The sequence below is a fragment of the Lagopus leucura genome, unplaced genomic scaffold (genome assembly GCF_019238085.1).
Source record: "Lagopus leucura isolate 7727_CA_CO unplaced genomic scaffold, USGS_WTPT01 Super-Scaffold_100004, whole genome shotgun sequence".
In the NCBI taxonomy this organism is placed as follows: Eukaryota; Metazoa; Chordata; class Aves; order Galliformes; family Phasianidae; genus Lagopus; species Lagopus leucura.
Window position 1 is genome coordinate 18,775,044 of NW_024962264.1, and position 144,179 is coordinate 18,919,222.

The following is a 144,179-nucleotide window of genomic DNA, read 5'->3' on the forward strand; positions in this document are numbered from 1 at the left end:
TTCAGTGCTTTGCCACACAATGTTGGCATTGTTATTTAGGGTGTTTCCTGTAAACCTGTGTGAGCTGGTTTATCCTGTTTAGAGTGTAAGCTAGTTCTCCCTCTCCCCACAGCTGAATTTTATACTTTCATTGCATTGAATGCTTTCGTTATTTGACCCTGAACTCTTAAATGTGATCATGAACAAAACAGCTATGACCTCTGTCTTTGACGTGAGGTTGTCAGACTTTTCTTAATATAAGATAGGAGCTTTGTTTGGATAGCCGTTCCCCATTACATTTGGAAATGAAGTCTTTAAAAACGATGGCAGTAACTGAAGAACCTTTATAGCATCACCATTTCTTAGGCTATGATCCTGGGTTGCTGCTCAGCCATAAAATATGGAATGCTATCCCAGGGAGGATGGAAAGTAAAACACTCAAAATTGTGTGCTCTCACATATGTGAGCAAATCAACAAAGTGGGAGGAAATGGGCAACTAAAAATAGGCTTGAACTCTGAATGCCTGCTAATTTTTGTTGAGAAATTTTAGTAAGTAACAGGAGTAACAGGACAGCAAGCATAGCATGGATATTGCTCATTTGGTTTCCAAAAGGAGGAAATACCTATTGGCAGGACAAGCATATTCTCAGAATATGCTTTTCAGGCTGAAGTGGCATGGCATATTCTATTCACCTGAATCATAGGCTGCTCTCCCTGCTGCCCTTGAGTTTTCTAAGCTGTCTTTTAGCACACTGGTACATTTGACCTATGTTAGAGTTTCAGGCCTCCTGTTTCCATGGAATTTCAGCCCTTGTGAAGCAGAACAAATGGATGTGGGTCCCAGCAAGTAGACAGGGAGCTATGTCTAATTCCCACATCCTGAATGAGTGCTCTAACCGCTGAGGAAGGGCAAGGAAACTGTTGCTTCCTCTGACCATGCTGTGTAGTAAAGATGCTGCCTTCATCAGAGCAAAGTGGAAGGCAGGGCAGCTCATCGTGCATGAAGCTGTTTTACATGGATTTCTCTCTGAAGCATCAAGCCCTTTCCTGTACTTTGCACGGGGAACCTTCTTGCTTAATACACAGCTGTTGCTTCTGCTGCAAAATGTAGAGGCTAAAACTGGTAAGTGTTTCTGTGCAGTCCTGCTGTGCAGAAAACCTGGGTGCACGGATTAATAGTTTGTTCCTTAGGGTGTATTAGCACCACAGTTCTCAGGAGTAGTGTATTCCTTTGCAGGGAAAAAGTACATTTGATGTTACTTACTTCCCAAACCTTCCCTGCAGCGGTGTGCATATCAAATATGCATTAGCTTCCCTCCTACCCCCAATGTGTATATAGTTTTGACAGCTAAAATGGACAGAATTAAAGGAGCTAACATAACCCCGTGTCCCACCTGCACTGCAGGCTGCAATCAGCACAACTGTCAGTCATCAATTCCATCTGTGCAAGGGTTTCTTTCCCCCCTCCCTAAAAAGCAAAACTGCATTTGCTGCAAATTATGGCTTTCCACACTTGCACTGCTGTGGCTATGCTGCTTCATGTTGTGGGTTCATTAATAGATTATTTTCTTGTTAGCTACAGGTAGAGCTTTGACCTAGAGCTGATTAGGGAAAAGAACTTCTGTATCTGTTATCTTTTCTCTCTCATAATTAGCCTAATTATGCTTCTATGCCCAAAACAGAAATCTCAGACAGCCTGCTGTGGAGTTACAGAAACAGCCTGGACTGTAGAAATGGGAGTTTGCTATTAATCAAGGGATGGTTGGGTTCTGCGGTATCAGAGAAAATTTAAATTACTGCATTACAAAGAAAGCAACCAAGCCAGTGGGAAGGGTTCCCTTCTTCCCCACCCAGTTATATCCAATTAACCAGTAGGAATGCGAAAGCAGGTTCTGTCATTTCCACTTTTTAAAGGTAAATTGGCATGCCTACAAGACAGAATTTTTTAAGGGCACAGTATTTCAGTTTGTAGGTAGAAATCATCCAAATGACACCACTCAGGCTTTGATGTGGTGGTGCAGTACTACACTACTGCGCTTGGTAGTGATGTGTTACGCTGGCTGAGAGGGTACACACAGCTGAGCAGGGTGGGTGGGACTGGCACTAATTCCTATTAGGGTGGGCGCAGCTTTCCACAGGTGTAGGGTTTTCTCTTCCCAGAGTGCCCTGGCTGGGCTGCAGAGGCCAGCTGTCTCTGATGATAGGTTATAAAACAAAGGCAAAGGAAAGGAGGGCTCTTTTGAAGGTAGACCTTAGCAGACTTCAGGGAAATAGGAGTTAATGAGGTGAGTTTGGTTTTGTGCTTTTGTTTTTTTATGAAGCTTCAGTAATTTGGAATATGTTGCTGAGTTTGTAATGATCTCAAATCAGCTGAGGTAAAGGTAGGGCTCCCTTTAAGAAGGGGATGGCTGAACTACCAACAAATCTGGAAGGCATTAAGAAGAAATCTCGGAAGTGCAGGAGTTTAAGTGTACGCTTGAGGAAACTAACAGCTCTCTTACTGTTGCCTTTTTCTCCCTCTCCCTCCACCCCTGTTGTGTTTGCTGCTTAGAGTATGTACTGGTTTATCTGCTAGCATGACTGATCAGGTAGAATTTAACAGGACTGTAGTTCGCTATGGCCATCTCAAAGGTGGCTGCTGTGGTACTATCAAATTGTAATTCCCTTCATAAAGTGACTACTGTACCTAAACAGTGCCCAGCAGAAACGAAAGGCAAAGCTTCGTGAGAGGAAGGTGGTTGTGATATTAGGTAATGGTGATGATACAGAAACTGAGTTCTTCCTTGGGCTCAGGGTTTGGATTCCCCATCTCTATGCCCTTCAAAGGAGTTTTCCAGCAAGATAGAATCAGTTTCTTGTTCAGTGGCAGTAGTCTTCGTTCATCTCTTTGTATTAATCTTGCAGCCTTGAGAGTTGCAGTTTTGGTATCCATATCTGAAATGGAGTGAGAGGCTTGAGTGTTTCATGCTCCCTTCCAGAATGAGGTTTGAGGCTCGATTTACCACCTGTATAATTTTTCAAATAAATGCCTAATTGTTTGATCTGAAGGTGATGATTCCTGCTCTGAGAGTAGGGATATGAGTGCTAGTTTTTAGCCAGAGGCTGTGCGCAAAGCAGTGCTGCTGCTTCATAAACCCCTGAATGTCCAGGGCAAGCTTAGGAGCTCTGCCACGAATCCCAGGCTGTGTTGCATATCCACCCTTGTGTCTTTTGAGCTCCCTGCTTGCCCCTGGACTTTGGGTTAGTGCAGTGGTTGTATTAGTGCAATGGTTGTATTAATGCAGTGCCGTGTCCTGCCTGGTGGTCATGTTAGGTGCTGCCTAACACGAGAGGGGTGCCAACCCCCTCTAAGCTGAGTTGCTTGCTGTTAGTTAGTGTCAGCCCTACCAGGAAAGAAACCATTGAAACTTGTATGAGTGAATGCTTGATATAATAGAGTATCTTGTTAAACTCAGGGGACAGTGGGATTTTCATTTTGTTTGTTTGTTTTCATGGTAATACTTAAAAATAAATGTTTAAATGAAAGTAATCCAGTTAAAAATGGAAGAAGCACCCTGGGTTGTGCTGCTGCATCCTGTGGTGTAAATGTGCGTGCTGTTTGAGTGCTCTGCCTGTGATAAAATAACCTGAGAGAGAGGAAGGTGTCTTTAATCTCACGTCCCTGGCTCCCAGCCTGAAGGTGTTCCATAAAAAGAGCCATAGATTAGATGTGATATGGGGCGTGTTATGTTTTTATGTGGCAGGAGAATGAAAGTAAGGCTGCAAATAGGGTTCTTGAGACTTGCCATGAGAAAGTAAAGGACCTGTGTGGTGTTAGTGGAAACAACTGTCTTGATGTGTGGTGCCTGTTCCTGTGTTGTGCAGTTCTCAGGCTGCAAGTACATGCTCTCACAGCTCGCAGATTGTCTGGATTTGTAATGTACCATTGATAGGACTGTTGTGTTAGTGTAATAATTAACACATTTTGGAAGCAGATATGCAGTTGAGCATGGGGGGCAGCTGGATGTCTAAACTAGGTTAGTGGCTTGGGGCCCTAGCAAGAAGGTAAAACTTCTTGTTGAGAAGAACAAGACTGTTTTTTCCTGGGTTACCATAGAAATCTGAGGCTTTAAGCAAAGGAGAAACTGCCTGTATCTGGAAACGTTTTAGATTTCAACTAAATTTTACTAATTTTAAGTGGCTGAGTTCCAGCTAGGAAGTGTGAATTGGTTTATTAATGAGCTATTACTGACATTCCTCTCTGTTTACTCACGTTGCTAAAGCTTTTTGTGCATCAAAGCAAGAAATTGTGGCTTTTTCTTTTTTCCTATAGAGCTTGCAAGTGTTTACTTTGCAGTGTGAAACTTCTCCTATAGCTGATAAGCAGCAAACCATGTTAGAATTGTAATAGTTCCAAGTACAGCTCCAAAGCTGTGCTGAGTGAAGCTCAGGAGTGGTAATTTTCTGTGGTTGCCTAGCTCTGCACCTCAGTGGGGACAAACCTGTTACGGAAAAGGCTGGCACAGGACAGATGGAGGAACTAGATGATCATAGACTAGTTAAACAGCTTACTCTTTACTAACCAAATAGATAAACTTGCGTGCTGACTGTATCCAGAGTAAGTCAGGCCATTTGACAACATGTTTTGGTTACGCAGCTGTACCTGTCTTACTGAGAAAGATAGTGAAAAGGAGTGAGAGTGACTTCTGTGTACTGGCATTTGCTCCTGGGCTTTCCTCATCTCCTGTTTGCTTGTTACCTTAAAGTGTTGCCCCTCTTTCTTTCCTTAGACTTCCCAGCTGTAATTTGTTTTTATTAGTGATCCAGTCATTGTGCCATCTTTCAGCCTGAGGGAATTAGTCATTTCCAACCCCTTTCTTATTTTGTAATTTCCAAGGTGCCTTAAAATCAAGTGGAAAACCCTGCAGTTTGGGTGTGGCTATCCTGTGAGAGCACTTGGTGCTGGTGTGGCTGATGTGTGTACTTGCTTTTGCAAGCAGCACAAGTGAAGGTTCTCAGTGTTTCTCTTTTTATGCTTCTCTTCACGAGATGGACAGAAGGGCCGTTTCTATTCCCAGCCATTTTATGATAAAAGCATTTCTGTTAACTTCTTTACGTGTTTCAGGCAGTTAGAGTGGTGAGCCTGTTAGAAGAGTGGAGGCCTCTGAGAAGGTATGATGGCTACTGGAAAGCTGCAGTCAGGTGCAGCTGGTGGTCAGATTTAAAGTGCTGAGATTGTGGAGGAAGGAGGAGGTCTTGTTATTGCTGCATGAGAGTGTGGGCATCCTAAACAGACATAACAGCCTGCAGGAAAGTGGGTACTGCAGGAAGCAGCTTGAGGATTATCGTCACTATTGACCTTCTTGTAGTCCCGCTGAATGTGGTGCCAGCTCTGAATACTGCACTTGGGCCTTCCCCAGTCAGTTTCTTCCCACTTGCTGTACGTTCATCTGACACCCGTGCTTATGCTCTGTTCCAAGGGCATGTTCTGTTAGTAGCTTTTTCTGTGTAGGATTTACGTTCAGGTCCCTGCTTGCAGAGTCTGTCAGGTGGAGGCCTCTGTTACCAGTGGGAAACCTGGCCCTTGGTAGATTACTGTGATCCCTTTGTCTTGACCTGACTTCCTTCGGTGTTGCAACTGTTGCCTGTAAAATCCTACCAGCGGCAAGGAAGTGTTGCAATCCCTCTTCTCTCTGGCCTTCCCCTTCTTCCCCCTTCTGCATTATGCCAGTATTATGCTGATTTTCACAACTTGTTTTTTTCTTTTAAGGAGGAGATTGAATTACACAAAGCTTGCTCCTTTTTCCAGCCAATCCTTTCTCTGTCCCATATGGTACATTCAGAGTTTACCAGGTCATGTATTACTCACTTGCTAGTAGTTACTCAACAAGAAGCACCATTTTGTATGGCTTGTGTGCATCTTGGAGTAAAAAGTGCATTTGGCCAGGCTGGAGTTCAGCCAAAATTGCATGATTACTGTATTACTTCTGACAAACAGGTGAAAGTACTTCTGTCATCATTTCTTACACCTTCATGGCTGTTCTGTAGTCTGCAGAACAGCAATGTTGGTTATGGGTAGGGTTGATGCAAGCTAGAGACCATTGTAATCATAGTGCTCCAAAAGTTTGACTTGCTTTTGAGGGAGGACCTCTGGAAATCTGAGAGGCTGTGGCATCATGAAAGGGTGAGAGGTTCAGTGCAACACTGTTAAATAGCTCTTGTATTCTGAGCTGGGCCTCGTCAGCAAGGCTCTGCTTATAGGAAAAATCGTGCATTTCATAAACTGTGTCTGTGTACCTATAACATTTCTATTTCAGGTTTTGTGGTGTGCCTTAGACTATTTTGGAAGCACTCAAAAGCTGTGTAAAAATGCTCTGTTTGTAAATTGCTGGGGAGAGGGGGTGGAAAAGGAAATGTTTTAGTAAGTACTGAAATAGGTGTTTGTGTAGTCTGATCTACAGTTGGTGTGCACTCCAGCTTTTCAAAGTGGCTAGCTGAATGGTGGATGGTTAATGGGTGACATTAAAAGAAGCTGGAGTGCCTGTGTTCTAATCATCAGGTGGCTTTAAAAGGTTTCAAGCTGTGCACTTAGAAAAACTTGCAAGGCTCCAAAACATTGTAGCATGTGTGGCCAAATACTCTATCAGCTTCAAGATATTGCTTCATTATTTCATTTTTTCTTTTAGACACTAGTGATGAGGGGATCAGAATAGAAAGAGTGGGGATTTGCTTTTCACACTCAAGGAGGTGAACTAAAGGAAGAGAATTTAAGTATCTTTGCTTCAAACTACCTCAACCCTGGCAGATAAGAGAGTGCCTAGGAGCTTTGGACCACTGTGGGGTTTTTTTTTTTTTTTGTTTTAGCCATCCAATACCTGAAATGATATGATTGGAATAGAGTAAGAAATCATTGTGTATGGATCTCTATTGGGGGAGGGAAAGAAGCAGTCAGCAGATCTACATCTCTGGAGGTTTTATTACAAAAATAAAACAAAATTGTAGACCTGACAGCATCTTTCTTATCTTCTGATGATGCAAATAGGATTGTGTGGTCGTAATGAAATATTTTATTGATTGTGTTATGAAAAATCGATGGGAATAGTTGCTCTGGTTGTCAGTTCTTTGCTGCCTACTGTGTATGCAGCGACAGGTTTGACTGCTCGCTATTGCGGCTGAGAAGAGAATACCTTGGGGTGCCCAATTACAGCAGCAGAGAGAGGAAATTCAGAAGAGTAGTTTTGGCTTCCTTCATTGCCTTTCTGTTGTCCTCTAAGCAGCCGTTCCACTCCTTTCAGACTTCACAGCAGCAAGAGCACTAATGGCAACTGTGCAATTTTGACTTCTCGTGTCCATGTGATTGAATCAATGCTTTTCCTTCTACATTTAGTAAAACAATTTTCCACGCATGCTGAGCAGCTATTCTTGTCTATACCTTCTTTGATATGGGCTAGATGAACTGCAGAGTTTTATAGAAAGCTGTCTCTTTCCTTTTTTCTTTCTCTTCTCCCTCCATTTCTTTTTTCTTTTATTTTTTATAAATTCAATTGGCAAATGAAAGGTTCACTAACAGAGTTGTTTTTAAGGGAAAGAAGCAGAAAAGTGAAGTGTTCTAATAGGGCTTATTTCATAAGGGCTGGAAGTGTAAAGCAGGGAAGAAGGACATTCGCATAAGCAAGAAAAGGCAATTGAGCTCTCTCAGTTCAAGGATACACACCTCAGGCCCTGTTACTCTAGCATCTGAATCCCTAAATTATTAATGTGTTTGTTGCTGTAACCTTCCTGTCTGGTTTGGAGCAGACTGGTACAAGGAAACTGTGACCTAGAAACCCAGTAACAAAACAAGGTACTTCAAGCAGGTTCTAAGCAGAGTAAGACGCTCAAGTCTGTAACTGTTATTTGTGTGTTCCCTGTTCACTTCCCCCTGCAGGTGATACATCTCTGTGACATCTACAGACAACTGAATTTTGCTTTCATTCTTGCCCCGACTGCTTAGAATGGGAGTCCCACTGCCTGGTTCATAAAGAAGTGTGACCTGACCCCAAAACAGAGTGTTCCTGTGCCCAAGTTGTGATCAGAACGTGCTCATTGTTCAGGAGAACTGAGCTTCCGATGAGCATCACATCTCTGCTTTGGCCGTTTTTAAAGCTTAGATGGAGGAGGGGAGAGCCTGGTGGGGAAGGTGCCTGTCTATGAAGAGAAGGGCTGGGGTCAAGCACTGTCACTGAGCTCTGTCTTTCATGTGCTCTTTAATATTAAGATCACATCCATAAGCAGAAATGAGAACAGGCAGTGAAGCTTACTACAAAGTCATGCTTTCCCTTAGGCGTAGTTCTCTCCCTCTGGTCCAGCCAATATATTATTGTAATTTAAACTGAGTGGCAGGAGCAATCTCATTCCTCCAGCATGGGGCTGTCTTAGACTCTCTGCCCCACCTCTTGTACTGAAGGCTTACATCTGTTGGCTGTAGTTTAAAAACAGTGACTGTACTTCCCCAGAAGGAACCTGGTTGTCTTTTTGGAAGGCATTTGCAAGTTTGCTGGGCAGAAGATTCTTCCAGTCTCTGTGGCAGGGGGTCATGTGTAACATATAATGTCTCTCTTTTTCTATAACTGATTGACCAGAGTTAACAGAACAAGCCAGAGTGCTGTCTGGCAAGTTTCTAACAGCAGGACCCTCCTTGGTTCAGACAGTGTCTACTCACTGCTTAGTCCCTGCTACAGTGGCAAGCGGGCAGGCATCAAATAGCACTTATCTTTGGTTTGTTTTTATCAGCACAGGGTATAACACAGAAGCACTTCTGAAAGAGTGCAATGGTTTTTCTGGTGTGAAAGTCCGTATATTATGCTCTGGAGATTTACCTACAGGAAAATCTAATAGTCATATGTAGCTGGTGAGTACTCACCAGTGTCAGCAGTGAACTTCTTCCAGGAAGAGAACAGCTTCTAATATTCTCAACTGCTCAAACATCAGCTACATAGGTACTTAGTTATGTGAGTAGTTTTGCAGCACCTTACTATATATAAATGTGCAACAGAAGAGCATTTTCCATGTGCTCTCTGTTGTCCTGAGGGAAAGGCACGCCTCCTCATAGTGTTCACAGTCCTGATGCAGGTGAGTTCCTGATGTGCTGCTGTTGGACTGGCTGGTATTTCTTCCTGGGGTTCTGAGCAGAAGAAAGGTTGGTGTTTTCAATGGGGCTGCTGTGTGTTGTGACAGCCTCAGTTCCTGTCTTACCTGGAACAGTGCAAGTGGAGAACTTGTGCAGCTTGCCTGAAGGTACCATGGAAGCATAGGTCAGTGTGGAAATGGGCTGCTTTTTTTTTTTTTGCATCCTATGCCAGAGATCTTTGTGTGCTTTGGCATGAAAGAGCAGTTATTTTCATCTGAAGAAAGAGCTGGGAAGGCAGATGCCTGCAAACTGCAGCCCTCTGATAAAAGGCAGGCTTCTGGTATGGGGAGTGCTAACAGCAGAGCAGTGTGCAGAGGGGAGATTTTCCAGGGTTACCAATTATAAGACACTTAAATTCTTGAAGGGCAGACAAGATTAAAGCTTTAAAATTATTCCTTATATGGGCCCTTTCAGTATCCTGCTGCAGAGGTTCTCTGGTAGAGATGTAACGTAGTCTGGGTGCTTTAAACTGGGGCTGAAGAGCTGTCATGCAAAACAAATGTGCTGGGGGTGGCAGTGGATGGAACAGCTAATAGATGTTTTCCCTTTGCTGGACATCTGTCACCTGCCCCCACGCCAAGTCTTCCTCTGTTTATAGCAAAGCATTTGTTCCCATTAATTAGGCCCAAATTCCTGACGTCTGACCGACTTTATCTGTGCAAATGTCAATGGAGCTCAAACTGAGCAGCTGGGGAGATGGGCTGCTCACAGGAAAACTGCTGCCTGCTTTTGGAGAGGGAGAGATGGGGAAGTGCCGCCTCCTTCTAAATGAGGCGTGTTAGCTATGTCGATAATTGAGATGCAGCCTGGGAGCCCCAGGATACCACTTTCCCCGTCCCTTTTCAGAGCAGACTGCACTTTAAACCATCCCCTCCAGTTAAATCGCTTTACCAAAGTGGTCTGTATGAAGGCTTACATACAGGAAGATAATGGTGCTGTCATTTCTATAAATAATCACAACAGGAGCAGAAAAATAAGAGGGTGATGATTACGCCTGAAAATCTGATGAGGTTCCTCTTGCTAATGTGGTGGAAGCTAAAAGAAAGCTGAAGCACAATCACAAGCTGTTACTGCCTGACAGTGGGCTCAGTTTTCAGCAGTGACTGATGAGTGCATGCAATGCTTCCACGACATAAGAAGGAAGTGTGCTTACCGTGTGATAGTTTTCCTCCTGCTACATGCTATGAAGTGTTTAATATGCTAGATGCAGCAAATGGAGTGGGAGAACTAGGCTCACCTTGATGAGTTTGGCTGGATCTGGAAGGCAAAAATGGAGCCCTCTCATGGCCTCCTCCGACAGCAGTATTTGTTTGCTGAGGATTAAACCCCATCTGTAAAATGCAGTGGAACAGTAAGTTTTCTCACCCTGCTCCGTCACACAGTGGCTTGAAGTATTTTAGAATGTGGAAAGAGGGGAATGATGTGGCTGCATGTTCCCCAAGGCATTGTAAGGCTTTTGCATCCTGGAAAGTGATGCTCTGATTTAGCTCAGGCAGAGAGGACCTAAATGTCAGTGTTGTAAGCACTCGAAGCACTGACCTAAGGGGTAAACGCTCTGGGGTGGAGGGGGGGTAAAGGAGTGGTACTGTAGACATCCTTCCTACATCTGAAAGGAGCAGAGCTGGAGTATGCAGGTTCACGCCCTAGGTTTCTCTGATCAGGAAGGAATAGTAGATATTTAACAGACCTCTCCCCACTTCTTTCTCACTTTCTTACCTCAGTGTAAGTTTGCGTTCCCCTCTAAACAGATTTTTTTTTTTTTTAATCAGCAGAGCTTTCTGAGCTGACTTCATAGGTAGCAATTATTCCTTTTGCAGCTGAGAGGTGAGGCAAGTGAAACATGGAGCCGATTGACTTCTCTGCAAGGATCGTTGCTAGTACAGTATTTGCCTTAATTAAGTAACTTAGAGAATCATTTACAGGTTAAAGGAACCCACTTAATGCATAAGCTGAGTGATGAAGGGAGAGTTGTCACTGGTTCATTGGAGGAGGGGGCTGAAGCCATCAGTCCTCTGAGACAAAGTAGTTGGCTGCTGCATACCTTAAAATTGTTAGTTATGTCTGCCTTAGCTAAATATCAATTGAGTATAGCAGGAATTTGACAGATGCGTGTTCTTCTGGAAGGAAATGTTACTATGCAAGTTAGATAGCAGACGATTAAGTCACTGCTGAGATGTGATACCTACCAATTTTAAACTTGGTGCTGCTAGACTATCAGCAAGCTTCACTAAGTCTGGTGTGTGATGGCTGACGCACAGCGTGGAAGTCACCAAGGTCCCTGCCTTGCAGGGGCTCAGCCTTGGCTGGGAGCACACTGATGGCTTACCAGGGAGGGCTGCTCTGTTAGCAGCACCTCAGAAGCACGATCTGTCATGCATTGCCCTGAGAGCAGCTTATGTTAAAAGGCAGCTGGTAGGAATGTTCATTAAGGGCAGGACTTCTTCCTGGGAAGGCTAGCAGGGTGATGGACCTTTGTCAGAGCCAACTGTCTGGTGCATTAAGAGTGCATCTGCACATGGAATAGAGAAACTGAGCTGCTGCAGTGGGTTAGTCTGCATCGTGATGTTCCCATCTGGGGATATAATGAGAGCCAGGGGTGAACATCGTGGCTTTTTGGAATATTACATCTCCAGTTCCCCAAGACATTTAGCCATATAAATGCACATAGCAGGGAGGCTTTCCTGAGATGTATGGCACTGATGGATGGGGTAAAGCAGGGTTGACAGCAGGTTGGGGATCATGGGAGAAAAAAAAGCTTGAAAAGCATTGAAGTGCTGATTGCCACAGCAACATTTTGCAGCCATGGAGAGAGCAATTTCTGCCTCTTTCTACAGAAGAGAATGTTTCAGGCTTCTGTCACAATATCCCTTGAAGGTAAAGTAAGGGACAAGAAAATATGCTTTTGTCTAGTGCCCACAAGTGCAGCAGGTTTTGTTGTTAATTGAAATACTCTTTCTAATTGCTTCTGCTATTTCTCTAGATTGTTTGACTTAGATTATGCGTGTTTTTATCATTCTGTAGTTTCTTAATTCTTTCCTCTAGAGCATCCTACTGTTTTTCGGAGTAATTTGAAATTGAAGAATGCACAAGGGGATAGGAAGAAGTCTGCCAACACACCCAGCAAAGCCCCTGGCACTCTCTTGCTCTGCCTCTCCCCTTGGCCAGGTGTGCGTTTGTGGCTGTGACTGGAGCAGCAGGGAAATTCCAGCAGTGAATGAGCCACGTTCTTCTGTGGTGAGGAGGGGGAGGCCGGCAGGCAGGAGTCAAAGCATGACTAGGAGTAAGCGTGGTGCCCAGGTCTCCTGTTTGAGGGTCTCTAATGATGCATTTCATTGAAGTTTTTCAGCACTGCAGGATAGAGGTGGCTAAACTAGCGTGGTCTCAGCTGCTTTGCTGAGCAGTTTGAGCTTGCTGCTCTTGGCACTCAGGAAAGGGTTTGTCCTGATATATTGGTCAATGTATTCAATTTCTGAACTGCTGATGTATGCAGTTTGTTACCCCCAGTGCTGTTTTAATCTCTCCAGGCTGGCAGCTTCCCCAGCCCTGTGAGTGCTGTCGCTCCCTGTGGGGCTCCTGGGCTGTGGTTGGCACCAGAGCTTTCATTTGAGCACACTCCTGTTGTTATCTGATGAAAGTGGCAGTGAAAAACAAGGTTCTGTAAGACAGACTTAGAGTGCATTAAATAAATATAAATTTTATTAAAAACACCCACATCTCAGCGTTATCAGGAATGATATAATAATAAACAGCTTTCAAATAACCTGCATTACATTACAATACTTACAGTATTTATAACCATCCTCGGATTCTTTTTATAGACATACCAAACATTTCATGAAAATGAATGAAACTAAAGTTTGTTGTTTTTTTTTTTTTTTTAAAAAAAGGAGAACATAAGCATAGAAAATGCACACAGAAGTTCATTACCTTAGTGTCAAACTGCTAAAGTTTCCTACACAAGTTAACCACTAGCTTTAGAAGTGAACTTTATACCACTGTGCGTCAATCAAGATGAAAAATTCATTCAAGTAAAGTTGACACCACTCAGAAGCATCTTCAAGTATGGCTATAGTCAACCTGATAATCCTATACAAGCAATTTTATGTCTGCTCTGTCATTCGTTCCAACTGAGGCAGGGTTCTGTACACCAAAGTTGCAGGTTGGGTATTTACAATACAGAAGTGATTCGCCACCTAAGCTTCCTGCTCTTGCTGCCAGCAGTTTGGCAAATGACGGTGCATGGCCTATTAACCAAACGTCTACTATGGATCGGATGGAGAATACAAAATCACCCGCAGGTGAAGATTTATGATTTAATTAATGATTTAATTAATCTGACACATAACCATCATTAAAAAAAAAACTTTTTTAAAAAGGTGAAACTTTTGTTTCAATGCAGTGAGTAAAGTCACAGACTGAGAATTAGAGAGAAAAAAAAAAAAAGAGCAAAATTGCCATAATAAATATCTGACCATTAAACCCAAAGGCCTCCTTTGATTTCCTTGCGTTATTAGCTTGTGATTCTCTTAGATAAAATTTCTTTCAACCGAACTTAATCTTACAGTATATTGCACAAGATATATCTGGGACGTGGAGGTTTGCATGTTTAGGGAAGCCCTTGTACAGACTGTACCTTTTTATATTCTCTCTTTCATTACAGTATCCGAGAAGCCTTCTTTAGAGAGTGACTTGAAAAACTCTAGCAAACAGTCACTTGCCAAACCCCTGCCTTACGTTTTTCCCTTTAATCAGCTCAGTGCATTCTACTTTCTTTTGTTATTCATTTGAAACAGGCAAAACATTCTAAATCTCTTAAACGCTTTCATTGCGATAAAAAGAGCTAACAAATTTACAAAATTAGTTTTAGTTACATCAATACATGTACAAGAGAAATTAGAGAAGGGATTCAAAAGAAAAGCATTAAATCCCTGAAGGAAAAAAGGAAACGGAACAAAAAAAGAAAACAAAAAACCCAAGAATAATATATTTAACCTACAACAGCTTTACATACACACAGGTGACACGTTGGCATAGGAGAACATGAGCTGAAATATCCCTGAATTTTTAGAACCAAAAAAAAAAAGCTGAAGTTCAAGTTACACTTGCGAAAATGTCAAGTATTGAGAGAGGTGGTTTTTTTTTTTTTTTTTTTTTTTTTTTTTTTTTTCTTTTTTTTCAAAGGCTATTGGGGGGAAAAAGATGGTATACAATATATAAACTTTCACACTCAGTTCAATATCCTATTGCCAAACTAGTGTTGAGGTATATGACAAGTAGGAACATCACTCAAACCTTTTAATGTATTTTAGCTCACATTATGATATATTTGTAGCAGGCTGAGTAGCACCATGATGTGAATTCAGCTCAAAACCCAAATATATATAGATTTAATATTTTTACAGTACTAAAATACTAAAGCATTGCGTTAAAAAAAGTCTTGTTTACAATTTAATTTACTATACAACTCTCCTGCTTTTTTTTTTTTAATAGAAATTAATGATTTAAAACCACCACAGCAAGCCAGCTGCCTATTTTTTTCTATTTAATCAACGGAATCACACAGAACTAACCCTGTTTCATTCATCTTGTGTAGGCATCGGTCTGCTCAATCTTCCTGGAAAAGAGGATGCTTGCACCGGGAAATGACTTGCACCACAATGTACATAATTATCAACACAAAAGCAATCTGCCATTCAATAGTTGAAGAGCATACAGATCTTTAAAAACAGCAGAAGCCCAAGCTAACTAGTTGTAGTCTGTTGCATGCTGCTAATTATTACCTGTGGTTAATATAAAACTCTTTCCTTAAAACTGTACATATTTGAGCAATGAACTTGTCATAATAATTGTAGAAAACAGTTTACAGTATAGCCGTGTGAGATGAGCACCAGAAAAACGTGTGTTTTGTGTACTGAAGTATTCCCTTATATCCAGTAAGCCCCATTTTTACCATAACTGACTGTATTAAAAATGGATATGTAGCCCACTAGCAGATGCATGGCTAAAACAAAAGTATTAAAAGCTTTTTTTTTTTTTATTTTAAAAAAACTATCTTTGTGTTTTAAAATCAAAGTAAACTCTTGTTTTGTTTTCTTTTTTTAATGTCTCAGTACCTTAGCATTGATCAAGTTGCCAAGCTTAGGTAGACAAAGTGCTTTTGAAACACTATTTTAAAAAAAAATATCTCTCTATTTTATCGTCCTTTTCTAGGACTTGACTGGATGAGCAACATCCAGAGGTCCTCGTAATTCCCATACGTTAAAAAGTCAGCTTATTTTAACACCAGGTAAATTCAATACATACACGAATGAAAAGGTCCTCCCTGTTGTTGAAGAACGTTTGAATACATCATTGACATTTTAATTGTTATAAAGGCATTAACTGTTTGACTGGTAAAATAAAGACACCATTCTCTTAGATAGCACCATGGTTTTTAGAATATCCAAACAAATTCAGCGTTTTGTTGTCTATTCATTACGTTTTATATGTTATCTACTTCATTAAATAAAATTAAGAGACTAATAATGTTACAGTAAAAACTGCGTGTTAAAAAGCCGTAATTCCAGTATTTCAGTACATCGTAGATTCAGCACCAGATGTTATTTTAAGATTCCTACAGTTGTAACACTGCAGTATTATTTTTTTAATAGGAATTTTTTTGCTCCTGTTCCATGACTACACAAACTTGATGGCATTAAAAGTGGTCACAGATGTGCAGAACTGTAAGAAAGAAAAAATCCATTTGTAGGTTATCTCTTTCAGCAACCGGGCCAGCGTTTTCAAATGTAAATTGTGAAACACTCTGTTTTGTTTTGTTTCTGTTTTTGCATAGGATACTTTGGTCTTGTTTCCTACATGCTATCTGTGACCACTTAAAAAATCAGTGGAAAATAAGTGCGCTAGCAAGATTACCTTTTTGCTGGTGTGCTGAGGCCTTTTCCACCGACGAGTTTAACAAAAACACTGTTCTCTTCTCCACCCTTGCCTTCCCCAAAACCTAAGCGACAGCTACCCTACTGACGAGTTGTTTTTTTCAGGTGAGGTAACCAACAAAGGTGTGAAGTTAGATGTATCTGTTGTAAGGCCCTGTAACCCGTGTAAAGGCATATGGAGATGTAGTTACTGTGGAGTCCGTGGTGACTGACAGTGTCCTTTGTGCAAGAGACTTGATGAAGCGCAGGTACGTTGGTTCTGAGGGTTCGTGTGGCTCAGCAGGCTCTCGCTTTGCTTTTTTGCCGTAAGATTTCTGAGGCACGTGGTCTGGACCGTATTTTTCACATTCCTCCTCCTTTTCTCTTGCCTTCTCAGCCATCTTTGCCTCCCACAGAGCCAGCCCGTGTTTTGGCTCGTTCATGCTCTTGTGCTGGTAAAAGACAAGGGATATTCTGGTGGGATGGTTCCTGTTGGGGTTTTTCAGGGGGGTCGTTGCGTGGAGCTCACGTTTTGCACACTCTATGAGAATTGACCCGTGAGATGGAGCAACTGCCACTCCTCCAATTTCCGGATCCAGGAAGCTCTGTTCACTATCTGACCAGACTTCATCGGGATCCTCAGCTTTTTCAGGATTCAGCACATCTGTTTTATCTAAACCACCTTGGGGTGTAGTCCTATCGTGGTTCTGACCTGGAATCGTGTTAGACAAGCCATTTACTGCATGTGAAATCATTTCACTATCCTTACTTTGGAGATGCAATGAATTAGGAGGACTGCTAAACATAGTCGAAGCAGAATGGTAGTCACGTGCTAAATGTGGAGGGGGTTGCACATGATGGTGTTCAGTGTTTTTACTCATGGAGGCATAGTCCATGCTTGGATTACTCAGACTAGATTTTAACCTTGAGGCAACCTCCATAAAATGACCGTCAGCCTCATGGGTGGAGTAAGAAGAAAAAGACCCTACGTGGTGTACATTTGGTCTAATGGTGCAGTTACTGAAAGAGTCTACCTGCATATTTTGGTTTCCGTAATTCAAGTATTTGGGACCAAAACTCTGGTTATTCCCAAACCTATGCTGGTATAATGTTTGAATGGGCGGTAGGCTTAGTTTGGACATAGGGTCTTGGCTCTGACAACTATACAAGTCCATGTGCTGATGCTGAGAAGGGTAAGAGCCCAAGTAAGAGGGACAGTTGTCCATCTGTATGTTTCCATTGCATTGATAGGGTGGACACTGGTTATTTTGATTTAATGATCCAGAATAAGGGTTCATGGGACTGGAAGAATTCAAATAAGACCCCGCAGGCTGCGATGAGGTGGTGTAGAGGTTCATGGGACCAGACCCTCCATAGGGATCTGAAGTGTATGAAGAGCCTGGATAAGCATTGGCAGGATTAGGCAACCTTACATACAGATTTGCAGAACCTGAACCCGAGTAAGTGTTAATAGCATTTGACTGAGGGTTGTTAGGGAGAGTACGCTGTGGATGCTGCTGCTGCTGTTGTGTCGCTGGTCCTGAAAGACGTAAAAGATCTGTAGATGTGAAAAGAAAAAAACAAGCTTTTTTCTTTTTTTAAAATGCAAACTTTATACACTCTTTTCGATAAATATATCCGATATTTTTAAGGAAAGCGTATCATATGATACATCAAATACCATGCCCTCAGAAGCTGAAAAATTACTAAGGCTACTCTTCTTTTCTGGAATGCATCCAGTGAGATCAGTTGCTAATTGAAATGGGGAAAAGAGGACTGTGCAATCTGTTCAGAGTCACAAGCACAAAGTCTAAAGAGTTGAGTCATCACTTAAGTAGTGCGTGAAATGCAGCATCAAAGCGCTCACAAATAGCCACGCACAAGGTGACCTTCTTTTCCCCAAGAATAAATAAATAAATTATTCTACATCTGCATTAACAGAGCTGTCTCAAAAATATGTCTCCAGCTTTATGTAAAAAACAACAATGGTGACATTCACTGACAGTGATAACAGTTCAGTAACCAGTGAGATTAACTGAAGACACGAGGAAAAATGCATCATTCATTCAAGTGCAATGGGATAATTTAATGGTTAAAACCCTGGCCTGGGTCACAGGGCAGCTGACTTCTATTCGTAGGTATCTCAGTGACTTTCTGGATAGCCTTGCATTTATCTCTTTATTCCTCTTGGTGGAATTTACTGTGATAATAGTCATGAACACCTCTGCCCAGGATTCTAAAATCTAGTGATGAGAACTGCCAGCGATTGTTAAGTGTGTTTTGTCCACTATGAAAACACCCACTCTGCTTTTTAGTCTCAAAGCAAAGTATATATTGGTAAAGAGGTTAGGTTAGTCTAGAATCCACTGCAATTATGAGGTTCTCTTTAACAGCAGCAACAGTGAGTGGCGTAAATTGCTCTTTGGCACTAACATCACACGCTTCTCTTCATGGCTTCTAGCACCAGTAGTTGTTTAAAGGTGCTTTGCAATATACTGGATGGCAAGGAACGTTTGCTGAAGCACGTGACCTCTACAGGGATTAGCTATTCAACAGTAAAGGATTTTTGGTGTGTCTTTGTTGTTTTTTTTTTTTTTTTCTTTCTTTCGTTCTTTCTTTCTCCGGAGTTTTGGCATTCTAGCATTTATATATATATATACACATATATATACACATTTATATATATATATATATATATATATATATATATATATATACACAACATTGATATTTACATTCAAGAATTTTATTCAAGAATCGCTTTTTATTTAAAGTGTTCACGTGCTGAGAACAAATACTTTTCTTGAGGTTCACTGTAAATGACTGTAATTTCTAGGAAGCTTACCACTTACCACATGAACAGATTCACGTGCTTACCTGCTAGCTGCTTTGCATGACCTGCTGCCTCAGAGTTGCCTTGTTTGTTGCGTGCTGCAGCAGACTTGTCTCTTTCAGCTTTGCTAGACCCATTCTCCAAGGAGGAAAGCTTTTCTGCAGCTGCTTTCTTTGCTTCTAGCTTCCTTTGCCGGCACGTCTTAACCGGCTCTGCTAACATCCTTACTTTCCGACGAAAGGAGGTAAGGACCTGGATGCTGCCATTCCTCTTCTTCTCCTCCTGGCCTTCAGTGCTTCCGAACTCATCCACATCAGAGACTTTGTATAAGGGGAGCACGTGGAGCTGCTCATCTTCAGGTGTTTGGCCAATTTCACGATTGTCTTCTCTAGTTAGTGTGCAAACCTGTCAGAAAGGAGTATTAGAGTAACTCTCTCAAACCAGTCTTGCAAGTTGCCTGAAATGCTAGCCTGTGTGTTTTACCTTGCCCTGGCACTGTCACCATCAGCATCTGGCAAATTACTTGTAAGCTTTCTTTTTGTGCAATTTACACATTATCACAAGAAGTCACCAATTTCATTTCTTCCATTGCTCTGTTGGTCAGCGTAAATAGAAACACAAAGTGTAAATCTCTATGTTTCTTGTACCTGTGCTGAAAGGAGCAGTTATAGATGTGTATCACCTAATCTGAAACAAACAGTGTGGTCCATAGCACCAGGGAGCTAAAGCAGTGAAAACTGTGCTCAGATGAAGATTTTTTTTTACTACAGTATGTTAACTAGGTACCTTATTAGAGGTAGTGGGGCATATAACGTACTGCCATTGTGCTTCATGCTCTCTTAGGATGATTTGCAAAGCAGCAAGTCATGTTAATACTGCATAAAGATTTTAGGAAGTTAGCACCATGTATGTTGTAGCATGCTTATTGTGTTAGCTCCAGCTAAAATGGGTATTGGAGAATATCTCAGTGGAGAAAAAGATGCTGATACAGACATACTCTGCAGTAAAATAATGGAATCAGCCAATCTTCTGAAGGAAACAGCTAAAAATACGTATTCTGTTGGTGGTGGTTGACTTTTCAATTAAGTCAGACCCTGGAAACAGGGCAAATTTAGTTGGTATTAAAAGAAAGTAGATAATCTCTTTGGTAATAGGAGCTGTGCTGTGAATTACTTCAAATCGCAACTGAAGATTATTCAGACCTGAAGTTTGTTTTTTCCTCATGTTTACTCTGGCTGTATGGACACAGAGAGAGTATGGAGGGAACAGAAATCACCCAGTACGTATTGAAAAACAGCCAGTTTTTCTGTTATCATTTGTGGAACCTTTGCTGGAGTGCAGAATGGAAAAGTGTAAAATGAGCATAAGACTTGCAGACTTTACCCTCATCCCAAGCAGGAATGAAATCCACAGCTTTGAAAAGTCTACTTAGAAGAAAGTTATGGGAAAAAAAATCATTTGTTTCACAGTTTCATAGAATGGCAGGGGTTGGAAGGGATCTCTTGAGATCACTGAGCGCAACTTGGTGCTAAAGCAGCTTCCTTACAGCCGGTCACCCAGGAAAGCGTCCAGGAAGATCTTGAATATCTCCAGAGGAGATTCTACAGCCTCTCTGGGCAGCCTGTTCCACTGCTCTTTCTCCCTCAAAGTAAAGAAGTTACTTTCTCATGTTCACATGGAACTTCCTTTGTTCCAGTTTGTGCCTGTTGCCCCTTGTCCTGCACCTGGGCACCACTGAAAAGAGCCTGGCCCCATGCACTTGACTCCTGCCCGTTAGATATTTGTAAGTATTTCTGAGTTCTAATCTGTCTGCTCCAGGCTGAATAGCCCCAGCCTTGCATGCGAGATGCTTCAGGCCCCCATTATCTTTGTGGTCCTCCACTGGGCTTTCTCCAGCAGTTCCCTGTCTTTCTTGAACTGGGGAGCCCAGAACTGGACACAGAATTGCAGATGTGGCCTCAGCAGAACAGAGCAGAGGGGAGGATCACCTCCCTCAACTTGCTGGCCACACTATTTTTTTTTCATTTTAATGGAGTAGAAGATATAATCCAAAGTAGTTGGATTATAAAAAAAAAAATTAAAAAATCAAGATGACAAATATACAACATTTTGTCCCAGGAACACTGAAATAGGCATTTCAGCCCTGCTCGAGTCTTCTTTCCATTGTCTTCATGGTTTCTCTTTTACTGGTTCTACATTAAACCTTTCTTTAATACCTCATAAGTCTCATTCAGTTAAACGAAAAATGATGTAGGGGTAATAAGATAGCTCAGTTAATGCTTGTAATGTTTCTTTTTTTAGCAATCTACTTTATGTAATTATAAATTTAAAGAGACTGAAGATAATGAATTAAATGTATGAAATTACTGCTGGGATAAGGAGGCTGTGTGCATTGCTGACTTACCAGTGTACTCCCATTCTGCATATTGTGCAAGTCTCTGTGAGCATGAGCGCAGAAGTCCAGGCAGGCGGTGACCCCTGAGAATGGGCGGCCTTCTTTTAAACCCAGGCGGCACTCAGGCGCTCTGTGTTCGTACTCGATCTGGGGAAAGATGACAGGTATCACCACAGCCTGCCCTGGCACCCCAATATGTGGACGTAGCAATGAACAACATGCCAGTCTGCTGACACCTCTGCAGTGGTGACATACAGATCTCAGGCAAATAAGCAGTTCTGTGGTAATTTCATGTGGTGTCCACTTTGCTCCTTGCTGCTCGATCCCCTGCTCCAGACTGACTCTGCTGTGTTGCAAAATTGGCCAATAATACTTTTCCTTGCATATTACTTCTAATTCTCTGCCAGTGGTTTGTGTTTTTGTATGACAAATGCAGTGCACGGTTTTGGTGTATGGAACCGTAAGAGTGATACGTAGGTTTAGACTGGAAGTATACCAAGCTATTACAAGAAAATTACTTGAGAAAACTGACTTTAGAATGACTTCAGGAAAAATAATAACTTGCTTTTCTATTTGTAATATTTTGGCTCACTGAAAGTAAATTTCATTAGTGTTAGTACAGTACTAAGCCCTGACCAAAAAGATAATGCAGTCAAGACAGTAATTTCTATATGTTTACTCACTGTTACGAAGCTTTACAAAGATCTTATTATGCAACATTAAGTCTTAAGCAAAAGGAAAGGACTTGGTAATCAAAGATCAAGTCTTACAGATGACCATTTCGTATCTTATTTAGTGAATAAAAAATGAAGCTCCGTTTGTAAAATGCTTTGCTGAAATTTCTGAGCCTTTCAAGTGAGTACAAAAGAACTACACTTGATGGATCCTATTTTAAGTTGATGTGAAATTAGAAATTTTGCCAAGCCTTGATCCAAGTTTGTTAAATAGATGTCCAGTTTGCTCACAGCAATTTTGTTTTTAATATTTGGAATGTTCCCTTCACTGGAATCTAAAAACAAAATCAAAACAGAACTTGAAACGTGTAAACTTCTTTGGAATCAAATGAGAATGGCTTGAAACGTTATCCACATTATAATTTGGTTACCGTTAAAGGGTATGTTTAAAGCATATTGTTGCAAAGGCTCTATGAGATGTTCTGCTGGGTCCAGTTGGAAAAAATTTACCAATTCTAGATTTTAATCCAAGCCATAATCCAGACTGGATGAGAACAAATTTGGCAATTCTAATTAGCATTAAGGCCATTTAGTTTTCACCACCTTTCACTACAACTGGAGTGCAATACAATTTAGGCCTTTATCATCTCTTACAGTATCTTCATTTTGGCTTTCCCAAAAACTTAACGCTTATACGGAACTCCTGAGATGGGCCAGGCCATGCATGTTACTTCTTATCTAAGGTAAAAGTTGAAACTTGTAAAAGCATGTATTGTCAACTAGTGTCAAGCATAACCATGGTTTATATGAAGAAAAATTTTCTAGAGAATTTTTATGGGAAAAGAAAGCAGCCCAAGCAAAGAGGCATTTTATTTTTCACCACCCCCTCATTTTTTCTTCTTCCTCCACCTTTCTTCTCTTGCAGAATGTCTCAGATGTTTGGAGAGATAACCACAGCTAGTGGGCACATGGCCACAATTTCCTCCATGATGAGTCTCCAAGCATTATCTGATCAGGTAAATGAAATCTCATCAGTCTGTACTAAACCTGCTTACCTTGTCTGATTGCTGTTAAAATATGCAGAAAATGAGTAATTGTAACTGCTAGTAAAAATGGACAGTTTTTTATAGCTTACTGCTTCCATTACAGCTGAAAATCTGTTCTGTGCTGATTGAGACAGCAAGTAAGTGTTTTGACTGGGCTTAATGTTGTCAATGGAAAAGAAAGAAGGTGTCACAGTTTGCAATTATGCTGATAGCCTGGAGGCTGTACGTTTTGTGAATGTTTGTGATGGTAGTGAGCCTGAACAATGGAAATGAAGGCCAACCGTTACCCATTTCAAAGGCTCTGTTGTCAAATTTTGGTGCAAATATCTGGAAGATGTTTGGTTAAGGAATGGAGGTGGGAGGCAACCACATCTGGGAACGTGGTACAGCTTTGTGCTACCACCTATGGATGTGGCACAACAGAACACAGCATGAAGTAGCCCCATGTGCGAGAATGCTGGTGCAGGCACTTGTGTGCATATGCAGGGCTGAGTGCATCCCATTAGGAAGCTTTGTTTTAAAAGCATATCTATAATAGCCACTTGAGAGAGCAGACTTGGAGCTGGTTTGAGGACTCTATTGCAATATAATGCACTACCATCTGATGCTACAGCCAGCCTTGCACCATCTTTATGGCTGTTTTGCAAGTTTGACTGGTGAATCATTCTACATCGAGAAACTGTGTTGCAGAGCTCAAGATTTCTGTTCAGTAGTAATCTTATTGCATTTACATAGGTGAAAAGATTAGCTGTAGTTAGTAGTTAACATTCATTTGGTTTTACTTTTGAAAGCATTTCAAGAGGAACCAGGGATTTTTTTTGCTTCCATTAGCCCAGCGTCAAAGGAATGCTGCTACAAAATGTACATACATGGTTTGGCTCAAAGATGGAGCGCTGTGGGAAGTGTAGTAAAAGTCAGGTTGTGTGACTGCTTTGGTTCCCCTTTTCCCCATCGTACCTGGTTGTTATATGCATCAGGGGCAAGCTTCTTGTAGGTGGGTGCCATCAGGGTTGACAGATTCTGCAAGTGGGATTCTAGTTTTTCTTCCTGTTGGTAGATGAAATACAGCTCAATGACATTTCCATACTCTATGTACGGGACCTAAAACGTTAAGGTTTGTTACAGTGCAGTGATAGATGTGTAAAGGCCTAGGTCATTGTCACTGTGGTTTAGACAATATCATGAATCTCCTTTTTAATTATATTGTTTCACAGCCTTGAAAGCAGCATGCTAGTAGTGTAGTGTCATCCTTGCAAGAGGACATCACATACTATAATCTTACTTTGGTTTACATTAAAAAGAATTGCATTCTTCAACATGAAGATGTTTTAGGTCCAAACATGATGATTCTCATTGTTTTCTCTACTGGAGTTTTGGGAAAATAATACTCTTTAGAAAACTTGAGATAAATAATGTCTGAATGCTCCATCAAGTTAATCTACCTAATTTAAGGGATTTGCACCCTGTGATAACAGTACTTGAACACATTTAAATTATCTTTTTATGCAACAATCTAAAATTATTGTGATGTTTCAGACTTCAAAAGTTTCCAATCCTTAAGCAATCCCAAGTTGTGGATGCGTCTAGCAGTCAGTGCTGTGGAGGAGGAATGATCATGTTCCTCTCTGTTAGGAAAGGTACACGCTTTCAAAATGAAGGGCCTTTTAAAAATGCTGTACTCCAGTAGCAAATTCCAGAGTTGCTCTCCATTCTATCGGGAGGAGGATCCTGACTTCAACTACCTCATTCGTGAGGCTGTGATTTTTCATTTCAGTCTCATAAAGAATAGTGGCATAATGGAGTGGTGTACTCACTTTCAGGAGTTTCTCATCAACGTGAGAAGAGCTGTGAAAAACCTATGGCTTTGTCAGAGAGACACATTCAGTGCTTTAAAATTTAGCATCTCCTCATAAAACTGGAATTTGGGACTCCAAAATGACACTGTAAAATCATCAACGATATCTTGTTGTGACCTTGTGGTTGCTGCCAAAACTTGGAGCTTCTGTATAGTAGGAAGGTTACCATTTTTAAGTGTAGTTTCAAGTTTTTGTTGGTGAGGATACTATTTGTGTCATCTATATTGTCTTTAAACAGTGTCTATGCTGCAGGACTCAGCACCCGGTCTGGATGCATGCCTTGACTGCCTCTGACCTTGGGGCCAAGATTAGAGGGCAAAACTGTCTTTTCTGCCCAGTCTTGGCTAGCATGGGAAGTAAATCCAGGAATACAAGTTGGAAGAGTGCCCTGGTGGGCTCTGGCCAGGTATCCAGCTTAGAAAATGTAGGGGGTTTAGGATTGCAGGCTATGATAAAGCTTTGTGCCACAGTGTGACTGAAGGAGAACTATTTTATCATTCTTGGGGAGATAGGGGACAGGAGGAAGGAAAAGGTAAATGTAATTATGATATTCTCAGCTCAGGCCATAGGATGCAAACATGCCTGACTGATCACGTACAAGAAAATGCTTGGGTTTACATAAGATGCCAGAATAGAGTGAAAGCTGTGGACCTATGCATCAGTTTATGAGCAGCAGTCCAAGAACTAGATTTGCACAGGCTAAGGTCAATATTGTTTTACTCTGACTCATTTTAAACAGTTGCCTGTTTGCTCTAACACAGAGCCCTGTCTGGAAACTATCAGAGGGGCAGGGTTGTATGTAGTCTTCCTACCCTCTTACTCCTATTGTAATTTCAGAGTTTCATCATATTAGCCTCCATGCGATCTGCTCTGGTTTCCAGTTGCAACTTTATATGCCTTCAGTTAGTAACCCTTCTGCTCTGCCACTAGGGAATGCCCAATTGCAGGCCTCAAACAGCCACAGTTATTCAGGCCATGCCCTTTCTTCTAATTGTGAAAGCTTGCAAACATAGTTTCAAGTCTCAGGGCTTTTACCAGCTGTCAGAATCTCGACAGTCAATTCAGCTGGCTCAGTGATGGGAATCAATCAGTTTTGCTGGCAGTTGTTTAATTACCCTACATGTATGCAGTTCAAGCAGGGCTCTGGCCCTTGGCCTCTCATAATGTATCTCTTATTTGCAGAGCAACAGAAAGCATTTCATTGCAAATGAGGCATTTTCATTTTAGAAATGGACACCAACCTCTTTAGGATCATCCCCCATCAGCTTAAACTTTCTTGGAATCTTGCTTCTGGCAAACTTACAACCATTGTAGTACATGCTCCAGGAGCAACCAAAGGAAAATGAAGCACCACAAGTTTCAGGGTCCAGCCCTTGACATGCACAAGTCCGTCTAAAGAAGAAGAGAATATGGCTGTTAGCAGGAGGCAGGTCAGTTCTGCCAGTGCCGTGGGGGATCACTGGCCTTGGATCTTCTTCCACCCGTAAATAATGAAGAAATGAAAGAGACGCACGCGCTACAACAGGGGAATTCATTGCAATGAGTAATTTCACGGTTGCAAAGCAAAGACTATGAGTTTTATATACTTATGTGAGAAACCTGGATTTGTGCAAAAGAGGGGATGTTTGTGTGGTGCCCTAACAGATACTGGTATCAACGGTACCTCAAAGGAGTATATGCTGATGGCACTGCAAGGCTGCAGAGCTCTCTGACGAGGGTTTGGCAAAAGGCTCCTGAAACATGGCTGTACCTATGCAGCCAAAGTAAGCAAAATACAGTGGTAACTAGGTTATTTTAATCTATGTGTTCTTCACTGTCAGAAAGACATAGAAAAAGTGCTATTACTTTGGGTTAAGGCTAGCTTCTGTAAGCATATCATATGATTTAATGCATCTAGTTTTCATTTCAAGGCAGAACTATCTGCTTTCTTGGGTGCAGCTGAGATCTTCCTTTAAATCATGTTTCTTCTTTTAAACACACTGAGAAGCTTCACAAGTCTGAGATTTTTTTTCCCCTGATTTTTCAAAACATTTACTTTGCTTTTCTCTGAAGGCTTGTGGGTTTTCAGACTGCCTGAAATAGCTTGGCAGGTATGTGCATTTACGGTAAAGGAGCGAGCAGGGGTGCCAGCTCTGAGGCTGGAGGTGGGTTTGCAGGTCAGTGCGCACAGCCTTTGTGTCACTTACTCTTCGTTCAGGGCGCAGCGCCGGTTGGTGAGCGTGCCGTACTTCCTCAGAGTGTCGGTGAGTTCGGAATAGAGCTTGTCAGCCAGGCTGGTTGGGATTCCCTCCCAAACCAGGATGAGGATCACAATCACCGCCGTCTCACACGTGTGGCCCGCCCGCTCACGCACCAGGCAGAGCAGCTTTTCCTCCTGACTGCTTCTGCGGACTACCTGCATACACAGCAACACACGCCCCAGAGCCCCGACACAAACAAAGTGCTTCTTAGTGTGAGGAGTGAGAGAATAGGGAACCACAGCATTCGTGTGCGTGCAAGGTTACTTCTACTTCTCTCTTCCTCTTTGTTTCTGGTAACACACCGTATTTCCCACCTGTAGTATAAGCCAGGGCCACCCTTTCTGTTTAATGAATCTGACTCTGAGAGGGCAGCATGCAAAGCCACGGTGGTGGAAAACAGCTTTTCTGATTTAGCAGAAACATCCCCCTGGATCGGCACAGTGGTACAAGTGACCCAGTTTGATTAGAGGGTAAAAGAAAGCCGGGAGTGAGATGCCTACGTGTGCAGAGCTGCACTTAGGGCAGGAGGAAGAGACCAAACAGCCTGACGTGGGAGCTGTCTCTCTTTTCCTTCCTTACTTGAACAGCTAAACTTGTAATCCGCACCCAGTTGTGTGGCCTCGCCTGCCCCTACTACGTGGAAACATTGCATCAATGAGAGGAAAGCAGCAGACACTGCTCAAAGGAAAGTGTTCCTGCTTCTCAGTGCTTGTGCCACTGCGGGTATTTCTATAAAGGTGCAGGCTGGCATGCATAAAGACTATAATCACAGATCAGTTTTTCCTCATCCTGTCTTTCCCTAGCCTACCCAAACCACTCAGTAATTTGTGCCAAAGCAAGACAGTGTTTGCTAAGAGGGTGTGCTAATGCCTCTTGAACTGGGAGCACATTTTAAAAATAATCACAGCGGTGTACTTCCCAGATTTATTTGTAAGCTAAAATTAAATAGCAGTGAGAACATCTGATGTTGTGAATCCTAAATCCAAATGTAACTGCCTTCCTTCTCAGGTCTTCATACCCTTGAGCCACATTTTATTCCTGCTGTTCTCCAGGCAACTTGAGCAAAGGCAGTGTGAGAGACAGCGGTGGCAGCAGGCTGTGGGCCTCCTGCAGTAGCTGTTTTAGGTTTCCCAGTGTCAGCTAACAGAAGGCCATCACTGCTGTTTGCTTACATGAACCACTGTGCCAAACTGGATGAGTGTTAACATCTGTGGACATCACTTACCCATTTAGCAATTGGACATCCTTGAGAACTTTTGCCTTCTTTCCCAGTGTAGACAACCCTCTCAATCCTTATAGCTTTACCCTTCTGTCCAAATCTTAAACAGACAAAAATATGCATAGTAAGCAGATTATTCTTGTTCTATGTGAGCACATTTGCCAGTTTTATCTTAAAAAACAAATACTGTGAGTTATGGGGAAGGGTGTGCAGTGTAGTTTATCTTGCTGGTTTTTTTGTGGTGGTGGATCGATATGTTGAAAGAGGCAAATGGCTTTCATACTTCACAGCTGAGTAAAAATCATCCGTATCACATTAATATTCCCAAACAAAAGTTTGAACTGTTTCCTTAAAGAAATTGTTACAGATAATGACATTGTGAAAAGTGGACTTGAAGTCTTTCCATTTTGGGAAGGAATTCTATGTTTTTCTTCAATTTCTGGGTTAAATTTCAAGTGATGACTCTGAAATTTATATAATTGTCATGGAACAGCTGGCATGCAGTAGTCACTCTATTAAATTTTCCGTGCTTGTTTCTGGCATAGATACAGTATGAATCAGTTAAGCTATGATTAATTTGCTTCATATCTATTTCTTTTACTTTATCATCTGGTCATAAATTGTTACTTATTTACTTCTGCCTGACTTCTGTACTGAATTAGGATCATGAGGGGCACCCAGATGGTGCCATTTGTGGGTGCCTTTTTGAAAACAAAGCAGGCAAGCTCAACTCTAGCATTCAGTCAAGGTACTGATGCTGTTAGGGCCCATCCCCAAAGGCAAGTCGTGCTTTGCTCAGACAAATGACACCTTTTATATCTTATGATGGGCCAAGTGGAAATATATAGCAAATGCTAAGCGAAGCAAGACTCATGTTAGCAAAGAGCATCAGACCTGTTGAGTGTATCCGAGTTTATTCTCCCCTCAGGGCTGCTGCAGCTGGGGTGCCCCACCTGCAGAGCCAAGGGAGGAGCATGCCAGGCTGAGGTGAGCCTTCTGAAAGGAGCCTGTCTATCAGAGACCTCGGGGGCTGCAATCCATGTTGTAGATCTAGCTGTGGTGCTGGCTTGGCTGCATTTTAGAGACTGGGCAAATTCCACCTCCAGCTCCCTTTCTTCAATCCTGCTGCTCCCATTGGTGATAATTTTTTTTTTTTTTTTAACCACATATGTGGACTAAGACTAAATCATAATCTTCTCATTCTTTGCCTGTTACCTGTGGAGCAATCAAGCTAGCTGCTTCTCACTGTGCAGCCATTTAATGCTGCCTTGAGAACTTTTGACTTTTCATCCCTCTGTTTTTTATCCTAAAATCTTGGTGACACATTTAAGATCAAATACTTGTATTTAAACTTCTGTCCTGTAAAGGAAATGAAAAATACTTAGTTTTGGATGTGATCTCATTGTGAAATTTTAGTGTCACAGGAAATTATACAAATAAAATCAAGTTGTACTATGTATATTCTGCAGGCAACTGTTAGATCATTTTTTCCTGCTTGGTCTTAGATGTTAGCATACACTCATTTCTTTAATTAGCCACAAAAAAATACATGTTTTAATCTTAGCATTTTCTAATGGTTTGCTAATCTGGACTGCAGGACAACTGTGTGGATGCCACTAGAGATCTGTCTTCTACATTGCACACTGCAAATGAAATAGGCCTTGTCTCAAATCTTTTCAGCTGTCACAGACAGATCTGTGCCTCACGGCAGCTTTCAGGCCAAAATCAGAACAGAATTCACTGACCACGAAGTAAGGAGTGGGAGAAGAAAGCATGTGTCCACCATGGATTCTGCAAGAAATTTGTTTTAATTAAAATATCAACTGTAAGAATAAACTCAAATCCTGGTTTGTTTGGCAGTGCTAATACCTTAAAAGTCGATTCTTATTTGCAGGAAGCCAGTTTAAAAGTTGTGCTTAATGCCACCAACTGCACACGTGTTTGAGAGAATCTTCAGAGTGTTCTTTTCTTAGGGATGCAAAATCAGGAGGAGCTCTGGAGTTCTTCTGTCACGGCATCACACAGTTGATGCCATACAAACAGCTGTAAACCAGCCATGGCTCATTGCTGTTACATTCTACTGAGCCTGGCAGAGTATATATGCATGGTATCTGTAATCTATCAGGATTTCCTTCTGCCAACATGAAATGAAATCAGTGGGGAGGGAGGTAAGACAAGGTCAGTATTAAGGATGAAACATCACATTCCAAAGTCAAGAAATGAAAAATGTTTCATCTCTAATAATTGATGTGATGACATGAACGACTTTCCAATTTTATTTACTGCTTGTGAATATTAAAGAATTAATCAGTCAGAGCTTTGGAGATAACAAATTGTAAGAAGCTTCCCAGGAGGGTCAGTGCTCACTCCTCCTTTGCAGGAAGAGGCTGATTTATGTAGCTTACATGTGTTTCAACTGCTCACAAAGCTGAAAACAAGCGCTGGGCCGAGGACAGGAGTTACAGGGAAGGAGGTGCTAGGAGAAAGGACTTTAGGGCTAATCACTTAAAGATAATCCTTGGGATTTAATGTGCCCTAGTGGTCCATGAGTGAGTACAAGCTAGCAGACCCTGCTGAGAGGCTGTTCTCCTTAGCTCAAGACACAGCGCCGCAAAGACATCTATTTGCTTTCGATGTTCAGAGTTTTAAGGTATTAACAGATCAAACTGCCATCTGTCTCAGACTTTATTGAGGTTTTTTGTTTGCTTGTTTGTTCACGAGGGAATTGAATTCCCAGATATCTCTAAAAATCTGGCCATTAGCATCTATGCTTCCCAAAACCTACAGGTAATGCAGAATTCATGGTGTCAAAGTCACTTTTGTGTGTGACAGTTTTAAATTTAAATACTTCAGAAATGCTGGTGGATTTTGTACTTGTGCTATATATCTATTAAGGGATGCAACATGATATGGGGATTATCCACAATCGAGATAAGGCTGTTTTTATGCTATACTCCAAGGGAGGGAATGTTTTGTCACAAAACTACTTATCGATTCTTGGGCTGAAATCCTATCAATAACTTTGTTTCAGCTCTCTGAAAGTGACAGAGTTAGGTTTAGCCCGTTAGGGTTGTGCCCTATACTTAACAGCCTGGGACAGAAATAGAGACAACTGTGCAGTTTGGTATCCTGCTCTCCATTTCGCTTCCACCTTAGCATTCTCGCAGGGGGAACACCAGGTCTGTGCCTGTTCCTGAAGCCATTGCCAACTGCCTGGCTTGGCAGGCTGGTGCATACTTGTTCCTGCTTGGGTTTGCTGGCGCCTGTCTCCAAGTGCGCAGCTCATGCCAGCCAGTAGACTATTAGCCCTGTCAAATATTGTGACTCTCTGGTGAATAGCACAGTGCGTCATGTTGGCAACACTGGAGTCGCTAAGCCTACAAGTAATTACTTGATTTGCAATTGTTTATTTCTTTATGTGCAAAAGCTGGAAAAATTCTGCTATCCACCAAAGGATAAACGTTAATCTGCCCCTGTGCCTTTGCACTAATTACCTTTCTTCCATGATTTCTCTAATAGCTGCCACATTAGGACCGGCTCCTAGGTGGGTATAGAAAGGACCTTCATCTTTTTCAATAATTTGCTCTGTTTAAAACAAAATAAAGGTTATTACTTCGAAGCCTCATTCTTCAATGTAAAAAAGTAACATTGCAAGGTTTGCATTTAACCAGTTAGAAAACTGCTGTACGGGTCTCGGGTCCATTTGCAAACACATCTTAAAGTATGCACGTGCAATTCATACAAAACACACAAAGCACACAGCTAACTCTGCAAATAGCTGTGATATAGACTGTGTGTTTTTGCTAGCATAAGCAGTTGTTTCACATCTCAGCATGTTTTGAATCTCATGCTGAGATTCAAAAGGCCATTTTCCTGTTATCACTGATCAACTGTTTCTCCTTCTCCCATTTCCTCCTCTCCCAATATCTGGAAAGGAGGATAAATTGGATAACAATGGTAAATATTGACACTAGTGAGCTGTACAGTACTTGTTTTTCAGCAGACGCGTTATGCAGCAACTTGCAGCTCCAGAAAGTGCCATTAAGGCCATACTGAATTTCTGCCACCTACAGAAATGAAGAAAGCATGTTTGCTGAAAGAAATCGTGTGCAAGACTTAGCCAGACTGCTTGCGTACTATGAATGGTGCCTCAGGTTTCTGTATATGGGTAGGGCCATGCCAGCACTGGCAGAATCAGCTGTTTTGACACTGGGAGGCAAGGTGCAGTAGCCAGAGGAAGTATCCAGGCATTGCCTGGGTTCAGGGGCAGCCAGCGGAGTGTGCAGACGTGGCTGAGGGGTGACTTTCTGTGCTGTTTTCTCCAAAGGCTGAGTGAGGTGATGCTGCTGACAGACTCTGGGAGCACAATGGAGGCATGCTGTAAGCCTGGACGTGTCAGTGGGGAAATGGTGTAGCTTGCATCTCCTTAACGAAGAAATACTGTTAGGAAAGAGCAAGAAGCTCTACCAGTTGCTCTGTGGCACTAGGTTCCTCAAAGAGGACAGAATCTGGCTTTTGTGCTCCTTTATTTCCTAAGGAAGGGTAAGCTAAGAATTAAAACATGAGTGGAAAATAAGCTCTTTTTGCTTAGTTAGCAGTTAGCAGGCTGAAAAAAAAGACAAAACCTGGAAGAACGAAATAATTGCCAGAAAAAAAGTTTTGCCAACTACATTGGAGAAATGGCCTTCAAAACAAAACAGCTTCAGAGTTTTAAAAGAAAACCTACATGCTGTATGTTGTTTCTTACAAAGCAAAAAGAAACAGCAACAACAGGGAACTCTGGAAAGGCATTACCTCCTTTTTTGCTTCTATGTATCATCTCAAGCATTTGAAAAGGCAGTTTTTAAATCTGGCAGTTTTGCAGGAGCCAAAACTCAGCCTCTTTTAGTTGATATGCAATTCCAAGCTGTTAGAACCAGTATGTGAAACTACAGCAAAGCTTTTACACTTTTTTCTTGGCTGCTGCTGAAACACTTGTATCTTTTGCTTTAGTCTGAGTAATTCCTCCAGCTGTAGGGCCTGGAAGTGCCTGTCACACCTGGCCATGTGCAGTGTAAGTGCATGGAAGCTCAGACTATGGGCTATGCCTCACACTCTGCTTCTCTTCTCTCAGCTCTATTCTTCCAGATTGCAGGGACTAGGTATGCTGGGAAGAAATACTGAGGGTCTCCTTGTTGCTCTTTCATTGCTGCCTGTATAGGTTCTTTGAGCTGCTGTTCTCTTTAGCTTTGCAGTAGGCAAGTAAGTGAGGGGGATGGTAAACTCATGCAACAAGCGAGGAAAAATCTGTCTTCCCTTCTTCGCTTAGGTTTTACTGAGGCAAACTTCAACAGTCTCGCTGTTAGAGCAAAAAATCATAAGGTTTGGACCCGAGACATGTTTTGTAAAAGCCATATCTAGCCTTGACAAATAATTTTGTAAGATTGTAATGTTATGACCCGCTTTTTATCAGCATGTTGTCATTACGTCTGCTGCTCAAGGAGAATGGAAGTTGAGGGAATACATGACTGTCCACACACATTCTGACTGTAAAAGCAGTGTAGAAAAATTGCTGTAAATCCTTGCTCATTGCTGTTCTAAAAAAAAAAAAAAAAGACACCAAAAAGCTCCCCTCTTAGAGAAACATCCAACTAACCCTGCAATCTGAACCCAAGGCTAGTTTTCTTGTGAACAACTATGTCTTTAGTACATCTCTCAGCACTTACCAACACAGCTGCAAGATGGGAAATCATACTGGGTTTTGGCAGGTGTGTCCAATAAATTTTTTACAGGAGTATCCAATAACTTGGAAGGTGAGTCTAAAAAATTATTGAGAACAGTTCCAGCTGTTCTTTTGGTCGGGGTTTTCTCAGCAGACACATTTGCTTGCTGTTCTAAGATCGGGGTGTGAGTATCAAATTCTGCAGCACTGGTGTTTCTAGATAGGATGGTAATAGGGCCTGCTGTCTCAACCTTCACGTGTTTAGGCGATTTGACAGTAAAAGTCTTGTGATCAAACAGTGATTTGACCTGTATCTGTTTTAGCTGCTGTTCCATTGTCTCAATGATGCTCTTTTGTTGTGTGTTCTCACAGCCAAAGTGCTGATTCTCTTGTTTAATTGTTTTTTTCCACATTTTGTTTTCCAGCTGCCCAGTTGATAGGCGCATGCAAATGTTAGACTTTGCGCCAGCCTCAATTTTTATAGGCTTGCGTGCTGCACCAGCGCCAGACTCGGTTTTGGGTTGCTGGTATGCTTGTTGCTCCTGTTTCTGTAAGAGGTGCCACCTTAGAGCGGCGTGCTTGTGAAAATCCTTTGGGGTTTGGCTTTGCAAATGACAGCCTCTCTGATCTTGTGAGTGTGCAGGAGTTTGCTGACTGTGCGATAAGTACTGCTGGGGCATCGGTGCAGCCTGCTGGCTCGGGGGATCTTGACTGAGGCTACCGGCGTAGCTTTGTGGCAGCTGTATAACTGAAGCTTGTTGCATCTGTTGCTCTTGCTCTTGAAAACAGTGATTCACATCTTGCTTGGGAGGCAAGTTATTTGAGAAATACTGCATGTGTTGCAAGTCACGCGCTTTGTTTGCTCCAAAGTGTTCGAGATTTGTGGCATTTTCCTTTTTCTCTGACATCAAGTGCACGTTGTTTGGGCAGGGATGCTGCAGACCAGCACTTGTTTTCTGGCTGTAGAGGGGAGTTTTGTTGTTCATGCTCTGTACCTGCTCTAGCCCTAGCTGAAGGCTATGCAGTGGGAATGCAGTTGGTTTCATGTACTTATTCCCAGTTTGAAAGCACTCATCTGCTTTAGGCTGACTGAAAGATGTCCTGTCTGGCTGCTGCTCTGCATTGTTCTGGGAGTGGGGAATAGTTTGGGATGGTTCTTTGCTTTTCATTTGCAGAGCCTGTTGCTGGTTTGGAGTTAGCTGCGGACTGCACGGCATCTGTGTCTGCTGTGTTTGCTTTTGGAGCATCTGTTGCAAAACGTGTGAATGCAAGAACTGTTCGCTTTCCCCTGGCTGGGGATTCAAGTGCTGCTGTTTCAGTGGGGCCCCTATAGGCTGTTCAATTTGTTGTTCAGGGTGTTGCTGGAAATGGAGCTGCTGTGGAGGGTGCTGCTGCACTCGGGGCTTAAGCAAGGAATCCATCTTTGTGAGCTGTGGCTGCGGTGAGTGCTTTTGGAACAGCAGCTGCGTGTCAGCTGTGGGATGCGGCTGCAGCTGGGAGCTCTCGCTTTTGTACTGCGGAGGAATTTGTTCTTGTTGCATTATTTTCTGGCTCTGGGGCTGTCCCGGCGGCCCCTTTAGTGCGTCAGGACTTCCAGCATACTGTTTCATATAAGCTGCTTTGGATGTATTTGCCCGGTACTGAAGAATTGATCTCAGTAATGCTTCGTTGGGTTTGTGGGGAAGCTCTCCGTGCCGGAACGGCGTGGAAACCAATTCTATCCAGGCAGGCTTTGAGTAACGCTGAGGCTGTTGCACAGACTCTTTCACTTGGTCCTTTTCTTTGTCAGGAGGAATCTCAGGTTCTCTCCGTCCTGGGAAACGCTGACACAATTGAGGCAACTCACCATCGCTTCCGCATGCATGCAGGTTTTGGAGGGGAGGCTCTGATGGCGGCGGCGGCATTTCTTCTGGGTGCTGCTGAATGGAGGCGGCTGCAGCAGCTCGGAGATCACTCTGGCTGACTTCGTGCTGTGATGTTTGCACCTGCTGCGGAAGCCTTTGCTGGGGGTGAAGTTGCTGTTGGCTGAGGCCGGGACTTTCTGGCATTGGTCCCTGCTGTTGCCCTTCGTTCTTGATCTCTTCAGGAAGAGTTTCATCGCATCTTTTGTCATAGGAATGGCGTCCTTCTCGCACCATGACAGACAGTGCACTGTTCATTTCTGGAGCAGGAGAAGTTGAGGAATCTTTGTGAAACATTGAGTTCTGTGTAAAGAAAGCACCATTTTTTTCTGCTTGCTCAGAAAACCTTTCCAGTGCAGCATTCTGAGCTTGCAGGTTACTGCTGGAACTTAGAGAGAGGTCTTGATTGGGAACCTGCCCTACGCTTCCATGAACAGCACTGTTTCCTACAGGTAATCGGTGTGTATCATAGCCTGGAGTCTGCTGCTGTAGCTGTAGTTCTGGTTTCTGAAGTGAACAGCTACCTGGCAATACAGGTGGCTTACTGGAGTCGTCAGCACCATAGACCTCAGTAACCACTACAGCTGGCACTTGAGGCAGCTCAGAGTTTGAGGTCTGTGGGGAAGTGATCTGCCCTGAGGTATGGGATGAATGCGTTGTCTTGTGGGACAACTCATTAGTAGCCTGACTGGTAATGGCATTGATATGAGATGTGTTCTTCTGCATTGCTATGGAAACATGTTCTGGATAATATTGAGACAGTGTTTTCTCCAGGAGTTCACCATGCATGCTGTCCATGGAAGAGGCAGAAACTGTAGCACCATTAGGCATTGGCACTGCCTTGTTCTTGAGTAGTAAGACAATGTCCCTGTTGTGGCAATTAATGTTTTCCTGCTCCTGTTCATCCTGAATCAGGAGTTCACGAGGGTCTTCTGAACCACCACTGTTGTATCTTGCAGACGGCATCAACTCCGAAGCTTCATTTTCTTGTCCCATCTCAGATTTCTTCTCACTGTAGCAATTGGAGATGCTTGGTTTTTCATAGTTATCCTCTGGCTCAGCTTTTTCTCCATTTACCTCTTTGTCTTGTTTCACTTTCTTGCTCTGTTGAAGTCCAAACAGAGAGGGCTCACTAAAAGTGCGTTTTATCCCACCATTTTGCATATATTTGGAGCACGCTTTCTTCTCTTGTAGAAGGTCAGGGCTAATGCGGTGGTTTGGGCTTCCCTTTGTGTGGGGCTCTCCGTAGTTGCTCTTATTGAACAGCCGCTTGTGGTCGCCGTTGACTTCGACCCCAAGCCTCTCTGTTGCTGGACTTCCGTTCTGTAGCTTCACTGCAGAATGCTCTGCCTGGCAAATGTGAGAAGATTGTGATATTAAAAATGGACTCAATCTATTGCCGTCAACATGGTTGGTTCTGTCCTGTTCCATCTGGCCTGCTCCGGGGCCATCCACAAGGCTGCCCTCTGAACGTATCTGCAAGAGAGAAGAAATGGGGAAAGCCCAGGTCAGCTGCAGGTTCACTCAGGATAGCAGATTGCCAGCAACTCCTACAGCATTCCCGCACCTTCATCCCAACTGGTTTCCACACACAGCAGCAGATCGCAGGCACACCTCGGGGAGGTTCGCTACCCTATCAGATTTTGCAGCCTTGTGCCTCCCCTTTCCCCTTGCAGGTTTAATCTTCAAGATGAAAAGAGAGAAAATACAACGCGGTTCCTTACCACCATTGAGCACACAAACAAATATTTCACCAAACATCTCTCATAATGGTGAAAAAAAGTATTATCTGCTTTTGAATTATTTGCATTGGCTCCTCTGTTGTTGCCCATTCTCCTCCACAAGGCAGAAAAGTCACGCGGAAACCCTGGTTCCCAGACTTGGTGCTAATCCTGTTATTTGATTATGTGTGCCAAACCCCTTTGATGCAACTTCAAGGATTATTGCCACCAAGCTTGCCAATTAGAGAGAAAACCTCCCTTTTTCAGTCTTCAGCTGTCTGACAAGGCCTTGTAAAACTGGCATCCCAAAAGCATACACAAGTGGCAAAATCCACAAGCGAGACAAAACCTCGCCACGTTGGTATCTGTGGGAGTTCTTACACTTCAACGTCTGGATAATGTTGACAGAAACAAATGAAGAGATTTCTGAAAAGTTTGAGGGAAATCATATTTTTTTTCAGGTATCCTTTTAAATTTAGGCTATAGACATCAGGAATGGCTTAAACTCTGCATTTGGGTTTTGAACTGAGCCCCACAGCTGTGGAACTAGGATTTTTCCTTTGTTTGGACAAAAAGTTCCATTTTCTTCTTTAAACTAAGTGTTTTATTTATAAAATTGGAGTTTTCTTTGAATAACAGTACTGACAGTGTACAGTGAATAAATTCCATAGAATGACAATCTAATCCTGTTCATATGGATCTTCCCAAGATGCACAATCCCACTGATAAAGCCATTGTTTGACTCCGCATGTAATTTATTCTTTGTTGGCTTTATGATTCTCAAACAGTCACAAATGACAGAAGACAGACTGGCAGAGGGTTTTCCAGATGTGAGACTGCAGAGAAAATCTGAATTGTGCATGCCTTTGCCCTGAAGGTTTTATACTTAGTTTGCATCGAGGGGAATGGAAGGCTTCCCCATTACCAAGTCATGTCTGGTTGGACTGCAGAGTTAGCACAAGCATGGCACGTGGCTGTTTTGCCACTACCCAAGATCAAAAACTTCTGTCATCACATTGCTCTGCTCATGTATTTATCCTACACTAATGTTAAAAAAACCCAAAAAACTAAAGAAGGTCTAATTTATATGGTTCTCAGTGCAGTATTCCTTCGCTCAATCAATATGACTCTAAAATGCTTTTTAAAGTAGTGCTATTTCACAAGATTGGTTATTTCCAGCAGAAACATCCTTGCTTGTGGCTCCAGTTTTGGTATCAGGACAATTCAAACATAAATTTTGACTGGCAAGCACCCATGCAATAACCTGGATCCACTTCATCCTTATCCCAAATTAGGTCTTACACTTCCTTTTCACCTTCCAGTTTCTTCTGTATTGAATTTATCTTCTGTGTGACAGAAGTAAAGAGGTCCTCTCGGCAAATAACAGTACTTAAAAAAAGAGTTTTTGAAGCAGAAGATGGAATATTTGACCGTCTTCTCTATTTTCTTGACAAGGTAAGGCATTTTTCTTCCCTTCTACATATATTCCAGTATATCTCCCCAGCTAGCTTTAAAGTACCCTGAGACATGAGCCCTTGCCTCTTTCCCGGGGAAAGCAGCGCAGAAAAGGATCCCTTTGATGTGTCATTCCAGGCGAGGCAGCAGAATTACGCTCCCACACTATCTCAAAAATAAAACGTCAGCCTAATCTGAAAACCATTCTTTGCCTTCACACCTTTCATACGTAGGAACTGCAGCTGACCTGCAGCTCAGACACGAGTGTGTAAGCTGCTCTACTGCACAAGTATGAAATGAAATAAAAGGAACCATGGTAATTAACACCATGCTGTCAAACTGTTTCTAAAATATTTGTTTCTTTTTTAGAAAAGAAACAAAATTTGTTTCTTTTTTTAGTCTAGCTTGTTGTGTTCTAGTGTATTGTATGGTTTACAGCTTAATTCTCCCTAAATGTTCCCAGACAATCTTTCTTCTCAGCTCCTTATGCACAGGTAAGCCCACCTTTTGCTTACAAGCAGGGGCTGCCTGACTGCTCTGATGCCCTCAAGGAGTGCATCTGTGCTTCAAAAGGTAGTCTGAGATGCGTGCCGTCCCTAAAACCCACAACATTATTTTCCCTAGGTGGCAAGGATAATCATTCCCAGTGTTGGCAAAAGCCTCACAGTGTGAGCCAACCCATTCCCCTGAGTTCTGCTCGTCTCCAGCATAGAAGGGATTGTCTTAGGCATTGCAAAAGACAACATAAGTACTTGGTTCTTCAAAATAGGAAGTTAATTCATGGATTGAAAAATGCTACATTTATGTTCCTTGAAGCGCAGTTAGGGTTGTTACGCTTTGTCCTCTGTCTGCATTATTCACAACCCTCTCAAACTGCATCTTAGTGCAATTCTTGCTCAAGCAGTTACAGATCACAGCAATTATTTGTAATCTAAAACTGGCACGTGGCAGCTGGGCCTTTCTTACTGGTTTTACCTAGGGCACTGTGAAGATGTCTTGGTGCTGCTGCTCAGCAGGCCTGGGGTCCTTACAAAGTCTCTGCACGCATACGAGCTCTTTGCACCTCACGATTGGTGTGGGTGACAGGTCTTGCCCCTCCAAGGAAACCTGCTTTTCCCTAAGCGCAGCAGTTAGGCATTTCTCTCTTCCCATAACTGTACTTTATTCAGACCATTTAGCAGCAATACGTATTCTTCCTCAGCTATAATTCATTAGAAATTCAAGTCACATCAGCAGCATCTGTGAAACAATTACTGCATCTAGGACTGACTCTGCAGTCTAATCCATCATAATTATGACTGGCCTCTTTGAAGATGCCACGATGCGTGACTTAAATATAGCACATTACTGTGCAAATGGATCAGCATCTCATTCCACCGATATGCATTCAGGTTATAATTCAGTCCACTGCTGCTTGACTTTCTCAAATACAAGCCACGTACATACATTTATTTCTCCCCACATATGGGGTGCAAATTGGAAACCAGGCACTGAAAGAGAGTTAGAGATTTCTTTGGTTTATGGGCAACTTTGGTATATTCCTGCTACCTCTATCAATACATCAAAACAGAAAAGCTGTGTAAGGTGCTGTTATCCACGTGGCAACAGAAGTACTCATAGCTACATTGATTTTCTTTCCTGGAAAATCTTTACTTTAAACCAGATTGAGAGATTCGTACCTCGTTTTGAATAGTGCCCATACCTCGGGAGTCTGTGAATGCAAAGCAGCTCAGTTGATCGAATGGACAAAGAGGTGCTGCAGGGCAGCACAGAATTCCACACAGCCGGGCAGGAATACACAAGGGAAGTGAATTTACCTTTGTGTCTTGCTAAAGTGCAGTTTAATACTTTCTCATTACACCCTCTTGCTCTTGTCATCTGGGTACAACAGTTGGCTTCACTTCTGGCTTAATTTGCTATGTATTGCTATACCCTGCTGTACAATTACTTCCCTCCTGAGAAGCTCACGCTGTTGGCAAAGAGGTCTAAAGCTTGAAATGCTGAGTGGAAAAGCTTCTGAAGCATAGAGTTTTGGTTTTTTTCCCCTAATTTGAGAATGAATGAATGAAAACTTGAGAAAAGGCATAAGCAGAGTGCTTCCTACATACAACCACTCATACAAACAGCAATATCAAAAAGCTCAGTTGGCAGACAAATAGGATATGCCTCAGGTTTTAACTCTGAGGAGCCTGTAACCCCAAATTCAGCCCTGATGCTTGCTGAGAAATAAATCATAGAATCGTAGAATCACAGAATCACAAGGTTGGAAAGAACCTACAAGATCATCTAGTCCAACTGTCCTCTCATTACCACTGCTACCACAAGCTACTAACCCATATCTCATAGCTCCTCATCCAGATGCCTCTTGAACACTGCCAGGGACAACAACTCCATCACCTCCCTCTGTACCAGCCCAAGTACAATCCATTAGACTGCAGGCAAAACCCTGTAAAAACTTCAGCACTAAAAACTGAAAATTTCTGTACTTGTATACATGCAATATTGCTTCTAGTTATCTTGACAGCCGAATTTTTTCTTTCTAATTCTGGATGTGTAAGGGGTTGTGATGCTCAGCCCCATGATTTATAGCTGTGTGGATGTTATGACGTGTCATTTTCCTCTGGCCTTGTTAATTAGCAGTTACTTCAGCTGTACTTTGGGTTAGTACTTGTAAGTGAGCAACAAAGGTCACTAGAGGAGGAACAATGTGCCATTAACTCAGATCCCTGGATGTGATGCAACACATCCAGATTTCTTATTAGGGAGACATTTTCATTATTACTGTTGCATGTATGGAAACTGTGTAGTTTATGTAGTTTAATGAGTTTTGTGTATGTTTTGCATTTATGGTGCACTGTGCTTATAGACTGAGAAGCAAAACAAGATTCCCCATGGAGACCAATGTGGAAGGCAAGACCAGGAACGCCCACTTGCCCACACTCCGGGGCTTTGTCCTTCACAGAACACCTTCTTCCCAAGCCACCACTGCTGGTAGTTTGTAATAAATCCTCTGCCATAAAACCCAGATGCCATGTTGGCCTGTGAAGAAGGTGTTCCCTAAGAATTTGCTGTCCTCCCTACCAGCACCAGTGCTTTCCCATTGCAATGTGGCAGCAGAGGAATGCAGTGCAACCTCAACACAGACGTTGAGGCCCCAGTGGGACAAAGGCAGCCTGTTGTGGGCTGCGCTCTGTGGCTGACACTGGGGTCCTTCTGCCCCGCGTTCAGCTGTCTCTTCATTTGGATGGTGTATTTATACAATGCATTAAAAATGCTTTGGAAAAATACTTGCCTAAGGATTCAGCGCGTTCATTGTCATTTCAAGCCTTTGAGTTGAGATTACATTTCTTTCTAAAATGAATATACATCTTGTTTTCTCACTGTAGATTTATGTAGCAGTTATGGGGTTAATCTAGAAACTACTGGATGAGGCTCTGTTACTGCATTCTGCAGGTCATATTACATGAATGTAATTGTTTTCTCTGGTATTTAGATATATGAATAATCTGTGTCAAACAGGAAAGAAAATGTGGGATGGTAAAAATTTGTTACCTCATTTATAGTTAATTTATCCTTAATTTACAGGGGAAATGGTGACTGGTGAATATAGATATAAACAGACATAAGGGAATGAAGGGCATGGGATTTGTGAAATATGAGGATTAATAATTCATTAAATCTTATCCAAGCCAGAAGCCTCATAATTCATGCATTTTTAAACCAACTAGTGCTAACCCTCTTCAATTTATTGACACCAGCACTTGCATTTCAGTGGTGCAATGATCTAATGCAGAAGCACTTGAATCAGTTTGATTTTTGACCTTAAAACAGGGCAAGAGAGTAAAGCTAAACTGGTCTGCACAGTGATTTCCCCCTGCCCTATTATATGCCCATCACCAAGACTGGATACTGCATAATACCCACACAGGCATGAAAAACTGCACTCCCTGACAATTGCATAAAATCAAGGAGAGTGACAATTAAATGCCTCTACAGTATGGGTAGAAAAAAAACAGTTATGTGAAGGGAATGAATTCAGGAATATGAGATGCGAGTAAACAGGAATTATGATGTCACCTCACATAGTGCTCCAGTTCCTATTTTTTCTCATTAATACTTCAGACAGGCTTTGCACCTGATCGTAACAGGCAGTGCTTCTAACAGAAACATGCAGTGCTCACTTGCTATGCCAACTCACTATCACTAGATGGGAACTGTTTCCCAAAAGCCTGATCTTCAGGAGCAGGCTGGGTGTAAGATACAAAAGGACCTTCCTGCTGCAAGAACCAGGTCAAGGCTGCTACCTCCTCTTGTTCTTGCTGGCTGGAACCATGTTTCTGTGGTTTAGATCTGGTGTATACGATTGGTGTGTGCTGGCAGACCATCACATCGCACCACAAAGCTGGGGATGCTCAAGTAAGCATGCTCAAAGTGAGGTGTTTCCATTCAATATCAAGAAAAATGTTGGGGTAAGAAAGTAAAGCAAAGTCTCTTTTTTTCCCCCTTTTTCAGTTGTGCTAGTTTTAGGCATGTCAGGCTATGGCTGGCAAGTTATCAAGTATATAGGCACTGAATTTGTTTCTTGAAACATGGTAGAATGCAAGAGATGATTTTCTCTTGGGTTCTTTAGCTACCCCATGTGTCAAGTGGTAATGCTGATACTTGTGGCTAAAGAATATCAACTATCCAAAAGCAATAGCTAAGTGCTGATGCTGCTCTGGCCGAGTTCTGCAGTGCAGCGTGCCTCTGCGAGCATGAGAGCTTGCCAAAATAAGCAAGTGTTGGTGGCTCTTCAAGACACACTTGATGTTATCAACCTGCCATTTAGGGAAGGTTACTGAGAGGTCAGCGTCATCGGTATCTTCCAGTTTCTGTGATCTTTGTCCATCTGGCTTCAGACCTGGATGTAGCATGGATTTCTTTAGTTGATCGCTTCCTGACAGCAGCTGAAGGTTGATTCTCTGTAATGATTTCATCACAGCCCTGCTAAATAGTGCATCCTCCTTGGAAACTAGAAGCAATGGGTGAGATGTTCTTGGCTTTCTTCACCCCTTTCTACAAAGAAGTAAGGATCCAAAAGAAAAAACACTGATAGACTTGAAGACCTTCTACAGATTTCAGTATTTCATTGTGGTGTGTCAGTGACAATGGAAAACGGGAACAGAAATGGTCCTGTTTGGCATCTGGGGAAAAGAAAAGCAATAGGAGAGAAAAAAGTGTTGTAGGCAGCAGCATCCTCAGAAAACCCGTTTACACAGCTCTGCTTTCCATCATCCTTTGAACTTCAATCAGGAAATCCAGTTGGGTCTCCTGGTTTTGCTGAAAACGGAACTTTGGATGAATCACACAATTAAAGAATCCTTGGATTTGGAAGGGACCCTTAAAGATCACTTGAAGTACAGTTATCTTAAAGTTTTCCTCCAAAAGTTGGAGGTGAAGGCCATGCTGAGAGGAGGCTGTGGCCAGGGAGAGTGTAGTGACCATACTGGGGCCAGTTCCTCCAAGCACTGCTCCAGCAGATGCCCTCAGGTGACGAAGCATAGCATTCATCCCTTTTGCTGGCCTCGCTTGTGGCAGCCTGTAACTCCAAGCACATTCCTCTTTTACTCCAGTGTGCCAAAGGCCAGTGCTGGGAATCCCTGGGCAGAGAGCCACGAGATGTTGGCGTGTCCATCTGTAAGATGCTGCATGTGGGTGCTCCTGGGCTCCTGCTTCACCTGAGGCTTTGCTTCCAGATGGAGATGACTGAGGAATCGAGCCAAAACAAGGGTACATGTTTTGGGAGGATCTTGTGCTGTTTTAATCACTGTGTGATTAGATTGGAAACTGAGTTTTCTTGCCCACATGTAATGTTTTCTTCCCACTTTGTCTGTGCCTTGTATGATACGCAAACCAATGACTCATAAGCATATGGGAGAAGTAGGTTTGTGAGGAGCTTCAGGAGATAAGTGCCCGGTTCCTCCATCCTAGACAACACCGGCCAGACCTGTTTTAGCCCAACCCAGCGTGTTCTCAGAGGTCTCAAACGATGCAGATTCCTTGATAACCCAGTTACACACAGTGTTTCGTTGACCTTATGTATTAGAGAGCTTCTCTCATTTAAAACAAACTCAAACTCTCTTTCTGTCTATCAGTGACTTGCAGGACAGTTTTTCTTCCTGTGCTATGGCTGTTTTCCCTGTGCCACTGAAGGCTTATCAATGCTCCCCCTTCAATCAGAACAAACAGCCCAGTTTGTGCCATTTCATCTCCTGCCCAACTGCATCTCTGTGCACAGCAGTTGTTCCCCGACCAGACGCGCCAAGGTCATGCAGCAAAATGCGAGGGTCTGTTCTTTGGAGTGCTCATGCACATACTACATTTTGCTACACTTTCCCTAGCTGAAGACATCTGATATATAAGCAGCTATAATACAAGCCTGTAGACCATTTAAAACCCAGTGTGAATTAGCTTGGCTCTCCCTCAACAATTAAAGTCTCAGTTTTATTCCCTCAGCATGAGAGGGATGGTGTAAATTTCATTGAAATCAACAAAGCCAATTCATTATTTCAAGCACTACCTTACAGCAGAGGCTGTTTCCTTGAAGACTTTTAAAGACCTTCCTTGAAGCCTCTGACTTCAGTACATTACAGTCCAGAAACTACTGGCACAAACATCTCTCCTGATTTACACTGCTGCTGAGGCACCACAGAAGATAAGAATCTTATGCATTTTTAGAGGTCTATTAGAAGATGCTGCCTGGAGCTACAGTTGCCATTCAGCTTCTCTCTGCATTTGTGTGTGGTCTTCAGGAGAAGTTTTCATGTGGGTTACTGCAATCTCCAGGCAACAATGGTGTGGATTATCATGCTGAAATCTACATCAGGGAAAACAGCTACAGTTGCGTCTCCAGATGTACAAGAGATGAAAGGCAAGGTGTTTTTCATGACTGTAGCCAGCTGATGACCTGGGTGCAGTGGAAAATCTCACCCTGATAAAAGCTCAGCTCTGGGAGAGAAACATGGGAGTTGGCGCTGCCTTTCCATGGCTCTGAACATGCAAATGCCTGGCATGGATACAGCCATCATCCTGTTTGGTTGTGGGCTGGAGATGGAGAGGTGGGATGGAGCTTTGCTTTTGAATACTCAACAGGCTAGTTTGGAAAGAACTTGATCATCAACCAATCTTAGATAAAATAGCCTGGGGCCCAAACAAATTGTAAGGCAAGAGACACCCGCTGCATGCCATGCCAGTAGTAGTCAAGGAATTAGAGCCTAGCATCTCCAGGCTGGCCCGGAAAACAGATTTTCTGTAGTTGCCTTCCTGGCTACAGTAATTCCACCCCTGCACCACATCATTCTAATTTTTTCTTTCTAATATTTAGAAAGAGTTTTTAGTTTTTTCTTTACAAGGCTGCTACTAATCTGTCGTGGGGATCAAATTATGGGCTCTAGTTTGTTCTTGCATAAAACCAGGGCAGCTTGAGAGTTCCTTCTTGTACTGCTATATCCTCATTTCCACAGAACTCGTATTTTATCTATAGCCATTAGAAGCTCCTTAACATTCAAAAGTCAATGGACAGTACGCAAGTAACTTCGTTTTGTGGCAAGAAGCATTTAGAGAGCTCCTGGAGAAGAAGGCTTACTGCAGGGAGGCCTACTGCATTTGCCTTTCTGTCGAATGTCGCTCCTGTGCTTCAGGGATATTGGAAGCCAGGAGCTAGTTGAGATTTCACAAGCAGGATTCCTGTCTAAAAACAGAGTTCTACCATGAAGGCTTCCCCCTTCTACCAGCTTATAGGATTGTATAAAAATTTGAGATTATACAGAGAAAGGGCTGGAGTGCCAGAATGAGCTGCTGTTCCTACTTTCCTTTAATTTCCAATAATTCAAAGCACATTCTTTCTCCTGCTTAAATTTTCCTCTTTATGGCAAGATGCAACATGAAGAGACAGAAAATTCTCTGCCGCCAAGCTGAAAGAGAGGGAAAAAACCCAGCAGATTGTGTTTTAACTGTTGTTAAGACTTTCAGATACACGCAGCCGACGCTTGGAAGAGCGGTATTTGAACAGTCCTATAGGGAACTTCAACACTCCTCTCCCTGTCGTTCCTTTTCAAATATTTTCAAAGCTTTGAAAACAGTTGGTCGTTCTTCATTCTGGCGACTTGCCATCAGCTACTGTCGGCTCCAATCAGTTCATGGGCTTCCAAGGTACCCAGTAGCCAAGCAAGCTTGAGAGAGTTTGAGACTAATGAAAGACCTTTGATATTTGGGGATACGGAGAGCTACAGAGGAACAGATAAGTTAAAGGAAGGGCTGTCAGTTCCCGCAAAGCCTGCCTCATATTCCCAGTCACGAGATAGCATTTCACTAATTGATTATTGTCCATCCATAACATAGCCATGCTTTTACTGCACAAAGCAGCAGGGTGGGCAAAGAGCTCACTACGGTACAGTGCATGCTTGGCCTCTTTTAGAAAGCTGGGAATACAGATCTGAGATACTGGACTACTTTGAATGGAACTCATTAATTGTAGCTTGGAACTTTTTTCAGCTAAAGTAAATATCTTCACTACAGACAGTGAAAATTAATAGAAGCATTTTAAATCTTTGCTGTTCCTCAGAAGAGTGGCAAGCATGCTGAGGTCTGGTGCCTGTATTTGCTGTTTAGATATACACCTCCACAGAAGGACCCATTCCCACAAGTCCCTAATGTCTTGGAATGTTAGTTGCACCTACAGTTAGAATTAAAAATGAGATTGCAGGAAAACCTGGACGAGTGACTTGTACGACCAGAACACTGGCTGCTCCAGTTAAAATACTTGTTTGTCCTTCTGCGTCCCATCCTTCACACACCACAGTCTAACTGGGCAGCTTAAAATATGAGACTGTGCCTTAGCTCTTCTGGCCTCATTGAAAATATTCAACGTCTCAAAACAGCTGCTACTACTTAATGATCTTCTGATAACTCAGGCTGATTTCTTTTGTTATACACTCTCAAGATTAAATTTTGCTTTGGCCTCCATTGCCTGAAGGAGGCTATTGTAAAACAGGATACTCAGAAATCAGCAAAAAGCTAAGACAGAAAACCAGACCACTTTAACTTGAGCAGTGCTACTGCCAGTGAGTTCAGGACACTGAGATCCTTCTAGAAGCAGCCTAGTACTGAGGGCTGATGGCTGAGGGATTGCTTTACAACAAGATGAGCGGCTTTGCAGAAGAGCAACATCTCCACGATAGACTAAGAGGTGTTCTTTGATGTTACTGTTTTAAACCTGGTTTGACCAAACTGGCTATTAGATAATTAGATGTTGATAAGCACTGTTGTTACTTCAGATGGTGGGAAGGGATTTGCATTCTGTTTTACAAGAGATCCATTGGATAGAGCTCACATCTGTCGAATGCTGAAAAGCCTGATCAGGATTACAAGGAAACAGCTAAAAAAGATTAAAATATCTGGTCAGCAGTAATAACTCTCAGTCTACTGTGTTTGTGTTGGAGGAAAGTTTGGTGGACTTAAGATAGCAGCAAGGAAGAAGGAGAGGTTTTGTGAGAGGTTTTCTGTGACAAGGTTAGCAGAAGGAAGTGGATGGGGATGGGAGAATGTGCTCCACGGGGCTGCAGGAAGCCGAAGCTGAAGTAAGGCAGCACAAAAATGAGAACCTGCAGCTTGAAGCAGAATATGAAAATAGTCCTGGGACTGAGAGGACTGAGGCTGGCTGTGTGACCCAGCCCAGGTATCCCTTTGGTGCATAGCTCCCATTCTGGCCGGCCTCCCTGGGACAAGCAGCCACAGGAAATGATGTAAACTGGGAAACAGCAAGTACCTGGGACTAGGGGTGAAACTAACAGCTGATGCTGTTTTTATGTGTTATAAAAAGCTTTCCTTTGAAAACCAGCAAAGGGACGCTTACAGAAGAACACTGTCAGTAACAAGGAGTCAGAGGAGGACTGTAATGAAGTTCTGGATGAAACGATCACAGGATTTTATTTCTATGCTCTCTGTTTGTCTACTGCTTAGAATGTTAATAGCAATTCAAAGGCCCAAGGAAGGCAGGAGAATCCAGCTAATTCCTGCAGAGACAGCTGATGAGAAAAGCCTCCCTTCTTAATTGAAAGTTTAAGCTCTTGCTTTGCAACTACAGCAGTCATTTTCAAGTAATTGAAATACTTTGATCCCAATCAATCTTCAGAGGAACTCTCCCACATGACCCTCCCAATCTTCCAGTGCAGACCAACTCCACGTTTACTCCATCTAGCAGCTGCAGCCCTGTCTATGGCAGGCGAGTTGAAACTTGATGATCCTTGAGGTCCTTTCCAATCCAAGCCACACAGTGATTTTGTGAGATGTGCTGTTTGACCCCAGGTACCAGCTGCAGGATTTCTGAAGGCACTGCTCTGGGGCTGGCTGTCCCTGGAGAGCCCGGGATCACTGGGATGCTGCGGTCGCACGTGACCACACTTAGCCTTTGTTTGCATTGCAGCTGGAACGGGGCAGGCACCAGCCCTAGCCAATCATTTTGCTTATACAGGTCACCACCAATGATGCTGAGAAAACCCAGCATTTGGAGAACAAAATCTGCTAAATGTTAGTGCCCCTCTGGGCATCTGGGGAGGCATGAAGAGAGTCTATACCTGCATGGTTCTCATTCTACATATCTAAAACAGATGGATGGCCCAGCATGTGAAGCAGAGACTGTGCAACTGCCTGCCCAAACTGCAGCTCGGGCATGCATAAGGCAGTGCCCACAGACTGTGTGCAGCTCTGCATGGGAAAGCATACAGCATGTAGCACAGCATGTAGGATTTTCTCCTGACCAAAAATTCAGGGATGAGCTAGTCATAGAGATTGCAGAAGAAATAGCTACACTTCTCAGTGTCAAATGAACTTTGCTGACTTCAGATTTTAGTGGATATTTGATAGTCTGACTGGGGGCAGCTGTAACAGCTCCTGTTAACCCTTTGTACTTCATTTGTGGCCTTGCCATTGTTTTAGATTTAGATTTAAGTAGCTTTCACATAACACACAGCTACTTAAATAAGTGCAAAGTGATTTGCTGCGCTATTTATGCTATCACTTATGCGTACACGGAAAAGCAGGCCATAAAATGTAGCATCTGTTGCTGTGGTCAGGAAAGCTCCTATTGGCTAAACCAGAGGCAAGATTTTACCCAGCAGCATTACAGACTCTAGTAACTTAGAGGTGCTGCTTTCCATAACAGGAAAAGTAGGCTGTGGTGGTATTTTTCATATTGGTCATGCCTCAGTAACTCCCACTGTGCTCTTCTTTTGTAATACTGAGCCCTTCTTTGCATGATGATGTTTATTTGCATTCTTTGTGTTCTTTGCTTGAAGGGAAACTCTTCTGTGAGCTTCTTTCTTTCTTTCTTTCTTTCTTTCTTTCTTTCTTTCTTTCTTTCTTGTAAACATTTAATTTCAAGGTCAATTTTCTATATTTCACATCTTCTCAAAGGGGAAAAAATAAACTTGTAATTTCTGACTGAAGAAAAAATGATGTATAGTATTACATACCTGACCTGTCCAAAGAGCAAAGATCAATCCTCTCTTTCAACCCTAACTGGAAAGTGCATTTGACAAAGCCGTGCTGTCACACAGATCTCCTGCTGGGAAGAGCTGCACAGTTCTCTCACTTGTTATGTTTTAGTCACGGCACGAAGCATAGTTGGAGTCATGACATATGGCAGATTAGATGTTGTACATTTCTTCGTTTAAAACTAACATGCACCACATGGCTACATTGCAGTCTCACGTCCTGTACAATGGTACTCCTGAACATGTATTCCCAAATCCACCCATGGATCTGTGGCTGCCTCGCTGCATGTAAGGATTCAGCACCCAAGGATTTGGCACTGCAAAGTCTTCTATAAAAGGGCTACTCCTACAGGACACCCCAAAGCCATAAGTCTGCATTTTCATATCTCACACAACTGCAGACCACAGTTGGTCTGTCTTATGAGCAGAACTGCAGAATGCTTTATAGCTGGAAACCAAATCAGCAGTGGAAGGGCAGAGATCTCTCTTCTCAGTTCGGCAGTTCTCGCAGTTGATTTTATTGTTTTCATTTCAACATTGAGAGCTGCTGAGGAAGGGAGAAAATGTAGGCAAATCTTGTGCTCATACTGTTTGTCCTGCAGCAAAACTTCTGTATGCATTTTCCGTTTGTTCTTATGAATGTTAAAAACGTAATCCTGACCGTCTTTTGGGGGTGAGGGAGAGGGATTATTTTGTAGCTATAGCGTCTTAGAAATGTAGCAACAGAAACATCTGTCATAATGAAAAGCAGTAACTTCAGTAGCAGGCTATGCAAGTGGAGCAGCACACTTGTTTTTACAAAGGTAAGCCCTGTATTGGTGCTCAGTTCAGACAGAAAGCAGGAATCCTTCTAGATCGGTACAGGAGTTGCAGAAAACACAGAATCTTTTTCACAGCTGACCTTGAGGGGCTGCCCAGGGAGGTGGTGCAGTCACTTGCCTGGAGAAACGTTAAGGAAATGTTTAGACTTCTAAACATGCTTAGCGTAGAAATATGGGTGAACAGTTGGACTGGATGATCCTGGAAGTCTTTCCCAACCTTGGTGATTCTATGATTCTGTGCTTTTCACTCCTTGAGTGTATGGGTGTCTTCTCAAGAAGTAGAAATTCTTGTTCTTGCTGTGCACTGAGGAAATTAGGATAGTATCACAAGGGGAGGGAGCTGTGTTTTCCTAAAAGGTGAGTTATTTAAGGAGGGAGGGAAGGAACAGCCAGAAACCATTTGGGGGAGATGTTTTCCAGGGGAAGGAGAAAATGCACAGTATCACTGCTGAGACCAATTGCACTGAAAAAACTCTGAAAAGAGATAACTGTGAGGGGATCCAAAGTCCAGACAAGGAAAATATGCTCACCAAGGGTGAAGTGGCAGAGATCAGCGTTCAGATTGAAACTTCTGTTCTAGGGAAAGAATGGGGTGTTTTTTTTCTAATAATCCAATGAAATGTTCATTTAACAGAGAAGAAAAATGCAAATGTAGGAAACTTTCCACGCCTGGGCTGAGAAATCCCTCAGAGGCACCAATGCCCTGAATAGATCCTGCTGCAGGCAGGTAATGACTTGCAGCTCCCCGCTGCAAACAAAGCGCTCCGCACCGCTGCGTGACAGCTGCAGGCACACCATGCCTGAGAGATGGCACAGTTATTCTGAGTGCGGCCAACAGGAGTTTATCTGAGGATAAAAGAGGGAGGGATTCCCTCTGCAAGGTCAGCGCAGGAGAGGGACGGGCTGAGCAGCCCTCGGTGCTCACCAGCCTTAATCCAGGCTGTGCTGGGCAGCTCCAGTGCAGGGCAGGTTGGGCTGGATGCCTCAGAGGCCATCTAGGAAGTCATTCGCTGGTTTGCTGATATCGTTTGTTGTTGTTGTTTTGCTTTCTCTTTTATTTGTATGGAAAACAAGTGCTCAGGGAGTTCCTGAAGGGAGGTCACCCTGTTCCTCCCATAGGGTGCACTGCCAGCAGCACTGTGCTGCTGACCTCGGGGCTCCTGGCACTGCACCGAATGCCCCGATAGTCCATAAATTCAGATGGTCACCAGAGATAATGTTATGTGCTTGCAGAAGAATGGGCCTTTGTCCGAGTGAGCCGATCGCTGACTTTGCTGGGAGGGAGTTGTCTTCATTTCTGTGTATTTCTATTCAGTTGCTGCAGAAACATCCCCATCTGCTTTGAATATACACTTTAATTTCAAATCCTAGCAAGAAATGAAGCAAGCCAGCTTGCTATGCCTGGCAGAGGACACACATGGCGAGTTGCTGAACCCAAAGCTGTTCCAAATGCCAGGAATGTTGCAGACCTAATGCCAAGTTACCTGGCTTTGTGCTCTGCTCAATCATACGATGGTCACCATCAGAACTGAGTTCTGTTGGTTTGTTCTTTAAGTGCTGCCAGTAGCTCAGCAATACGTGCTTTCTTTGTTGTCTTCTCTGCTAGGACAATGTGGTTTCAGGATGTGACACAGTGGAAAAAAAAAACAACAAACCCGTGTCATTTCTCTGGAGAAAGCAGGCAATGGGCATTTCCTGCTCTCATGCACAATTAATGGGATAGACAAGAGAGAAAGCACAAATTAAGTTGTTAATTAGCCTTATTTATACAGCAATAGCATGAATTCATGCAGTCTGACATGGTTTTTGCAACTAAGAGTAGAATTTTGCATGCGTAGATGCATATATATCCATATACAGAAATGCCCAAGCACTAGTTTGTGCTGTATGATCTGCACAGTCTGAGTTCTTGCTTGCCTCTCTCAGAGCAGGAAATTTTATCCCAAACTGTCAACAGGTGTCAGAAACAGAAGCAGCTGGACCCAGAACTGTACAAGATTCCTGTTTCTGATCTGATAAACTTGCAAATAAACCACGTGCAACCCAGCAAAGGCTGATGTTGGTGCAGACCCTTGGCTTGCTTCTGTCCTGTCCTGTGGGCTGTAGCCAGGGAATAGCGAGCGATACATAGGCAATCTCACAGGCTGATAAGAAGCAGAGCTGCCTCTTAAATAGCTTGTAGCTGAAAGGAATCATAGAAATGTGAGTTATTTGCATCACATCCCAGAGAGAGTATAATTTAAGGGAATTTTTTTGTGACGGAAAGAAAATGGACAAGTGAAACTGTTGAAGCAAACCTAAGCTGCTAGCTGTGAGAAAGGACAGAAAAGGAGAAGAGGGTTTACTGTGAGCTGAAAAGAATTGAAAGATGCCCATTCAAAAGCTTCATCTGCCTGCTAATTTTAATTAAGAGTCCTCCTTTGTAACTACAGCACAGAGCCTGAGTCTTTAAAAAAAAAGAGAGTTGTCACTAGGCAGATTTCTGTGAGCCTGCTGATTGAATCGTCATTTTAATCTCCTCGCTGCCTCCCCCTGCCCCCCAGCAGAAGCTACCGGGTGCCTTACGCGACAATTAGCGTGCTGGGAACTGCTGCCGTGCTCCTCAGGGAGTTCCCGCGATGCACAGCTCCTGATTGCTGCCTGACTAAAAGGCTGAAACCTGCCAGTGTTAAACCGTCCTGTGCTCTTTGAAGCCTGGGTGCAGATCTGTTTTTCAGCAGGAAAAGTATTCCCCCTCAGCTCTTCATTTTTTTTATTGTAGAGGAAAAACTATTTCTTTCTCCCAATTCCTCCCATTAGCCCCCTCCTTCAAAAATAACCCACTGGACTTCGGGGAACTTGACACATGCAATGGGCTTTGCAAAGAAAAAGCAGAGTGACAAAAAATGCTTTTGTGTGCATTTTTGTGGTGCCCTGGCACTTTCCTGGATCCTTCCTTGCCCTACTGGCTCTTGCCCATGAGCACAGCGCTACAAGCAGCTCTGTGCCCGGCAGAGTCCCAGCCAGGGTCCCAGGGTTACTGAACTGGTGGTCAGTGTTTCCAGTCAGACAGCGCCCACTGGCCCAGTCCCCTCTCCCGGCAGGAGCAGGCAGCAAACAACAGTAAACAAATCCTCCCTCTGCCTTCTCCCCCTGTCACGGCTGAAAGCTGCAGCTCCAGCCAAGGTCTGCCCATGGGGCTGTGCTAATTGAGATGCTGTTTGGCAGCAGTCTGCGTCCTTGCACAAATGTTCACAAAATGACTAATTAAAAACAAGTCTCTTGCCCCGCTTCCTTCCTTCAACAAGTTAACTTAGGCACGTTTTTCCTTTCATTATTTTATGGACAACAATAAAGAACACGCTAAGGAAAGAGTGCTTCAGGAGCAGTTCTGTCTGACAAAATACCAGCGAGGCTGTCCTGTTCTTCCCCCACACCCTGATGGCAGCCTGCTGTGCTAGGAAGATAGAAACCAGAGGAAGTTTGAAAGGGGAAAGGTGGGCTGGTCCCACCAGCTTGGAATTATAGCACAAAAGGAAGAAATATGCTCAAGGAAGAAGCCCTGCTTCTGTTGTCCTGAAGTCCTCTGGACACTCAGTGTGCGGATGAAGAGCGGCTGAGTGAGCTGAGGGCAGCACAGAGCTGGGTCTGTGCTGGGGAACCCCTCGGTCCAGCTGCCCAGCTGTGTGACTGTGCTCCGCAGCCTCCGCAAGCAGCAGCCTGGTGCCAGGCCGGCACAGTGCCTCATTACATCATGGGCGACTGCAGCGTAAGCGTGGAAACATGCAAGGAATGGAAGTAGCGTCAATTCAGGAAGACTAAGCAGGTTGTGTAATGGGGAAAACCAGCTAATGCAGGAGGAGAAAGCAACAACGAGGTGACGGCTCAACTGGCAGTAGAACGATTTCCACACTGATCTGAGCTCATCAGGCAACAGCTGGATTTTGTTCTTCCTGGCAGCTGCTTGGGAAACCTTAATACAACTCAATACAGGGCTCAAGAGATGAGCAGATGAAACAGTGTTTAACCACATAGCCATGCAGGTCATGGGGATTTGTGAGTGTTTCAGTAGTTAATATAATTAAAAACGTACAAGAATTACAGGAGTAGCTGCTGAGCCTCTCAGTGCCCCTGCAGGGACAGTCGTAGGGCCCGATCCACCAGGAGCCAGGCACACAGGTTGGGCGGGCACAGACCAGATGCTAACAGGTCCCTCCTGCTAGGCACTGAGCGCTGCCACACCACACCGCGGCACCCAGCTCTCCAACACATCTGGTATGTGGTCAGCCATCCCCTCTGCCACTTGTGGGACTGCTGCTGACCTCCACGAGATCCCAGTGATATGTGGACAGATGCCAGGAGCAGCCTTACAGACTCAGATCAGGCAATAGCAAACACACCTGGAGCTGTGCTGTTGTGAGGGAGTGACCTCCCTCACTACACAGGGGGACTCATTTCAGAGTTACAAGGAAAAGCAGGGCTTGCATTTCCTGATGTGAAAACATCTCCGTATGCTGGCAGCCAGATCTCAGTGCACAAGGACAGAATAACTTGATTACTCACCCAGAAGCCTGTCTTGCTCTGAAATGGTTAACTACTTTTTGTTTGGAGTAAGGAGAGGGCAGGGAGTGAAAGGAGCGCTCTTCACTTGTTGGGGTTTGATTCATGTAAACTGTTCAGGACACCTTGACAGGCTTCGGGATACACGGAGCTATATATAGCAATGTGAGTCACTGTATTAGTGAGCGTGACGCTGTGTTCAAGCCAGAATATTCCCAAATGTCTTCAGACATGTGCTTTCCTTCCCCCCTCCAGCTTTGCATAGGTTATTCTAAATCATTTGAGCATTATCTGAAGTCATTTTTCTTCCCTTTTATGGTAGTTATCTCTGTGTGAATACTATGTCCCCATGTACTGTGTGCTCAGAACCTCGCAGTTTGTCTCCACAGAATAAATGCTTTTGTTGTAAATCTCCCATTACATAGGTTATTCTGCAGTGAGAAGGTTATACAAAGACTTGTTACTGGAAGAGAGTTGAAGTGCACAAGGGTCAGCATATCAGTGCACCGGGAGGCTGATGGCTCCTCCAGAACCACTACCTGTCCCCATCCTTAATCTCTTGGAGGGCCTCAGTCCCCAACACTAATCTAAGAAATAAATAACTCTTGCTAGCCTGTGCATTCACAGAAATCACATTCCTGCCGCTTGTACTCTGAGTTTCACTACACAGTACTGTGAACTACATCCTTCTGAGTTTAAATGCAAATGCTGAGTGATTCGGGATGGAATGGTGACCACTCCCACTTTGGGCTCCACAACACTTTCTCCGAGCAGGTTCTTAGGGCAGCAAAGCTCATGGAGCCTGTGGATCTTTTGGGATTTGCTTTTCCTTGGTGACTGCAAGTTTCAGCAGAAGCTTTTCCCATGTCTGGAACACACACAAGGGCTCTCTCCCATGAGGATTCTCTGGCATTTCATTACATGTGAAGTTACGCATCAGCCATTCTCTTGCTGGGAATGTTTACAGGGCTTTCCTCCTCCACCCGGCTTCCGCTCATCACAAACAGTAGGAGCACTGACGGCCACACTGCTGAAACCTGGCTGCCTCCGACTCTTTGTGGGGAATGCGTGGCTACATATGCATGGTATCATCACTTACTATTCATTTCTTTCATTTTGCTAGTCAAGCAGCTTAATATGTTTTGCTAGTCCCAGATGGATGTATGGTGGTAGTAGTTAATGACAGCAGGCAGAATGGTCACTGATGACCATGATGTTCATGGGTGAAAGAAGTGTGCAAAAAAAAAAAAAGAAAGAAAAGTGTGCAAAAGGGCAGAAAGCTTAACTGCAACTCAGAGGGAGAAGCAAGGGAGCACTGTCTGTAAGAGCTGTGAGTGAAGAGGAGAGGGAAGCATAATTCCTAAGCAAGCCTGGAGAATAGTTTTTTCCATCAACTCCTGGACTCTGTAGGGTGGATAGGGACTGCATGGTGCACTCCTCAGGAGGCAGCGGGAGTGGGTTGGAGGGAGATTCTCTCTGTCTGAGGTTATTGAGACAGGCGAGAGGGTAAGAAGTTACAACCAGCTGTCATGTGGTGCTGGCAGGAAGGCTGTGCTTCAGATTGACAGCTTTCTGGCAGCTGATGGTTTAGGGAAGGTAAATCAGACATGCACCCAGAGCAATGCTGCAGAAATAGACAGCGCTGAGAGGTGCTGCAGCTGAGAAAAATGCTGGGTTGCCTTGATGCAGGTTGAGCTGTGCAGCTGCACAATGATGATTTTGTGCTGGGCAATAATTTTTCCCACAGAATAACTTCAAACATGTTAAAATGAAAGGCCGGAGAGCCTCTGTACCAAAAAGGCCCGGAAACTGGAAGTGTGCTGGGGGAAGTCCTTTCCTAATTTCTAATTTAAGAAGGGAACTGTTTTGGAAACAGTTGAAGGTGGCTGCAAAATTTGGTGACAGGATCTGAAAAGAGAGGCTTGGCGGATGTGAAGGGAAGATGAGCAGTCACAGGAACAGAACATGTGGGGCTGCAAAGAACTGAGTGAGGAAAGTGCTGCTCGTGTCCAGATACAGATGCAGTGCTTGATTAGATTAGAGATATCAAATGTCTGGTCTTCTTTGGCCATGGGGAAAAAGGAGTAAGATGAAAGGAAGGATCTCTAAGGAGGGCAGGAAAAGATGAGCAAGAATGTGCAGTGGGGAAGGTTAGATATGAAAAAAGAGGTTATGGACACAGTGGAAGAAAAAGCTTACAAAAGCAAGTTCCGAAATAAAGCAGTGACGCTTTACAGCTTATAGAAAGTGAACAGAGCAAGCAAGAGGTGAAACAAAGTTTATATAGCCAAGAAAGGAGACTGTGGAGAAGCAAGACTTTCTGCTTCCTTTCTTTTAACGCCATGTCACAAACAAAAGTATAAGATTTGGCTTTCTGTGGATTACCTATTCTAGACTACTGTGGTGTGAACTAACAGTAACAGTGACAGATGTGACAATGTAAAGGTCTTTGGTGACGACATGACCGAAAATACAGGTGACCCGGGAGAAGAGGTTAGGATGATGTCACTCACCGAGCTAATTTCTAATCACTAGCACAAATTCCCATTCAAAATGATCTAATGGCTTATCCGATACCTTCCCTGTGACCCGTGGAACCAAATCTGTGTCACAGAGTAAGGTCACTATGCTGTCAGCTGGGTGACGAGCCTCGTCTGAGTGTTGACTCGGAATTGCAGACCGTGGGCCGCAGGCCAAGGGATGTTGAGCGTGCCACGGGGTGACGCGCGGTCCCGGCGGGAGGCTTCTAGCCCATCAGCACGCGGCCGTGCGGCCCTGCGCCAATTCATGGAAAGGCAGCCGGGCAGCGCCGAGGGGAGCGGCCGGCCCGTGTACGGATGGGCCCGGTGCCGCACAGGCAGCCGCTGGCACTGGTGCAAGAGGGAGGCAGCCTGTTGGCCGTCCGCGCCCAGCTTTCTAAGGAAGCAAGCGGCGTGCCGGAGATAGCCTGTTTGCTCTGGCCAGAACGTCTGGTGGTTTTGCAAGAGACAGAGCAGCCGAGGGCAGATGTCGCACTGCTGTGGATGGAGTAGCTCCACTGATTTCAGCAGAGCAGTGCCGATTTACATCTGTAGAGTTTGGGCTTGAGGCCTGAGCGATGGCAGTAGTGCAATAAGGTTTTTCCATGCTGCACAAGGCTACGGTTCCAGATAGTTCTGGCCCAACATAGACATGAACCTGCTACGGCTAAGATACATTTGCGCTGGGTTTGCTTGGATTCCTGTGTTGCTTGGAGCAGGTAGCAACCTCATTGCCGCAGTTCCATTCTTCAAACAATGCTGTGACAACCGCACCACACGGGGCCTGCCAGGTTCAGGCAAGGACACAGCGAGTGCGCGTCAGCAGCAGAGCTGCAAATGAGGTAATGTGTTATCAGCAGGCAGGTCAGGGCTCTGTGTATCAGCTCCTGAAGCAGAGGGACTAAAAATAACTTTCTATTGCAAGTACCCATTTCCCGAAGAAGGAAATGCCCTCGTTTAACACCTCCCTCCCCAAACAAACCAGGAATGACTTACAGCAGTGCCTGCCTCCCTCGATACCCTGGGGGTCTGGCTGGATGGCTGCACCAAGTGCTCTGTGTTCCCCTCTGGAGGGTGGCCAGGAATCAAGAGCAGTATTAAGACCCAAGCAGCACCAGCCACATCCCCATCACCTGACAGCTACCACAGATAGTATTACAGCCACCATTCCCGCTCTCAGCAGTGTGTCTGCGCAAGTTCGGGGCCAAGCTGCCTCTTGTGCCTCCTGAGCCACATGCACATCACCAGACCAGCACCTGGGTGCTGAACAACTGTCGTGGCAGCTTCCCATGTGGATAGGTGCCATGCACAGATAAGCATTTGGCTCCTGGTATTAATCCACACCTGTACACAGAAGCCAGAGAGGTCTATGCAAATAATAATTCTGCTGTGTGTATTAAAAAAAAAAAAAGATTAAAAGAAAGAAAAAAAAACCCACTTTTTGCTTATAGCATACCCTAAGAGGTTTACTTTAGGTAAAATGCAGTGGATTTCTAAATAGTTACATTTGAGGGAGTCTACAGGATAGCAGGACAGCACAATGGTGTGAAGAACTGCCTGCTGTCCCTGGTGCTCTGGAGCTAGACTGACTTGATCAGAGGGGAGGACTGCATAGGGTCCAGTTTTTCAAGAGCAGTGGGCAAAAAAAGAAGTTAAGCTTGGGTTCTCACATTTATGCATCTCCACAAAAAAGTCTGTTCATCTGATTTCTTTTGGCACCGCATTTCACTACCTTGCACATGACGCTTTTATTACTGACCAATTTCTTATTCCCTGTCTCCTCCTAATTATTACCTTGCTAGATGTTGAAGTCACTGAGTATGCTAATTCTATCTAATTAGAGTGGCAGATTTACAGCTGTGCTACTACAGGCCAATATAATCTTCTCCTGAAGACACCGAGAACCCTCAGGAGAGTGCAGAAGTTTGCAGTAAGCAAATACACACAACCTCAAATGAAACAAAAGAATTTTTAAAAATACATTAACTAACAGATGTACAAGAAACAAGCCTTCCTGAAACAAATAATCCATGGCCCATGTCCTAGTGACCCAAACTACAGGTATTTTGTTAACACATATAAGAAAGGAGCTGAAGTGGCCATTGGGACAGGCAGGCTGAAACTCCTCTGTATTTGCACATTTGCATTAGTTGACTCAGGACTGGGTTGGGTTTTTTTTCTGCCTAGCTACAAAAAGTGCACTGAGGATAAAAAGGACAATTAAGCACCACTGCTGAGCATGTCTCTTTTTCCCATGCTGCACACCCTGGCAACAAATCAATTTTGTCTTTCGCTGTGAGACTTTCTCCCTCGCTGCCTGCTTGGAATTACTCTCCCACAATCCTCCCAAGCAACTTTTTTTTCCCTCTGCAGTTCTTCCTGCCAGTTGCCACTTTAGTAAATAGCACAGAAAAAGCAATAACTTTATTTTTTCCATTCCCTCTAAAGGTTAAATATAGGTGAACGTTTTATTCTTTATAACAAGTAATTGACATGCATGAGCCAACTTTCTGTTCAGAACATAATTTGTATTCTCAAGAGATCTGTGCGTATTCTTGTTCATATTGCTTCTCCCCTGAAGGGATCTGGGAGGGGGAGGAGAGGGAGAGGCTTTTAAAGTTTGGCTCATAGAAGTTATAGAGAAAGATCTAGGCTTTCAGCTCCATCAGATAAACAGTAATGTAACTGCACGTACAGTACTGCGGCATGTATTGATAGGAAAAGAACAGAGTAAACAAGGGGAAAGGAAGGGGGAAGGTAAGTCAGCAAGCAGAGAAAAAGAGATTATCGCTCAGCACCCAAGGCAGCTTGCTGATAGAACACAAATCATCAGAAACACTGATCCAGAAATTTGGTGGGCTTGCTTTCCTCACTGAAGGTATAATTCTGATGTGATTGTAAAGAAAGCTTTCCAACTAAGTCATATCTGTATGCTTAGGCAGCTCTTGCTTAATCAAACTTAGTGATTTGACTCCAAGATCACTGAAAGCAGATCTACTTCATTCACTCCTGTGGGCTTACAATTAAGTCATAAAAAGCACTGCTTTTAGGGAGTGTGGTGGGGGTGGTTAAGGAGTGTGCTCTTTTATTTCGTTTTCTTTTTTTTTTTTTTTTTTTTTGTATGATTCAAGAGACTTCTAATGTGGTTACATCTTCTTGTGAGAAGGTTTTTTTGGAGTTTATGTACAAAAGGAGTGTCAGCATGTACACATTGCCTGCAATGTAGGACAGCAGCAGTGGGCTGCAGTCCCTTGCTTCAGTCAGGGATGTGGTGGTGCAGTCACACAGCCCCCCCTGCTCCTCCAGCTGCCCGCTGCCACCTCAGGCCTTTCATTTCACCCCTGCAGGGTGGAGCTTTGTTTAAAAGCTCCAGCCCCATTGCATATGGGTTTTTCAAGATTAGACAAAGTGATGAACCACACTAGCAGTCAATGTGAAATTGTGTTAAGGAGTCAATATTCACACTTTCACTACAAGGGCAGGTCCTGCCTATCAGAAGTAGCATTCAAAGCTTGTAGCATTCAAATATGTGGTTTTCAAGAGAGTCAGTGGCGTATTTCTATGTGAGAAAATGTAATTTGCAGACAAAGCTGACACAGGATTATATACCAGTAGCACATTATCATGGCAACTTCAAGGAACTTAGTTAGTGGATGGTCTTCATGCTCCTGAGGTTACAGCGCTTTCACATAGCCCCTTACTTTGGCTGCCCACTACACCCGCGCAAAGGCATGCTTGACACACAGATGCCACTCATCTAGTAGAAAAATTGTCCTAAATACTAAATACCAGCAGCTTACCCAGACACAGGCACCTCTCCGGTAGAGTGAAGCTGAAAGAGTACCACGAGGTTATTCTTTCCACTCAAACTTTATTTCAGACAGGTGTGCAAAGGGAACAGCAGAGAGATTTAAATAGAAGCTTAAGCAGACTGTAAATTTCCATCTACGCTAGGTCTAATTAAAGCAATGAACGCACTCGAGACTGAGAATTTTGTTTAGAGTAATCCCCTTATCAAAATTGTCATGTGCCAGGAAATGTTAGAAGCAGAGTTTCTCATTCCCCGTGTTCTTGAACTGCCGTGTCTGCCATTTAAATGCCACCACTTCTTAACAGCTTTCAGCTTAGCCCACAGAGGTTTCCCACAGCAGCTACTGGCTGGGTGACGAGCCCCTTACTCATACAGGGGATGAGCTCATCCCACAAACAGCTCTGCTGACTGCGATGGGATCACGTTTAGTTATGACTGCACCAACGTCAAATGTTTCCAGCTCCGTGGCACTCATGCAGAACATTATGAGATAATCAACACACTGGTGCTCCCAGGGGTTACAATCATTGGACTTCTTGCAGCTTTTGTGAGAGTGAGTGATAAGCCCATACACAGCAGACAAGTGGCAGTGTGTTACAACTGCAAGCCATGCTAAGTCTGATTATTTTTGTTTTGTTACCTTTCTACACAGAGCTCTGTGCCTCTTCTGTCTCTTGTATTTACCACAAAAGCAGTATTTGAAGCTCAAAGGTGCAAGGATTTTCTCCACAGTACATTGTCTCACCCAGTCAGGTCCTGAGGTTTGCACCTCCACCAGTACTTGCGTTTACAACCAATTAACAAATTATGCAGGACAATGATTATTCATCTGCTGCTTGTGAACTGCAGGAATGTCTTCAGGCCTCAGCTGTGCAAGGGGCTTCCTTCTAGCAGACTCTGAAATGTGATGTGCTTTTGATTCCCCTTACTGTTATCTGTTCCTCCTCAAAAGGCTACACTGTGAGCTGCTTACACAGACACGGTTCAAACCGCATGTGATTGCCCTGAAGTCAAGGGAACTGTATGTGAGATCAACTCATCACTGTGGAAAAAATGCTCCTGATCAGGTTTACAGTTAAGGGAGAGAAAAAGACAAGATGCTTTTCAGAGCAGGGACTGCAATCCTACCCAGGGCAGCAGCCACGGGGTCTGGCAGCAGGTGCTCCAGGATGGGGGAAGCCCTCCTGAGGCCACTGATGCTATATCCACGTGAAGCCACCGGATCACCCGCTCCCCTCGTGGTCCTCCTCCCAGTGGCCTAGGGAATGGTTTCCCTGCCAACATTTGGCCGCCTGCTATGAAACTTTCTTTTTTGAGAACTGCTATGTAATAACCTAAAATAGCATGCCACATCCATCCTGAATGCAGCTGGGCAGAGTTCCTTCATAATATCTGTCATGCCTAAAAATATTCTTGTTATGAAAATAGAGGCAGAGATACTATGTCTGTTATTGTGCTCTGTGCCTGTGTTTAGTGTAAGTGCATGTGGATTAGGTCTGAGGTTGAGCTGCTTCATCCATGGAGCATGAATGTTGTACTGAAGAATTACCTAAGGGCTTGATATCAGAGTACTTGTCTGTAGCCCTACTGCTGCACTATCGGTGATCCCAAACCAAAGCAGAGGATATGAAAAGCAGGGCAGGAAACACCCCTCCAGTTTCTCAGCTTGTTCAGCCTCCCCTGCAAAGCAGTGCTATTCAGTGGAAGAGAGGAAAACACAACCAAGCCCTGTGAGGGGGAGTGAAGAGTAATGTTTGAACATTGCCAAGGAAGGACATTAAAAGAGGGCACAAAGTAGGCAAGGTGCACTTTGGCTATGTGTAGAGGATGATGGTGGTGAGGACTGTGGTGACAAAGTAGAAAAGTGAGATGTATTTTAGATCATATGTGGTTTTCCTCCTCCTAAAGTTTTAAGTCACAGGAAAAGCCCATAGAGGAATCAGATATGACCATAGAAAAACAGGTACTGATGAAACAAATTAAGTCTCAGGATAGAGGAAAACCCCATTACTGGAGTGCTTATCACAGCTTTTTTCTTTTTCTTCTTTTTTCTTTCTTCCTTGCTTCCCCATCCTTCCTTCCACCCAGATTAGGTGAAGTTAGAGAAGATGCTTTAAAGTGCAGAGGGAAGCAAAAACCACACAAGCACAAACATTTGCTGAGTTTAGGAGAACAGAAAGAAAAAAGAGAAAGGATGAAACAAAGAAAATAACCAAGCTGTCTCCAGTTCCCTCTGAACCTAGTCCAGGTCAGCACCATTGCTGGCTATACCACAAGACCAACAAGATGCCAGATTTTATTAAAGGATGGCTATTTCTCACAAGCGCTATCTTTACATCAGATTACAATGTTTCCATGGTATTTTTACTTTTCTTTTTTTTTTTTTCTTTTCATGACTGCTTTGCCACTTTCCTTGCTTCATGGTTCTACAACCAGTATCTCTGTGTATGCACTCAACTTCTGAAAACTACTTAACTTTTCTTGAGGGAAAGCCACGATCACATGAGGCAACACTTTCCTGTCCACTTCTGCACTGAAGAAGCAGTATCCCTTCCCAAAGACTGCCATTTTCCCTCCCAAATATCCTGCTCTAGTGAAAATTCATAGCTATATATGAAATCAACATTTTTTAAAAGATTTCTAAAGTCTGTATCACAGCCCATAAGATTCTTCAGCACACAGAGAGGAATTTAGGTACTTTCTGGTTTCAAACAGTTTTGGCAGAATAAAGAAAACCAGAAGCAGCAATGAAGAAACAAAATCCTGAAAGTACAGGATGAGTCCTCCATGTTTTAGGCTGCAACATTGTTGGTAGGCAAGGTTACATATGCAAGGATGAAGTAAACAAAAAGCATGAGGATTGCAAAGTAAATATTTGGGTATTTTGGCGAACTGTTGGTGGGTGTTTTGTGCTTCTAAATTCGTTTGTGTTAATGTCTGTGTCCAATTCACCTTCCAAAGGAGAGATAACTGCAATGATCTGTCTCCTGCCCACAGTCCTCCCCCATCAATATTTTTGCTTATCTCTCTTCTCATGTTTCTTGTTGTTTCAAACAGCTCTTTAGCAAGCCACAAAAATGTCAGCCGTCCAGCTAGCTCTAAGAGGCACCCAGCTGAAGTAAATACTCCATGCAGGCATACTGTCTTCCTTTTCCATTTCTTGGTTAGTCCTCTTTGGGCCTGCTACATGGAAATTGAGAGCTTTTAAAATGTTCAGTGAGACCACGTGCTACAGAAACTATTGCTTTCCCAGCACTGTGTTTCTATAGCAACCGTCTTATTAAAGCACTGCAGCCATCTGCTTTAAATATTAACTTCACAAGACCATCAGGACTAGCTTAAAACAATATCACATATTCATTAAACATTAAAACAAGAAACAAAAGAAGAGAATGACAGGAGAGAGCTTTTTCCTGTTCCTTCTATCTAATCTTTGAAAAAAAACACAACACTGGTTTGCTTGCTTTAGATAATTTAACAGTTTGTGCCACTGCTTTAGAAATAACTGTTTAAGTGACCGCACTAGCTGCTGGTGGCACAAACTACAACTTTCTGGGTGCTGCAAAAACCAACAACTGAAGAAAACAGCTTGTTGGGGTAGGTGGTCATTTTGAGCATGCTCACCCTAATAACAGAGTTTCGTTGCCCTGCTTTGGCAGCAGTACTCTCCCAAGTGCTGTGGCGAAGTCTTTAGAGGAAGGAGCACAGAGGGGAATAGCCAGCAGCAGCTGAGAGGCACCACACTGGAGCAAGCACTGTTTTATTGTTGTCTCTAAAGGACAGATGCTTGGAGGAAGGTATGAATGGTAAAGGGTTCTATCACCTGCAGCTCACAGCTCCCAAAGCGTGCCTAGGAGTGAGAGCCTAGATGCTGCCCTAATTCATCGAAATGCCTGCCACTTCAGAGGAACCTGAATCAGCAACAGCAGGGTCCTTGGATTGTGCACACTAGATCATACTTGCTTCCTTTCACTAGTTTGAAAAATGTCAGTTTTTACTTCTCCAAATACTCTCTTCCTTCAAAATGTAACAGCACAGCTGAAGGGAAAGCTCTGCTAGCTCTCTTGCTGCTCGTGCATGGCACCCAGAGATCACCCTCATGTTATTTTTGCTGGGCTCCACTTGCTCCTCCCTAGTTCCCTGCTGCCCATGTTGAGGCCCGTACCCAGAGCAGGCTCTTGTAATCAAAGCAGTGATGCATGAGAACGTGCAGAATGTGCCAGTTTCATCTGAAAGTTTCACTGGACCAAAAAGAGGAGAATCCAGATCTGTCCATTGCAAAACCACAGACCTCTGGCACTTGAGCAAAAGAAAAAAATCTTTTCTAGTGCTCAGGTTCTCCAAAATACGCTTCTATCTCCATTCAGTATAGCATAATGAAACCATACCTAACACTATGATTAAGAACCATCAGCTTAATGTAAAATCATCTGTTTTTCCCATCTCTCTTTACTGGTGCCCTGTAGTGTAAGCATTCAGCTGCTCTCAGTACTGCCTAGATCATAGAATCACAGAATAGCCCAATCTGGAAGGGATCCATAAATATCATCGAGGCCAACTCCAATTCCCAACTAAGAATAAACAATATGAACAAGTAAAGCTATCATTGGAAGGATTTGGTCTTAATGAGAGAATTCAGGGGAGGAGGTTTGGTTGAAGTAATATATCCATCAAGACAATCTATCAGTCTGTGGCAAAGATACAATGCCCATGAAGGTGTTTGATGTCACAAGGACTGAAGGAGAAAGATAAAAGGGGTAGGAATGACCCTGAAGTAACGCTATGGGTATGGCATAAACTGAACTGAAAAGGATGAGAAAAAGAGGTTGCTGGAAGACAAGAGTGCATCTGACCACCTAATGCCTGATAAAGGCTGGGACCCTCTTAGAGCAGTGTAACAAAACAACCCATTGGTTTGGCTTCCAGCGTATACAGTGTTACCCCTTTATCATGAGTCTTATCACTGGCCAGCTTCTTCATTTTAAGTCCGCAGGAGGGAGTTAGATAGTCTTCTGCGAGAGAGCTCTTTGCTATGCATGAAATAGCAGCAATGAAGGTAATGAAGACGTGGTCTTTGCTCAAGAAATGTACAGCCTAGTGAGTCAAAAGTGCATAATGCACATTTTGCAATTCATCCTGTGTTCATTTCCTCCTACTTGATGACAGAGTTTATCTGCTGTCACAAGGTAATCCCTTTTCTGAAGTTCTGGGGTTTCATGTGTTGTTAATTCAGGGGCAGTATCTCAAGAGGCAGGAACAGTGGTGAGTGCAGACACTGAGTCAGAAACTACCTGGGTAGCTGTTCTGGGAGTTACAGTGGATATCAAGCTGGACAGCTGACGTCAAAGACTTCTGAGAAAAAAGACAATTTTTGTCTGGACTATGGTCCCATTTCTGTGCCTTTGTCAGGCATAAAGTTACTTGTCTTCTCAGCCTTGGCACAGCCTCAGCTGGAATGTTGTGTCTGTCCAGAAAGAAGAAAGTTGATCAAAAAAAGGAGACTTGGAATAATAAAGGATCTCTGCTAGTAGAGGTCTTCAAGTTGAAATTGTCCAAGTATTTATCAAAAGCCAGAGATTTACAATTCATCTGGCTTGGGGGAAAGGAGAAGGATTAAATGGCCTTTTCCTTGGCTATTTCATACACCTTTTGGGATGGTTTTTTTGTTGTTGTTGTTGTTTTTAAGCAGTTCTGGAAAGCATTTTGTGCCTGTGGTTTGTGCTGAGCAGATACTCTGCAGGTTTGTTGATGTTCCTACCTTGCCTTCAAATGCTACAGGCAGTTGTTAACATAACTTAATGTATTGGCTAACAGATGTCCTGTGTATTCTCCTCTGCATGTGCAAAAATAATAAGCTGTTGGTCTGCTAAGGAACTCTGTGTGGCTGAGAAAACAACTAGTAAAGGAAACAGAGGGAAAATGTGGTCCCTTTCTGCCCTCCTAGGTCAAGGAGTCCTCCTTTTGCTCCATCTGGTGCTGCAAATTTTGATAGAGTAATTCAGATCCCATCCAAGATTCCCAGCTCCCATCCCAGTAAGAGATATTAATGGAAAACCCCTGCAGTAAATACCACAGGTGTTCTTTCATCTCTTTTCCATGTTCTCTTCGTTTTTGGTAGACTGGCTTTGCTGGTAATAGGGAAGAGGAGCTTGGCAGAAAGTTATAATATGGGCAAGAATCTCTCATACACACCCACGGCAGAGGAAGCTGTGGCTGGTAGTAGTTGTTTGTTTCACTGAGGAATTCTCTTCCCATAACTATGGACTGACATGATTATCGATCAGTGAATGCTCTACATAGAAGAAAAATTACAGTCCTGAGACTGTTCCCTGGCAGCTGGGCAAAACTCTTTACTAAGAATTGCACCTATGCATCTGAAGGCATAATTAAATTTTAGGTGTGCCTTTTGCTGAACTTGTTAAACAAGATTTCCATTACTTTTTTACCTAGAGGACAAACTCATGACAGAGTCTGTATTTATTTTGAGATACTCATCTAAACTGACACAGTGGTGGTTACTTACCCTGTAGCATACAATGGCAAATTTTACAGTATTCTTTTACCCCTGTGTCCAACTTGAAAGTACTGAATAAAATAATCTTCATCGTAAGCAGCATTTCTTTCATTATATTTTCTTCATTGAAAGAGGGTTTTATAATTTAAGAAAATATCATTAATGGCAATAGCAAGAAGGCTCTTTGAGTCAAAGATGCGCTAGATGCATCATTTGTGTATCCGTATAGCTCTCCCCCTGGTGAAGTCAAATGTTCTGATAAAGCCCACAGCCACCACAAATATTAATAAACTAGTCCCTGTAAACCTCTATGCTTTCTGATTCAGAACATCTTGAAAAATGCTTCAGGACTTCTGGAGAAAGACTCCAGAAGATGTACTATGATGTACCCAGAAAAAACCTATACATATTTAGAGGTTTTACTGAGGAGGCTGGGTCTCCTTTCTCTGAGACTGCCCATACTCATACAGATTCATTGTAAGGTGGATTTTCTTTCCTCAGGCAGAAAATAAGCAACAAAGAACTCTTAAAATAGTAACACGCCAGTGACCTGTTTTCAGTACTTCCATGTATATTTCTAGATCCATTGTACATGCTGTAATGAACATCATAATGATCATTCAGAAGTTTAGCAGAGAAAAGTCATCAATAACTGGCAGAAATGCATTTGCTCACATGCTGAATGCAACATTCAGCTAGCTAGGAGATGGGAAAAAGCAAGTGCTGAGCCAGGGCCAGGGCTGTAGAGCACTTCACCTGCACTGGTGAGAGCTACTGGAGTGCATGAAAGGAGCTAGTGACCAGCCCAGAGCGGGCATGCTTTGGCCTCTTTGCTTTATGTTGTCTAAATAACAAAAAATATCTGCAGTGGCTTTGATGACTAATGCAGAGCTGCTATGGGTATGGATGGAAAAGGTGAAGACTCTGGGCTGGCTTTATACTTGCAGAAGCTGCATTCAGTGACGGCATTGAAGCATATTGGAGAAGAGCACCAAGAAGCTCATAGTGTGTCTTTCCTAAGGGCTCTGCCATTACGATATTTACAAACACCAAAATGTATCGTAGTAACAAGTATAAAATAGAACTATGATCTTTCTACTATCTTTCTACCTCAGAAAGGTCAACCATTCTGTCTGGGAAGAAAAAAACCAAACAACCCTTCAGCATTTAGTAGGCTTTTGTAAAGCTGGGAGTAAGTTGTTTGATTCCAAAAGTAAAAATCGGAAGTTATTTATTAATAAACACGGGTTATTTTTGCTAGTTTAGTAGCTTTTTTCAAGAAAGCTGTGTTTACCTTTGGCAACCATTTACAGTTGTATAGCCTGTCTTTCTCCACATACATGTTTTTCTGAAAGAACTTCAAGAGCACTGGAGCCTGTCAACAACAAATTGTCTGACTACATACTTCCATTTTACGATAAATTGCTAACTTCTAGAAAAAAACTGTTATAAACTAATTGGGAGTATAATACAAACTTCTTTGAAGAACATCAAGGATAAGGAAAAGACAAATCGATTTTATTTTTTAATAAGCAATATATCTGGCAGTGTTTAAGAAAGTACATACGGAAAAGAAATGAGGACATCTGGCAGTGGAGTGTAATGCCTGGTTTGCTAGAGGGACATTTCAGCTATGCATTTCTCTTTCAAGGCCTGTGCCAAAAATCAAGTCAGCCTTGCAGTGGCATTTACATTTTGTAGAAAGTGTGTCACTTGAAACTACTAAGCCACCTTTTTCCTAAACAGACAATCGATTCCCAACTGCAAAGCATTCATTAGTGCCTGAGTGCAAGTGTTAATAAAGGAATAGAAGTGGAACTGTCAATCAGGAACAAACGTTCGAGCAGTGTTCTTTTATTTTAGCCAAAGTAAGCCAGTTTTGCACTTCCTTACCACTGAAATTACTTTCTGAGTCAGTTCGGCAAAGAAACAAACTTACGGTGCCGAAGAACACAGTCGCTTCTATCCTCGAGTCTCTGAATCACTTGCTTGCTCCTGCTAGCTAATAGTAACTATTTTTAGTTTATGGCGGAAACTTCTCTCATGGTGGCAATGATATTTAAAAACAATTTGGAAGCAAAATCGTCTGTGTGTGTGGCGTGTGTGCAGAGGCTGTGCTCGGTACACACACCTTGCTGCTCGCTGCTGGCGCCAGCAGGCCGGGTCAGCCTCACGCAGGCCATGCGGCATTTGCTGGCTCTTTCCTCACGCCGTAAGACTTCTGGGGTCATGTTTGTAAACACTGAAACCACGTGCGTCAGCACGTGGCGAAGCATCAAAACCGGCCAGGGCGCCAGGCGGAGAGGCAAACCTTGGCGCCGGATAGATGTCGCTGAGCCGACTTGCGCCAACTCTCTTGCGCCAACTCGCTGACCGGCACGCTGCCCTCGCGGCCACGTGGGATGGGCTGGTGGGTTGGCAGGAGGGCATAGCGGGAACCTTCTCCCTGTGTGTGGCACAGGTGGGCCTGCGCTAGTGTTGGTGCTGTCAAGGCACGTTCCTTTGCTTGGCGGTGAGCAAATGGCAGGGCTTTGAAACATTCTCACGGCAAACAAAACTCATTTCTGCCCGCAGTGAAACTGAGGGACCGGCGTGGTCCCTCAACACAATGCAAAACTATGGCTGTTAGGGAAGAGAATTGTATAGGGGCACGTTGCCAATGTTTCTGAAATGACTTCAAGGACAGATAACCGAGACGTCGTGTCTGTAATAGCTTTTTGCTGGCTTTGCACCAATGAAACTAAGACCGTGTTTCAGGCATTTGGGGAAGTAAGTCCTAAATTATTCCTGTTTATCAGCAGAGGTTGCACAAAGCCAGATATGGCCAGCACAAACAAAAGTCATGAGTCTTTCATTTCCTCTTCGGGAGAAATTAGCAGATACAATTCCCAAGGGCTACGGAAAGTTTCATCTCTCCCTGGCCGCACACTTCACGTGCTTGGAGTAGAACCAGACAGGAGGGGGAACAGCCTGTGGCAGATGTCCCTCCCTCCTCTACCGTTCTGTTTCAAGCGCAGCTGTAAGTCTTGTTTGCTTTGACCTTTGCTGGGAGAGCTGAGAATAGGACAAAGAGTTAAAGTGTTACCAGTCCCTGCTGAGTTTGCACTTCTCAGGCCGGCAAGGCAGCGGCGGCTGCGAGCGGGCAAGTGTACAGCACTGCAAAGGGGGCCGGGAGGGAGCGAAACAAAAGGGGAAGAACAAATAGTGCACGCCCTGAAACACAACAGGGGAACCGGTGTGGAAAAATGTCTATCTTTGAAGAGAACAGGCTTTTCTGTTTGTTTCTCTCTGTGTGTTCTATCTGGTTATCTGAACTCAAGGTACAGTAGATACATGAGTCCTTGAACTCTGAACACATGAGGAGAGAAGCAAAAAGTAAGTCAATACATTTCAGCTGAGCCTGGAAATAAGCATGCTTTGTCTCTGTGTGACCCAGCTATGGGAGGCCATTTAATACCGCAACGCACAGCTGTCCAAACCTCTTTCTTGCTGAATGCCATTGGCCTGCAAAAACAAAGCAAAACCAAGCAGTCCTCTCCTAAGGATACTGCAACTGTGGGTTCAAACACCGGCTGCTCTGAGCACCTTGCATTTTGTCAAGACTTGTCCCTTCAGTCTGGAGGGAAAGGGGTCCCAGGCTCGTTAAGTGGAAGAAGAAACGGCACTCATTCATTTCCTTTCTGAAACTCTGCCCTACTGTAAGTGTTACCCAATTCCTGAGCAACGTTTCTGGAAAGCAGAAAAGTACCTTCCTCACTGTTGCATGTGCGTCTAGCTAGCGCTCTCCAGCGCTACTACTCTATCGAGCAATAAAGTTTCTATTTTTGACTCACTGTGGACAACCTTGCTCTAAGGCATCAGACTTAAACGTAAAATGAGCAAACCCAAAGGCACCAGTGGCCTCCATCAGAGCTGCATTTTGCTGTCGCTGCTGCAGGCGAGAAATGGGTTGGCACACGGTGCGCCACGGCAGTGAGGCAGTGAGGCCCAGCCGTGTGGCACCCTCCAGCCTGTCACAGTGTTTGTAAACACCGCCACCACGTGCGTGAGCCACGTGGGACCCGGCTGACAAACCTCAAAACTGCCGGAGGATGAGAGAGAACTGGGGGAGTGAGCAGGCAACCCCCAGTGCTAACTCCCCATCTTTCTGTGGGGTGGCGTGCTACACGGCTGGATCTGTAAACACGGTGGGGAAAATCTGTACTTCATGGTCAACTGCTTCTGCCTGCATCCAAGGGAATGCTGCCGAGCTAAATTACCCATCAGATTTTATTTCCAAAAGCACTTCATCATGGCTCATATCATGAGTCTCTGAAGGCACTGAAATTCTCCGGGGCAGGCTCCTGGCTCAGTGTGCTATGGACCAAAATGGGGAGCTTGAGCTTTGGCTGCTCACGGCAAAGAATTCCCAATGACCAAAGGACAGCATTACAATTTACCATCTTCAATTCAAGGCTGCTGCATGGAAAGTTCCAAATGCTCCTAGGGTTGTGTCACCAATGCAGGTCTGTGCAGAGAGGCTTTCTGGCAGCAAATTACATTTGTGTTTTGTTTTTTTTTTTAATTCTTCTTTGAGCTCCTCTACCAAGTATGATGTCAGTGTGAGGTTTCATGAACCCTGACGAGCCATTAGTTGATAAAGCAGATCAAAACAGGACTCGTGTGGTAGGTTGGGGCTGGCATATAGGACAGTTTGCAGACTGTGGGAAATCCTGCCTGAATGAATAGGAGGATCAAGGGTATTAAAGGTTAATGGGAGTTACTGGAGTACCTACTTACTGAAATGGCTTTACACAACTCCATCCCACACACTGCAATTAACCGATGCAACATACTATTTTTAATTATAAATTAGCTCATTGTGAGATTCTGCTTGTTTGTTTGGAAGTGCATGGAAGCATCTGCAGCACCAGTGAGGCTGCTAACACCCTTCTCTGCACCCTTTCTCACTTCAGTCAGGGGTTTCACGGGACAAAGCACTGCACAAAAGCAGTCCTCTTTCCTGAGGAGATGAATGAAGTTCTCAAGGTACAATTTGCTGGGTTGTGCAGGACAAATGCTGCTGCTTTAAAGTTCTGAGGCCTGGCCAGCAAAACAAACAAACAAACCAACAACAACAGAAGAAAAACACCAAAACTAAAAAACTGGATGTGTTGTCAATTAACAGAAAATGTTACTGAAAAACAGATTCTGAAGAAAGTGAAAAGCCGCTTGTTTCTGATTCGAGTTTCTGTTTCTTAGAATTGATACTTCTGTTATCTTAGTAAGCAGAGAAAACTATCTGTAAAGCTCTGAATGAGCAGGAAGGAGGGTATCATGGGTAGAGCACTGGGGCATAGGAGATACCGGTTCACTTCCCAGCTACACCACAGCTTTCCTGTATGTCTTTTAGGTTTTCTTCTAAAGTACTGAAATGAATGGCTCCAGCAGAGTTTGTACCACGTTTTGTGAGCTTTGGCTCTCAGTTGTTGCTTATTAATTTTACACACTTTCTTCGTGCATGTTTTGCCTTCTCATTAATATTACCCCAGCGAAAAGACTGCTGCAGTGCTAGGTTAGGGACTTCTCTTCATATTCACGCACAGAGCAGGTAACAATAGCAGCTTAGCTTTATTTACTGCAAATATTTAGGTTTTTGGAAGGCAGCTGTCTGCTTCTGCTTTGCTTTATAAACAAATGACATTCTGACATCCTGACATTCTGGCCCTCATGCACTGCCAGGCTTCCTTTTTCTGTCGCTGCCTCCTTCATCAAGTTAAGCCACTTTTGTTCCCTTTTGCTGCTTATGTTTGTACAGCCCTGAGTGCAGTGGGACGCTGTTTTGTGGCCGGGATATGAGGTGCCTCCTAATGCACAATAATTAATTTCACTCTATCCGCTCTCCCTGTATTTTGAAGCATCAGATTTGCCATCCCAAATGCAACTCATGCTGCAGCTTGCTCAACAAAGCACCTCCAAGCAGCCAGTAGCAGTTGCTTCAAGAAAAAACAGCTGTTCAGTAGGTAGTTACACATTCACCCTTCCAGAAGCAGAACTTCTTTTCACCCCATCAGTTAGGGTATGTATTTTCTAGGAAACGTGTTAACTTTCAAATGCTTTGGAAACGTTTATTTTTAAACACTAATAAATAAATAAATCCATCTCTATATACACTTTCCCATCCAATTCCTTCCCCTTACCACCAAAAGGGTGCATAGTACCCCCAGACTTTTTTTGTAGTTGCTACAGTGCAGAGAGATACTCCTGCCACTGTATCTGCATAGGGCAACTGTTACAGCTCTGCAAAGCACAGGGGCTGCCATCAGTTCACAGGATCACAAGTCAGCTGACAACACTGGGGGTGGGGGAAGAAAAAAGCCACCAGTACCTAACATACTGTCAACTGCACAACACAAACACAGTGGAAAATTGCATAAGAAGATGTAGTTTCCTCTACCTAACCTCTTCCACTTCTCAGGCACTACATGTAATAATGGAGAGAAAGGAAATGCATCAGCAGAGTTCTTATTCTTCCCACTTCTTTCTCGCACCTTCAAAAGGTTCTTCTGTGCAATAAGAACTACGCAGAAGCGGAAAAGCTCAGGTCTAGACTTTTTAAAAAGGCATAAATGCTCCATGGAAAGAACGGAGAGTGACACAAAAACAGTGAAAAGCTGAAAGACCATTTTTCTCTTTTGTGCATTTTTCATGTTTATAAATACCAAGAGTGCACTGCCCTCTTTGCTCAGTGTTTTCAGTTGCTCCTGCAAATTGACTGTGTGAAATGTGGACTCACTAGCACTGATTTTTTTTCTCTCCAAAATGTCCGCCAGGAGATACAGAGGGGTTAAATCCAGCCTTTCCTCCAGCTTTCATATGTTCTCTTTCCAGGGTGAACTGCACTCTTTTTATTAAGCCATACATTCACTTTAAGCTTCATGGAAATCTTTCATATGTGTGAACTTTAGTGATTTTGGCAACTCCAACTTTCCTGCAGCAGCTCAATCTCCTTGTTTTACCAGGTCAGTAATGCTGCTTTTGCACAGGAGGAAATATGCAGTTGTTCTTTTCTCCTTTCTGCTTACATAAGAACAGAAAGAGTTGTATGTCCTTTGACAAGCATAAAAACTAGATAACTGCAAAGTACGTGACTTCAGACACAAGTGAAGGAACACCAAGAGAACAAACAAAAAAAAAATGAAACAAGTATCAGGAGCACAAGGGTGAGTGCTGTGTGAACACTTGTGTATAGTGCAAAGGAACGAATAGGGAGGGAGGTGATTAAAGGACACTGAAGTTGAGGGCAAAACTCCAGAGTCAACATCAGGAACAGGGGTAATGTTTGCCCTTTGATCCCTGTAGCAGCACTAAAAGTGGCAAGAGGAGGAACAAGTAATGCAAACTCAGAAATGCCTTTTCCATATATTCTCTTATCTGTTCTCTATTTTGGCTCGCTGCCTTCTGCTAGCACAGTGGCTGCAAGAGTAATGGCAAGTGTGGGTCAAAAAAGTCAGAGAAGAAAACAAAAGAAGGTGAAGAGCTTGGTGAAATAAAAGCACATCCTGGATGTGACACAAACCATTGTGCCCAGCAAAGAAGAGGACTGAACAGAAAGAAACCAGTGGAGCGTAGTAACAAAATACGCTGATCATAATCAACGCTTGTGTGAAATGAAGCAACTTGTGCAAACATACAACTAATGTCAAAAGTCACATGTGTCACAAGTGCACTGGCCTTCAAACTCTGTTGTATGATAGTGAATGCCATGACATGTAGACAAATTCAGAATAAGGAAGAGATGGCTTGTACCAACCTATCTGTACGGAAAAGAAACAGCTCTTGGGATACGTTTTGCAAAGGGAGTGATGTACTCTATATGCCCTCCCAAGCGCTCGCTGCAAACCTGCACAAGTCAGTGTGAAAAACGTGCACAGGATGTGACACAGTGCACATGGCACAGGTGTGAATAGTCTCCAATCAGAACCTGTCAGACAGCTTTGGCTAGGGCCACAGGAGATGGTACCAGGAATATTGCCAGCTGGATGCTTCTGGACAATTAGATGCATTTTTGTCTGTGCTTCCTGAAGCCGTCTTGCAAGACAGCCCCGATAATTACCAACACTTTAAAACAAAAACATCCCAGCAGATTGGTGGCATGATTCTTTTGGTTGAGCAAGTGCCGAAATCTCCACTGAGCTTCTTATGTCTAATGGAGATCTCAAACTTGCCTTGCAGTGGTATTGGCTTTTGTAATAGCGACACCTCTTTGTGTCAACACATCTCATTAAGTAATAAAGACTTTCAGCTATTTGCTTTTACTTGTAAAATTAGTAGCATTCACGATTTCTTATTCATTTTTTTCAAGAGGGAAAAAAAAAAAAAAGTGCTACTATTTGAGCAGGCAGGGAGTCATGCCTAATTAATGAAAAAATGGATTAACAACTTACAGTGGGACTCATGTACCGCTAAGACCTGTTTGTCCTGTGAGCTTTTGGGGATGGATTCCTCATAAGCTTCTGAAAAGGGAAGGGAGAGGAATCATTTGAAACCTTTCTAACAGTTCCCTTAACCATGTCTGGTACTCTGGGTCAGCCCATTCCAGCGTGTTCAAGTGCAGGGGAAAACGGGGGCATTGGAGAAGGGAGCCAACAACCTAGAACGGAACACAGAGGCAGCAAGCCCAGCCAAAAAAAAAAGCCAGCTATGATGTTTTCTTAAGCTCCGCACGCTGGATTTCTTCCCCTTGCTCCCATGAGGAGCGGGGATGTTCCTAGAACTCCGGGCTGCGTCAGGGCAGCTGCCCAGGATGCTGGGACACTGTTTGTAAACACTCAGCCACGTGCGCACGGCCGCGTGGAGCCATCGCCGACCTCAGCACCTACCCACTGGGTACGCTGCAGCGTCACTGCACTGGCGCCAAATCCTTCCCCAACGTGACAGGACTTGGAGCAGCTTGTGCCAGGATACTTGGAAGACAGAGCTTGGGCTCTTCATGCGTTATTAGAGGGGAGATTAAGCAGAAGAATTGCTTACGTTTTAGTCATCAAAATGTAAAATTCAAGATAGTGTAGCTCATGAAAAGTGAAGAATGCAGAAGTTGTTGGAATACGTTAGAGGTCAGAAGTGATGCTATAAAACACATGAGGGTATTTCATGTTGCTTAAATTGCATCATCATAATTAACTAGAAAATGCCCGGGGTACTGCCCTGTGCCTGTGGAAGGGGTTTCCAATGGGTACCTTGTGGTTATCGAGTTACTCTTGGTTATGTTAACTCACTGCTTTGCTCCCTCATCTGGGAGGAACACAAACACTTTTCTTAATACAACATGCTTTCTATGAAGTCAGTTTCCCTTTTCATTTCTTTTTCTACAACTAAGAAAAAGAAAACAAACAAAAATCAGATTCTCATCCAGAGCCATAGAGGCTTTTTCATAGTTCCATCTCGATAGCAAAGCTTGGAAAGTTTCTCTGGCAAGTGGAATCATACGGATTGTGGAAGCACTAGTCTTTACCTCATCATGGAATTCTTACTTGTTTCAGCATTTAGATACATTTCTGAAGAAACAGACCTTTTATATACTAGTAGCGGGAGAAACTATCTTAAAAGCCATGCTTTACTTGGTTAGGAAAACTCAGCATTTCCATCCTGTCTTGTTTGGTTCAAGTATAAGATAAGTCTGTTCTTCTACAGACTGCAATAGAAATGCTGCATGTATTTTATTTATTTTTAGACAAGGTTGGCTTGTTGCTTGTTTCTAGAGGCACAAACGCAACAAGAATTAGCCTCAATGCTACAAGCCTTTATTTATTTGTGAGAATAATCCTATTGGAGTTTCTCATCGTATGTATGCTATAAGGCAACAACACTCCAACTTGGCACACCCCCACCCCCCAGAAACTCAGGCTTTGAAGGAGAGCCTGAATTCTCTTTGGGTTGCCGAGATGATTCAGCTTTTTAGAAGGTGTTTGACAGAGATGAACAAGCATCCATGAAAAGACAGCCAGCAATTCAAATCTTTAAGTCTTTTAATTGTTAACCTGTTTTTCAAAGCACAGCAACTCTTTCTGGTGCCACCAGATTTACAATCCTTTAGTATCAACAACTAGTAGTGCTTTCTGATGCTTACCAGGCAGGACATTTTTGTTGCTTTGTTTCATGAGCACTGCAAAAGATGTGGATGAAGTTAGCTGCTAGCTATTCCTATGCATCCAGCCTTGGTTTTCTCTACCTTCTGTCAGCCCATGCTACATAGCACGAGACATACTCCCAGTACTCTAATCCAAACAACTTTTCAGGTCAGTCATCAGCTGTCCTTGGGATTAGTCCAGCTGATGCTGGAGCTTCACCGTTTTATTCCTTAACCCCTCCATCTCCGCCTCCACACACTGAGCAATTCCTTGAGAAATGGGTGGTTGTTTTTTTCCTCTCCATTTTTAAGAGGCTTGTGTGCCCTCAGGGAAGGCAGAAGTGATTTCCTTTCAATGGGTGACTGAGATGATTACTCATGGTACTTTCCATTTCTAACACTTTATTGCCTAGGATATAGGGACAAGCTATGCAAATTGCACACGCAATCAGTGACGATCTGAAAGCATACCAGCTTGAACTGTGGCAACTTGTTACTAGTTACTTGTTCAGTGTTTAAAAGGATACATTTCCTACAGAATATCATTACATGAGTAAGAAGGCACTCACTGCCTTACGGAGAATGAGATGGGAAAAATGCTGCAAGTGTGATTGATTCATAATTCCCTTTTTGGCTCTCAGCCATGATGCAGTCGCATGCTTTATCTCTATTCAGACTACAGCTTTTAAAAAAAAATAAAACATGAATCATAGTACATCCCACTCCATTTCAGAACCAGCACGCTGCCTTTCAAAGTGATGTCACAATGCTCACTGCTGCTGGCTGACTGCCTGAGCAGCAATCTGAGAGCTGGACTAAACAAATACTGTATATTATTTGGCAAAATCATTTGTGGTTGTGTTCCCCAGCACTGTTTCCAAGATAACCACCAACTCTACTTGAAACTTGGCAACTTTGTCCCACCGCGCTCAGGCTCCAGTTGTGAAGCTGGCTCACAAAGGCTGCTACCACGCTTCCAGCTCCTGTGCGGTGCTCCACGAGTGAGGCAGGAGGCTCACCCTGATAAGCCAGGTCTGACAGCTCCTTTGAAATTCCACCATGAAAAGCAGACAACACAAAAACCACCATCTCTTGTTTCTACAGGAGCCCAATACCTACAAGTCAAAACGAAACGGAGCAGGTGATTTAAAGCTCAGCCATGCTCTGTAAGAAGCACTCTGCTGGGTCGGTAACATCACTGCAACCCAAACTCCACAATTTTTTCAACATACAAACAGCAGATTTGTTTCAAAGCATGTGGTTTTTCCTTCAGAGCCACTTGGCCATTGCTAACCTAGAAAAGAACTGTATGGGACACCGGATCCCAGAACATCTGAAACACGCGGGATAAAAGAATGGTCCCTCCTGGTGCCGGCAGCAGCCAGAGAGCCTCCTGACTCTGCGTGCAGAAACCCAAACATTGACAGCCTCCCACTTCTGTTACCCAACGCAGTGCTGGTGCCAGCACGAGACCTTGGAAGTCTGTCTGTCATAATACAGCTCCTCAGTGGGCACACTGTTTGTGTTCTTTAAACAGCGTTGACACACCAAAGTCTACGACCATGCACTCTGCATCAAAACAATCCCAGTCTCCCTGGCAAACAGCCAGGAACCAGTGATGCCAAAGCCCCAGTTAAAAACCTTACCACCAGCAGTGATAGCTCAGCAAACTCAGGAGCCCCAGTGCCCCCTGTTCAACCTTTTCTTCTTTTGGGTACTTGTTAACCCATTCTCATCAGGCAAAGCTAGACCGGTTTCTGGGGTCCCTGGAAGCACTTGCAAAGCTTCTCAGCATCACTCCCCAGAACAATACAGAACTATTCCCTATGAAATGTGACTTCTGAGTTCTTCATTTTGGTGAGCAGCAGCTTAGTCCCAGTACTCAACACTCAACTTTTTACATCTTTGCCCTCCCTTTCTTCTCTTCCCAACACCAGATTTACATCCCTCCTGGATGTACTGGTAGGGCTCACACTGTGCTTTCCACAGCACTAAGGAAAGGAGTCAGAATAATGCCCCACAGTGATTTATTTACATTGGTTCCAAAGGGCTTTTTCTACAGGAAGAATTGCAAGACACCTATATTCATTTTTAGTGCTAACAGCAACAGGAGCCCTTGCCTTGCTGGATTTAGCAGCATTTTGGGGACAAAACAGAAACAAGCACAACGCAAACAACACAACTTTTGAGCAGAGTGAGAAATGCACAAAACTGTCTTTAACACAGATGTAGCAAAATAGCATTGATGTTTTGTATGGAGTTTTATTTGAGTCTTTAGAAAGGCACCAAGGACTCAGCACCAGAGAACCAGAGCCTGGGAGGCGCTGGAAGGCAGCACAGCTCGGTGCCGCCTGTCTGAGAGGGAAAGAGCTGAAAGAGGCAGTGTTCTGCACCACAGTCTATCAAAACCTGTTGCACGACTGCTCTTAGTCATCACGCGCAAATGGTGAACTGTATATAAACAGCACAGGCTTACCTTGACGTGGAGTGGAGAGAGGAGGCAGGTTTTGAGGCAACGAGGAAAAGAAAAGCCCCTAGAAACCCAACACGCGCACACCAAGAACGCGAGACGTTTGGGAAAAGCGGGGGCAGCCCGAAGGACGGGAGCTAAGGCGGCCAGCACGCACCGCTTAGGCAAATCGCCCCGGCTCCCGGAGATAAGGAAAGATGATTTACAGCCCCAGAGCGCAGGGCTCTCCCGACCGGACGCCCGCGGCCACCCCGAGCGCGTCCCGTCCCGCGCGTACCTCACAGCCGCGGGGAAAGCGGCCGCCGCTGAGGATACGCGCAGCCCCGTCGCAGCCTGCCGTCAGCACGCGAGCGGCACGGCCTCGTCAGACGGCAAACGACCCCGGTGACCCGCTTTTACCGGGGCAGCCTCTCCGCCGCTCCGAAAGTCCTCAGTGCCGCGTTACGAGCGCCACGGGGAGCGCGGCGCGGCGCCGCTCTCACCGCCGCCCGCGTGCGTGGAAACAAGCGCGTGTGAGCGGCGCGGTGCGGCACGCTGCCTCTCGCATCACCCTCCCGAAAGGGAAACCGCCCCGCAGTGGGGCGAGCGGCTGTGCCCCAATCCCGGGCGCCGCTGCGAAGGCGGCCGCGGGGCACCGCGCTGTCACCCGCCGGTGGAAGGGCTGAAGGAGGGGTCACGGCCCCGCGCGTGGAGGTTGCACGGAGGAAGAAAAAAAAGGAAAAGAGGAAAAAAAAACCCCCCAAAAAAAACAGAAAAGGGAAAGAAAAAAAGGGAAGGCCCGGCGGCCAGCCTCACGCGCTCACGCACACACACGCACACTCACACGCTCCTCTCGCCCCCGGCCCCGGTTTCGTTTCCCCTGCCCTCCGCCGCCCCCCCGGCCCCGCTCCCCCCTCCTCTTCTCGTCCCCGCGGGGCTGCGCCCGCCTTTGTGTCCGCCGGGGCCGAGGAGCGGCACAAAGCCGGCCCCGACGCCCCCCCGCCGGCAGCCCGCAGCGCCCGAGCCGCGCCGAACCCCCGGGGGCAGCGTCGCCCCGCGCCCCCCGCTCACACAAAAGGCGGGGACGGCGCGGCGGGCCGAAGCCGGGGCCCGGCGGGGCGGAGTGGGGGGCCCCGCCGCTTCTGTCAGCCGTCAGCCATGTTGGGGGGCCGCGGCGCCCACCCACCCGCAGGCGCGCGGCGCGACCCCCGCCGCCCCCCCCGCCCTTCTCTGGGGAGCCGCGGGGCAACCGGCGAGAGCCGCCGGCGGCGGGGGTGCCGCTCTGACCTCCGCCGCGTCCCTCAGCCTTGCCGACATCCAGCACGCACAGCCGGGCGCCGCGCTCCCCGCTCCTACAGGGCCGCCATCTTGCTTCCTTCTGCTCCTTGACGAAAGCGGCCGGGCCCCCGCATCAATATGCACGCGGCGCCCTGACGTCGGCGCCCGCCCCGCGCTCCGCACCGCCCCGCGCCGCACCCCCGCGCCCCGACCCCGCGCAGCCCGAGCGCCCCCGGCCCCCGCCCGCCAAGCGCCGCCGCCGTGGAGCCGCTCTGCACTGTTTTTTGAAACGCCTTTTGCTGCTTTTTTTTTTTCTTTCTTTTTCTTTTTTTTCTTTTTCTTTCTTCCCCTTACCCCCTTTTTTTCTTCTTTTTCCCTCTTCCCCATAAATCAGCAGTAAATCCCCTTCCCTCCCGCCCCCCGTTTCCTCCAGAGAAAAGCCCTGTGCCCTCAACTCACGTGCGGGCACCCCGCAGGGCTGCTGCTGAGCCCCGCGCCCCCGACTGACATCCACGCCCGTCTCTGTGGGAGAGCCCCACCGGAGGGCAACCGCCCCACCATTCTCCCTACAAGTAAGAGGTGCCACCTAAAATGCCTCCGCGGTGTCCCCATGCCCGCCTGCAGCAGCAGCCCTCCCCACGCTGGTGTCGTGGCGGTGATTGGGGTCTTTGGGGCGCTTTGGGGGCTTTCTGGGGGCTGGCTGACCCCCCTCCTCCCTCCCCCTCCACCCGGGGAAGTGGAGCGCCAGCCGTGCAGTAAGGCGTGAGGGTGTCACGTCCCGTTGGTCCTTTACAGTTCACAGAGGGCACGGTGCTTTTTAGGAAGCCCGAGTTCTCGCAAAGCGCCGTGCTTTCCGCGTTGCGGGCTTGCTGCTGGGGTTGGTTCTGCTTCAATTACCGTGAGCAGGCAGGTGCCCCCCGGCCGCACTGTGCTCGCGCTCCATGCCCTGCTCATGGCACCGGGAGAGGAGCTGGCCAGCTCTTCTGCCCCGTATTGCAGTGCGTGGGGCTCCCAGACAGAGCCCGCTGCGTGCAGCTGCCTTCAGCAACCCAAACCCCTGCCAAAAGCCTTGGACCATCTCCTTTGGGAACAACGCAGAGAGTGAGGAAGGTCTCTCCCAGATTTGCCACAGGCTTCTGCACACCTTCGCAGCACTTTTCCCAGCACTGTCAGCTCTCTAAGCCCGTGCGTGCAGGGAGGGTCACTCGCTGCCCTGCTGCAAGGTGCAGCTCAGCAGGATGTGGTCTTGTCCTCTTCTCATCCCTGCAGCGTTTGCTCTGCTGGGCAATGCCTCACTGCTCTGTCCTGGCTCTGTTGCTTGAGGGAACCCACGCATCTGCGCCCTGCATGTGGGAGGGTGGGAGACACGTGCGTTTTTGCAGTGCTTCCTGTTGTAGGGTGGTGTGCTGCTCTGTGTTTTGCCTTCTCTCTCTTACTTTCGCAGCTTCCCTGCCCTGTTCTGGGGGCAGCCTGGTTCTCCTGAGGAGCAGTCTCAGTCACCCTTCTTCCAGAAGGAGCCAGAGACTGCTCACAGCAAAGGGCTCTCAACAGTATGCACACATCCCGGTTGCCGCTCAGGGCTGAAGCCGGCTCTCCCTACTCCTGCTGTCAGACAGCCTGCAGTGGTTTTCAGGGCCACTCCATCTCATGCCCCTGAATGCCACCTGTGGCCAACAGTGCTTCTATCTCATGTCAGTGATCCGCTTTAGGAAATGTTCCCTTCCTGTCCCATGTTGCTGTGCTTTCCCATTAGTAAATAAGACCACTAATACCCTTATCGGCAGAGGGATTTAGAAAAGATAAACAGATTTGGTTTTATTTCTTTCAGAAACCGTGCCAGAGGTATGGAAAATAAACAGGAAGCACTGAGATTCCTGGCAGAGCTGCAGAGCAGGATGTGAGTGAGTGAGTGGCATTGCAGGGTTGAAGGGGGCAGCGCAGGTGGTGAGGGCATGGGGAAAGTGAACAAAGCCAGCAGGGCACAGCGGGCAGATGGGGCTGCCAGAGCAGTCCCAAGTGGAGAATGGATGGAAACTAAAAGCTGGGGTACCATGCGTGGGGTGCAGAGAGAGAGATGTGCCTCTTACTGGGCCATATGCACACAGCTACGGGCAGTATTCCCATCATTTCTGTTACAGGATGCTGAGAAATGGGCTGAACCTGAGCAATTAAATACATTTTAAATCATGACAGGCTGTAAACTGAGGAGCGGCTTTGGTTTACAGAGGTGGCAGTCCAGCAAAAGCAAGCTTCAGAAGTATTTAAAATGTCTTCAATATAATAAAAATGCATGTGTATGGAGAAAGATTAAAAAAGTAAGATTGCAACAGGTGATGCACAGGGAGGTGGCAGCGGCCCTTCATAACTGCTGGGAGGCTGTGCCTCTGTGGGGAGCATGTCCAGGTGACAGTGACAGGTTGGGAAGGCTTGGAGCAGACTGCCATCATTTCCTGGCCGTTTTTCTGGGCTCAGAAATACTTGCCTACCCCTGAGAGATGCAGGGAAGTTTCACCTATTTATAATTTCAAGGCAGGGAAGGTTTAGAGTGGGGGGTCAGGAGAGCAGCTGGTTTCTGAAAAGGGCAAGGCTCTAATTAATAAATGCGGGCGGCACGGGAACAGCGAGGTGCGTTTGTCTTTCACATCTACTCACCCATATTAATCTGCTGTAATTGCATTAACGGGAATGAAGCAGCATTGGAGCCAGTTTCGGCTGGGGCCAGGCCTCTCTGCAGCTTGGGGCATCTGTGGGGGATGAGCTGGCGCTGAGGGCTGAGCTCAAGGAAGGACAGCGACCACCCCCATAGGCCATACACCTCTGGGTATGCAAGGCTGCCAGCAGCAGATGGGAAAACCTGAGCACACACCTGGTGCCACTGATGCCTCTTTGCTGTTGAAGGAGACCTGAGGTCTTGGAGGCTGATGGCTCACTGCAGCAGAACAGGTGTTGGGCTGGAGATGCCCTCTCCATACCAGCCAGCCCCAAAACGTCATCGTGACTCCTGAAATCATAATATGGTCCACAGTGTCCTGATGTGGGCCCTACAAGGGGCAAATGGATAAAGCTCAAAGCTGAGGTGGGGCCAGTATGATGCTCAGGTTTTCACTGCTGATAATCATAGAATCAGAGGATATCTTGAGTTGGAAGGGACCCATGTGGATCACTGAGTCTAAATCCTGGCTCCACACAAACTACCCAAAATCCAAACTCTGTGTCTGAGATTTTTGTCTGCATGCTTCTCATATTCCATCAGCAGACTCTCTTCTTCTCAGCACCCGCTGCTGGCTGGCTTGTCCATCAAATCCCAAGGGTGGAGAAAGGCTTTCCATTGAAACATCTGGGCTCTTCAGTTTGGAGAGGGACTTCCCCTCAGAGGGATGCAGCAGAATCCCCTCTTGCCTTTTGATGCTTTCTGCTGCCATTAGACAGCATGGAAGCCTATCACCTCCAATGCATATTCCACAGTAATGCTGCTGGGTAGGAAACTGCCTATAAAATGCCCATTTTGTTGAGTGTGTGATCCAGAGACTGGATTTTTATTGTTGTTCATTTCCTCAACATATTTATTTAACATTAAGACACTGGGAATATGTATTTATGAAAAAAGCAGCCATCACATAATCGGTAAGATCACCAATGGCTTCTCTATAGTCCTCTACAGTTCTGTAGAGAAAGCGACGTTCTCTGCACATGAAGGGCAAATCAGCCCAAACAACTGCAAAGTCATTACCAAAGGCTGGGGGTGCCAGTAGTCCCAAGACGAAGACTTGTGGCGCTATCCTTGCAATTGCCTGCCTCAATTGTATCCCGTTACATTTGCAATCTGCTTTCTGCTGTAGGCAGATAGGCTGACAGCCATTTAAACTCTCATTCCACAGTGTATGAGAGTGCTTGAGTTAGGGGTTTTGTTTTTTCTGGCTTTTCTTTTTCTGTTCGGGAGAGAACATTAGGATTCCCAGGGGGCAGCTTGGGGATGGGTTTGTTGTTCCTTCTTTCCTTCATCTCAATCTACACCTCAGCCTTTCTGGGGGTTTTCCTGGCTTACAAGAGCTGCTGGTGAGCTTTGGTCTGGCTTGAGCACAAACCAAACCTGCCCAGGGAAGGAGAGGTATGGAGGAAGTGTTGCTGTACTGTGAATGCAGAGTTGGTACTCTTCAATTCCTCCACTCTTTGCTTTGTGCTCATGGTCCCCTTGACATGAAATGGTGAGATGAGGCAGAGCCCTCTTGGGCATGACAAAGTTCCCCTTCGCCAAGCTTTGACCAAGGAGAAATCACCTGTCAGCTTTAGCAAGGGTGTAGTTCATAAGGTAGAGGGGGAAACCGGAGTGGAAAAGGAAAAGCTGCAGAAATTACATGCCTTTGCTCCAGGAAAGCAGCAAAGAGCAACAGCATCTGAAAAAGAGGTGGTGAAACCAAAGTGCCCCAGTGCTGAGTGCAGAGAGCTGGGGGATGTGCCCCAGTTTCAAACCCTAAAGCTGGAAGGCAGCAGCACTGCCAGCACCATCAGAAGCAGAAGAAATATGTATATACCTATATAACAGTATATCTGTATGGATGCACAGGATTTTAGCTGGAGCACGGGCATTGCCTGTTCCTGTCTTCATGCAGCCATCCCTTTTCTGAGTCAGGGCAGGTGGAGATGATTCATCCCCACCATCAGCACAATGTTCATCTGCACACTCTCAGGCTAGACAGCTTTTTGCTTTTTTCTGTTTTCTTTTCTTTCAATCCCCAGATGATTCATCTGCCCATGCTGATACTTCAAAAGCTTCAGCCCCAGGGCACTGCCTGCTGCTGCTGGACCTGGCCACCTCTCCCCTCCTCCTCTACTATCTCAGCTGCTTGTGCTCATTGCTTTACAAGCCCCAAACTGAAGCACCACAAAATGCTAGAAGTGGTCAGTGCCTGGAGAGGGGGAGTGGGCATCAGGCTTCAAGGAGCCCCCACACTGTTCAGTGGGCAACTTTGCATTTTTATCGAATACTTCAGGCAATAGTTTCCTGTAGTTATCCTCACAGGTGGGTGTGCAATCTGCCTCCCCTGCTTCTTTCTCAGCTTACAGATGCCCCTTCTCCCCTCAGAAAATAGGAGCGCTGTAAAAAGCTTGCCTTCCTAATTGAATGTGTGTGTAGACTCTGAAGGTGCAATCTAATATAATTAATGCTAATTAATTATTACATGGTCAAACAAGCAGGAAATGCACATGCAAGCTCCAAAAAATTAATTATATGAAAATAGGATAATCGCCTGTGTGTTCAGATACACATTTATCTGAGCAAGTGTGCACTCAGCATTTTAAAAAGGAATACCAGTTGTGCCTGTGAAGTTGCAAGAGCCATCAGGATCCAGATTTTCTTCTCATATTGCTTTTTCCCTGGTGGCTTCCTTTCCAAGTAGTGCAAGTGCAAGAATGAGATGGAAGAAGCTGAGAGTGGCATTGCATTGCTAAAACCCACCCTGCTGCTCGGTTCTGAAGAGCAGTGCTTTTGGAGGGCCGATGCTGAGCAGAGCTGTAAAGCATATTTAATCCCTTCTCCTTTGTTACTCAGATTTAGGGGTTATTTCCCCCTCCCCCCCTCACCCCACCCCCCGGCACTTTGCTCAGCTCTTAGGGCCGACCCATCTGTGCCTCTGGGTATGGAAAAAATGATGGGAGACCTCCACAGCTGGAGTTCAGCTAGCACCACTACTCCAGAGCCTTGGCTTATGGTTTTCATCAGAGCAGGACGTGCTGTGGGATGCCACAGATTTTGTGCAGCTGCATCCAATGTTTTGACGCTGCTGGATCAAAAGAGAGTTTCAGCTGCAGCAGGAGGGTATTGCAGGCAGCCTGGTGAGCAGCACCTGGCCAGGGTGGGACAGGGACCTGGGACACCCATTTTCTGGCCCGGGACACATACTGTGAGAGCAGAACCGCTGAAGGAAGGTGAGCAGAGCTTGGACCTTGGAAAAAGAAGGAAGAAAGGAGCAGCCATCCTTTGAAAGGGGCAATCAATGGTTTGTTCCCTGGGACCCTACTCTTCCACAGAGGGTTGGAAAACAAACTCTGCATTGCACCTCAAGGCATAAGCAAGTCGTCAGAAATACTGAAATAGTTAACAGTGAAACTGCACTCTGAAAGCAACAGCACAGCTGATTTTGGATCCATTGAATATTTTATCCAGGCACAGGCTTCAGGTCTACCTCTGTGAAGTGGGCAGATGGAATTGTGAGGAGTGTATGGCTCGTGTTCAATTAGAAATATTCAGTTAAGCCAACAGCATTTCCAAAGGGCCACAGCAGGCCCTTTCCAGTAATTGATTTTTTTAGGAGCCCCACAGATAGAGCTTTTTTTCCCATACGTGTAATGGATATATGTCCTGGTGATTAGCAATTAACCCTCATTCCTCCTGCATTTATGTCCTGTCTGATGTGACAGCTTCATGGCTCAGGATGCATAGCTCTGATGCCACGTGCTTTACCCGTCTGGCCATTCCCAGCCCATCTCCTTGGCATCATGTGGTCCTTCCAGCTCCTCTGCACTCACTCCTCTGAGCTGCCCACCCATCTGCAAGACGCTCATTGCAGGTTGCCTCCTTGACTCCAACAATTAGCAGAGCGTGAGCAACCACCATCATGGGCATGGTTCCTCCCCAGAGGAGGCTGTAAACCTGAGAGTGTGATGGAGATAAATCCTCATGGGCAATGGCCAAGGGCAAATGATTACAAGCTAGCAGGGGCACCCACTTCCTTCAGCTTCCTATAAACTGGGTAATTATCCTCTGGCTTTGATGCTGTATCATCAGTGCACTGTTGGCAGAACCCTGCAGGGTCTTAGCAACAGGAAGTTTCTTCCTGTGAATGCTTTAAACTTTAATTATTAGTTACTGAATAGGTAGGAAGAGAGCTGGGACATGGCAGAAATATGAGCAGTTTCCCAAGAGACTTTCCAAACTGCTCGAGATACAAGTCCAACTGCAAAGTCATTAAAAGAAAAGAATATCTCCTCTGAAGAGCCCTTGGCTATTCTTGCTCTCTTGCTCTCCCTCAATTTACCTAGCCAGATCTCTTCAATCTGCCTTTATTTAGTAAAGTTAAGGAAACCGTTTTCTATTATAAGCGGAACCTTTCCTGAACGATCTTGGTGGAAGAGATAGAAAAATACAAATCACGGCACCAAATTTATTCTTAACAAAGGGAGCTGTTGCTGCCAGTCCTGAGACAAATAGATAAGTCCAGTAATTATAGATAAGTGCCTTTGTTTGATCTGTATAACAATTTCTGCATTTGCAGGTAATTTCCCTTAGGCGTTCACAAGCAGGTGGGAAGAAGTTTGACTACAGGCTGTATTTTAATTTATTTTCAATTGACTTCTCGATGAGCAAACAAATAACTTTCATTTTTATGACTAAACCTTTTCCAGTGACTTTTTTTGGACTGAAGTTACAATTTCTTTTTAGTATTATACTTTCCGAGTTTTGCTCTTTTCCCTAAGTAAATCAGCAAATAAAATGAAATACGTTCTTGCTTCATTCTTGATTTTCCTCAGTAAAAAAAAAATTCAAAATGCCACGGCATCTTGCAAGCCCTTACTGCAAGTTTGGGGCCAAAAGCCTGGCTCAAGATTTGTCCTAATTCTACCATTTGCTGCACAAACTTCCCCAGAGAAGTGAGAATGGTGTGTGAATAACTCAAAACTTTATTTTTCCAGCCTTCAGATTGCTATGAAAACCCACTGGAACACTTTCCATTGGTAGAAATAGAGATATAAATGCCTTGCTAAACCCCATACACACCACACACTTAGCAAGCTGACTCACAATGAAGGCTGCTAGCAGGAACGTTCTCCTGGCCAGAAGTATTGGAAGTGGATGCAGGCTGGAGCCTGTCCTATAACTAAACAATGAAGCCAATGGTTTGATGTCTCACGTTCAGTTCCCTGAAACAAAGACAGAATGGTGGGCAGATTGATAAACTAGCAGTTCAATCCACACGGTTGTTGAGGAAATTCTCTTTGTAGCTGAAATCCTGGGAACTAGAGCAGAGAACAAAGCTCCAGGCGGGAACCTCTGTTGGCTGAGAGCAGCAGGGCTGTGGAGGATAGTCTCCACTGCATGACAAGAGTTTGGGTATCGTGTAGTCAGGTGGCACTGCTTCCAGCCCCTGGCATCAGTCTTAGCATCCAATGTGCCAGCGTGCCCCTGACAAGCTGCAGAGCAATCTGGCCCGGCTCAGTCAAGGAGACCTGCTGTTGGTGCATGTGGCACAAAACTCATCCTAGGGGTTGCCCCAAGGTCCCTGCTGCCCAAGGAGAAGGAGATTTCATCTCATGTCCCCATGAGTCCATGCCCTTCAGAAGTGAGCCATTTCCTGTCTTAGTCTGGACATCAACTCAGCATCTCCTCAAGAAACTCAATTAGGATAATGCTCTTCAGCATTGCCAAGCTTGAGATTTCGTTTCACTACCAGAAGCCTGGAATTACCATCAGAAAATGGACAGGCAGCCCCTGTGAAGAAGCACCAGCACACAGCCACAAAAGGGTGGCCACCTTTTGTGAGGAGGTGGCTCCCACTGATCTTTAACCAATTATTCTGGCTACTTCTGGGCATATCTAACCTGGTTTGACCAATTCGCGTTAGACTTCCTCTTGTTTTCTCCTTTCTTGGATGGTTTCTGGGACCGGACAAATGGAGGATGACATCTCCTACTTAAGACCAAAGAATAGCAAGTGGGATAATGTTTGATGGCGTAATTGTGCCTGGCAGTGAAGGAGCAGTTGTGTTTAATTGTGAGCCATGTTAGTGTCAGCTAGGTGTAGAGGGAATGAGTGTCTAATAAGTATTTGACACAGTTCATTATCAGTCATGGTAGATTAAATAACAAGACATACATTAACTCATTTAATAATTAGCTACCATCATATCAGCTTGATAAAAGAGTACTATTAAGTAAGTCTGACATTGTATTAATACAGTCTTTAATTTTTAACACGGAAGATTAAGATAAAGCAACTGCCAAGGATTGTATTGTAACACCTTTTCTATCTATCTTGGGGTAAACATCTTTTGGACAGAGTTAAATCTTCCTGGGGTTACTTAATGTTATCTCCCACATCTGGCATTTTTCTGAAACCTTGTGTATTTGCATTAATTGCTGGCTTGCCTCTCACTCCTTTGGGAAGAGCTGACTAGCACAGACTCCAACCCCAGCAAGAAAGGGGGAAAGTGGGGGGCTGCAGGGAACCACACAGGGCTCAGATCTCCTGCACAGGGGAGCACCACAAGGAGGACAGCCAGCAGGGCCGCCTCACATTTGTCACAGGCTTCCTCTGCAGGGTTCGAGCTCTCACTTCACCTTTTTGTGTCACTTATCAGTGTAAAAATAAGAATATCAGTGTTTCTTTTCCCATGCTGTTTTGCTTGCTGGGCTGGAGGCCACACCACACATAAGGGTAACCACGTTTCCAGTGCTGGCTGGGGAGGCGTGAGAGCGTGGGAGCTGCTCTCCGTGCTGCCTGTGAGCCTTTCTGCCGGCCACGCGGAAAGTCCTGCATTGTGCTGACGCCAACACCAAAAGCAGTATGTGGTTTGCAAGTGGCTTGAGCTGGTGACATCTATCGAGTGTCCTCTTCACAGTGACATGTTGGTAGGAAGTGGGATGAGGAACAATCACTTTGGTTATCATGGTCTTTTTTCTTTGATTTTGCTCTCCTTGTTGCTGATGGACTTTCTTCTAGTGGTCCCTTTCTGTGTCAGTTGGGTAGCACACGTCCTCCAACACGACTTCATAACTGGTACCCTCACTTCTGCTGCTAAAAATGTACACAAGAAAACAGCTAGGGGAACCACAGGCAGAGGTAGGTGGGAGAGCATGGTAGTGCATGTGAAAATTATTCTTGGTGGAGTTTTGGTTAGGAGTTAGCAAAGCCAGCTTAATTGGTGAAGCTAGGCTTAAGTTCTTTCCAGGAAAAAGAAAAAAAAAAAAAGTTAGGAGAAGAGTAATTGTAAATAGACATTAATTAACTTGAATATTAAATGCTGCTATTTATTTTTGTGCTGACCATGATGTAGAGGGTTTGCAGAGATCTTTATAGAATAAACTTAAATAGAATCATAGGCTCATAGAACTGTTTGAGTCGGAAGGGACGTGTGGTCTAACTCCCCTGCAATGACACCTAAAGCTCCATCAGGTGCTTAGAGCCCCTCCAGCACGACCTTGGCAGTTTCCAGAGATGTGGTATCTACTGCCTCTCTGGGCAACCTGTGCCAGTGCCTTGCCAGCCTTGTACAATACTTCTTTCTTATGTACTGGCTAAATCCACCTTCTTCTAGTTTGAAACCATTTCCCCTTGTCCCATTAATACTCTTCTACTGGTGCACTCCTTGCTAAATGCTGCAGTAATGCCAACGGCTAATGTCAGAAAATAATGGTGGGCTTAGAAAAATAGAAGACAGCTTGAAATCATTGAAATTAGGGCATAATATTTACATCTCTTTTGTCCTTACTACTTTCCATTTTTTTTGAGACTGCTGTTCATGGTTGCAAAGGCTTTTCCTGTTATATAGCATTTTTTGCTACATTGGAACACAGGTTTTCATGATATTACTCAGTGAAGTGCCCAAGGCTTCAGGAAAAGCAAATATGACAAGATACTTGATAAAATCATGGAAGATGGCAAGCTGTTTAAAGCACCTTTTCCATAGAAGCAAGTTGACTAGACCACCGGGGGAGGGAACAGGCAGATTTATTCTGAAAATCACATTAATGGTGTTCATGCAGGAAAATGAGCTCTTGATGGGAGGTGCTAATTGTTATTAATTAAACAACTTACATGATTACATATGATTAGTACTGACCCACAATATTAAAACAGTAAATTCCTCGTAGAGTGGGCAAGACAATATGGGAAATTGAATAAGTTAATAAATCAAAACTAATGGATGTCTGGAACAATTATAGTCATTAGTGGACCTACAGTCACTTTAAATATGTAAAGGGAAGTCCATAAAAGCTAATAATGTTAGTATGGAAAGGGATTTCTTGGGACGTGGTCGAGATACAGGCAGCACCATGACCTGTGCTAGGTGTTGAACAAGGGGCACCAATGAGGGCCTGCCTGCAGGCAGGAGACATTGCTCCCAGCGCCTTTCTTTAGGCTGCTTGGACACCACATCTGTACAGTGTGCACTGTGCACCTCTCCACTGAAGCCAAAGAAAGTTAATAACCTCAAACACTTCTTGAGAGGATGTCTTTGATTTGATGTCCTCCCAGGGATTTACAAAGAATAAATAGACCTTAATTTAATAAGCCCAAAAGCTGGGGTGCTGCAGGGGCCATGAGCTGCTCTCTGCTGCTGCCTTTGCTTTCATACTGTGTGTTCAGCCACTTTTGCTTGTTTGCAAATGCAGTGATGGGCAGATAGGGCACATTCAGGGCCATTTTTGAGTACAGAGAAGAAAATGAACCTAAACCCAAGATGAGGTGAAGGAAGTGATACGCTCTGTATTTGATCTCCCTTATTCATGTCACACTGCATCATTAGTGTATGTGAAAATGCAGTGAAGTGTTAACACACAATAACCAGGAAACTGAAGATCTCCAGCCATTTTGTGTCCAGAAGGAAAGTTGTATTCTGTTTCTGAGGCAGATTTAATCAACAGGAACCAGTGCTGGAGGGCAGTAACAGATAAGCAAAGAAATTACTCCCAGAGTCTATGTAATTAAAAACATCTGGGTGATGTCAGCCTGCCTACAAGGCTATTTTCATGAAGAGTTTGTGAGCACTCCTAAAATCCTCTTACTAATTGGCAACATCAAGCTTCTGCACTATGTGCCATGCTTTTTTTTCTGAGTGTGTGTATGCACGGCTGCGTGGTATTTATGGGTTTAAGTATCCCCACAAACACTGTTTCCCTTTTTTTAACATTGGAAAATCAATGCCACTTAGGAATTTACAAGGACAAATTGATGGCCAGACTCTATAGCAGATGGAAACGTTTAGCAAATTTCTGCATCCACTGGACAGACTTACCACAGATGTATCTTACCAGGGACTTCAGCCAAAGCCTTTTTTTGGACACAGGGAAATGGTCTTTTCCATGAGACATTTCCTTTAGCTGACCTGATGGAAGCAGATGATCTGTACCTCCAGCAGTAGGTGGGCTTTCTCGTGGGCAGCAGAACAGGTGGGCATGGGTCACTGCGTGTGGGATGTGATGTCCAGCAGGTGCCAATGGGAACTGGCACTGCTCTGCTCTAATCCAGGGTGTGGAAGATAGGGGTTGGCCACAGCAGGAACATTTGCAGGATGCTTTCCCTTTCTGAAGGTCAGTAGGACTTTCTGATGAGGAAGTACTAATATCCTTAATGGTCAAAAGGGGTTCTTAGTGCTGCTTTTAACTACTAAGTTTAATTGATGGCCAACTGTATTATCACTTATAGGTTCAGTGGCTTGTGTTGCTGCCCCCAGTAACTAAACTTCACAGCACATTGGCTTGTTTTACAGTCTGGGTGAGAGTCATTCTCATTAAAGTTTATGAGGAACTGTCAAATCAAAGAGAGCTGGGGTCTTTTCAAGATGCTTTTGTTTTATTTTATGGGATTCTGTGTGAGGGAACAAACACTTCAATGAAAACTCGCTGCTCCTACAAAGATTGGTATGGAAAGGGACATTATGGGTATTATGTGTGACATTGAGCCACTGCAAGCTGTGTTCTACAGCAAAATATTACCAGCATTTCCATTAGCAGACTGGTGCAGGAAATTTGAGCTGCACTGAAATTAACCGGGGGTATGGTTGAAGCATTTTATCAGCCTGATCTGATCTCTTTTCAGTCAGGTATAACATAATTATAGTTGTGGTATCTATGCATGCTACAAAACTTACTAAAACTGCAGATGTTTTATGCTAGAAATTGAGTTTTCTCTGTACAAATATCTCTCTGGAGCAGTGAGGGCTCATCCTGTCTTTGCTGTACGGAAGAATATGACTGTTTTTTTTTCCTTTTAGGATGAGGCCACCCTAAAAAATCCCAAACTTGTTGCAACCACTTTTATGGCCCCGCAGCAGAGCACCCAGATCTTTCGAGAGCAGCCCCTGGTGCGTGCTGTGATCATTGCTCCTTCCCAGAGGTGCTGTGCTGTGGCTGCCCTGACCCTGGCCATGTCCTGCAGCTCTTCAGAAAGCTGAAACTGTGGCAGGAAAAAGAAAAAAAAATAGCAGCCTCTTTGTAGATGCTTTAAACAAAAGGGAAGAGAAGAGCCACACTCTGACCTCGCTGCTGCAATGCACTCACCATATTGTTTCCATCAGCCCTAGCAAGGGTGTGTTTTGTGAAGTGCACAAACAGCAATCCCCATTGCAGGTCCTGCGTTGGAGATGCTTTCTTCTTTACTTCCCATGACTTTTAAAAGCACCTACAGCTCCATGAGGAGCTCAGAGCCCCTCCAGCCTGACCTGTGCTGTCTCCAGGGATAGGGCATCCGCCACCTGTCTGGGCAACCTGTGCCAGTGCCTCACCAACCTTCTAAAACACTTCTTCCTTATGCCCAAACTAAATCTCACCTCTTTAAGTGTGAAACCATTTCCCCTTGTCCTGTCACAGCAGACCCTGCTAAAAAGTCTGTCCCTTTCTTTCTTACAGCCCCCCTTTAGATACTGAAAGGCCTCCTCTCAGGTCTCCCCAGAGCCTTCTCTTCTCCAGGCTGCACAGCCCCAGCTCTCTCAGCCTGTCCTTGTAGGGAGGTGTTCCATCTCTTGGATCATTTTTGTGGCCCTCCTCTGGATGCACTCCAACAGGTCTATGACTCTCCTTCACAGAACTCCATATCTGGACACAGTGCTCCAGGTGAGGTCTCACAGGGCAGAGTGGAGGGGCAAGATCACCTCCCTGACCTGCTGGCCACGGTTCTGTTTTTGCAACCTGGGTCACTGTTGGCTTTCTGAGCAAGTGCACACTGATGGCTAACATCCAGCTTACCATCAACCAGTACCCTCAAGTCCTTTTTGGCAGGGCTGTGCTTCATCCTTACATCCCCCAGCTTGTACTCATAGCAAGGGTTGCCACAATCCAGGTCCAAACCTTGCACTTGGCTTTGCTGAGCCACACAAGTTTCATTTGAACCCACTGCTTGTACCTGTATAGGTGTTTCTGGATGGCACGTTGTCCCTCAGGCGTGTGAACTGCACAAACACAGATTGGTGTCATCTGAAAGCTTACTGAGGGTGCATTCAATCCCATGCCCTGCTAAAAACCCACTTCTCTTCTACATTCATCAATTTTTAGAGCATTAAATGTAAGGTCTGTATTCTTCTCTCCCTCTTAAACATCCATCCTCCAGGTGCAGTGAACAGGTTTGGTGCATTGCACTCCTAATGAAGTCCTCTCAGTGCACCCTGAGGACAGCCTGGCTGAGCAAGGGCTGCCTGTGCCCCAGAGACCTTATCAGTCTTAACCAGTTCTATGGAGGTTTGTAAAAGTAGCTGCAGGTGCTGACTTGAGGAGTTACTGCAAGGATCCTTGGAAATGGATCAGCAATTCAGATTTTGCAGAGCAGCAGGCAAAGATGTATTTCCTTGCCTGAAGGATGAGAAGTAATAAGGTCAGTAGGAAGCCCTCCCAGAACTCCCCTCTGCACAAGAGCTGCTTCTGCAGGGCTGTCCTATCCAGAACCTTGGGACACAGAAGCACTTACCTGCCATTACTGTTTTACACACTACTTGGGTTTTGGTGCATGTAAGGCACCAAAATGGTCTGCTCTATCACTGCTCTCTCCAGAAGCAGAGATGAAGGCTCCTGTGGAGCTATAAGCTATTAAAAAGATGCACATAGTGCTTCAGCAACATCTGCAGGAGGTATTTAATAACTTAGCAGTAGATTTGGGTTCCTAAAATTATGCTCCTATAGATAAGTGCTATACATATAAATTATTTGGGTGTGGAGTATACTGTTGTTCCATTTTGTTTTCATACACTCTTAAGCCTCTGCATTACACCATCACAGCTTGCAGGAAGGAGGGCTGCTCACATTACATCTAACACAGATGTGCATTAGGCTGAATCCAGGTCTGCATTTTAGCCTGGAGATGTTCCAGATGCTACTGCTGTTATGCATGTGCAAAGGAAGAAGGGTTTATTTAGCTGGCTACATACTTTCAGATCCTGCAGGATGTAGAAATTACTGTTATAATAATGGCTATGGTAATTTCCAAGGTAGGTGATAAATCTACTGCTTAATCCATCTCTTCCTTAATTAGGCAGTAAGGGTAACATCACTATCTGCAGTACAAGGAGACACAAGTGAGATCGGCATTTAAAATCTAAAATTCAAATTATCCTTTCCTTTGTGAGGATGAGGGGGCTGTTTAAAAATAATAAACTGTGGTGATTTATGCGGTATCCTCTTGTCTTATCAAAAAGCACAGATTCAAATTGCAGCAGCTTTAATGGACCCAATGGACAAAAGTCTTAAGTTTAATCCTAGCAGGCATTTTAAAACCATGAGAAGATACATAGTATAGATTTAGAAAGGCAAAATGAAGTGCTTAATCTTTATCAGTTAATAAAAGGCCACTCCAATAACATAGCAAACTGCATAACTTTGAGGAAAGAGTGTAAGTCATCAGTGCAGCCTAACTAAATGGTGATGGTGAGAGCAGGGGCAACTGTGAGCAGAAAGATGTGAACAGGGATTTTAAGGCTGGCTGAGTGTTGGACATCCCTCAGGAGAGGAAGTAGGCTAGGTAGCCTCGTGGCCAATGATTTACATCTTGGGCTAACAGCTGGCTTCCTATCTCCAGAGTTACAAGAGGGAACATGAGCTGTGGTCTCCCACCATGAGGATGAGCAAGCCAGGAAGAAGTTCTGGGATGAGTTCTGGGAAGTTCTTGCTCCTTTAAATGTATTTGTTTGTGAGCTTAAGGTGAGCTTAAGCATGGGCACTGAGAATGCCTAGGGCTATGGGACCAGTGGGGGAGGCCAAAGGTGTATGCATCCCTGCAGTACTAAAGCACTGGTCAAGGCAGTGTCAGAAGGCTGCCCTTCTTGTTCAGGTTTGCTGTGATGAACTGATGGGCACACTGTATATTTTTGTTGTACGTCCTTCATTTTAATTTGCTGAAAGCAGTTATTTTGCACAGATCTTACAATTAACTTTCTCTGCTTCAAGAAGCCTTACAGGTGCTGGCTTGGAGTCCTCCAGCCCAGTGAGCTGGGGACTTTGTAGAGAGCTCTAATGTCTTTTCTGTGGCTTCTGGTTTGATATTATTAGTACTGTGTACTTGGCATCAAACCCACAAGAGCTCACTTCTCAAGGGAACTTAGAATAGGGAATAAATCACAGTTTTTGCAGGAGAAAAAGTTGATCAGTTTAAAATTTCACCCAGCTTGCAGACTCTCTGCTGGGTTTGTTCAACTTTTAAGAGGATGTGTTTGAAGCTGGGCTGTGGCTGCAGTTCATCCTTATTTTTCAATGCTGGTACTTTTTCCTTTCAATTAAAGTGCTTTCTATGCTAAAATCAGTAGATAGTTGGATTCAGAGTATATCTGATGCAACAGGTAGCTTTAAGGAGAAAAAGGGTTGCATTTAGGGTATTTTTAGCTTTTTGCAACATAACAAGTGGCTTAGTCTTTGGCCCTAAATGTGAGTGACAAGGGCTTGTCACTCAAGGTCTTATCTGATGCAGAAGATTTTCTCCATCTGGAGCTTCTCTGTTCTGCCAAGTGTCATCCCACTTCAGTGAAGCCTGAGGAGCTGGATTGTTAATTAATAGTATCCTAAGGACATCGTTTTAAGCCTCATGCTGCCAGTGCCATAAAATAAAGCACTGATTTACTGAGCTATTTCTTCTTTTTCTTGCCTTAAAAGACTTTGTTTGTTTAAACAACAACACCTAAAAATAGTGAAACTGCTGTGTAGAGGGAGGGAAAACCCCTGTCTTTCTTCCCTCCCCCTCTGCCAGGAACACGGTGCATATAAAACTGATAAGATTGTTTAAGAAAAATCCCACAAACTAAGCTGCAAACAGCACGCAGCAGCTTGCTGAAACATCCTAGGTGGTTTTGTGCTGGCTGGAATGGACGTGTTCAGCCAGGCTTGGGCACTGCAGGGGCACAGCTGTAGGAGGAGATGTGCTGGGCAGTAACAGTCCCAGAAACCCCCAGACACTGGTCTATTTGTTTTTTAATGGAGATGCTTTCAATTGACATCAGCTTAACGAGGATCAAATTTGGGATGGCTATTTCAATCAATCCACACAATGCTTTCCTGATGGGGCATAAGTTGGTGCCCTCTTACTTAAAGCTGCTTGCATTTGGTTTTGTATACCAATGCAATCACCTAGCATTAGCATCCAGATGAGGGTACTAAGACGAAAATCAATGTGATATATCAGAGGTGACTGTCAAGCACAAAGTCTCCATCCTTTTCACCACTCAGATTTTGCAGTTCGCAGAAGCTCGCTCATTAGGCCCACGGTGGTTAGGACCTCTGAGATTCTTTCAAGCTGTTGGCAGTCAGGGCATGTGGTGGCAATGTGAGCTGCACCATGTACTCAAGCAGTGCTCCGCAGAATTAAGTCTAACAGAGACTCCTGCAACCTCCACATCACCATTCAGGTGCTTGACAACAGTGGCAGTGTTATTTTATTGTAGATTTGAGTGCATCTTCCTTTTGAATAGTTTTTCTTCCCTGTTTGCTGGAGAGATCCAGATGTGCTTTTCTAGTTTATCAAGGCAGCTGAGGAGATCTTCTCACCGCTGCTGTCCCTCCTGTTGTGTGCTGTGGATGCTCAGCACCACCACAGCCCCACTGGGCACAGAACCTCAGCCACCACGGTGCTGCCTGACTTTTTGCAACTGGAGCCAGGGGGACAACAGGCTCCTGGAGCCATTCCACAGCAAGCTAATCTCTCCTGACAGCAGAGCTGTCAAGGTGTCTTTGCTCACTGGGCCTGGGGATAATTGGGTTTAGAGCTGGGGCCCAGCCATGAGCCCCGGGGGAAAGAGATGAGTAATTGGGATTTCCCCCCTGTGGGGATGAAAGCTTCACTGCTCCTCGTGCAGTGGTTGGGGTGGTGAGTCAGAACCTACAGGCCTCTCCTCACGGCAAAATCCCTGTCAGTGTCACCTTCTCTTTGCTGACTTCTCTTTTTTCCCTTCCTAATAGTTAATCTCAAAGGAATATTTTAGGGAAAAAGGCATACTGATATAAAACTATTTTTTGTTTGTTTTGCTTTCTTTTTGTATTGTAGTCCTTTACTATTTCTAAAAATCCTTGGGAAATAATAACAAACGTTATAGAAATCCTAGTGAAGAGAAAGATGAAACAATTATAGCAAGAAGTAATTTAAAATGCAAATTTGACAGAAAAACTGGGGAAGAAAAAAAAAGAAAAAGCCCTAATTACACCACTCTCTCATCATCTCTTCAAAAGCTCTGTGTGCTACCTCCTCCCTTTGGGATGGCCTCAGCTGCGCCTGTGCTGCCACACTCTGACCTTTGCAGCGAAGTACGTTTGACCCAAAATAAAACAGAGGAAGGAGGGGAAGGAGAAGGCAGCTGCCTGCTCATTTAGACTGCCAGCTACATGTCGGATATTGGCACAGGCTGCCCAGGGAGGTGGTGGAGTCAACATCTGTGGAGGTGTTCAAGGACTGTGTAGGTGTGGCACTGAGGGACATGGCTTAGTGGGACGGTGGGGATAGGCTGATGGTTGGACTAGCTGATCCTATTGGTCTTTCCAACCTTGATGATTCTATGATTCTGTGTGTGGCTGCTGGTGGGCTGTGGTATGTATTGTCTAGGATATCATTGAGGCTTTCTGAGAGGTGACGGAGTGATTTCAACAGCAATGATCTTCATGGGAAGGGTTGACCCTAAAACAGTGATTTTGCTGTTGAGGCCGCCCACAGAGTGGCATAGATCACCCGGTGTGTCCCTGCCTGTCCTGGGACTGGAAAGGCCTCCTGTGCCCCCACCTCCACAATGGCTCAAAAATATAGACAATGAATGGGAAGCACACACTGTATCCTGGTAACAAAACATGACTCTTAAAGGCCAGTGTGTGCTGTTGGTCTTGAGCTTAGATGTATGCATGAAAAATTAACCTGTGCTAGAACTGTATATTACAGTAGGATTTTTTTGGCATTACTACCTGTTGGCAACACTTTTGATTTAAATTTTGCCCATGTTATTGGTCTGGATGGTATTTAGAATTATAAAATCACAGAGGTTGGAAAAGATTTCTAAGATCATCTAGTCCAACCATCCACCTACTACCAATGTCTCCCACTAAACCATGTCCCTAAGTACCCCATGTCCACATTGCTTTGACAGCTCCAGAGACTGTGAGTCCAGCACCTCCCTGGGCAGTCTATTCCAATGCCTCACCACTCTTTTGGAAAATTTTTTCCTAATTTCCAACCTGAACCTCCCCTGGTACAACTTGAGACCATTCCTTCTCTTCCTATCTCGTCTTAACATCCTACTTCATCAAACAAAGGATCATATTTTCTCTGGAGACACTAACACTGTACTACTTGCATTGCAATCTAATGACGGCAATTTTATACGTGGTTACCATGTCCTCGGAGCACTGTTACAGAAAGTGCTTATAGAGCCAAAGTGCAGGGTATCCTCTGTGTCAGCCAGCCACGTCTCTGGAGGCAGTGATGCCACTCAGATTTTTGAGCTGTGGGTCAGGGTCTTACAAGTAGTCCAGCTTGGCAGTGGAAGAGCTCAGCAAAGGTTATTTATTTCAATGGAGCAGAGTCATAATGAAGAGCATCTTGCGCCCAAAAAGGAGTAGAGCTCACCTGTCTCCTCCCATGCAGATACATGAAAAGGTGGATGAGTTTCTACTTGACTACAGAGAAAGAATACGACAACAGGCTGAAAGAGCTGGGACTGTACAGTCTGGAGAAGAGAAGGCTACAGGGAGACCTTTCAGTATCTAAAGGGGAGCTGTAAGAAGGAAGAGGACAGACTCTTTAGCAGGGTCTGCTGTGATAGGATGAGGGGAAATTGTTTCACACTAAAAGAAGGAAGATTTACATTGGACATAAGGAAGAAGTGTTTTAGAAGGCTTTTAAGGCACTGGCACAGGTTGCCCAGAAAAGCAGTGGATGCTCCACCCCCAGGTGGAGACAGCCCAGGTCAGGCAGGAGGGGCTCTGAGCACCTGATGGAGCTGTAGGTGTCCCTGTTCAGTGCAGGGGGTTGGACCACATGGCCTTTAGGGGTCCCTTCCAACTCAAACAATTCTATGATCTATGAAAAAAAAAAATCCATGAGGAAACACAGGCCAAGCTCACTTTGTTCAAAGGAGCTTTTACAGATATTTGGGGGATGGGACATTGCTGAAGTAACTGTAGTCTGAGTGGAGGCATACAATAAAATAGGGATGTTTCCTAAATAATTTATTTTAGAACACAACTGAGTGGTGAGTGGGAATGCTTCCCTGCAGGCCAGCAGAAGGACACAGTTGGTATCACACATTTCAGCAGCTGGCATGTTAATGAGGCCATTTTTATTGAAATGAGCTAAATACTATTAACATTTGTGGACTCCCAACTGATTTCTGAAGCATTTATTGAACTTCAAAAGTGCTTCAAGAATCAATTAAAAATAATTTTTCATATTTGATAGAAGGAAGACCAAAGAACATTCTGCAGTCACGTTTGCACTTATCCGAACAGATCTTACCTTTGTGTAGCTGACTTTAAACAGTTCCTTTTTTAAAATTATTATTCTCTTCCTGTGCTTTAAATGATGCTTAAAATGTCATCTAAGAATGTGTTTAAGGAGCTTGTGTCCAGTGTTACTTTGGGTCTTGGTCTCCTGTGCTTGAAAAATGAATGTATGGCTTCTACTTTAGAGTGATGACACTTGGCCTTTTTTTTGCCAGCTAAATAAAACTGGCTAAATAAAATGTTAATAAATGTAATGTTAAAAATTAATTACGATATTATTAAAATGTTTTGTTCTGTAGAGGAAGATAGCAGTACAGAGTCAAAGGTAGAGCTATGGCTGAATGGCAGAGGGCTGCTGGCCAGCACCCTGCTCTGCACACTAGCCCAGCTCTGGGGAGCAGCACTCCTGTGTGTGTATTCTGAGTTGTATCACCCCTTCTGGTTTTTATCTTGTCTCCAGCTTGGCAGCTATCAGCCACAATGCTGAGGATTTTTTCATTGGCTTCTTTTGAAGGAGAAAAACCGAAAAAACTTGGAAGAAAAGTCCCATGCAGGATACACATCACATGTAAAAATAAACCAGGAGGGAAAAAAAAAAGAAAAATTGTTTGTTGTACAAATATACACAGAAGTGGTTGTTTTTTCTTTCTCCTCTTTCCTCAATTGACTTGAATCCTCTCTCAGACATTAAAAATAGCCTAGTCCAATGGAAAGAAAAGGAAAGCAGCAGAAACAGTTGGTCATGGCTTGTAGCTTTGAATATTGCATAACTGACTTAAATGCTAGGTCTCTTTGGATGCAGGACAGGTCCGTGGCAGCTCTGCCCTCAAAGCATCATGTGCCAGGTCCTTGGCCTAAGCCAATCATTTGATGGGGTCACCTTTGCTAAGATCAATAGTGCTGTTCATCTGGGGTGGGATTGTTCCCAGTAGTCAGCTGCAGGAGAGCCTGCTGGGTCCTGAAGTCAGCAAGAGAACAGGGAAATGACTGACAAGTGTTGAGGCAGAAAAGGATGGGATGACGGTATTAGTGAGCCAGGATTTGTTTAATACTTTTGACATACAACTTCCCTTCCAAAGTTCCATTCTCTGCCTTAGCCCCCTTTTTTTTTTTCTGTTCCTCAGTAAGTCCCTACATGTGAAATGGAGAAAAAGTGTTTTAAGGAAATGAGTCACACACAAGTCTTCATCTGAGCTGTGCTCTCTGATGTCGCAGTGTGGTCAAAGTGAGGAAGCAAAAGGTTGGATGCTTTTAAAGCTTAGATGACTAATTGTTGGCACAAACAGGGCATAAGGACTGATGGGGAATGGACCTGGTGCTGCCTGTATAGCAGTGGGCACAATTAGATGTGCCAAGCCAGGTAACATGGCTTTTGGTTTTATTTGATTTGCATCTAAGCACCTTGAAATCCTGTGATGGTACCATAGCATTCTCCTGGAAAAACAAAACAAAACAAAACACACACACAAAAACAAAAACAAACAAACAAACAAACAAAAAAACACAAAACAACTCTGCCTTAAATAGAAATCTCTTTGTAGAATTATAAAGAATATATGACTGAGTAACCATGAACTAAAAGGGCTGAGTTTAGTATTCCTGTGAGTTTGATAGAGCTGATGGTCCACATCTGTGTGGATGAAGTCAGCGTGAGCAGTGAGGGGAATGGCTTTATGCTACATGATAGCAAATGTTTGCAGATATTCTGCTTTGTCTCCAGAAGCCTGTTATTGTTGTGCATGTTTTCAGTACCATGTATCCCATCAAATGCAGAAATAGGACAAAGGTTCGTTAAACGACTGCCTATCAACCATTTGTCATAAATGTCCAATTTGTGAGGCACTGGGAAGATCTGCTATTGCTTAAATTTTAAGAGCTCACTTCTAGACCAGCAGTGTCTACGAAAACACACAGTTTGAACTTTATTTTTTGCAATGGGGAAGTGTAAAGGGTTGGTTTGGATGAATTTTTGCTTTGTAAGCCACTGTTCTGGATCCTTAGCAAAGTTATTTTGTGTTGTTATTTCTTCAGGAATAGTATTGCTATTTTTTACTTTCCTGTGAATGGCAAAACCATAAAGAAAGCTGGCATCAAGGATTGTGTTTTATAAGAAAGGAAATAGGAAAGATGAAATGGCTACATATGGCAACATGGACTGTTTCCAACTGAATGGGGAAAAAAGAGTCAGATTTTTGCAGAGTATACAGAGAACTGAACTGTATTTTTATGCAAATGCTATAGAAAATGCAGCTCAGCAAAGGCTGTTTTCCTCCTGTTGGCTGCAAAGCACTTTGAGTGCCTAAAGACCTACATTTTCCACAAGAACTTCATGGGAAAGAGTATAAAGAGGTAATAGAGCGTCTAAAAACATTATGCCTACCACTTTTTTTTATATCCAATTTTCATCTCAGGAATCAAATACGAGGAGGAAGCACCGTTGTGCCTTTGATAAGTCATATTAGTGATGTTTTCCTTGCTGTTCTGACAGTGAGCACACCCAAGGGCCATTTGCAGACAAGACAGCGAGCTCTGAGTGTCCAATTCATATGCCATTAGGTAGGAAGAATTGTTATCTGGTTTTGGAGAATGTGTGAATGGACAGGTTGAGTTTGGAGGGACACTTATAAACAGGAGGGGATCCTAAAGAGATTGCAGACATCTGCGTTGACCAGAAGGAAGCAGACTTCACTTCATCAGGTTAGCTGGAGCATTTAGTAGTGTCAGAAGCATTCCACTTACTAAAAGGGAAAACAGAGATGATTGAAAATGTAGTAGGGCCACAGGACAGCATAGATTGCTTCTGGTCATGCTATGCAGCTATGGCAAAAAAGTTTGCTCCAACCATATCAGCTTTGATCAGCTGGGTGTCTGGCTGCTGTAAAAGAAAAAAAAAATGAAATCACAGAATCATAGGGGTTGGAAGAGACCTCTGGAGATCATCGCATCCAACCCTGCTAAAGCAGTTTCCCTAGGGTAGGTTGCATAGGAAAGCATTCAGGTGGATTTTAAGTATCTCCAGAGAAGAAAGCTCCACAACCTCTTTGGGCAGCCTGTTCTAGTGTTCTGCATCCTCAATTTTTTTCCTCATGTTCATATGAAACATCCTATGTTCCAATTTGTGCCTATTGCCCTTTGGTGAGTCACTGGGCACAACCAGAAAGAGCCTGGCACCATCTGGTTGACTCCTGCCCTTTTAGATATTTATAAGCATTTATTAGATCCCCCATCAGGGGGACAGCCCCAGGTCACAGCCTTTCCTTGTAAGCAAAATGCCCCAGGCTCAAAAGCATCTTTGTGGCCCTCTGCTGGACTCACTCCAGTAGTTCTCATTCTCTCTTGAACTGGGGAGCCCAGAACTGGACACAGTACCCCAGATCTGGCCTCAGCAGAACAGAGTAGCAGGAGAGGATCAGCTTCCTCAACATCCTGGCCACGTTCTTTTTAATGTGCCCCAGGATACCACAGGCCTTCATGGCTACAAAGGCACACTGCTGACCCACGGCCAACCAGTTGTCCACCAGGACACCCAGGTCCTTCTCTGCAGAGCTTCTTTCAAGCAAGTCAGCCCCTAAGCTGTACTGATGCATGTGGTAATACCTCCCCAGTTGTAGGACTCTGCTCTTGTCCTTGTTGAATCTCGTCAGATTCCTCTCTGCCCAATTCTCCAGGCTGGCTGGGTCCCACAGAATGGCAGCACAGCGTTCTGCTGTGTCAGCTACTCCTCCCAGCTTTGTATCATCAGACTTGCTGAGGTGTATTCTATCCCTTCATACTGGTCATTGATAAAGATGTTGAACAAGACAGGTATAGAGGAGTGAAATTAGATATTTTGACAATCAATTAATGTGAGTCCTTTGATATATTTTTATCTCTAGTATTAACTTTAGTATACTTACTGTAATTTCAAACACCATTTAAGGATGAGTGGAAAACGAACACATTGTCGTCTTACAGAGCATGTTCAAAAGTGGCCAGCGTTCTTCTCAAATAACATAGCTCTGCCTCTCTTCACCACACAAAGCCCTTTTATCTATTCCATGTGGATAAGTGGTACAACAACCTGTTGGGTGAAAATATCATGCTCATCACAGATTCAAAGCTATTGCAAGAAACATCGACACTGAGAATATGTATTTCTCTGCTGGCAGCAGACGTTGAGTATTCTTAGAGAAGCATTTTAACAAAATACTTTTGATAGTAATACCTCAAAAATACTTCCCTGTATTCACGGAGGGGAGCATTTCAATGCACATTTTCTTACCTACAGTCTCTTTCCTAATACTGCTAGAGAAATTTCTCTGGAAACAAGAGGTGACCCTATTTTGGTTATGGGTACACACTATACACTTTGGGGATGCCCACATTACATCACCAGTGGCCAGCTTAATCCAGAATGCTTTCAGAAAATTGATGTTTTCCTTGGTTCTTGGTCGTGGGGAATACTAGGGGCAATAAAGAAGCTTACAAATAAACATGCAGCTGTAATTACCTGAGTAGCACCAAGAGACCATTATATTCAGAAGGAGGCAAGAAGCTGTGCTTCTGCCCCCCAGCTCGTGTCCATTGCAGCAGGTGGTGAGATGGTTTGGGGATATGCTGCCATGTGTTGAATTTACAGGGGTGAGATAACTCATCGCTACACACTGCTGATGGCAAGAGTCACGCTAGAGGAACTGAAGACTTATTTAGGGCAGAATGTGTTGAAAGCAGCACCAGCCCATATGCTTTGTTGCACCAAGACTGTTCTCAGCTTTCTAGGCAGACCTGGCACAGCGCATTTCCCAGGCTGAAATGACACAGGCTCAAAGCCTCACAGCGAAACAACTTCTGCCCAGGGCAGACATAACAAAAGTAACAGGGGCCATATGGGTGACCTGTGGAAAAGGCATGGTGAACAGATTTCACTGACGGTTGCTTATGAAACTGAGGGTAAAGAGAATGTGATGAAGGGATGTGCTGATGGATTGCTGAGATGAAAGCTTAGAGGAGATGTCATACGTGGCCCCAGAAGTTAATAAGAATGGCTTAATCTTCGCAGATATTATGTCAGGCAGTGATAACCAAAAGGAGAGGATAGGAAAACATGCCAGTCCCATCAGGAATGAAGAACAGGAAAGGATGTTGGGCTCTCTCCCACTGTGAATTCTGAGAGCTCCCACAGGATTGCACCTGTGATTTATCTTCATAGGGGAGATGTCATTTGGTCAATCTACCAGGGAGAAGTGTGTAGTATTGACAAGCTGTGCCAATGCTGCAAAGCATAAGGTGTTGCTGATTTCCAGCTCGCTGGATAAGGAGGCTAAGATTTTGTGCTTCGTTTCCATCGCAATTATAGCACTATGAACTGATAGTCTTTTAGGGGTTGCTTTTTCACAGGAGTTATGGTTTTCCAGTTTCTGTGTGTGTATCAGCCACATAACTGTTTGGAAACAACCTACAGAGATGACAAATCTGCAATGATAGCTACTTGAACATTTCTCAGGTATGGGCTGTCCCTGTCAGTTCTGGATCTGCCTGCACCTCCACCAATGCCAAATCTTGGGTGGAAGGGGGCAAGAGCTTTCCTGGCAGCCCAGACTCTGGGATTCCAGCCATTCTCACTTTCCATTAAAAGATCAAGTTTCCAGCTGCAAAGAAAAGGTTGAAAATGTAAACCCTAACTATGTCAAAGCAGCAGAAGCAACTATAAAGCAAATGATTTTTCTTTTTCCATTTAGTCCTGTTTTGAACTACTCCTCCTTTCTCTAGGATTCTGTTCATTCTTTTGAATAGACCGTGTTGGCAATACTGCATTTTTGCTCCCGCAGGGATAACTTCAGAGCTTTTCTTTCAAAACTACTTTGCCCAGTTTAGACATCTCTTAGAAAAACTAAATGAGAAGGAATTTGTAAGAAAAATTAATGATCTGCTAACATAAATTTTTCACAACCTCGCACACGGATGGAGTGGGTTTGTAGAGTTACAGAACCATAGTGACTAATAATAGTAATGAAGGGTCTGATTGTATCATGTGGTTAAAGATAGTCATAATACTCTAATTGTCTTTGCCGTTTTCCCACTCCTTGCTGTGACATCAGCCCGTCCCCAGACCATTACATCCTGCTCATGGTTCTTTCTTTGTTGATAAATAATGAGTCACTATACGCATTGCTCTATGACTTGTGCAACTGCATTGCCAAATTTTTCCTCTCTGCAGAATGAATCTCCTTTCCCAAGGGCTTAGTGTGCCTTGCAAATGGTGACGTTTATCTGTTGACATACAAGCCCATTAGCAGAGGATGAACTTGGCAAGGGGTGACTAGGCATGAGGTTCAACAAAGCCATGTGCAAGGTCGGACACTTGGGTTGTGGCAACCTCTGTTATCAGTACAAGCTGACAGATTCAGCGATGGAGAACAGATCTGCCACAAGGACCTGGGGGCATTGGTGGATGGCAGCTGGATATGAGCCAGCAGTGTGCCTTCACAGCCCAGAAGGCCAACCATATCCTGGGCTGCATCAGCAGAAGCATGGCAACAACCAGAGGAGTGCCACAAACATGATCTGAGGGATAGAACACCTCCCTACGAGGACAGAGAGAGCCAGGGCTGTGCAGCCTGTAGAAGAGAAGTCTCTGGGATGACTTGAGAGTGGCCTTTCAGTATCTAAAGGAGGGGCTGCAAGAAAGAGAGAGACTTTTTAGTAGGGTCTGCTGTGACAAGACAAAGGGAAATGGTTTCACACTAAAAGAGGAAAGATTTAGATTGGATACGAGGGAGAAGTGTTTTACACTAAGGGTGATGAAGCACTGGCACAGGTTGCCCAGAGAGGCAGTGGATGCCCCATCCCTGGATACAGCCAAGGTCAGGCTGGAGGGGCTCTGAGCACCTGATAGACCTGCAGATGCTCCTGTTCACTACAGGGAATGGGACCAGGTGGCCTTTAGGGGTCCCTTCCAACTTAAATGACTTTGAATCTCTGAAACAAGGCTCTGGCTCTGGCTCTGGCTCTGGCTCTGGCTCTGGCTCTGGCTGGCTGCTGTGCCCTGGGAGCAGGCTCACCTAAGGGAAATGGCATGCCTTCATTCATGGTGAAGCATCACAACTGTGTATGAACAGTGGAAGCCACTGCGTGCCTGTGTGGGGTCTACATGGACTGCCATTGTAGGGCACGTTGGATCCAGACCTCAGCCCTGCTGTAACTCAGATTGCAACTTGAGATGTTTACATTATAAGCAGGTGCACAAGGAAGTTCTGTGTTTCATCCACAAACAGTAATTCTGCAGTCAGAACCTACTTTCCAGCCTGCTGACAGGCTAAAGAACTCATCGTGAGCTCTGAAACAGCTGCCAAAAAGTAGTAAAAGGTGTGAGGTTGAGATGTGATGTTTTCCATAAGGACAGCAAAGCGCACCCTTCGCTTTGACACCATTTCAGAGCGGAGGCCGCATGGAGCCTGGCACTCTGACCCAACGGTATAACAGAGCCCTAGAGAACAGGGATCCTCTCCCGCCGATCATTCCCGCTGCGCTCGGCGCTGCGCCGCCCTGCGCGCCTTGGGGCTCCGGGGCGGGGCGGTGGGGGCCGGGAGCGCCGCGGGCGGGAGGGCGCCGGGCGGCGGCAGGGGGCGCTGCGGCCCCGCCGTTGCGGCGGCGCGGGGGCGGCGGGAGCGCTGATCCTAATTGGAGGCGACGCGCGGCTCCTCCATCATCCTCCCGCAGCCCCCGCCGGCTCGCAGCGCCTGGGCGGGCGCTGACGGCGGCTCCGCGGGGGAGCGGCAGCCGCCGGGGCAGGTGTTGCCGCCGGGTGGCCGCCCCCCGCGGCGAGGCGGGCCGCGCTGCGCAGTGCCGTGCTGGCTCCCCGCCCGCTCCCCCCCTCCTCCTTCCCCCCCGGGCGGCCATGTTGTCCCCCGGCGCGGTAAAGGCGTGACGAAGCAGAAAGGTGCGGGGAAAACGCTCCCGCGGGTTAATAATTAAGCTTGAATGTCCTCCCCAAAGCCCTTTTTTTTTTCTTTCTTTTTTTTTTTTTTTCTAATTTCAATCCTAGGTGTTGTGTACAAACACTGGCACCGTTCTCTTAAATATGAAAGGTGAGGGAGGCGGCAGCCCCGGGGACAAAAGGCGGCCCTGCGGGGAGGCCTGTGCCCTCCTGAGGTGAAGGGGAGCGCCTCACCATGGGCACTGCCGGTACTCGAATGGGGACAGTGGTGTCCTGGTGGTGACACACACCAAGCAGGGCCCAGGTCCCTGAGAGGGCCTGTAAGCCGGCTATGGGGCAGGAGCCCAAAGCAGTCCCACTCTTCTAGGGGGAAGCTCCAAGCAATGGGGTGAGGCCTTCAGCTCGTGTTGGTTGGAGTGCATGATCTTACTGGTCTTTCCAACCTTAATGATTCTACGACTTGATGATCCTTATGGATCCTTTCCAACTCGGGATGTTCTGTATTCTGTGACTTTTCAGGTTGCGTGTGCCCATCCTTTGACGCAGATGAGGAGTGCTGCATGCAGCAGGGCTGTGTGTCAGTAGGAGAAGCTGCCGAGCCCTCCCCGCCCATCGCACCCTGCCAGGGCCTGTCTGTAAGGTAGAGTTTCCTGCTCTGTGCATGTTCAGAGGGAAGGAGACATCATGGTGTTGCTCCTGGGCTGTGTGGGACACCTGGGCCAATGTAGCATGTTTGTCAGCCGAAGTAAGCAGAGTATCTGAGAAGCAGATGTTCTCTGTCTTGCAAGTGCTACTCTGGCTGAGCGTGGCTGAGAAGGCAACAAGGTCTCCTGAAACTCGTGTGAGGTGTGAATGTGTAGGTTGTAATGATGTCTTAGAGGCAGAGTCCGTGCAATCTGATCCCTACATGCAGAATTTAAAAACTGTTACATACCCTGTCAGACGTGCTACAAACATGGATTGGCTTTACAGAGATCTGCCATTACGTGTCTCTTTGTGTCTGCCGTGAGCTATTAAATCAAGCTTAGTAGATGTATTCTTCTGCAGCTTTGTACTCTTGGGGCAGATTTATATCCCCATCCCGTAATCACGGGTGCTGTACATCGCACCCCTGAATGATGTCTAGTGTAGGAGTGCAACACATAAAGGACTCTTTCAGTCCTTTACAACTGATATTAGAGCTTTTTTTGACGGGACTGGGCAGCTCTACTGCCCACAGCATGGCTGTGTATTTGCAGGATGACAAAGACTAGGTTTCTCCTGCCCTTTTACTTATACATGCTCCCTGATCCCAGAAGATGGCTGTGTACTGGACTGGAACAATACTTCTCTGACCTTTACAGGAGCCCAGAGCAAGTATGAGGAGAAGCACTCCTTTTGTCCAGTGTTGGCTTAGACTCCAGGTAAACCTGGGCTCTAGAATGGGGCCGTTCTCAAATACTTCTGCTTTTTTTTATCTTGTGGCCACCTGGAGAAGACCATTTATCTTACGCATTAGAGAGATTTGCTTTACAGGATTCTGCGTTTTCATTATTTAAGTAGCTTTTTTTCCTGTTTCTTCACATCGACTTTTTTCTACATGTAACTTTCGTGTGCTTTCTTCTCTGGTATTTTACAGTCACCTAGAATGGAAGGCAAGGATGTATCAATTTATCTTTTGTTGCTGTTACACTGTCAAAGAATATCCACCATTCCCCAGCAAGAATTATATTTTCCTTTTTTGTGTGTTTACTTTTGGATCTTCACTTGCACTTCCAGCCCCTGCACATTTTGATTCCTTTTTAGATATTCTCTTTTCAAAATCCATCAAGTTTCTGCTTCCCCCTGCAAGCCTCTGCCTTTACTTTCTGGAGTTCTTTTTGAATATATATATATATTATTCTATGACTGTTTGAAGTCCTGGTTCTGCTTTGTCAATGTGTCTTCCAACTTCTTCATGTTGGCAGTCAGGTTCCTCTTCACAGCTTTACTTTTAGCCATTCTCCCATGCAAACATTACCCAGACAAAGCTGCTGGTAAACTCTGAGTGGGCTTTCTATCTCTTCAAGTTGTGCTTCTGGGGTGTTTAGCAGGCTTGTGATCCGTGGAAGCAAACTCTTTTGTGGACAATAGTTTGTAGAATATAGCATAAATATTGGCCAGTGCCTTATTCTGCATGTAGAAAAGGTGCGGAAGAAACAAGTTTAAACAGACTTTTGCCTGTCTACTATTGCTTTGGCTTATGAATTTATGATTTGGGTTTTCATGAAGACTTACAAATTCTTACAATGTTTATCATCCTGAGCAAATTTGGCTCCAATTCTGGTATATATACATAAGTATCTATTTTCTCTGGAAAATAGTAATGTTCGTATTTCCCAGTGGCAGTTCTGTAGACCTTTGTATTTTTCTTTTTTTGTCATTTTGAGCAAATTTCAACCTGATTTTTGTTATATACATTTATGTAGTAGAGAGTATCTGTTTGTATTCACCAAAGCCAGTACTGCAGCAGAAGCTCCTGAATCCAATTTATCTGCTTCTGTGCAAGCAAAGGAGCCAACTACCAACCCAGCCAGTCCTGATAGAGCTATATGAAACCAGTAACCACTTGGATTTCCAGGTGCACCCACTGCCAGCCAAGCTAAGGAACACATTACATAGACTTGTGGGAATGTGCTGATGGCATCTCATGGACTCTACTGCCCTTGGTGTAAATCTGTCTGCCTTTCATCTCACGCAGGCACGGCTGTGGGAGCAAAATAAAAATCAGCTGAGTAAGGAACTGTGGCTGTGGTTTTGTTTACAGGAGAACAAAACACAGCAAGTACAGTACAGAGAGTAAGTGAGGGTAGTAGTCTGTCCTTCAGAGGATAGTATTTGGTCCTCTTTCCCCTTTGTGGGGGAAAAAAATTGGCTGTCACATTTTTTGATGCGTAATGACTAAGCAGATGAGTTTTCTGGCTTGAAAACTTGTCTCTTTCCTTATAGGCAAAATTCTGGTTACTGGAGCTCTGTACTTCGGACTGTACAATTCTTCCTAGAGCTGGATGAAGGCAACGTGACACAGAGCAGTAGATTTGCTGAAGGAAACAAATTTTTCAGGGAGACCGGATCTGTGTTGTGTGACATGAAATTTAGCACAGGCTAAAACAAGTAAAAATCACATGGAGCAAAAGGAAGGTTTTAAACGATGATTTAAATTTGTGTGGCCTTTTTTTTCCCTTTCATGTCAAAAATGTAGAGGAGAGGATTTAATACATTAAAATCAAACATTTTCCTCCTTTCTTCCTCCTTGTTTTTTTTTTTTCCTCAGCCATATTCCCCACCCCCTCAGCTTTTATTCCAAGTAGATTCAACTGAATTTTTTTTCTACCCATGATTGTTTTTTGTTTGGCCGTTGAACCAGATAATCCAATATTTGCACAGCTCTCCCTGGAGCTGCACAAAGAGGTAACGCTGTCATTATGATAGGTAGACCTCAGGAGATAGCTTGGAAGCACAGGGTCTCCTAGCAGAAGCTCCCTGGCCTTTAAATGTTCACTCTCAGATCTTCAGGATTTCCCTGCAAATCTCTGGGTCGTGCTGTATTAGAGGGGTTGAAGTGGCGAGGGTCTGCGCATTCCCAAAGGAAATAGAGGAAAAATGCTATTCAGCAACAGGGTGTGGAGTTCCTAGACTGTTCATGAATATTTTTCTTCTAGGGAAAGATAAGGCTTCTAGTGTTAAATGGCAGGATATATTCTTACATATATACTTACATATGTGTGTATATATATATATGAGATTTATTTTGTGTTTTTTTTTTTTTTAATTATTATTCTGAGAACAGGGTTATTTATATACATGTATACTTCTCTGTTGCTATTGGTTCTCACTTAGTTCAATGTACCTCGTTCCATTTGTACAGATATAATTGTTCCTGGTTAAACTCCTTTTCTGCTGTTTGCACCAAACCATCCTGGTATCATGAAAAGTGCCTGACCCAGGAAACAGCCTATTTGGGCAGATGGCTTTTTCATGTCTATCAGTTTGCATGTGGAAATTCAAAGTTTTGTTTCTCTGCCTTGGACAGTTAGTTGTATGTACTGCCTAAGCAAATGCCCACTGTTAGAAGCAGCTGCAGGTTTTGTGCTTGTGAAATTTGTTTGCACAAATACTCTAAGCCACCAAATTCTCCACCCAAACCTGCCACAGTTGCTCAGATCTTCCGACAATTACATTCTAATTAGACCCAGCATTCAAAGTCGCCTCCAGCACTTGAAACAAAAGTAATTTAGCCGTAATAAAAGTGGTAGATTGACAGCTCTGGAGGCTGAACCCAGTTCGTCTGCAAAACATACCCAAGGTGGGAAAGAGCTACAAGAATCGCCACAGTGACTGTCTGAAGGGCTTAACCCCTGCCTTGAAATGACAACCTCCAAGGGCTGAACATATGGGTAATCTTCTGCAGGTCCCCTACTGTCACTACTGAGAGTGCTGCTAATTACTAACAATCATTAGTGTATTATCTGCACTATGAGTACTTTTCCACGATGGAAAAACACGTGATTCATTGTACGATAACAATCAAATGCCCATCATGTAGTGACAGTGTTTAGTAAGTTAAGAATTATTCTGAATTTGAACCACAGCTGGCGAGGTGAAAGGCTTTATCCTATTACCAGTCCCCTGAATCGTTCAGTCTGGAGTGTGAGGCACAGGGCTGTGATTACCAATTCATTTCATAAAGGCCAACCATTTAAAATTCTCTCAAACTAGCAGCTGCTTGAGGAATGAAAAAGCTCTTAGGTCTGGACAAATATCTTTTTCTTCATCTAGGTTAATTTGAAAAGAAAAACAACAGTTCTTTCCCTTGACAAATGAGACTTTCAATCAGCATTGAGCTATCCTTGCAGAAGGATAACCTGTGTTTGCTTACTTGACATATGGGATTCTTCCACTTCCAGAGGTGGGAGCCATGGTTAGGCTGAAGAGCCCTTGACAAAATAAGCTGCTTCATGTGACCGGTACATAAGAGGGATCATTTAGGTTTAATGGGGAGAAAAGAACAGGCAATCACCCGCCTTCGGTTTTGGGTTTTTTTTTGGTGTGGTGTTGCTGGATTCTTTTATTACTATTGCTTATAACCACAGATGGAGACAGGAAGGACTTTTACTATTTTTCCCTCTCTTCCCTTTCCTTCTGTTCATTGGTTTCACAGGAAGGATCACCGATGACTTCTGAAATCAGGCAGGTCTTTGCTTTCCTCCAGATGCTGAGTTAGAATGCTCCTTACTGCAGGAGGCAAACCTTAATTCACTTGGCGGTAGGATTACAGCAGGTACATTCATCCTCAAAAACACTCATTTTTCCATACCTAATTATCTCTTGATCTGCCAAGTCACGAGGAAAATCAAAATCATCTTGTGTTTTAGATTATGTTTTCTTAGGATTGATGGGAGAATTCTGGGTGACATTCTGAAAAGCATTCAATTTATAGGATCAAAAGACTGTGGCTTTTAGGAGCATCTGTTCCTCAGATGTATTAGGGGCATAAGAAAACAGTACCTTTGGTTTAGCATAGGTGGAAGATTGCTGCCTTTATTGCCATTGGTGTAGGGTAAGATCATCACTTGTGTTTTCAGATGAGGCTTTGAAAACAATTATCTGGTACATTCTGACTGGAAACTGAGTTGCCCATAGGGCATGCTTCAAAAGAGTAAGAGCGTGCACTAATAATTCCACTATATTTTTTCCTTTGTCCCTCTGCAATACATTTTCCCAGCAACCACAATCCACTCCAGAGGAGGAACAAGGTGGTTTGGTTTTGCGTGTGTGTGTGTAAGGCATTTGATTTATGCTTAGGGCAGCTGGTGTTGTTTTCTTCTTTTCTGCAACATTCCTGTGTGATCTTTACATTACTATTCCCTAATTGAAAATTGGTTATAAGCAAGATGCTTTTCTGCCTGCTTCGTCAGTCTATTCTGCTTAGCCTACAAGCAGTTTCAGACAGAGGCTGTCTCTCATTCCAGAGGCATGTACACTGCCAGTGTGCGTGCTTTAATGGCCTCAGAACACTGTGCTGTAACACTCGCTGGCCACTTCTAATGTGGACTGGTTGTACCTACTGTCACACACCGCATGTCCTTTTCTCATCCCTTTCTGTTCCCTCAGCCCTACTTGAGCAGAATTTGCTCACTGTGACTCTGTCTGTGAATACCCATGGCAGCGTGTAGCTTTTCTCCTTCCCTCTGACTGCGTGAATCTGTACCAGCATTTTGGTTTAATCTATCACATCCTGGATCTCACCAAAATCCAAATCCCATATGTAAGATAGCAGTACAGGTAGAAGCATTCCCATGGGTATATGGTTTGTAGAATAGCTTGGGATCATTTAAATTGGTAAGAGCTGCATAAGTTTAAAGAACTATTATGTCTCATGCTCGCATAAACTTACATTCTACAGCTTTGCACTCTGCCGTGCAGATTAAATCACAGCAGATCTGTCTGAAGCACCCATTGAGGCTAAACAGCGGCATGTCTTCCGCTCCGTTGTTTAATCTCAGATGTTTTATTAAGGGAATTAAAATAAAACTTGACCTAAACAAGGCAGCCTCCTGCTATTTTTAGAACATTATGCTGTATTCCATGTTCTTATTTCGCAGACTGGTGTGTAATTAATGATGTGTGTCCTTCCTTCCCTTGCTAATTGATGCACGACCTTTTGGGAGGTGGGCATCATTATCAAATGTAATCACGCGGAAATGTGAGAAGTGGAAAAAGGAAGAAACAACAAAAAAAATCGCCTTTCATTGATGTTTTTTCATAGTTGAAGCATAGGGCACGTTGCCTACAGTTCAGGACTTGCATGTCTCTCCCACTGCTGCAGGCTCCATGGGCTTTGAACAGCCTTTGGTTCCCAGTGCCTCCACGATCCTCTTTAGAGAAGTCGTTCTTGGTGTGTCTGCTCCTCCTGCCACCCCTTGCCCTGGCACATGGCAAGAGGGCAGAGGAGCCTCTCCCTCCATTTTCTGCTCAGTGATCTCCATCTCACTGCTGTTCACTTTCAGGTTGGAAAGCAGGTGTGCCAGAGACCATAGGCTCCTTTAATCCCTATTAAGAACAGCAGATCACAGTGGCCCCTCTGGCCTTGTTCCCTATGACTATGAAACTAGCTTTAGCTGCACAGCGATTTAATCTTTCTAGTGGAAATGTAGTGCTGGTCAAAGGTCTGTGTTGCATCTTTTAGGATGGTTTCTTAGCTCTGTGAAGTTAATGGTGAGGTAGCGTCTGCTCCAACTCACAGATTTTGGCAGAAGGTGTGTGCAGCACACTCACCTTCCTGCAGCTCTGCTTTCTTGTGGGGAGAGGTCCTGAAAAGGAGAACCAAAGACATGCAGCAGGCCTCTGCTGCAGGCCCCTCTTCTCAGTGCCACCCAGCCAGTGACTGCAGGGAGCGAGCGAGCAGCTCTGGCCTGTGTTATGAGCTGTGAGGGGATGAGAAGCAGCTCCTCGTCATTTTATCTCTAAAACTGACCTGGTGCAGCCTGTCAGCTGCTGCAAGCCCTTGCTGAGAGTGCAGACAGGGTGAGCTGGGGTGCCTGCTCTGCACAATGAGCAGGGGACAGAGAGAAGGGCTGATGGGGGTGTCTGCTCCTTTGGCTGTTCCCCCCAGCGCTGTTCCTCCATCTGCAGTTAATTTAGAGCCTACCTAAAGTGCGTCCACAACTACGTTTAAGCAAAAGTGGTTACCATAGTAACACTGGAGCTTTTCTAAATGCAGTCTATGATGTAAACAACTGAAACGACTGTCACCCCAAACAGTTGTTTATTTCATCTGTGTAGTTTATTGAGTACTTAAATCTGTTGTAGCACACACAGATTTACCGCTTCTAAGTATAACTTAGAGCAGTAACACATTTTTTTTTCTTTTTGCTTCCATTTCAGCTGATCTGTTTCCATGTCAACAGCACACATTGATAAAGAATTGACATTCTGACTGCATGTGGCAGTGCAGGGTACGAGGTGGTAATTAAAGTAAATCAATGTTTCTAATGATGGCGATGTTAAAACTGTGCCAAAATCCTGGGATTCCCATGCACAGTAGCCAGAGATTGCTTCTTGAAGCTGCAGAGAGCGAGGCAAGAATTCTCAAGGGAACAGACTTTCTTTGCGAGGTTTTCAAGCCTTCCTGCTTATAGATGCAGAAATACTGGGAAAGCAAACTCATTCGCTCTCTGCCTGTCTCTCAGAAAAATGCACCTAGCACTGTCTACGTGTGCACATGTGTATTTGCTTTGGCTCATCCAATTCTAATCTAGGTGCAGCCTAGAAATGCATAAAGCATGCATTAAAAACAAAGAACTCAATTCTTGGACTACAAACCTGTTTTGAGTCAAGTTTCTGGCAAAAACTGTGGAGCAGGAGGGCTTAATTAGCCCCCTCTCTACTCTTGATTTTCTTGCGGTGAATGTATGTATTGAACTTACTGAGGGACCAGAAACATGGAGGCCCAGAAGGGCATCTTTTAAACTTGGAGGCCTGCTCAACAAAGACCTGCACTCCAAATTGTGTACTTGGGGGATGAAAGTGGACTGCTTTTCTCTGTCTGTGTGAGCAGCATGTAGATTCACAATTGCCACAGTTGAGGTGTCATTGCTGTGTTTGTTTTGCTTTCTGTTAGAGCCTAGAGCAGCTCAGATCTGCATTAAGCACCCCATTTATACACCCTACGAGAGATGGATGTAGTCCCCAAGAATTCCCAGACTAACCAGGCAGCAGATGGGGAGAGAGACAAAATGCTATCTCCGTTTTGTAGGGACAGTGAGGGATTGAAAGGAATTTGTTTAAAGCTGCAGACAGGAGGATGCAGGCTCCCTACCTGCAGTTCGGGTGCCAGAAAATCCCTCATCTTCTATTTTCTCAGGGTCATACTGAGTCTTGTGGCAGGCATGGAAATTGACTCTCCATGCTCCTTAATGGAAATGTGCTCATTTCCAAGGGTGAGCAAAGTTTGGGAATACATTTACATGGAGACATTTAGCTCTGTGGGGATGCTCTGTCCAGTTTGAAGTGGGAATGAGCTAGTAATTTCTGTTATTTTTAGGTCTATGCTAACTTCCTGGTCTCAAGCATCTAAATGACATGCCTAGTGGTCATTGTTGCTGTGGATTCTGTTGGTAGCCACTGGAAAGAAATAGTTGTGTCCAAGCAACAGCGCAGGTCACCTTCATCAGGCATTTAGTACTACTGCTTTGTGAATGTATAAATTCACTTGTTCTGTCTTCCATATTATGGGTTTATAGCATCTCTGTGTTTTTGACAGACCCATGAACTTTCTTTGTCTAGGGAGGTTTCCATGTTTAAATTAAATTCTTAGGTATTGTTTTAGAGAAAAAAAAAAATTAAATGCCGATAGCAGTAACGTGATTCCTGATACCACTGAGGTGTACTAAAACGTGGTGAGTTTTATGCTGTCGTGCAAGCACAGAGGAGCAAACACCTAACCCCAATTGCAGTTGTTTGTGTATTGGAGAATGGCAATGAATAGAATAAATCCCCCACATGTGCTAATGATCATGCTAATTTTATTTCCAGATTGATGCTTTGGAGGATCTCTGAGCATTTCTGAAGAACTAAAGAATTATTCCTCACAGCAGCCCGTAAGTTGGTAAGTATTATTACTATATTTTGTAAATGTGAAAGAATTGTGAGATACTGATAAGCAGAGAAATTGCCAAATCAGTCAAGTCAGTGGCAAGTAACTTTTTCCCTGTAGAAAAATATCACTCTTTCTGATACAAGGTGGGTACAACGTTGATGTTTCTACAAACAAGCCATTGCTGAATGACTTTAATTTGATTGCCTCAGAGTGAGACTCTTTTAGGGTGTATTCTGTGATTGTCACTGAGGTGGTATAACACAAAGAATAGATTGCGGCTGAGAGGGGATTTGTAATCTGTTTGTTGGGCTTGAATATTGGCTGTAGCTGGCAGTAGAACAGCAGCCGGTTAGATGGGTCCGCACAATAATGAGGGCTAAGAAGATCTAGTGCTCTCAGTTGAACTGCTGTTGGCCTTCCTTATCATATTACCTCACCTCCTAGCTGCAGGGACTGACAATGTTTCAAGGAGGTGTGCACAATACTGTTTTTCCCCTTTGCATTAGGGGGAGGAAAGCAGCAGAGGCTGTGAGTGTTTCTTCTGAGAGGCTTGGCTGACTGTGCGGGGGAGTTCTGTGGAGGGTAACATCCAGCACCCGAGGGATTTGGCTTTGGAAGGAGCCAGAGCAGGCAGGTGTCCTTCCTAGTGCTGCAGCCTCTCCTACCTTGCTCTGCCCTAGGTGGGGTGTCTCACTGGAAATGCTTTACTGTAATCTTGTGGCTTTCGGCTGCCAAGCGGTGTTTCAGCACCTACAGCTATTGTTCCGTATGGCAGTGCTGCTTCTACCCTCATTTATTAGCTTGGATTAATTAGCAGGCATTTATAATAATCTGATAGACCAATACAGTAGGCTACTGCCATGCTTTATCTTAAATAATGGCCACAGTAACCGCAGTGATACTGTTTTATTTAAATGAAGGTGGTTACACATGCTATTGAGAATGAACTGAATGTGATACATGACATAAACTGGTTATTAGCACGTGGTCCCTGATGTCCACAAGCTCTGGAAATCCATTCACAATCATGAACAACAGAGTTCTGAAGAATGGAAGGACGATCACAAACATTTATATACAAACTAATACAAAATGGAGGAAACGCATATCCAGCCACAGATAGCTGTTGAAGAAAAGCAGTACCAGAAATTGTGTACTAAAGGCCTAGACCTTAAAAAGAGTAAACAAGACCCATTGCTAAGACAAAATTGAGAAATCTTTGTGTAGAAAAGAGGGAATATGTGATAGATATGTAATGATGTTTGGCTATAATTGCATACAGCATGACTACAGTGAAAGCATAAACCTAATTCTTTTCCAAATCTGAAACCAAATCTTGTTTTTACAACCTAGAATTTCTTAGCTTTGCTGAGGTGCAGTTTTGGAACCAGTAATTGAAAGAAAACTATCGCTCTTATAGTTGAACTTGCCTTTTTTTTGCCAGTGCAGTCCAGTGACAGAAAGGGGAGGATGAAAGAAACCAGTTACTTTACAACCCGTACGTATTTTTCACGTACAAAAAGGTGTGATGGGAAATGTAGGGTTTTTATAAATAAATTTGGTATATTAAGCTGCAGTCTTATGCCATTCTAAAATAAAAGAAAGTAAGAATTTGTCAGTGACAAAAGCAAAACAAAATGAAAACTATCTTGTGGGATTTTAATAGAATTGTAAACCACACTCTTTTGCCTTTGGGAAAATGCAAGGTGTTACTCACAGTTCTGCTTGGTTTCTGCTTGGTTTCATTCAGATCTGAATCGCCTTTTCTTGTCAATGGGGTGCAATTCTCATGGAGTGAGAATAAGGCTAATGGAGGCAGACGCTAACAACAGTGAACTGTAGCCAGTAAGAAAAAGGGGAGGCTGAAAAGAGACAAGCAGGAATACAGTGTTGCGAATGCTGATTTCTCTGTTGTTACTTTGTGACACAGGTTGCAACCTGAAACATACACAACTGAAATACTGCTTCAAGCTTTCCTAAACTTCAAAGAGGCTCAGTTCTACTGAGCATTGGGCAGAAGACGTGGGAAGGGCAGTGGCTAGGGCACACTGAAACCTAGTGGGGCTTTCTGCTGGGACAGACATTACTGAGCAGTCCCTTTGCTACTTTTTGAAGGAATAGGCTGTCTGTGCTGGTGAAGTAAGTGTGCGGACGCAGATTTCCTAGTGCTGTGAAGAAACCGGGGACTGGAAAGAATGCTGCAGTGATTCAGAGTTAGTAGGTTTCTGACCAAAAACAGGTTGAAAGTGCACACAGTGAAGCATGCAATACTGCTTTCTTCCTGTGCTGCCCTGAATGCGCCAGGTACAGTCCACATCTTTGTCTGCCTTGCAGCGGAGGAGCACCATAGTAAGTAACTGATTGCTCCATTAATTCTCCCATTCCAGTGATGTGAAGAGCTGCCACAGGGAGCAAAGCTCTGGGTCTCTGCTGGCAGGGGAAGCAATGTCTGGCAAGTGCATGTCACAGAGAAAGGGAGTTTCCAGGGTGTCAAAAATGTCTCACCTTGGCTTTTGTTTGGGTGTTGAAATGCTGAGCCAGCATCCTGATGCACTTTGTTACTCTGGAAGAAAGCTACTCCATTTATGCCTCAGGTTCCTGTAAGAATTGCTGGGCCAGAGGCTGGCCTGTAATTGCAGCTGTCAGCTCACTGTTAAATGGAGAGATGTAAAATACCTCCCTGCACATCATTTATTAACATTTAAAATCCATCAGGGGACATATAAAACGTTTCTCTTTTTGTAACATTTATAAACTATCGAGGAACACAGACACATTCCCTTATATTAATTACTCTAATTTAGGCAATGTCCATAGAGGGCCCGTGAGCACACCAGCTATGATTCCCCCCACAATCCTTTTATTTCTAGTCATTGCGGTTCCCCTGAGCCCCTTCCAGCTGCACATTCTCCCAGCACGAAGCAGAGTAATGCTGGAGAGTGAATGTATTTCCAGACCTTGTGTACATGAGGGAGTTGCAGTGAGATGACTGATAAACCTGCTTAGTTAAACCAATGCAAAATGTGTTGTGGGCAGTCTTATTTCATGTAGCCGCTTCTTTTAGATGTAGATTAGCTTTGAAATCAAGTAAACTCCCATTTAACATCTTCAAATAAAGATGTATGAAGGCATTCGCATCAGTTTAACTTGAATTGTTTCAGTCAGATGCAAATGAAACCGGTGAAACTTTCTTGTACTGAGATGACCTCAGTAAATACAAATTTCTGTCTGTCTTTTACAGGCCTGAGGGGTTGCAGCTATTCTGCAACTTTCTTTTGGCAAGGCATCATTTTAATCACCTAAGCCAGGAGCCAGGGGTGGGGTTATAAACTCTGCCTGACCAGTGTAATTCAAAGGAGGGACATTTAGTAGTCAAGAAGGAATATGAAAGAAGGCAGCTTCACTTGTCCCCCTCCTCTCCTTTTAACCTCTTCAGGCCTGATGCTGTAAATGTGTTGGGCCTGCTACGCATCCTCGGTGCCTTACTGTTGCTGGAAGAATTTGCCACAGGGCTGGGACATGTAGCCCAAGCAATGCATCTGACTAGGTCACCCTGCTGCATCTTTAGACAGTGAATTCTCCAGAGCTTTCAATCTTCTCTGCCAGACTTTGGGATTGGTACCCACATGCCAGAGCAAGAAAATGAGCTGTCCTATTCCTCCTGGGTTATTTCAGCCAGCTGTTAAAATAGCTGATGAAAAGAAACTTGGCTGCTTGCAGTAGGCATGTTTTCCTGTGCTAGCATGACATTTGGAGAATAAAATGAATGTCATCTTGAGTTTCCCCCGTGACGTAATTTGAAGAGTATTCCCCAGCCGTATGTGCTGAGCTGTGAGAGTTATTGCTGAAAGCACATAATATTGTGTATGCTTAATTTTAAATGACTACACCGTGAATAAGTCTGTATGTGTTACAGAATTACCAAGGTTTCAAATGAATAGACCTATGGTTTTCTTCATGAGAGATGAGGCCAGATAAATGTTGCTTGTCACTTTCCTGCTCTACACTAGCCTTGTCACCTGGGGGTGTTTTAGCAAGTGTCCCATGTCACCAATGGAAAGGCAGTGTGAAATATGTGGGGAGGCTCCAGTAGGGTTGTTGTGCCAAGGGTGGCCGATGAGGTCCGGTGCCCTGAGGAGAGTCCTTTGGCAGAAGCATTCTTACCGTGAGCTGTGCCACTAAATCATATATCATAGAGGGCTGAAATCTGTTTTTAGCAATTCAAGAACAAGATCCTACATCTGTTCCTAATTACAGGTAGGGATCTCAGAGGAGGTCTGAGTTACAGTGTATGTGGATATCAAAATGCATAGCTCTCATTACTTGAATAGGTAAATAATTTTATTCATCATCTGCGCAGGGACGTAGGAAGTGTAGCCCAGGAGATGTTAACAATTAACTGCAATCTCGTTTGCATTACCAGCTATCAATATCTTCAGCTTTTCTGCACAGTAGTTTAATATTGACTGTGTAAACCTTCTGAGAAGTGGGTTGGGGGCTAACTTTTTTTTTGAGAATCGGGCATTTAAAATATGCATTTATATTTTTGCCAGATTGTATTTATCTTCTACAGAAAAAAATATAATGTATGTTTCAATGGTTCTTTGCCTTCTTTTAGGGCCCAAACATCTTTTGTAATATCTGGGCTATCCTCAGCTTGTGACTGGCTTCCATTCGGGTTGAGATGCTAACCACCATGCTGGACTGTTTCCTGTTCCTGAAACAGTTTTCCCTGGATCCCAGAATTTTAGTTTGGGCAGTATTGGTGTTGTTGCTCATCCTTTTGAGGGCAGCTATTTCTTTCTCCTGCAATATACAGACACTACAATCCATTAAGTGTAAGGATTTGCTCTTGATTTTCAAAGGATGTGCCTTCATTGTAGAGTGCACTGGGAGACTCCACAACCCGTATTAGTACAATTTATTGCTATAGATTGAAACAGACAGAAGAGAGAAAAATAATGAGAAGTGGAGCTATTTGTGGGCAAATACGCTCTAATTCAAATTTGTAACTTGAGTTGGCTTAAGTGAAGCGCGTTGGTGCCTTTTCCTGAAGTTGTCTTCATGCTTGGAGAGTATAGGCAAAAATGTGAGTTACTGCTACACAGCAGCTGCTAATAGGACTCCCCTCTATGGCTTAACCGTGACACTGCAGCACGACTGTCCTTCCTCTAGTGCTCCTAACTCAAAGGCAGTTAACTCAAGGGCATGCAACTGCTAGGAGACTCCTTTCTGCAGTTGAAGATTCCACCTGTATCCCAACCAGTGCAAAATACTGCTGTCACATTGGTTCTGCCCTCTGCTAACTGTGGTGTTAGAAGTGCTTTGTTGGTTTGTACATACAGGGTTCGGAAACCCCCAGAGAACCACTGCATATGCAGTGATGTAAAGTACTCCCCTGCTGTTCCTTCAGTTGTTAAGTGTGTTGAGGTGAGCAGCACCTACCTGCAAATGGGAAGATCACAAAATCTGGATGTTGCAAAGCAGCGTGTGAAACTGGAATTCAGTCCCAAATATGTTGTTGGAGTTATTGGTAAAGTTAGGATGCAGCTACAGCAATATGGATGGTAAATAGATGGCAGCAAGGATTTATTGAAAGTAAATCATACTAATGAACAGAATTTCTTTCTGTGATAGGATAAAAAGCTTAGTGGATAAGGTAAATCCCCTCAGTTTTGGGAACGTTCTTCTCACAGTTCTGTACCACATTCTTATAAGAAATTTAGGAGCCTGGATAAGATACAATTTTTATAAAATAAGATGGATTGTAAGTCATTTTGAGCGACAGTAATATGTCAAGGAATATCTGAAGTGCTTGTCACATTGGTGCTTATATACATATTAATAACTCAGATTTGAGAGAGGAGAGAGCTGTCTTTCAGGAATCAATTCTGGCTCCAATACTAAGCTAATGTGCTCTATTTTCGTTAATTGCTTTGATGGTAGGATTACAACTTCATTGATTGTATGTGTGAATGATGTTAGTCATGTTGGGACTGCAAATACCACGCAGAGAGCAGTCATTAAATTATAACCTTTCCTAGACACATCCCTGGCATACAGCGTCAGGTCTCAAAGAGGGAATGTGCACACAGCTCAGCTGCTCTGGAATTCCTCTGTAAGCCAGAACTCCCACTGTCCTTCTAACTACAGTCAAGACATGTGCTCTCTATCTACGGTTGCATTAAAAAAAAATCTTGAAAAATGTACATTAAAGGAGCATTAAGGTTGTAAAGCGCACCGCTGAGTAATTAGGAAATAATAGAATTCAAGTGGCCTGTATAATTTTATTTCAGCTTCCTAATGCATATGTATTATGAGGCAGTCTTCAATTCCAGGAATCCGTACTATTTTTAGCTCAGGATTCTCCTTTGGTAGCCCTCCATGCAGCAAGGAATTTCATGCAGACTGAGTTTTGCTTCGTGCAATTTCATGAAAAATTCCTCCAAGCTTCATTCCATGCTGGTTTGTAGCCCACTGTTTCTCATGGTCCTTTTACAGAATTAAGGTATGCATACAGAAATGGGGAACGCTTCAGTGAAATGTTTCAGAAACATGGGAGAAGGAAATATGCAATTTTGAAGTGCAACAATGGTATCAGAAGCTTGCAATATCTAACATTTTTCATAAACAGAACTTAAAAATAACCATCAAAACCAAGCAAACCTTACAGATTCAAGTTTCATTGCAGATATTTTGCAATGCCTTTAATTGAAGTCATAATGCAATCTATGCGTACACTGAATCTTTGTGTCTGAAGATTTGCACTGTTGCCTTAGATGCATGACAATTAGGCATTTTCTGTTGGATGCTCTGGATAATACCATTAGATGCACAATAATTAGGTGTTTTAATCTCATTAATATTCATTTTCATACATTTAAATACCTCTCTTATAGCATTTGTTAATTAATGTACATCACAATGGTATATTCCTCTTCCCCATTCACCCATTCTGATTTTATTTAATGAGTTGACGTATCAGATGACTTCTCTTACAGGATTCTGCTGTCGTATCTCTGGTGGGAACAAAGCTGTGGTTATCATGTTGTTTGTGGGTGGTATCAGTGCTGCTATTTTTCTCACAAGGAATCTGGGGCATGGACAGCCTGTCCTCAGTGATGCTGTTGCTAAATAGATGGCTCCTTGCCGTGCATTTCCTTTTATTCATCTTATTATTTCCCACATCCCAGAAAGAAAGTTTGGGTCCCAATGTGTTTTGTGAATTGAAAGTGAATCCTGTTTGTGCCTCTAAAAGCTTGCGTTTCTTCCACCACAGAAAGTAAAACGCAGCCTGCAAAACTGCAGGACGTGGCAACAATTAAAAATAGCTTTCCTCACTCTTCTAAGTAGAACTAATTTAAAAGGTAAACTAAAGCATTCAAGGGAGTTGAAGGAAATCCCTGTCTCCTGACAATGTCTGCAAGGAGGTGAAGTAGTAAGTGAAAAGCTGCTGTATAATTACACCTACTGGGGATATTCATTATGATTCTTGGGTTACTCCAGAGCCTGACTATTAGTATTAAGTTAGACAGCTTGCCTGCGCGTTGTGCAAATATTTTAACAGACTGCACAGCACCTCCCACAATAACGTCTGTGCTTTCAGTTCCTGTCTTCTGCCAAATACAAATAATAACAGTAATGGTAAACATACAGGGAATAAACTTCGTTTTGTCTGCCGACTTAGCAGATAGAGTTATTGTGGTGATTTGTTACTGTTTTTTGAGTCTCAGTTCATCAAAAGTTAAGGGAAAAACTCCCTAAATTCTTCGTACTGATAAATTGGAAAGCAGTCTTAGCAGTTAACAGATTATTCAAATCCAGATGGAGAAAACACACCTGGAAGGGAATTTTCAGAAGGGCTCAGTGTCAACTTAACTCTGCTCCTACTGAAGTCAATGGGAGTTAAGCCAGTATGGAGCGATTTTCAAAATCTTAACCCTTGGATCTGCATACCCGCCTGAGTTCGGTGAGGTTTCTTCTTTAGGAGATTCCAAGTTATTAGGGAAGAGATTTCCAGTAGCACCTGGGGGATTTAGAAGCACAGTTCAATTAGTCTTTCACTGCAGTTTGTGCTTCTAAATACCTGAGACAGGTTTGGAGATCTCACTCTAAAGCCCCGTCTCAGCTGCTGGTTAAAGCCTCAGCACACGCGTCTATTCCGATAAAAATGGAATTCCAGACCGAGGCACATGCAGGATTTTGTGTGTGGTTAGAGAGTACACTGGGAGAACAGGCTGTCACATTATCGTTAACTGGAAATGAAGGGCACTGTCAGCTGGGAAACGTTTGAACAACATTTCAAATGCTGCTGCTGTGGTTCAGTGCTGGGTTCAGCTAACGCTGATGAATCACGTTGTGTGACCTCTGCTAAGCCGAGGGGCACGTAACTCGCAGCAGGTGCCGAGAGGGTAAGTTAGTGTCTGTCTGGGTCATGATGGAAGGATCTGGTGCTCCACTTTTTGGGCTGCCATGTCATTCAGGAGTGATGTGTACGGTTTTATGTTAGACAACATGATTTGCCTAGATTTAGTGGCTCCTTTTCATGTGTTTTTTATGCAGCACAGCTGCAGCCATCCAAAAAAGCCCTACCCCATAGTACAGGTAAGACGATAAGATTTAGGTGTCTTGACAGCCCTCGCTTTTTCTGCTGGCAAGAAAAGACAGTTCCTGCTTTTCTGTATTTCATGGGAGTGAAAGTAGCATTCCTTTTAAATGTCTGGAAGAGAAGGGGGAGAGGGATCCGTCACTGTGTTAGAAACAGGGAGATTTTCAGCTGTGGTTCTTAGGAGGAAGGGTTCAGAGCCCAGCCCTGCTTCACTTGGAGGCAGTGAGTCCCAGCTAACCCCCAGCCTGTTTGGGAGCTCCAGCTGTGATGTGCCTCTGCTTCCGAGTTTAATGTACTTAGCTTGCTCATAGGACACAGTATATGTTTCACACAGAAGTGGGCATATGCCCTGATTTAGAGGTCAAATATTCCTTCAGATGAATCCCAGCATAACCATCGATGGAAACTAGAGGGAAACTAGTAATGCTGGTGAACAGCGTTACTGTGAGAATGATGTTTTGTACTATACATCTCAGGACTCTTTATGAAGAATTCCTTGCTTTACCTTTGAAACTCCAACTGTAGTGTAACTGAACAAGAATTTGGGGTTGGGATGTGGAAGAATGGGAGTAAGAAATCTGATAAGTGTTCTCCTTTAACAAAGATGGCTAAAATGGATATTTAATTTAGATTATTTTAGTTGTCATTACCATGCAAAAAAGAAGAGGAAACTTGTAATTTATAAGGAGATTGTCCCAGTCATGACAGAATTAAGCTTAACAGACAGCCAGTCTTGGTCTCAGCTTGGCTAAGCAAGTGAGTGAAGAAGAGTAAGTCTGTTTCTGTACCAGCCCCTTTCCTCAGCAAGCTTTGTATTTCTGTCCTGGGGGGGGGGGGGAAGGGGGAGAAGCAGGAACGTTGTGGCTGCACACCTAGAGAAATATCAGATGCTCACATCCTGTGAGGAGGGGACAATCAGTTAGTCCTATCAGTTAGGAAATGGGAGGAGCTTCATCCTGGTGAGTGTATGGGGATAGCAAGCCCTGTAAAGCAGGGGAAACAGCTCCGCACTGCAAAAGGGAGGAATCTGGGGGTGAACCACAACTCATGTCAGCCCCTTCAGGGGACTGTACTGTTGTCCAATGCAGAGTGAAGGATTAGGGTGTGACTCAGGATCTCCTTTGTACAGTACTGACACTAAACCAAGCCTATTGTGGCCATTTAAAGGGAGAGCATTTGGACTTTCGCTGGAACTAACCATTAAAGAATGGCTCCAGAAGGCTCAAATTATACTCAGAGCTGAGCTTACCTCTCTGATCTCCTTATGACATCACCTTTGTTTAAACAGAGAGCCATGGGAGCTGCTGGCCCACGACATGGAAGAGCTGCAGCCATGATGGTGTGAGGCAGGGGGCAGAACCAGCACAGGTGCCTGAATTAGGCACAGTGTTGTTCTGTACCCCATGATGCCACGTGGAGGGCCATAAAGGCACAAGCTGTGAACTGGGGCCTGGCTACTGCTGGGGGGTTGGTGGGCGTCACTCAACAGCAGTGAGTCCTTGTGTTGCTGGTGGGGCATTGGTCGGTGAATTGCAGTTACGTGTATTGCTATCATTGCATCTATGTTTCCGTTTTCTTCTTCTGTCTTAGTAAATAGTTTTTAACTCATAAGTTCTGTCTGGTTTCCAGTTCTCTCCTTCATCCCACTTGTGAGGGAGTGAGCGAGCAGCTGCGCGGTGCTGAGCTGATGCCAGGTTAAACCCCAGAACTGCTGTGGGCATCAAAGGAATGGAAGAGAGTTCAAAACAGCCATCTCTTGGTCTGTGTGAAGTCAGGCAGTGTGGAGCTTACCGCAGATCAAAGCACAGCTGCATTACAAGAGCACTAATGGCATGGGAGCTGTTGTGGTTGTGTGTTGGTAAGTTTGGAGGCAGACGAGGTGGAGGCACAGGAAGTGAAGGAGTGAGCTGTTGTAGCAGGTAGGGAAGGGGAGGAGTGATGTTACCAAAAAGGATACAGAGGAGTAAGAAGAATACAAATGTATCTCCACGACAGGAGAAAGCACAGGACAGCTGTGGATCATTCTCTGATGAGGGATGAAAGGCCCTTGACTCACAGAGATTCATGTCTGGTAGTCAATCTCTGAACGTATCCAATCTAGTTTACTTTGGTTTCTGTGAACAATTGCGGCTCCTGATGAACAAATGTTAGAAATACCCGTTTCGTTCTGTATGGCTTGCCTTGCCTTTAGGCTTAGCCTAGTGTGACGTGTAATGAGGTTTTGCTTTGGCAGGATTTGATGGTTTGGAAAGTAGCACTTCCTTCCCTCCATCAGTCTGTTAGAGGAAGTAAGTTACTGCTATTGTTCCTCATTTGCTTGCAGAGCTGTGCTGATGGGGGGAACATTATTATAAAGACTCTGGTTTCCTATCCTTCCCTTCCTTCCATGTTTGTCTCTTGAGCTAGCACATGCCACTTATGCAGAGGAAAAAAAAAAAAAAAAAGACTGGAAAGAGAGCCCATGGACAAGTGGCTCTAGAAGGGAGAGATGAGTTTTTTAATTAATGGCTTCTGTTTGCTCCTGCCAACCAACCTAGTCTACTTCTGCCTTTAACTGGCTGAAGGAGAAGAGCTTATGGGGTGAGCAGAACCTGAGACTATTCAGCTTCACAAGGAAACAGTGGATATGCAGCAAATAAATGTCTGAGAGACATTAATCCTGATGCCAGTGCGAAGCTACTTTTATGTCAACACTAGTAGGATGGGCAGGCAAGATATAAGATGGGAGAGAGAAGAATTTCAGGACATCCCTTGGGCCACCCATGAACTTGTGCAAATCCAGGGCTAAGGGTTCTTTGTCCCTCCTCCAGCTGAGCTGCTCACAGTGCTGTGGCTGAAGGCTGGAAAACAGCACATATGCTAAGGTGAAAATAGCAGAACACACTGTATTTTGTGCTGTTCTCTCTCCTGACGTAATCAAGTACTGTAAGTTTTACATACCAGTGCACAGATTACTGGCATTTACTAGGAAGCACAAGAAGCAGGCTGGCAACTGCTTGGAGGCACGCAGAATATATAGGCAATTGCTCTGGAGCATGGGGAATGCACAAGCAATTCAATTCCCAACTGGTTTCTAGGCAGGAGCTACCAATTAAAATTAAAAGAATAAAAGACTGCAAGCTTGGGACTGATGATGTGCTTTGGAGAGAGGAGTTGCCAACAGCTTGTGCTACAAAGATGCCTCTCTTTCAGTGGATTTCAAATGGCAAAAGAAACTCAGGTAACAGATCATTCTTTTCTTCTGGCTTCCCTGATTTTCATGTACTCAGTCATGCAGCCAAAATTCCTACAAAGACAGACAGGGCTGCTCCCTGTGAATTCCAAGCAGCAAGCCAACCTTTGGAGAGCTGATGTAGTGAATATGCCAGCAGTCAGCTGTACCTAGGAAGCAAGATTTTAAAACCAAGCCTCAGACACCTGAGTGCTGAGTGATGGGGCTCAGATAATCTATGAATGAGAGTAAGGTATTTACTTGTGCATACATAAAAGGATTTAGGATTTAAAAAAAAAATAATAATCTTACCCATCTAAATGTGCCTTTCCCATTAATTGTTAATGAATCTCTGAAGTAAAACTTCCCTTCTGATGGAGAAAACTGAGGCCTAACTAGGTGAAGCTATTAGGCATATGTGGGATCTGTATAGCCTCTGCATTTATGCTGTACCCATTACAGGGAGCCCTGAGAATCATGATGGAAACAGGCAAGTTTTAACTGCAGTTACCAAACTGCAGCTGCCTTGGGGCAGATGAAATCACAAATCACAATCTGTCATTGGTTTTGAAGTCAAAGCATGCTTTCCTTGCTCTTCTCGGAGGTCAGGTGAATGTTAATGAACTCAGCATTCCACCAGCCACAGAAAAATGGGTGCACTAACGCAGCACTACAAATGGCTGGAAGTAGTGCATGCATTATTTTAGGATGCATTTTGTCCATGCAGTCTTTAATGGGGAAGCAGAAGGAAAATGAACACCCTTCAGGCACTTCACCTCCAGCTGCTAACTCAGGAATCTCCACACCACAGAACAGAGTCAGTGCGGTACCTCATGTCAACACAATTCTGTTCCATTAGGATTTGCCTTGTGAAGAACAGGTTGTGTAGCTCTCAGGTTTTTCTGTCAGAGAGCTTAGCGTAGGAACTGACCTGTTAGCAGGTGCAGGGTAGGATCGTTTATTGTTGCTTAGCTTAATAAACTGCATCTTAAATTATGATATCGATTACAGCACAGAATGAAAAGGCTGAGCCGGCATTATTGTATTTGACACAAGAAGCATTTTAAAATGTTTACACTGATTGCATGGTGCATCAGTATTGTTTTTGGAAAGCAATAGACTGAAAATATGGTGTTACATAAAGTGCTAGGTGCTTCTGAATTCATTTACTTAAATTTTCATCTAAAAATCAAAGATTTCACATGGCAGGTGGAGCTCATTCGTGGTTCTTCTCCCCGTTAACAAATGCAAGCCAGTGTTTACTGTATCAATTCACCAAATTAATGACACTGAAACACAGCAAAAATACGTTTGCAACCCTGGTAAGTTCTGTAGGATGCTCCTGACAGGATAAACATGTCTGCTCTGCCCTCCTTTCCTTCCCTCCCCCTCAAACAAGCAATAAAAACATTTTGCATAAACAAATTCCAAATTACAAGTAATCATAGGAAAGCTGACAAATGTATGCTATGCCAGTCTGTGAAAATACTAATCAAAGCAGCCTGTCAATTGTTAAAGTTAATGATTTAGATATGCAAAATTCTGACTAAATTTTTGTGGATAATTACATAATTATGGCTGGGTTAACACAATCAGAAATAGCTATTGCGTGCTCCATCTTGAAATCACCGTGGCAGTTCCCCACTATTTTTTAAAGACCTCTTTCCCCTCGTTCCACCTGCACACAAAAAGCAGCAGGGAGGGGGAAAAAAAACTGGGAGCCACCAGTGAGAGGAAAGCAAGTGAGAAGGGTGCCTGCTGCCTGCTCCAGCCCCTCTTCACCTCCTCTGGAGAACAGAGCACCTGCTGGGCTGGTGGTGGTGTGGGAATGCCAGTCAGATAGAGGGGGATTGGAAACAAGAGAGTTGGCTGCTGTAACAACTACAGTAGCAGCACCTCTACCAGTGGATTAAAACCTGTGAAAATGAGCTTTTTCTGTGGGAAGCCTCTCTGACTGAAATGGAGTTTCTGCTTCATTTTAAAGTGCTTGCTCTGGTACAGGAACCTGGGACTGGCAAGGCTTACCTACGCCATTCCATTTTTGTTAAATTATGAAGTCATTCTGACAGCCCTTTCACTCACAATCAGTCTTCTTGCAGGTGTTTGGTTCAGAAGGTGCTGTGAGGCCTCCAGATGCCCTGAAAGCCCCCTCTGGTTCAACCTGGGGCTGGAGGAAGGCAGTCTTTAGTGGAGAGGAGATCCAGGGAGGGGGTAAGCATGCCCAGTTCTCTGGGCACTGGTCTTTTTTAAACTCCTTTGAAAGTTGTTCTGAATTGTTCTGTCCTCAGAAATCGTGAATTTCCCTTGCAGCACAGCTTTCTCCCTCTCACGTTGGCCTCATGGTCTCTTTTTATACTAGGTCTGACTGGTAGAGTGTAGAGATTCCAGTTGGGAATTTCAGGAGGGTGACAAAAGCATAAATAAAATGAATGCTGGGCCCTTTCCTGAATGTCACGTTGTCTGGGATGGGGTAATGATAGTGATTTAAAAAGTAATATATCTCTCATGTAATTTTTTATCATAATTTTTCTATACAGTTTCCATTAAATAGATAAATGACCTAAATGAGGAAGAGAAATAAAGTGAAAGCATAAAATCAGTCCCTGTCAAGAGGGACTACGTAGAAAGAGTTGAGATAGTGCATCATCTTTGCTGGTGCAGATTGCGATGAGCGCAGCTTGTAGATTTCTGTTCATCACTGATGAAAATGCAGAGCTATGGTGGTGACTGTGTTGAAAAAGGGTGTTTTGTAGTCTAGAATTTGCTCTGTCAAGCAGTTATTGTGCTCTTTGTATTGGTTGTAGTTTCCATGGGAACAATTAGGAGGCATTACTTTCAGACAACCTTTGTAGATTTGGCCCTGGACAATTCCTCTTCACTCATTGTGGCCCAGGGAAGCCGCATGGTTGGACACCCGTGGTCTTGTGGGAGAGGGAAATAAATGCACCTTTATGTAGATGCAGATGTGTCATCCTCCTCCCTAGTATGTTGTCAAAGTCAGCTTGAGGTAATTGATGATACAGGGCCGATGGTTGCTTTTGTTATATCCTTAAGAGAAACTGCTACAAATTCATTTGGTGGATTGCTCAGCCTGCAATAAGGGCATGAAATTAAATAGCGGTGCTGTTGGACGTCTGAATGAAACTGAAATGCTCTTTTGGAAACATTGCAGGCACCTGGAGCAATGGCAGGGCTCTGAGGCACTATTCGTTGGTCTTACCCTGCTTACTTCTGCTGCGCTGATGAAGCAAAAATAAACTTCCTGTACTTAGACAGATTTTAAACATTTTTTCTACAAGACAGAAACCAGATGGAATATTTTCACAGCTGACACCAAAATTCACAGTTTTCGTGACTTCAGTGATATTATGATTTATACAGGGATTGTGTGTGTCGGCAGCCTCGAGCAGACAGCCTCTTGCCATCCAAGCTTTTAAACATTATTTGGATTGATAGGTCAAAAGATTCGATGAGCTGAGCGCAATGTGAAGTATCACTGGATTTAAATGGTAACTGTGGGCTGTTCTGGTTCTGTATCTTGACTATAAGGCGTAACAATAAAATATGTTAAAAGGGCCTCATTCCAGAAGGGATAGCAAACCCTTAGATGCCTTGAAATTAATCATTTGTAGAAGTAAACAAAGAATTGTCATGTCGGGTCATGAGCACAAAGCAGGCTATTGACTTGAAGCCTTCATTGGCTCTCATAATGCAAGAGGTGAGTGGCAGCAGGCATAGTGCTAGGGCTGCCAGTCTCACAGGCAGTGTTTTCAGATGGCCCTGAAGACAAAGAGGAGTTGAAGGGGCTTTTCTCTCCACTGGGGAGCGAGCAGTCAAGTAGAAGCTGCAGGCAGCCCAGGTAGAGGGCAGGTGGGAAGCAGGCCCACAGAGTTGGGCACAGGCAGGGGGTTCTCTCTGCTTCCTGTTTCTTTGCCCTCCATTTGTGCCTGGATCAGCTGCTATTCACTGCACATGAGCTTCTTCGCATCTTTGTGGGAATTCCTGGTTTCCTGGGAAACTTGTGCTGTGCTGACCTGTGCCCGAGAGAACTTCAGAAACATGTTGATTTTTTTTTATATTTAATGGCGTTTTCTCTGTGCCTAAGAGTGGCAGCTCATTAACTTTGGTGACTGCCTTTCTGTTTTCAGAGGCGTCTCCAGATTGTGTTTTCTCCTTGGAGTTTTAGGTGATGTGTTTCTGGCTATGTGAGACTTACAGATCAGCACCGCACCTTGGTGCTCATCATGCCAGCGGTGTTGGAGTTAATCCTTGTGTGCTCTGTGTATTTATAGGATCCGTTCTGTGAAGTCCACACCTGATAGTGCACCAGAGCTAGTTTGCACAGGGCTCCAGAGCTCTGAAAAATGCCTTGTCTCTAATCAGGTGTTTGCTTAGGAGGAGATGTGTTGTTGCTAGGGGATGTACGTTCTCTCAGGCTCGGAGATAGATGAAGGTATATATAATTTCAAGTGCTTATAATATGTACACCTAATCTTTATAGAAGGATTTATTGTGTAAATCAATGACAAAATAAATGGCAGCGGCTCCTACGCAGCTAGGGCAAGGAAAGGCTGCATCTAATGTGCTTTTCCTGCTCAGCCACTTACTTAGTAAGGCTACTGGCACACCAAAGTGTCCTACAGTCTTTTGCCATGCATGCTTCAGACTCAAATCCAGCGCAGTGGTCAAAGAAATGGAGCATAAAACCACCCTGATCCTTCATGGTGACATGGTAGCTGATGATGTTTGGACCTGAGACTATTTTTTTCCCCCATAGAAATATGGTAGAAATACGGCAGAGACAGAGTGAGAAGATGGTTAATAACCTGTAGCAAACCCTGCTAAGTTGTGGGCTAAATAAATGTTGATTCCAATGATATCTGCTGAAAATCAGCATACGACAAAACATTTGGTGATAACATACGGAAGGAGGTGTGGGAGACAGTTAGAGGAAGCCTTTCACTTTTCTGTACATGTTTATAATCTGGTGTTCTCAACATAATAGAGACTACATATTGAAACTGTCTGTATGGAGCCTGGCTTCCAAAAAATAAAAAGCGCTCCTGTGAGTAGAAACACTGCCTTTTTTACGTGCTATTTCCTCCTTTGGACTTCCCACCCCAAGCCAGCTTCAGTGAACACAGACACTGCATTATAGGGGCCATGCAAGTAAACAGTTGTTTAGAAGGCTGTACCACAGATCTGTAATGTAAGTAATGTTCTCCTATGCACTGTCGCTTAAATCCAGGAAACCACATTTTAAATATGACGCTGATCTCTATCTAGGGGAGTTTAAACAAATGCAGCCACTCTTGCAAGATACTTCCTTTGGCTAAGCTGGAAATCCTAGGCATGTAGGAGCTAATCTGGCAAATTGCTTAAGTGTATGCTTAAACCCGTGTGTATTTGCTTTGAAGTCAATGGGATTACTTGTATGTTTATACGCTTCGGTGGTTTGAGGCCTTGAAACATAGGAGGACATTTGGCATCTAGACAAGCAGGGCTAGAATGAGCATGAAGAAATTATCTCCCTTCTCTGGGGTTGGTTATATTTATGGCATTCCTGGCAGATTTTTTTTTTTCCTCGGCTGTTGTTAAAAACATCTGGTGATAGAGACTCCACAGCTTTCCCAGGCTCCATTCCTGTGCTTCACTATTGTTACTATTACAAACGTTTTTCCCTCAAGTCTGACTTGCATCTGTCTTGCTGCAAGTTAAACCCATTGATGTTTGGGCTTTCTGGCTTACAGGAACCCTGGGCATGACAATCTTCTACGCACTTAAGAGTTTTAACGTTGCCTTCTCAAGAACTCGTCTAAAGACCCCAACATTTCCTTATCTTTTTTGTAGTCCTCTTCCAGGACTTTGTAGTCCTTTTCTTTCAGGGCTCTCCAAAGAGTCTGTCTCCACCCTGCACTCTTCCCCTTTTTTTCCCCCATTGAATTTCAGCCATTTCTTGGCACCGCTGTGATTTGTCAATGTCTTTGCAAACTGGGAGCCTCCTTACTTGCAGCTGCCCTAAGCACCCCATTTATGTAGTCCATGAGCACAGTAAGTATGCTGTTTGAGGTCTAGATGATTCATGAAAATACCAAACAGAATCATATCCACAGCAATTTTGTATCTTCCCCCAGGTGGCTTGCTTCGGCTGTGGGCAAACGGTAACTTTCTCTGCATGTTCAGCCACTTTGTATCTGTCTTGTAACTTTTTCATTCTGTCTGTGTTTCCTTGCTGTGCATATGAGAGAGACAGCCCCAAAAGCTTGACTAAATCAGGAAATGTGACATCTCTTGCTTTGCTTCTGTCTACGAGGCCCGCTGCCCTATGGCAGAAGGAAATTAAATTGATTTGACAGGATTTATTCTCTACAAATCCATACTAGCAGCTATTCATTTCAGTGTTATCTTCTAGGCGCTTACAAATAGTTTGATTACTCGTTCTGGTGTTTTTCTGAGGATTGAAAACAAATTGACTGGCTGCTAAGTCTTCAGCTCTGCTTTCCCCCACTTGCCAAGCAAGGTCTTATTTGCCCCCCTCCAGCCCTTGGGCACCTCATCTCCACCACCAGCACTCACAGAACTGACTGTCCAGTGATTTAGAGATCGCATGAGTGTCTACTTAAGAATCCGGGGTTGAAATTCATTGTGCCCAGTCAATTTGAAGACCTTTAATTTATCTAAGGGCATTTTAATCTGCTCTTTTTAGGTCATTATCTTCCTGCTGCTACATATTTTGTTCCTTGTCTGTGCTGGCGTCTGTGTCCTTTGGAAGTTTCTCAGAGGCATTCCCAATTCTCCTTAATTATTTATTTTTGCCTTCTGTGAGGTCTGAGTTCAGGCCAACTGCCTGGGTTTAACCCTGCTGTCAGCCATGGTTGTGTTGCTTCTGAATTGAGGTGTAACTGGAGGGTAGGGAAACAGCCTTAATTTCTGCTTCTTACTCAGGCAGCACTCTTGCTAATGTATGAGTGCCCTGCTTAAAACTAAGAGCTGCAATAATGGGACGTGGTGTGTTGTGATTTGGGATGTCTGCTGACCGAGGCTGAGTCGGAGTTGATATATTGATTTTTATTTTTATTTTTTGTCAACTAACTAGAACAAATGACTCAATGGTCAATGGGAGAGGATTAAGAATACTCTCCTCTTTGTTAGGGGTGAGAATTAATTTTAACAAATAGTCTGCCTAGAGAATGAATTTATCACATTGCCATTTACCCCCTCAAGTTGTTTCTGGGTGCACTCTCTCTTTTGCAGTCATACTGTTGTTCATGTACTGGGGTGATAGCTTTGTCCCTTCCTGTTTTCTTGGAAAAGTCAAGTGGAGAACCTCATTACAAACTTCACTACACTGTCATTCTAGTGTCCTCATAATATCAGTTTCTCCATAGCCAAATGAGGAACATTCCATTGAAATTACTACTGAACTAGTAGCAATTGACTGTATGTAAATCATAAGTTCCTGTAAGTTTGATTTGAGGGCTTTTAGTTTCTCTCCTACAGAAGAGCATTCTCACTGCTGTTATATTTTGCCATAACCTTTTTCTTTCTGAAAGGGAAAACTGCAAAGGTGCAGTAGCCAAAGTTGTCTAATTGTTTTGAGACATGCAGTGAGATACTGGGCTAAAAGAAATGGCAGTATTCTACATAATTTCACAGGATCTGCTAGGGAAGTAGCCCGATTTTATGGGAGCTCTTATGGAAAAATTCTGATTTTATGTGGATTCAGGTGAAAAGATAAATTTCTTGGATTTCTAAAATTGGGTGGATTTCTTGAGTTCTATGAAATCTGTGACAGCCATGGACAAATGCACAGTTCTTGCCATGGAGTAAACTTTTATTGTGGTCTGCAGAACTTTCTGTGTACATCTATGTCTCTGACACATGCATTATGGACCTCCTCCTCATCTTGTATTCTCTTCCTGTGAATATTTCATGCTTCTTGATGGATGCATAGCACTCTGATCCTCAGATGATAGAAATCCATGGCTGCCTACAAAGGAGGTTCAGCGTGCAAATGAGTGCAACGGTGAAAGGGTGTGAAAAACAAGAAATACCAAACCAAACACAGGTCTGCAGGTTTTGTGCTTTTATGCTAATACCAGCTTATTTATGCATTACAGGAGGGAAAATAATTGGGAATAAGGAATAGTAATGATTCAGTGTATGATGCTACACTAAGGAGTGTAGCATCAACAGCAACCTTCTTGCAATTTGTAAAATCCTGGCTTTTGCAGAAGGACCAGAACAAGACCACCTGAGGAGCATATAAAGCTTCAGAACAGAGTGATGATATTGCAGCATCTCAATTTATCCTGTAAGCAATGCCCTCTATGGCTAGGATGTAAGTGTGACTGTAGCATGCTTGTCTTGTTCCCTGTCTCAACAGAGGAAGCAGAGCTGAAATAGATCTTGTTTTTCAAGGAGAGAAATTAAGACACAGAGGAGAAAATCCTCAGACAAGGCTTGAAAATCAATGGTGAGATGAGGTGAAAACTTGTAGGAAGGCTGTGTCAGAAGGGCATGGGAAATGACAAAGAAAAAGCGATGTTAGATAAGAAGAGGAATCAGAAAGGGAAGAATTGTGAAAGAGATTAAGCCAAATCTATGCAGGGTTTTAAATGAAGAAGCCTGAACAGTAGCTTGAGATGATCAGGGAACCATCTGATTAGCTTTGATTTAATGATATTCTTGAACATCTTTGTATGCCTGAGCAGCCAGAACTGAGAACGTTCCCAATGGCAGAGCTGAAGTGTCTTGGAGGGAATCACCTGCCCCTAGCTGGGAGGATGTGAGGAAACGTCACGTGGAGCAGAGGCAGAGGAGGATGCAGGTCATTTCCTTGTACTGGCAAAGGAGAGGAGATGAATATCAGGGTCCTGATGATGTCCCGTGCTGCTGTTGCTTCAATAAGAAATATGAAGCAGAGAGCTGGAACTGAGGCTGGTTGTTGGTGCAGTCAGAGCTGTCTATATTTAGCCAAGCCATGAGGAGTTTCTGCAGGGCAAGTGGGACAAATGGAAAGGGATGTCTGGTATATGAGGGAGCTGTTTGTATTAGCTGCAGCAGGCACAGGTATTTGTGCTCCACGTGATGCTGTGCTTTATTGCCTGCTACTCATTCTCTTTACTGAACCAAATAGGTTCCCAGGATCTCTATTCCCTTTTGCTCAGTTTCTGTAAATGCTGAATGGGATTTTGCCGTGTATAATGTTTTTCGGAGAAAACATCACCTTTTGCTGTATTAGCTATATTATTCTAAAGGAGTTCAGGTCCTACTGGGACTGAGAACTGCTTTTCCTCTTTCCCCATCAAACAACTTACAATCCAGCTCTCCTTTGCATAATCCTATTTCAAATATGAACAATATGAATCCTCCAGTTTATGCTAGCGAGGAAATTTGGGTGGTTATTTCATCATTGCCTGGAGAAGCAGGACAGGGAAGCTGCCAAGCTGTCTCTGTACAGCTTTGCTCTGCTGAAATCTAGTGTAGAAAGTGTAGTCATCTTGATAACATATTCAGCTCTTTTTCACCTTTTGCTAGCTCGTGCTATCGGTGAGTTGTGGCTGTGCATTTTTCTCTCACAGTAGATAACAGTCTGCCTACCTCCTCCCTAAAGGGTACAGGTCAGACAAAGGTCCTGTTGTCTCTTTCTTTGGCTGCAGTTTCCTGATGTATCTGTCTCTACACTGGTGACCCTCAGATCACGGTATCGATTCTTGCATCACCTCTAGGATTGCTAATAAAGAATGGCTAGTTAAAATGTTCCTGTAGCAGCGTGTAGTAACCAGCTGGAGGCTTACCTGTTAGCTGTGGTGAAGTTTTCAGTGAAGAAGAGGGGTGCCCAGCTTGAGGACAGCGAAGCCTGGAAGCAGGTGGTTGTCCGACCAGGTGAGCCCACAGGTCAGAAGGAGGCAGGAGGCTGGGAGGCTGCTTTCCCCTGGCCTCTGCTCCAGTGCCCCCTTCCTTGCCATGGAGCTGCCCTATACTCCATGGAGCTGTGTGCCCGTAGAGCTACAGCCAGTCCTGCTCCTCCTGTGCCACAGGGCAGGGTGGGGGGCAGTGTCTGTGGGCACTGCGCATGTTGTGCAGTCCTTGTGGTGCAGGAATCAAAGCTAGCTGTGATGTTGAGTGGGGCGAGGAGAGGATGTGCTGCTACTTCCTCAAGAGTGCAGACCAGTTCCATTCTAATGTAAAGGCTTTGAAACTTTCCAATTATTCCTTTTCCTTATGTGCAAAGTATGCTTGCCTTGTGTGTTTTGTCAAGTTAGGAAAGAAGAAAATGTCCACTTTGTAGTACATTTTCTCCAACTGTCCCATTTTCCACTGCAGCAATTTGTGCCAATATCTAACTGCTCCAAAGACAAAATCTGCATGGCTAATACCTGCAAACGTATTCATGCTGATGAGTCCCACGTGCTGAAAGCGTCTTGCTTGCACCACATTCTGCAGCCATGGCCATATATCTGTGGATTAGCATATTTGATTAAACATATATACAGAACCGGAGATCATAGTAGAAGGGCATGTACTATATGAGCCTTTAATCTCATGTGCCCCATGGGTAAGGTAGATGGATTAGTATTGTCACGTGTAATCATCTAATCTTACCTCTCAGCCCCATTGACAGAGCTTCAGGGTTGGAATCCCCAGAGATCCATGGAGATCTGAGAAGCTCTGGAACACCTGATTTTGCATAAGCAAAGATACAGATTGCCTGCCTTGGTTGTTGTCTCCAGCAAGGAAGATTGAAGTGGCAGCCCAGATGCTTCCCTGTGGGTGACTCCATTTGAAACAGTTAAAGGTAGTGGGACTTGGAATGCCTGATGCCCTGCTGCCTGCACGTATCTGACATCATAGTTTCTCTCACCATAGAAGCTGGCTAAATTAATTTGATTTTAAAGGAGTGAAGCACTGAAACTGTGCCTGACATTTTCAGGATTCCAGGACACCGTGTTCCCAGATCAATATGCTGATTTAGTAACATAACTTATGCTCAGGAAGGCCATGAGACATTCCTAGACCCATCCGTCTTAGTCTAGCTTTTCTGTTAGAGCTGTGCAAATCCTTTCCAGGAGAGCAACTGTGATTTTAGAAGCTTCCCATTAGAATGAAATAGTGTGAAATTACAAACAATTCCCACTAATAGCAGATTTGAAGATGCCTCTTCTCATCTGAGTCTCAGATAGGTCCTTATGCAAGACCAGCACTATTTTGTTAACAATCAGACAGGCACATGCATAGGTAAATGCACAGATATAATACTACGAGCCTAGTGCCCAGAACATGAGTGCTTGCACATGGAGATAAAGAGGGTCCACCTTTAAGCAGACATTTCTTCAGATAAAAAAATGCACTTGAAAAGGCAAAAAGGCACTGAAAGCACCAAAAGTTTATGTATTCAAAAGCCAAGGAGATATTTAAATTCTTTTCAGTCTTAAGTAGAATCTGAATCATGCTACAAAGATAGCTTGGGTTTACATGTATGAAAACCGGACAGATATCACTT

At 44.2% G+C, this 144,179-nt stretch overlaps 1 protein-coding gene across 1 annotated transcript; it reads right to left on the reverse strand.

Annotated features, from left to right (window-relative positions):
- Positions 1 to 12,819: 12,819 nt before the first annotated feature.
- On the reverse strand, positions 12,820 to 82,745 carry TET2 (tet methylcytosine dioxygenase 2). Its single transcript, XM_042870953.1, has 10 exons — positions 82,660 to 82,745; positions 34,008 to 37,380; positions 31,797 to 31,887; positions 28,309 to 28,402; positions 27,030 to 27,238; positions 26,085 to 26,235; positions 23,945 to 24,034; positions 21,277 to 21,414; positions 18,917 to 19,277; positions 12,820 to 17,597 (listed from the first exon to the last, which is right to left on the reverse strand). Exons 1-10 carry the CDS (start codon positions 82,687 to 82,689, stop codon positions 16,192 to 16,194), a joined length of 5,943 nt encoding a protein of 1,980 aa, XP_042726887.1. The 5' UTR covers positions 82,690 to 82,745; the 3' UTR covers positions 12,820 to 16,191.
- Between the last annotated feature and the right edge of the window lie 61,434 nt (positions 82,746 to 144,179).

Excerpts from the sequence above, each read along its gene's own strand:
- TET2 (XM_042870953.1), bottom strand. The coding sequence starts at position 82,689 with ATGTCGGCAAGGCTGAGGGACGCGGCGGAG. Across the intron at positions 31,888-34,007 it reads CCCATCTTGCAGCTGTGTTG|AGCAAATTATTGAAAAAGAT; the intron begins GTAAGTGCTGAG and ends TGTTTTAAACAG. Across the intron at positions 19,278-21,276 it reads TGCAGAATGGGAGTACACTG|GTTTGCACACTAACTAGAGA; the intron begins GTAAGTCAGCAA and ends CCTTTCTGACAG.